The sequence below is a fragment of the Conger conger genome, chromosome 3, assembly GCF_963514075.1.
Source record: "Conger conger chromosome 3, fConCon1.1, whole genome shotgun sequence".
Taxonomy (NCBI): Eukaryota; Metazoa; Chordata; class Actinopteri; order Anguilliformes; family Congridae; genus Conger; species Conger conger.
Window position 1 is genome coordinate 39215224 of NC_083762.1, and position 109628 is coordinate 39324851.

Below are 109628 nucleotides of genomic sequence, written 5' to 3' on the forward strand. Positions count from 1 at the left end.
GCTTGTAATCACTCTTGAGGTTTATCAAGTGACCGAAAGGCACAGAAAAGGCCTCTCTATTAGGTAGGATAGAATAAGACAAATTACCACAGGAAACCAACCTCCTCACACATGCTGGGGCACCTATATCATCCCCATATACATTAAATATCATTCTGCAGTGTTTGGAATAAAGCTAGGCAGTATTTTGGAACTGCAACAAGGCAAATGCACCTATATCACAACTCACACCAGGAAAGCAAAATGCTGTATGGTTCTTTCATAGTTTCAACTATTCTGCTCTACTTCTGCTGAATCACTACCTGGCACTTTTTCAGAAAGTAGGCCTGGCTTCAGTGGGACTATATATATATATATATATATATATATATATATATATATATATATATATATATATATATATATATATATATATATACATATACATACCTATAATGTGTAAAGTCGTAAGTGTAATTATTATTCAAACATAAGTTAGTCAAGCAATGACTGAGATTATAAAATTAAAAAAAGAATATGTTAAGGACAGTAAAGGCGCAACAGGAACGTACTGTTGATATCACGTGCTGGACAACCGAAACATTAGTGTCGTGTAGTCTTCGTAACCAATAAACCGCTGTCTACGGGCGTAGGCGAATGGTGCTCTCCAGGGTTCTGAAAGATTAACTCCTTGAAGGATGTGGGTGTTGTCCCGAGATATTTTTCACTATTCAGCGTCTGTCTTAACGAACAACATATTTTTATGCATTACAGCACTGTGCATGTTGATTACACAAAGAATCACAGCTTAAATTAGACAATTCCCAGGAGAGTATTAATGACGAACGCTGTCAGCTCACTTGCCGAGCCCGTTTCTGGTCTCATTTTGATATGATAGTTGTACTACGTCAGAATCCAAACACTAATCGTTGAAACACAGCATTGTTGCGATTCGCATATAGAAAAACGTTTCTTAATATACATCAATATACCAGTTTGGAATGTTCATAAAAGATGTTATATCCCGCATTTAAAGAGGAATCGATTGACGTTCTCACGTTTCCATGCAACAAGCACAGCCCAGCAAAGCTGTCAAGGATGTCATGTTTAATTTTAAACTTGGAATTAGTGGACACCTGGCATGCAAATAATCCTGTAAAATAAAAGTCGGCAGACATCTGTGTTCGTCTCTCCAGTATGTTTCTCGAACTCTGCTAATTCCGCTTGAAGTATTTCTATTAGCCGAAATTCACTGAGAAAATAGAACAGAAAGGACAAAGCTAAAGGTCAGGGGGTAACAGTCACAATCTACTATACAACGTTAACGGTTCGAATTACGGCCTCGGGGTAAGTAGACTATCACAGCCTGCTAAATCTGTTCAAGTTGCCTACGAACCATGCATTCTTCCCACAAATTCTAATCACCGTGTTGTTCCAGAATGAAATGTTTAGTGAAATTACAATAATATAAATCTAGGAGATAGGCCTATTAAATGTACCCAAAATAATAGTGTCTTGTGGAAAATCTCAGTGATAACCCAACATACTGCTTAGTTAACAATCAGTCAGTTATAATACTTTTTGAGATACTTTAAGACAATCACCTGCCTGATTATGATTTACAGCATGTGACAAATCATGAATTAAAAATATCTCGTAGCCACCTTTTTTGGTAGGCCTACAAATGTGCTACTTGCTCCCTTAATCATGTAATACAGACACACACACACACACACACACACACACACACACACACACACACACACACACAAACACACACACAGTTTTTGAATATAAATACTATACTACAAATACTTATCCTATCTGTGCCATTTGCACACACCTGTTATGTTGAATTATAGGCTGTAAATAAAAATAAAATGAGATTTTACTCACAACGATATCAAGCGATTGATCCATCAACAAATTGTGCTTCATTAATTATTATAAGCACATTCAAAACAAAGACAGAAAGAGTTAATATGTTGGCATTATCAAGGAAAAAGACAGCCAGAGACTGAGACGGATACGACAACATACATGATGCCTCACATTGTGATTGCCTCTAAAAGCAGGTGAATTCAGTAGGCTACCTTGTCCGTCGTGGGTTTTATACGGGAAGAAGAAGTCGCAGCTGTCGCCATATTGGAGGCTTCGTTTAGTTTCATAGAAAAGGCTCTAATGCCTCTTACCGCAGCATCTCCGCCCTGCCCTACGACAGCCCGTGAAAATAAACAGCCTCTGCGCCGCCCTGCCCATTCGCACTATAAAATATCGCCCAAAGCAACCTTTAACGTCATACCGCTCTCTAGAAAACGTTAGGATCACATAGTACCGGGTTTTGCTTGTCTCAGTCGCAGGCTATTTCATTTGAACTCTCCACCCTCCCCATCAATATGCATCCGTGCTAAAAATGGATGGATGTCTTTGGTAACTGCTGTCTGAATGAGTTTATTCAGACAGTTTGTGTTTAAATTAAAACTCAGACTTTAAATGTGCTGGCGGTGTTCATTGTTATATATGAATAATTCGAATCAATTTTATGCAAATATTTAGGGAATGGTTGTTGTAAATCCGTGCAGCGGACAGGTCGACAGGTCAAGTAACTTGGGCAGCTGGTTGACTCTGCCCATTTCCCTTGGTTGCGCCCATAATTAGGCTACACCAGTCCGAATATCTGTGCGAGAGACGCCACATGCGTTGATGCTTTAAAATATGTATTCAGGGTGTCATGCCAGTTAATGGCCTACCCAGCATTGAATCGTTTTTCGACCCACAGCCGCTCAGGTCTTATGAACATGCAGTCACAAATCCATCAAAAGACAACTAGTGCAGGTCGAATTATTAGGGCTCGTTCCTTACGTGCAACCAATACCCCGTCCACCACCCTCACAGGGGGATGATGCAGGTAGTTTGTGTAGCCTGTCACTGTGGTTATATGTCAATGGATTGACAATAAACTAACTATTTTAGCTTTGTGTTTACCTATATGTTTACCCCTCCTCCATTTCATTATTTCCTCTCTTACCTATCATAACCGTTTAAGTTAGCCAACTCAATGTAATGTCACTCTGTTAAAGCTTTTCAATGGACTGAGGAAAAAAACGAATATGCGCGTAGTATTAAGGTAAAATTATGTAAAATGAATGCGGGAAATATTAATAGTGAACAGTGATACGAACAGATCCCTGTGTTTTGTACATCGCTTTGGATAAAGGCGTCGGCTAAATAAAATGTAATGTAAATGTAATGAACGAATCCCTGTACCACCACCAATTCAGAATTTCGGGCAGACAACAGTCTTCGCGGCTAGTTGACCGGTAGGCTAACAGGCTAAAGCGCACAATGAAAAAAATTATGGAAAAACGAATCGGATGTTTGTGTAAGGCCATATGAATATGTAGGCTATTTCATTTGGAATTGGAATTGCGCTTTAGGGACGGTAGTCGGAGAACCGACGATGGTAGTTGACGCCTTTTTCAATGTCTGTCGATATAAAAACAAGATTCAATTGAGAGGCCACACAATTCTCTTCTCGGAGTTTAGTACATTATATCAAGGACGATGACTATAATTAAAGAAATAGGCTATTTTCTATGTAAAGCGTAGAGTAAATGTGAAATTAAAAGGTAAATCCGCCAAATGTCGAGATATTGGTTGCAACGACACCACTAGCTAGTATAGGCTGTGGTAGGTTCTACGACGTGACCAATGGTGTGAATGATCTTTGTGATAAAAGTAACAATACAGAGAGATACCATTTTAATGACCAGTGTTTTTTATATGATCAGTAGGCTATTGTCAAGGGCCATGCTATGTATTTATTTTTTCTTTGATGATATTGTCACGTATTTTCTACCGTGAAACCATACATCAACGTGACAAATACATCAACAAATGCATTAAAATATAAGCCTTTTGTTGTCTCCCAATATTTTTTTATAACAATTCTGACATTACAAATTATTCTATCTTTGTTAATGCATGAGAAAATCTCCGCCACGGCATCCCCGTTTCATCACCTCAAGGCGTTGCTAACCCAGTCATCTTCTCTGTACTCACCATCATAATCCACGACAGGTAGGGATCTATAAACTCTGTGTAGATCCCGAGCTTTCTTCTGCGGACGATGTCAACAGCTTTGACTAAAAATGAAAAATAACTTTTCCTCCTCCAATGTGTATTTCCCAGGTAGGTAGAATAACAATCACAGCAGAGAACTATTCATTTGCTGCCAGTGTCGCCAGTAACACCGATCTGCGCTTCCGGTTATTCATCTCTGGGTAAGAATGACGCCAGCACCTCCGAGGGCTTCACGCCTCTTCTGGAACAGTCAAGAAGGGGAGTCCGTGTGAGCCCCCAAACTGTAGACGACAGCTGCAGACAGGGACGTCGCAGTAATTAAATGTGTTAAGTCGGGTATGTCTTAAAGCAACGCTCTTTAAGACAGACTATGTAATGTTTGATCTCGACTGTGCTTCGCCTTTTACGCGCAGATAATTGCGACAAGGTCGATATTGACTTCGGCGCATCTTTATTGAGATGTAGCCCTTTATGTGCTGTTGCTAACATACAGCAGCACAGCTTTTCAATAATGTTTATAAACCATAACCGATCATGTATATGCACCAATTAACTATCACGCGAATGGCTTAATATTGACATTATTATTTGTTATCTATTATATTTTAAACATGTAATTTTACTTACTCCGAGTGAATAGAAGAAAACACCAACCACCACTGTTAAAGTTAGTAGTAGGCTATGCATAAAATGGAGTTTCTCAGCAAATTGAATGAAAGAAAAGCAACAGATGTTGCCTAGTGACAGGTGAAAAATAAATGAATAGATGCCATTGCCAGTAATTCACCCAAATGTATCTACTGTGAAGAAAAAGTGAAATTAAATAAAACAACATAAAAGGAAATAGTGAACTCTAATGGGAAGGGGGCTGGGGAGCGCTCAGTGTAGTTATAATGCACTGAGTAACTTGACTGTACAGGTCCTGCTTTATGGAACGTTGCGTTTAGCCTTGTACAGTCCTTACAAGGGTACAGGTGACATCTAGTGGCTATAGCAAGTAGTGATTTTGACTCTTAATCATAATGATTCTGCAACTGGCTGTTTGGCATTACAAGTACATGGAATGCCATCCAACAAAGTGCCGGATGATGAAATATCTTTCAAATGCCACTGTATTGGATGGCATGTCTTGCAATGCCAAACGGATATTGCCAGGGTTTTAATTTCGGACCAAACCAAAAACAAAATCTCCCTGGAGAATTGAATTACTTTTAAATCCCTGAAGACAATTGTGTTATTCTCTTGTACGTGTATGAAATTTTTTGTAGGCTGTGGTAACTTGCCAGTAGAACAGCGTACATGCATTACAGTGCAGACCCTCTTCGCAGCAGAGAGGCAAGCAGAAGGCAGAGATGGGACACCATACCAGCCACTTTTCCTGCTGTATCCAAATGTCACAGTGTTGTTGCCTGGTAGCAGGTGAAGAGCTGTAATAACATTGGTTCACATGGTTCATGATTAACAGTGTAGAGAGAGAGAGATTTGTATGTGTGAGCAAATATGCTGGCTACTGTGTTCTGTGAAGTATGATGTTTTCCTCGATAATTCCACTGTAAGTGACGTAGCTGCTACATCTTAGTAATGCGCAAACTACCACTATGCTATGTTGCGACTACCTCCCACAGATGGAGTGCTACATCAGGCCTACATTGGCCCTATGTAGCTGCGTTGTCAGGGCAGTGCAGTTCTTGCTTGTTTCCTTGGCTATGCCTTTTAACAAGGCACAGGCTGTCTTTCATCATTATTTTTTTTGAGTGTACAGTACCCGGAAATTAGTTACTTCTCCAACCTGATAATAAGCTCAAAAGTACCCTACAAGAGAGAAAATATCCCATTTCAAGTTTTTTGTGGTTGTGTTTTGTTCAGTCACCACCCCTCACTGTGGCTCAGTGTAAGACATTTCCAAAATAATAATAATAATAATAATAATAATAATGTGCGATAAGGAATGTACCAGGGTTTCATATAAGAAGCAGTTACCCCATGTGCCCCAGTGTTTTCACCTCCGTGTGGCTTTTTCCCTTAGTGCGCATATCTGGCCGGGGGCAGAAAGCCACTCATTCAGTGCACTCAGGTATTCACTCACTCACATGGGATGCTGTTGTAACCCATGTGACAGTGTTCACAAGTGCATGTGACTTCAACAAGTCGGTAAGTGAATGTGGCTGACAACACATTATTGGGTCCTATCATGTCTTACCTAACCAGCACATTGTACTGCTGATATTACAAAACTGACCATTATACATTACATTATTGGCATTTGGCAGATGCTCTTATCCAGAGCGATGTACAGTTGATTAAACTAAGCAGGAGACAATCCCCCCTGGAGCAATGCAGGGTTAAGGGCCTTGCTCAAGGGCCCAACAGCTGTGCGGATCTTATTGTGGCTACACAATTGAACCTCCGACCTTGCGGGTCCCAGTCATGTACCTTAACCACTACACTACAGGCTGCCCTCAGATTTAGATGACCAGATTTAGAAATTGCTTAACAAGCAAACTAACATTACCTCAAGTGCTTAATTTGCAAATGGTTCATCCAGAACACCGTGTGCAACTCTCAAATACATTGAAATAACTGGCAAGGGATGGGGGTCATAAGTGGTGTATTCCGAGCTAAAGTGAATAATTGGTATAGATAGGGTAGAGTTAGCTACCAAATTGGAAGAAAAAGTGGAAAAATTAGAAACAAATAAAACAAAAGGATTAATTGAACCTCCCGGTGTAAAAACAAAGGAAATTAATAAAAATGGAAATTGCATTTACTGAAAGCTTGTTCTCTATCAACGTATCAGCACAGACCTTTGACAACATGCTACAGCCCTGTAGTTTATATTAAGTTTGTGCAGAACAATACTTTATTTTATACCAAATTATTTGCATAGCATTAACATGGCAGCATATTATTATTTTGGTAAGTTCAACAGCTACAAAATGAATTGTATATATTTCATACAACATTATAACATTTATTCCTACAGTGATAATCAAAGTGATTTGTGGGTGATATCATTGGGTGACTGTGAATGTACAGTAGTTAGCTATGACTTTGTTTAATTGGTCAATTACTTTTGGACAAATATTCCCATATAGGTATATACTGTAGGCTATATATCTGCTTCTACACTTTTATCCAGAACAACATAGAATAGGCCTATAAGAATGAGATCATAGCAATATACGTTCTATACTCTACATTTTAATGCAGGATCAATCAAATAATCACACTAGTTTAAAAATTGTACGCTATGTTTCAACGTGGTTTGTAGGAAAGCTATGTTGAAAGAGATACAAGATACAGTCAGGTCCATAAATATTGGGACATCGACACAATTCTCATGCTCACAATGCTCTGTACACCACCACAATGGATTTGAAATGAAACGAACAAGATGTGCTTTAACTGCATCAGGTGAACGGTGTAGGAATTACAACAGTTTGTACATGTGCCTCCCACTTTTTAAGGGACCAAAAGTAATGGGACAATTGGCTGCTCAGCTGTTCCATGGCCAGGTGCTATTCCCTCATTATCTCATTTACAAGAAGCAGATAAAAGGTCTAGAGTTCATTTCAAGTATGCTATTTGCATTTGGAATCTGTTGCTGTCAACTCTCAACATGAGATCCAAAGAGCTGTCACTATCAGTGAAGCAAGCCATCATTAGGCTGAAAAATCAAAACAAACCCATCAGAGAGATAGCAAAAACATTAGGTGTGGCCAAATCAACTGTTTTGAACATTCTTAAAAAGAAAGAACACACTGGTGAGCTCAGCAACACCAAAAGACCCGGAAGACCACGGAAAACAAATGACAGAAGAATTCTTTCCCTGGTGAAGAAAAACCCCTTCACACCAGAGTGAAGTTTGCCAAACAACATCTAAAAAAGCCTTTACAGTTCTGGAACAACATCCTATGGACAGATGAGACAAAGATCAACTTGTACCAGAATGATGGGAAGAGAAGAGTATGGAGAAGGAAAGGAACTGATCCAAAACATACCACCTCATCAGTGAAGCATGGTGGTGGTAGTGTCATGGCGTGGGCATGTATGTCTGCCAATGGAACTGGTTCCCTTGTATTTATTGATGATGTGACTGCTGACAAAAGCAGCAGTTGAAGTGTTTCGGGCAATATTATCTGCTCATATTCAGCCAAATGCTTCAGAACTCATTGGACGGCGCTTCACAGTGCAGATGGACAATGACCCGAAGCATACTTTGAAAGCAACCAAAGAATTTTTTAAGGCAAAGAAGTGGAATGTTATGCAATGGCCAAGTCAATCACCTGACCTGAACCCGATTGAACATGCATTTCACTTGCTGAAGACAAAACTGAAGGGAAAATGCCCCAAGAACAAGCAGGAACTGAAGACAGTTGCAGTAGAGGCCTGGCAGAGCATCACCAGGGATGAAACCCAGTGTCTGGTGATGTCTATGCGTTCCAGACTTCAGGCTGTATTTGACTGCAAAGGATTTGCAACCAAGTATTAAAAAGTGAAAGTTTGATTTATGATTGTTAGTTTGTCCCATTACTTTTGGCCCCTTAAAAAGTGGGAGGCACATATACAAACGGTTGTAATTCCTACACCGTTCACCTGATTTGGATGTAAATACCCTCAAATTAAAGCTGAAAGTCTGCAGTTTCATTTCAAATCCATTGTGGTGGTGTAGAGAGCCAAAAAGATGAGAATTGTGTCGATGTCCCAATATTTATGGACCTGACTGTATGTGGTCCCAAAATAGGACACATTGGACATGTTGGAAATAAAGTATGCTTTAGAAAAGTGCAAAAGAAGTATATTGCCTATTATGCTAAATTGCCAATAAACTTTACAGGCACTACTCTACGATAAAATCTGCGAAGTGCAAACTGTGCATAAAATCTGCCCAGTGGTGAATACATGTTGTTTGATGTACAGTAGACAGTGTATGTGGCTGTAGCATGTTGTCAGAAACCTGTGCTGATACCTTGATGGAGAATAGGCTGATCAATTTAACTGAAAACATAGTTTTTTTAAATTAATTATTCTATTTAATGAGCTGGAGCTGTAACTTCAATGATGGGCAAATGCTGCCTTGATTATGTTATGTTAAGCCATGTTAAAAGCTATAAGGCATACGCCAACCCAAAAGCCTTCTGAAGGTGCTAAACAAGGGACTTTAAACAGCTACAATTCTTCATATGCCTTTCATGCCATGAGTTGACTTTCACAGGATTAGAAATAAACATTTTTGGCATGTACAACTTGAGCCCCCTGTCCCATAATGCAAGTATTATGGGACAGATGTGTCTGTGATGTCTTCTCCAGGCATACCAGCACACATTAAATGCAGGCAGCATACAGCATGCAGCAGGGTGCTTGCAGTGCTGTGCTGCTCCTTTCACCAGCTGGATCGCAGCTCTAGCACAGGTGAATTAAAGTACCTGTAAATCACCACACACCCCTGGGAGGACAGAACAGCTGGACACAGAGAGATACAGAAAATTATTCATGCAACAGAAGCTGCAGGGAGAGAGAGCATATGCCCACAAACTGAAAAATAAACAAAAGTTTTCACCCTTCACCCTGATGGGACTTGGACTAAAATGATGAACGGAAATAGCAAATGTAAAGAAAAAAACCTGACTCGCGTACCTTTTCAGCTGGCTTGCGACTTGTGTAGCCTTTCTGCTACCTCATGTCTCAGCTCTCTCTCCTCTCCTGTGGGTTCCCGGTAAAAAGAACACTTTTTAATTCCTGAACTGATTCAAAATGCCGTCCAGGTGTGTACGCCTACTTACTGTAACCAGTAGACGAGGTCCTCGGATTGCCCCGCTTCCTTCCCGCAAACCGAGTCCAGCTGTCACAGCACCTGTGCAGTAACACACAAAACACTCCCTCCCTGTGTGATGCTGAGGCCAATTAGTCTTTTATGTACTGTAAAGCGGCTGTCCTGGACAGGTCTCCCTTGAAAAAGAGATTTTTATATCACGAGGGACTTCCTGCTTAAATAAAGGATAAATAAATAATATTAAGTTCTTCACTGGATGCACCACTACACCCTAAACAAGATCCTCAACCAGGTGTGCCACGTAGCACTCAACAAGGACACCCTGTTTAGTAAAAAGGTAAACTTCATCATTATCATTGCTGTATAATAGGTAGGTCAAAGTGAGGAAAACAACCTATTTATGTGATGGGCAGGTGTGTTTCATTACTTTAACTGTAATTTTACTGTTTGGGAAAGTGTGGAATAACTTCTGAGACAGGCAAAAGAGATGCTGTGGTCTGCTAGATTTCAACTAATCTTGCACCTACATATATGCCATTCAGAATTGACTATACAGTTTCAGCAACACTGAATGTAGAATAATGGGGGCTCAATTTTTTTTTTAAACAAAAAAACAATATGTTTTACAGTGGCTGCATTACAGCCAATTTTCCAGCTAAATGAATCTTGTTGCCAAGGGGCCTGAGTTGACGCATGACAAACTAGCGGCAGCAGCTTGATATTTACAGTATCTCCTCAAGCAGGAGATACTGGCCACGGCTGGGAGGGCCATCAAGGTTTGTGCTGATTTAACTGGATGGCGAGTGCAGGGTTCTCCCTGACCCACTTTTCTGAATCGAAAGCCATGCTCTGAGTCAAATTTTCAGGATGGAGAGGAGCCCCTGACAGGGGTGCATTCAAGTGTGCTTGTCTTTGTGTAGGAAATGTACTAACTGGTTTTTGTCTGAGCTGATAATTGCACAGCGGAGCTGAATGCAACTATGATGTTACCTTCATGAGCAGTGGCTTTCTAGATTTACTACAAAGACCACTCAAGTCACTGGGTGGATTATAGACAGTGCTGAATGATATCATGGTTTATTATCTTGTTATCTTGTTTTAGAGGTATCTAAGTCGGTTTGCTTTAAGTTTAAAGTGGTTCAATCACTGGATGAAAGGGTAATGCATTGATATTTTTTCATGGATGTATGTAATTATTGCCCATATTGTGCTTCATAATGTATAATAATAATTATCCCATAATAACTTTTACCTCAAGGGCTCAAATTCAGATGTCTACATTTGCCTGTGTGGAAGTGGGAACAGAATGAGTGAGTGAACTGAGTCATTTAATGAACGTGAATGAATGGGTGCATTTGTGAATTAATAAGTCAATGAATGGAAGGGTTTTGTGTGGAGTGAGTGAGTGAGGGATTATGTTGAACACGACTGGACTTGGACATTGAATGTTCTTGTTTGATGCAATAAAATATTGATGAAGAAATTTACACTGCTTATTATATTTGTTTTTTTTTATATTGTGTTTTTAAAAAGAACCCATTGTAAATGAGAGAGGAGTGTTTATCACATCATTGATGCTGTCGGTGTGACATTGTGTCAAGGCTTGTTTTGTTTTGTACCTGTATTACTCTCTGTTTATGTAAGAGTCTGTCCATACAAGAAAATGTTTTGAACATTGCAGTACAAATATTAGCTACAGTATGCACTCTAGAAAATAATTCAATGGCCTTGTAAATATGGCAATAATAGAAAAAAGTAATGAAGTCAATACAAATACTGAATATCACTAAAGTGATTATTTGAGTTGGCTATACCTAAAGAAATGGCTAGAAGTAATTTTGTCTGAAATGTACTTATGTAACTTTAATGTATTATTATTTGATAATTTGGCCAAAACTTAAAAAGAGCTTAAAATTATTAGTCATTCTAAATCAAGATTATTTCTCCTGAAGAACAAATTAATTGTATAAAATAGGTTGCCGCTGTTCTAGAAATAGCACCAACCAGTTTCCAGTTCTTCAAGATTCAGACTGATATTGCAAAAAAGATTCAGACTGACCATGTTGCAGTTTCTGACAATGTTCTAGTGTTACAGCCGTAAAATGTGCTTAGCAGTAGCTTCAGGGAATTCACAGCATGTGAGAGTTTGTTGTGTGTTCTCTCTCAGCTAAAGGAGTGCACATTCTCATTTGAAGATGAGAAAAGAGCAGTGCTGTGCAGTTTGTCCACTGTTGTAATGTTTTCATTAGCTTTTGAGGGAAAGTCCATAGAAGACTTAATTATACAATAGGTAAGATCTTTGTGTTAAAACATTGTTACAAGACCATTGTAAATCCCTTCCTGTCATTGAAAAACATCAGTGCATTCACAGAGAAGGGGGAGGGATAAAGAGTGTGGTGGTTTCATTCATTCATTCATTATCCTAACCCGCTTATCCTGAACAGGGTCGTAGGGGGGCTGGAGCCTATCCCAGCATACATTGGGTGAAAGGCAGGAATACACCCTGGACAGGTCGCCAGTCCATCGCAGGGCGTGTTGTGATTTGAGGATGCTTTTTGCTGCAATTCCTCTCTTGACCGCTAGAAGTCCGAAATTTCCGATTGTACTGTTAACAAACTGATCTCCAAAGGCTACGCTGCAAGGTAATACAAGATGGCCAGGTTACTAAGTAGGACCTAAATTAACCTTCATATAAAATGGTCTTGTGGACAGATGAGAGCAAGATTGACTTATCTCAGAGTGATGATAAAGTGTGCAGGCTAAATGTAACTGAGAACCCAAGAACCAACTCATCCCCCTTCAGCTATGAAACATGGTGGTGGGGGTGTATAGCTTGGACATGGTATGGATGCCACTTGATGCACTTGACTTACTGTACATTGATAATGCAACTGCTGATAGAAGCAGCAAAATTCATTCTGAAGTGTAAATGGTTGGCATTTATATAGCGCTTTTATCCAAAGCGCTGTACAATTTATGCTTCTCATTCACCCATTCATACATACATTCACACACCAACGGCGATTGCCTGCCATGCAAGGCGCCGACCAGCTCAAGTTCAATTAAATGCCAAACTCATTGGAGAGTGCTTCATCCCGCAGTAAGGCAATGATGCCAAAAATGCACTTAACTTAAATGTTCTTAACCATAACCACTTTGCCCCCTTGTGGTTGAGTCTACGACGTCTCAATTTTTTTTTTGTGCATTCATATTTATAAATATGAACACAGACCCAGGCCAATGGATTACCCAGAAGTGAAATGGCAGGAGAGCCAGACACCACTGGGTAATTCTGGCGTTGGTGTGTTTCATCCAGTGGAGCCACTGGAGGGGGGCATGATCCGAATAGAGGACAAAGGGTTATCCCTGAAGGTAGTACCAAAGAGTCAGTACAGCCAATTTTATGGCGAGACACTCCTTCTCGATGGTACTGTACCGACTCTCTCTAGGGTTCAGCTTGTGCCTGATGTAGAGGACCGGTCGCTCCTCCCCATCCCCATACACTGCCCCCAGTCTTCTATCTGAGGCATCGGCCTGCAGGACAAAAGGTATAGAGAAGTTAGGGCTAATCAAGAGAGGACTGCCAAACAAGGACGCTTTAATTTTCAAAAACACCACCTGGCACAGCTCCATTCACTGGACCGGAATTGAGGCTAACATTTGAGTGAGGTCAGTCAAGGGACGAGCGAGACGAGAATAATTTGGAATGAGCCGCAGAGGCGCACGGCTAAAGTAACGGACCTTGATGCAGGAATCAGTTCATTACAGTTGCACACCGAGGAATGGGGTTCAATTCTGCCAAAGCCGAGTTTGGCCGGCTCTCTTGGAGCGGCATAATTGGCTCACCACCGGACTTGGCAGAGGTTAGTAGGATCGCTGCACACAATAGCACCTCAGAATCATGGTTACGATGTGGCTTGAAGAAGGTGTGTCATTCTCAGGATCGCTAGATGCATCCAGGCCTCTGAGGGGATTATGGATGTCTGTTACAAATTTCTGTTTGAATCGAGTTTTTGAAAATGTGCAAATAATATCGCAATACGCTGAAGAAAAAAAAAATAGTGTGCTTTATTAATGTTTCAATGGCGCCAACCAAAATCAAACATTCATTTAATAAAAAATGGATTTCACCAAAATCAAGGTACCATAATTATGAGCACCCCTGGTTTAATACTTGGTGCATCCACCTCTCACAAGGATAACAGTATGGAGTATTTTCCTGTAATGCTTGACAAGGTTATTTGGAGGGATTTTAGACAATTCCTATATCCAGATCCTGGCAAGATCCTTCACATTCTTAGGCTTAACAACTGCCCTCTTCACTTCAGCCCGCAGGTTTCTGACAGGATGAATGTATATATTGAGGTTCTGCGATTAAGAGCTAACATTATGAACCAACATTCACAAAGTTTATTTTCTGCAAGGTTCCATTGAATTAGTTGACTTCTACCAAAGTACACTGTGTAGAAGGCAGGTGGATTAGTATGAAACTTAAGTGGTGGTGATGGATGAGGTGGAAACTACATTTTGTAGTTTCAATGTAACAAGTTGTTTGCAACTTACTTTATTAAAGCACACGGCGGTTTCAAAATTCATTGTTGGGATATTAATGGGTGTCATTTCTACAACATAAATTACACCATGATAATATCTCAATCATGAATTTGAAATCTTTTTAGCAACACATTTTAGCTAAACTATTTGGATGGACAGATAGCTGCTAGGCCTACTTTGGGTAGAAACATTATCTTAATTTCATTTTTGGGTGAACTGTCCCTTTAACCATGACCTGAGTTAACAGCAACACCCGCGGGGCAGCCTTGTGATGGCTTGCTTTGCAAGCATTGACATTTCGTTCCTGCTTGCGTTGGGAGATAGCATCAACAAACACCAAATTAACATTCCACACCTAGAATGAACTGTAGAACTGATGTTAGCTTCCTTGTCAATGAAATAATGATGCAGCTGAGCAGCCAATTGTCCAGATACTTTAGCTCCCCTGAAATGGATTGTGCTGTGTAAATGAATGCTGTAATATCTACATTGTGACATCACAACGTCCCAATGTATACATATACCCTTAAATAAAAACTGAGAATATGCACTTTAATAAAATGGAAATTGTTGGATTACAAATCTAAGATTGTAGCATATAGATCCAAATCAAGCAAAAAAAAAAATTTGTCCTAAACATTATGAAGCTCATGGTATATAAAGGGCAGTAATTGCAAATATACCCTATATATGTCTTCAAATTGAAGCTTACCATCTTATTCATTATTCAATTTCAAATCCATTGTGCTGGAGTATAGAGCCAAGTACTGGAGTACAATAGCAAAAACTATCACTGTCCCAGTACTTTTGCATTTAATTGGTGAGCTTGGGTGACACCCCTTTTTCGCGGCGCAGACCTGGTCCCCTGGGGCAAAGCAGCTCTCGGCCAAACAAGAGATCTGCGGGCGTGCAATAGGTGGACTCCTGCATGGTGGTCCAATACTCCCACAGGACAAAGGGGAAGTGTCGATCCCAGCTGCACTGATGTCGACTGGTTAAGATGGCGAGCTGGGTGTCCAATTGAAGAGCTCCGCCAGCCCGTTGCTCTGAGGGTAGCTCACGGCTTTGAGAAAGGCCTTTTAGGAGGGCCATGCTCGTCTTCCCCAAGTGGATAGCAGAACCGGGGATAACGAGCCGTCCTGACCTATAATGCAGGTGTCTTGGATGTTGGCCGGCCAGAAGTCATGGTGGGTTTGCTCGCTGCCCACCCCGACACACAGTGGCTTCCGTTCCTTCATCTCTGCCCACTTACCAGTCACCATCCTCAGGCCCACCATGGAGGTGGTCCAGCCAGTTGGGAGCTTGCCCGTGGTGTTGGGGAATACGCCAGGCCGGATAATGGAGAAGGTGGACCCTGCATCCTCTAGGGCTTGGCAGGGGTGCCCACCAAGTTTCCAGTGGAGGTAGAGCCCCTTCGATTTGGCCCACTTGGAACTGCCTAAATTTGTGTTTCCTCATTGTGCAGATGGTCAAGGAAAGCAGGGACGGCATGCTGTTCAAGTCACCCAGCTTATATCCTTGGTCTTGCGCCGCATGTTGATGGCAAAGTCTTCAATCAGCTTCATGCCCTCTTCTGACACCAGGGTAATGTGGCGAGGTACCAGTATGAAGAACTGACACAGAGAAGAGAAGTTCTAACTCAGTCAAACTCTGTTATAGGAACTCACAACTAAGAATCTAGGCTCCATTGTTCAATATCTCAATTGATCAGATCGAAAGCCCCTCAACAGCCCCCTGATCTCACTCACAGTGGCAGCTACATACGATTCGTGTAGCTCAGTTACATCTGTACAGGCAGTTTAACTAATATTTATTTGTTTTTATTTGAGATTTTCCCAATAATAAGCACTGAGGTGTAACAAGGTATAGAGATTCGATTGCATTAAAACAAATCGAGCTTAGAGTGAGGTTTACGTGTGAAATGAGGCAACTTGTGACTGACTACATAAACCGTTTACTCATGCACAATTTATTTGGTACTTTGTGAAGCACATGGAAAAAAACATCATGTGGTTGGTGCTTGCTGTTAAAATGATTGCGATAGCAAGACAACATTCGTATATAAATAATATTTAGCTAATATTTTTTCCAGATCTGGACTGCACGACGCGAAACAATGAACATTTTGTTTTAAAGGGTAAAATCTAAAACTGGGAGAAAGTAGGGGAAAGTTCAGTATGAATGGAGCCTGTATGACGGTACCGGATTAGCACCTTGTCAAACGGAAACCTCCTTTATTTTATTTTATGTTATTAGCATAATTAGCGGACAAATAGGCTACTTATTTTACTCCGTTGACGCCTCCGTCATCATCGAATACTTTGGTGAAACATTGGCAGGCAGGGGACTCCTTGGGCGGGCTATAATCCCTGTCAAACGAAACTCTGCTGCCCCTATTGATTCAAATTAAAGGTGGAGGAGATGCTAAGAAGGGAAAAGTTCTGCAACGGACAGCGGTTTTTCTTGGAGGGACACAGAAATGGATCTAAAACGCGGCGTGGATCAGCACGCGCAAAGCATTATGCTTCAGGTAGGCGACCTTCAGTCGTTGTTTTTTTTTCCACGTTGGCCTTAATATCTTCGTAATATTGAATACTTAGTTCGTTTTGGACCATATCGAATATTTATCTATGCCATTTATTTTTAGACCGAGCCTAGTGAAAGGAAGTCTTTGATTTCCCCGCAAAATGAACCCAATGAAGGTGGGACAAGTTCCATGCCGACAGCCTCCTTTAATTTAATCAATTCCATAATCGGATCTGGTATAATAGGTAAGCATTCACAACAGCCTGTGATTCGATTGTTTTATCAAATATCAACGACCATAATGTTTTACTACCAGTATTCCTTGTGGTATAGTGCGCATTGGAAAAATCACACGGTGATCATGTGATTTGGTACGTGAACCATGCATTGATTAAAATGACTATCTGAAGAATAAGTATGATTCTGACCCTCAAACACGACAGGTTTCACTTAAACCTTCAAGTTAAATATAAACTGGTGTATGAGTTCTTAAGGTATTATCGGCTATAGCCTATTGTTTCTTGTAACAGTAGGCTAATTTTAGGATTTTGTTTCGTGAATACCAAGGCGCACATGACAGCCTATTTAAATAGTCTATTTAAACATTGGCTTGTCCTTTCTACTATAATGGTAAAATTTCAAAATATCTTTTAATGGATGAATACAGTTAATATACCACTGAAAATATTATCATTAAAATGGCTAAATATTTCCTTACAGGTCTCCCTTACTCAATGAACCAAGCAGGCTTTCCTCTTGGGATGCTGCTGATGATCATAGTTGCCTTTATTACAGGTATGTCAGCAAGATGTAGGTATGGTAATATCAGTGATGCCATATGTTTCACATTCATATCAGACTTGAACACAGTTACTCTTATAAACTGTTGAACAAACCACAGAAACCTATTGTATGAACCATGTTATAACGCGCTCTTTAATGTGACTCTTTATTTTAGACTACTCAATCATTCTTCTTATTAAAGGAGGACAACTCTCAGGTACCAGGAGCTATCAAGCATTAGTACAAAGCACTTTTGGCCTTCCTGGATACTTCATTCTTTCTGTACTGCAGTTTGTATACCCCTTTATCGGTAAGTGCATGTTAAACCAATGTCAGTTAACTTGTTTCAGCTGTTGAAATGCACAATACTAATGCCCAGACTCATACATTTGATATAGGGACTATCACAATATGCAGTTGGATCCCTGACAAGAACCTGCACCCCAGTTTACTATGACAGGCTATGACGGGATGAACAAACTTTCAGGGGCTACTTAAAGACCCTGTGCACTCTTTATGAAGTGCTCGTTTTAAAATGCTCGTTTTAGAAAGACCACTTTAAACGAGTGGTCCTTTTAGCTGCCTGAGAGACTAACACCAAGTTATATTTTGATGGAAGCCATGGGAAGATAAGAAGAAAAGTGACACAGATGAGGTTGTAGTTCAGATGAGCAGCAGCAGTCAGGATGAGCTGCAGAGAGCTAATGTGCAGACGGCACACTGCTGTGATGTTCTGTGAGAGTGACAGTTTGTCATCCAGTACCTCACTAAAACTCCTAATAAATGAAGAGGGCAACACTGGTGCCATCCAGAGTGAGTACTAAAACTGAGGCTCTGTACTTCAAAGGTTGAGCTTTAGTTGATGGTTTTTCATCTAGCTGAAATGCATGCTGAGACCAGTGTATTTTATTTATTTCATTTAATTCTTTATTTAGAACTATTACAATTATTTGTATTACCCAGGCTAATACACCTTTTGACATATAATACTCCAATTATGAAGTATGTGGCTCGGTTAAAGTTTATTACCATGTTTGTTTGTTTTTTAAGATAAAACAGATCCAGACATTCTCTGGATTTACCAAATGACTGACTTGCTATGAAATCTTTTTAAAATGATAGATTACCCATGCATATTTTACCAACATCTTGATTTTTTCTACATTTCCAATTAAGTGAACACAGGATGACAAAGATTTGGTGGCAAGGCTAGCCAGAGAGCTAGGCTTTGGAGCACTGGTCAAGCATCGAATGCATCCCGTGGTCTTGAATCAAATGCAGATGATACCAGTGGCAACTGGAATAGTAAACATGAAAACAAAAACAAACAAAATAAGCGCACAATGTTATAACAAAGAGATCCCTGTAATCTATTAAAGGCACATGCAGGACAAAGTTGTTTTTTGTTCACTTTTTTCTCCTAAATTTTGAAAGCCCAGTTACAATTATGGGCCTGTCTCATCACTTCAATGTCAGGAAGGTTCACACTAGGTCACATGTCATCTGGAATGCGTGCAGTCTTCTCTTCTTTTCACTCTTCAGTCTACCAGCTAACCACAACTTGCTGCTACATAGCTATATATGTTTGTACTTTGTTTTGAGGAATTTAATTTAACTTAAAATGTATTTCTACAGTGTTTACTGTGATAATCTGATAATATGTACAGTGAACTCCATAAGTCTTGGGAAAAATATTTTTTCTTTCTTGATTTGACTCCGTACTCCACAATTCTAGATTTGTAATCAAACTATACACATGTGGTTAAAAGGTTTTCAGCATTTATTCAATATTTAATACATTTCGGTTTCAGCATGTAGAATTATAGCACTTTTTAAACGTAGTGCCCCCATTTCAGGACACCGTAACATTTGAGGCAAAAGGCTTTACAGGTGTTCCTGATTAGTCAGGTGTGTTTAACCTTCATATGATATATTATATTATATCCATTCAGTCTATTAAAAACCAGTGAACCTTTTTTTAATCTTGATATTGTATGATGTTTCTAATTTTCTAATTTGGAGGAATTGAACAGTGAAATATTGAACAGTAGATGTGAAATAAACGTTCTACTAACTTTGCATACAAAGGTGTTGTGTGGGGTTAGCTTTAACCTGTGTAGCTGTATATACATTTTTCTTTTGGTATTTCTTTAATCTGATTTCTTTGTGGATGATTCTGGTTGGCACTTTCCCGTACAGGTGTCAAACTTTCACTTACCTCAGGATGTTTCTCACAGGTTTTTCATATTTATGGATCATAAGAAGAAGCCGACATACAAAGTTTCAACATTTTTCTAATACAATAATAACTCCTGGGGTCAATTTGACCGTACACATAAAAGCAGTCATAACATCTTAACATAATATGAGCATTAAGGAAGCGATTGAAGCATTTAAAAGCGATTGATTTGAAATGGGTCAGGTAATTGTGCCAGTAACTCATTATTCTGTAAGGCCACCAGATTTAAATAACCAATGTCACCTCTAAAAGGTTGTTATGTCTGTAATCATGTTAAAGTGTCTGGAGATAAATTTGACTTGTGGCTTGCATAACAGAGGCTTGCAGATACTGAGTCCTTAATACATCTCCATATTCTTTTTCCCTCAGCTATGGTCAGCTACAACATAATTACAGGTGACACACTTACCAAAGTCTTTCAAAGAATACCTGGAGGTATGTGGCTCTTTAACAATGTCATAAATTGTGGGTGGCACATATATTCACTGGAATTAAATGAATGCATTCTGTATAGTGTGCAATTGTATGCAGATGTCAGACAACCCCCTCTACTGGAATATAGAGGTACATGCTGTGCTTTTGAACATGTGAGTGAAAGGCAGGGACCAAGGTTTAAGCTCTAAGGACCAGACTCCATTTAATCACCATAGGGGCCTATTCAGCAAAATTCAGCAGTGCATACAAATTGAACTAGGCCATTTAAGTGAGTTTGGAGTTGGGAACTTAACAGTACATAAATGAAGGCAAGCTTGTGGGTACATTTAAATTAGTGCTAGGGGGTCTAATGGTATGAAGAGCATGGCAATATGTTTTGTTATTCCAATAGGTACTGAAATCTGTAATGTTGTTCTTCACCATTTTGTTTGTAGTTGGTCCAGACCACATACTTGCAGAGCGACACTTTGTCATCCTAGTGACCACCATTGTTTTCACTCTTCCTCTGTCTCTATATCGGGACATATCCAAGCTGGGAAAGGTAATAGGCTGAATATGAATTTGTTTCAGCAGTGTAATTGTGCATGTTTTATGTGACATTGAAATGGGCCTGTGTGCTGGCAGGTATCCCTGCTGTCCATGGTGTTCACCCTTGTCATTCTCGTCACGGTCATCGTTAGAGCAGCCACACTTGGATCACAGATGTATGTATTGTCTGCCTTCACCCTGTGTCACTTCAACATGAAGCATGTGTCATTCTGTCTCTGTATACTTGTTTATTTAATTCACTCATTCATTCATTCATGCATTGGTTTTGTGAGGTAACTGCATTGTGCATATTTCATAAACTAGCCAAATAATTTGGGAAGACTATAACGTTGTGGTTAAGGTGCTTGACTGGCACCTGGACGGTTGGTGGTTCAAGCACCAGTGTAGCCACAATAAGATCAGTGCAGCTTTTGGGCCCTTAACCCCACATTACTCCAGGGTGGATTGACCCTTGCTTATAATCAACTATAAATCGCTTTGGATAAAAGCATCAGATAAATAACTGTAATGTCTGGCAGTGTAGTATCTATGACTAATCAGTTAAGATTTCATCATTGTTTTGGAGAGCCAAGATGCTCAAAGTTTGAAAGAAATCCTTGAGGAATCACTGAGACGCACGGTTAACTCTCCGACGATCACGAAAAAACGGGCGTTCCTTGTTAACTTGTCCGTGACCCCTTTGTGCCCCCCAGACCTCCTACAGAGAATGCCTGGTCCTTCGCCCACTGGAATGCGATTCAGGCTATTGGTGTCATGTCTTTTGGTGAGTTCTGCTAATTGGCACACATCAGCGTATTGCACTGCAAAGCCTTGGCATCAGCTCTTCTGACGACGTTATCTGGCGCAGCAGCAGGCCCCAGCTGCGAGCGCCTTTCTGAGGGCCGGTCGGGGAGCGTAGCTGAGGGGTCACAGAAAGGGCCCGCGCTGGTTATGGCATGCGAGGGGAATTCCTCTTTTTGTGTCTCGCAGCCTTCATCTGTCACCACAACAGCTTCATCATCTTCGGCTCGCTGCAGGACCCCACCCTCAGGAACTGGGCACGCGTCACGCACATATCGGTCAGCTCTGCGGTGCTGGTGTGTCTGCTGTTTGCTGCTGCGGGCTATACCACCTTCACAGGGTATACGCAAGGTAAATGCAGCCGGTGCTATCCATATTACAGTCCCAGAACATCTGGCTGAGGCCATAGCCTGATGGGGTACATTTTTTTCCCCATACATGGAGAGCCAACATATAGGCATTTTCGTGACAATGATATTTTAATAATTTAACTACACATACCAGTAATATAAATGTCACAAGACTTATTTCTGAAATTAGAAACTGTTACTTGAAATGTACAATATTGTAGTTTGTACTGAGAATGTTATATAAATATTGGTGTAATACTAAATGCACTGATTACTTCAGCTTTCTTCGCATATACGTACATGTATGACCAACTAGACCAACCATAATTAAGCAGAAATGGCAATATATTGCCATGTATTGAAAGCATATTTGGAGTGCCTCTGAATATTCAAATATAGTAATTTAATAATAAGTATATATGGTGATATGCACATGGGTTTTGAAGCATAATTTATCAGAGTAGTTGCAGTGTACTGTGTTACTTGATCAGATGATCTTTTGTGTTTCAGGAGATATATTTGAAAACTACTGCAGGAACGACGACCTGGCTACATTTGGGCGCTTCTGCTATGGGATCAGCATAATCACCACTTTTCCACTGGAATGCTTTGTGACACGGGAGGTGAGATTTGAGTTCAAGGGCACTTTTGTAGAAGGTGAAAATAGGCTATATAACCCACCCTAATGATTATACCCTACTTTCATAAATCTGTCATTTGTGCCATTTCAGTCTCTATGTAAAACAGGCTGCTGCTGTAGATTACCAGGATTAGGAGTGTGACTGCTGTACATAACATAGTTTTAGTTTTTTGCAAGTTCTTCTTCGGTGGTCCCGCTTGCCTCCACTGCTGGGTTCTCAGGTGATTGACGAGCTTGGCCCATGACTGAAGCCATGGCCGCAAAGGTCATAATAATAATTTGTTATGTAGTTGACACTTTTATCCAAAGCAACTTAAAGTTGATTAGACTAACCAGGGGACAATACCCCCCCGGAGCAATGCGGGGTTAATGGCCCAACAGCTGTGCAGATCTTGCTCAAGGGCCCAAACAGCTGTGCAGATGCCATTGACCATGCTGACGTGTGCGAGTGTGTCTGCCGATGGCTGATTGAATGAAGAGAAACCTAAAATGAAAGCAACCAAATAGAGCGACAGATCGACTCACAGAAAGCGTAGATCGTGAGCTGAGCATAATAAGGTTCTAACTCACATTTTTAACAAAAATGAGTTAGTGTCATACATATGTTGTTTATAGTGCACTAAATACAAGTAAGAAGTTTTATACAAAAAATACTGTCTAAAAGTGTGAACATTTTTTTAAAGTTGTTTCTGCTTTGAGCCCATTCACTTTGGAATCTTTGAAGCTCAATATCTCAAAACTACTCAGAACACAGATAGAACCTTCTAGTTCTCAGCTCACAGAAAAGGGGTTTGTGAGCGGCTCGTTTGAGGCTGAGACCCTTCTGTCTGACACAGGCGTGTCATATGTTTCTATTCTAACTTTCAGGTGACGTCAAATGTATTTTTCAATGGAACACTCAGCAGCGCCACCCACTTTGCTGTAACTGTGGTGATAATAGCCGTGGCCACGGCAATCTCCCTTACCTACGACTGTCTCGGCACTGTGCTGGAATTAAATGTGAGTTGGAAGACTTTCTGAACACATTACCAGTTAAAAATAGCTTGTGTGATCACAAACATGCCCCAGCTAGAAATCGTAATCAGCACCATTCTTACTGGCCTAAGTCAAATCTCTGCATAGATACATACCATAGTAACTGTATATTATATTATTTTTACATGTACATTTCAGTCATTTAGCAGGCACTTAATGACTAAAATGCTTTGATGCTTTTCCTCAACAAGTGAAAAGCATCAAATCCATACATTGCAAAACACGCATGTAGAACTGTCATAAACAAAAACAATAGTCGTAGTAAATGTTTTTGGGGGGGGAAAAGAAGGGATATTGGGAGGTAAATGGGGAGAGAGGACTAAGGTACAGTCTGAAACGGTGCGTCTGTGACTGTCAGAGCTTGGTCGATGCTCTGTGAGAATCCAGGTGACCCAACCTCTGTCTGTTTCAGGGCGCCGTCACTGCTACGCCCCTGATCTTCATCATCCCGTCCGCATGCCACCTCAGGCTGTCGGCCGGACGCTGGTTCGAGGGGGACAACCTGGCGTCCTGCATCATCCTCCTGTCAGGCGTGTTCGTGATGATCGTGGGCGTGACCATGACCACCCTGTACCCCCAAGACTGCACCCACGGGGCAGAGATGTTCTACTGCTCATCCTCCAACGTCTCTGTGATCCACACAACCCCCTCCACCAATCTGGAGCCATCCCAGACTATGTCCCTAGATGCTTCTCTTTTTACCTAATTTTTTAATTTTTATTTCACCTTTTATGTTGTAGCTTCATCGGTCGTCATGTTTTGATCATTTTGTTTTTATCCTTTTCTGTTGAAACACTTTTTAAAATGATTAAATGATGAATGTAGAAAATGCCCTCTGTTTTTGTTGTCACTCCTGCCATAAATCATATCATGTCTTCAGCCCTGTTTTACAATATCTTCTATGCCTTTTTATTGGTTTAGGAGACCGTTAACATACTTTTTCAGAGCCGTTTTACATACATTACATTACATTACATTACATTATTGGCATTTGGCAGACGCTCTTATCCAGAGCGACGTACAACAAAGTGCATACCCATAACCAGGGATAAGTTCGCTGAAAGACCCTAGAGGGAAGTACAATTTCAACTGCCACCTGTACAACAAAGATAAGGACGAAGGCCTTTTTTTTTTTTTTTGAGAACAAAGAAACAAACAAACAGAGCAAAAGTGACCAAAGTTAACTATCCAAACACTGCTTACCTAGCCAACTAAAAATACCGATACACAAAGTGTAGTATGTATGCACATACATTTACATAATAATGGTTAACACACAAAGGCATGCTAGATGTGAGATGTACAGGCAACATTTTTAATCGGAATACATGCATGCGAAAAGAATGTAACAATGAGCAGCACTGTGAAATAATGTGCAAATTCTGGCAAACATTTCTGCCACGCGACGGCGCTGTAAACATTTTCCTAAATTAATTGCCAACTACGGAAATACAAAGAGGGTACAGTATTTGACATTGTTCAGTTTTTCCCCTCATGGGACGTTCAAACAGATGCATTTGTGTCAAAGGGAATAAACAAGTCATGTAAGTGGTTGCGCTTTAATAAGATATTTTAAAACCACCGCATCGATTAATATGACTGATGAATAACCGATATGTAATATGAATGCATCAAAACATTACACACACTGTTGTGTTCCTGGGATAAATGTAATCTAACTAACTTCCATACCCGGCTTTTCCGAACGACGTGTTACGTGGGAAAAAGTGCAAGCAGTCAGACTGGTCCAGGTCAGAGCCTGGACTTGACTACTGGTGTGCGAACAGTGTGATACGAATTTTAATAAACTGGATACTTTAGTTTGCGTGTCATTGCTCCGTGAAAGTGTTGGCTCTTCGAGCCGTAGCTCTATAAGGTTTTTTTGAAAATTAATATGTATGTGTGAAATGAAAAGGGGCTTTGGCTTTGAATCGTCCCATCATGTCATGACTTGAAAATGCAGTCTGCTAATTGATGAAAACAGACCGAGTAAATCCCGACGACAGGGTGGAAACAGAAGATCGACTGTTATGAGGAGCGAGAAAAGGTGGGAATTTCATCAGAATTCTGTGCAACTCGCGAGGAAGTTCATATTAACATGCATTGGACGTATTTAAATTGGTTAAATAGATGTTTGGGTGGGATTGTAAAGTTACCGACTCGCTCTGGGAGAACATAGTACTTTAATAACACTGTGTAACATAATATAATGTATGGTACGGTTTATTGCCACATGGAGTTTTGTCCGAGACGTTGGTTGTCGGATTTACAGAAAAGTCTGCTTCGCAAGCATGAGCTGTGGGCTACTTTAGAATCAAGTTGATTTTTTTCGGGGAATGTGTAATGCGACTGTCAGGTTGCTGTAGATGCATCCCCACACACTGAACACCAATTCGCATCATTAAAATGTATTGGGGCATTAGTCATGATTAATGCGTTGGTCTGTTTGCTTTTTTAGCCCGAGGATATAGTTAAATCTGTAGAGTTAGGGACTGGAATGGACGACCATGGATCTCAAGGTACCCCGCGTTCTCTACCTCCTGCTGCCAGGTATGTTGCAAATTTTCCATGGAGAATCACTGACGCAACAGCTTTACGAATACCCACAGAGATTCAGAGTTCCAAGACAGACCCATTTTACTGAAATATTTCTGTCTAGTTTTGAATGTTTGGGTGTAAACTGTTATTGTGCAAATCGCTGCTGAATTTCTTTTTTTTTTTTGCTTCATAAGTTTGGTCACTGTACCACTTGCTTAAGGTAAACAATAGGAGCAGGATTCTGAAGATTTTATTTCCAGTTTCCAAAAGAGCGAAGGAAATATTAGGCTACTCAGCACGGACGCAGTTTGAAATGCTTTGATGCTTTTCCTCAACAAGTGAAAAGCATCAAATCAAAGTTTCGAGGCAAGCTGGAAAATGATAACTTTGAGAAAGCTTTTAGATGAGTTCCAAAATACAAGAATAAGTCGCTGTGCAGATTTAAACCGCGGTGAAATCAGTTTTATGTTGGTCACATAAGGTTGAGATAACGTTCAGTTTACGAAACGTTTTTATTGTTTTCGTGTTATCCTTGCGTGGCCACATTGGGACCTACAATGCTTCACGGCTACAGCATCGCATTTGTGTATTTATTGAACTGAGAACGTTATGACGGTGCAATATGGCTGGGTGGGGATGAGATAAAATGTCTTTCACTGTCAGTCCATGGCTTTATCTCATATGTGTCACAATATCAAACCCATTTGGTTCCATAAAGTTTGTATGTCTCTCTATTGCAGTATTTTCTTTCATTCTCTAGCAGCCAAGAAACCAGACGTTTAGGCAGTTTTCTAGACAACCCAATATGTCTAATGGAAATTACCACATGATGACATAATTGCAAGTCTGAGAGCTGAAAGTTTTGCTGATCTTACACTGTGGGAGATGTTAACTGCATGTAATTAGTCACACGGGGTGTGACTAATTCTGTCGTTGGGACCTAGGAAAAACAGGAACTCTTTAAATAAAATAAAAAAACTTATCTTGGGCTCGATAACATCACTAGGCTACATCTTCCAGCATCCAATTATGCTATGGGTGAAGCACTTAAGCTTACACATAAAAATTTGTTTTGGTGTAAGCTTAAGCATTTTGAGTTGGGGTTTGACATCTGCTGTTTATATGCATTATTTACCCTAAAGGCAGTCTGAAATGGAAGTCTTATGTCATTTTGACCTTTGACCTTTTACTCATTTCCTGAGTTCAGAAAAGCAGTGTGAATCTGGCCGGGCCATCTGGGAGAGTTATGGGAAAAAAGTATATCATCATGCCAGATGGATAGGCCTACTATTTCCGATGCTGAACAGTTTTACTGTTGTGAGCTGTATACAGAACTGCACCATTTATTTTGTATCTTATAAACTTCATTGAAGGCGGCACGGATGGTGCAGTGGGTAGCACTGCTGCCTCACAGCAAGGAGGTCCTGGGTTCGAATCCCCGTCGGCCGGGGCCTCTCTGTGCGGAGTTTGCATGTTCTCCCCGTGTCTGCGTGGGTTTCCTCCGGGTACTCCGGTTTCCTCCCACAGTCCAAAGACATGCAGGTTAGGCTGATTGGAGAGTCTAAATTGCCCGTAGGTATGAGTGTATGAGTGTGTGAGTGAATGGTGTGTGTGCCCTGCGATGGACTAGCAACCTGTCCAGGGTGTATTCCTGCCTTTCGCCCAATGTATGCTGGGATAGGCTCCAGCCCCCCTGCGACCCTGATCAGGATAAGCGGGTTCAGATAATGGATGGATCGATGGATGGATAAACTTCATTGAAACAATGTATATATGTGTATATATATATATATTTTTTTTTTTTTTAAATGAGGATTGTAGTGGTTTTCTATATTTCCATTATTGATTCAAATACATGGTGATTCTTTTAACACCTTTCATGCCTTTACCTGTATCTGTATCCCATCTAAGTATGTGGTAAGGTAAGCTCAGGACCCCATGCAAACCCTACATATTTGATAATTGAAATGGAATTTTGATTAATTTAATGATAACAGTGACTCAGGACCTCCATGTTCCAGTGATCGCAAGGACAGCATTTCCGTAGTCTCACAAACACTTCTTTAGGCAATGGCTTTTTTCCCTTGGTCCACAGGAACACTACCCCCTGTTGGCTCACTAAAGGAACTTGAAACCGTAGTCTGTTTTCCCAGACGGTTTGCCATCCAGTCTCATAAACAAGCCCACCCAGTTCAACTTCACACATCAAGTTCAGACAGAATGTGGGTTGTATGACAACTGGTGCATATTTATGTAAGACAACCATCTTAATTACATCAGCCCACAGAAATGGTTGTCCTTTCGACACCAGTTGAATGAAAAGGGCCTTAAGACTCCCGAATGCAAGTCATTGCATGTTCCAAATGTGAAGAACACATTTGAGGAGGATCTGCATCTGCATGCTTCATATCAGGAAGGAAATCAGTAAAATTTATAATACTGGCTCAGGAGTTGGAATTTCCCATTCCTTTGACTCATGATCGGTTGCCTGCACTCTCAGAAATAAAGTGACAGTGGAGGTACATTTTTGTTCTTCCAGGATCATATTTCCAAAATGTACCTTGATAGTACAGTACGGTTCTCTTTGGGTAAATTTTCCAAGCAAAAAAATATGAACGCTGGCTAGGTACAGTTGTATGCACCTATAAGGTACCGCGACAACCATTTGTACATTTTTCGGGACATTTTGTACTATGTGGTGTGGTGTCAGCTGACAGGTTTCCATAGTTAGGGAGAGTTGGCTCCACAGACACTGGGCAATGAATCAGTGCGCCGATGAGCTTTAAGCAGCCACTGTACATTCTCTTGACAGCAAAGCTTATTTTGACTTTAATTAGAGGGGAGGTACAGAATTTGATAGCGGTTTAAGTCTCTGAAGTCCATCTCTGTTCACGTCATTCCAGAATATTCCACTATTCCACTCACTTCTTGAAATAAAGCAGTTGTTTCTAATTGGAATCGAAAGCATGTGGAAATATCATTGTGCCTTATACTGAAATAGTATACTGTAGCTGGCTTGTCTCGGAATATCCAGGCACTTTTGTTATGATAATTTGAAATTGTAGTGTCCTCACTGTTCTTTATGACTTTTACATTCCCAGTACAAAAATAATAGCTGATGAATGATGTCATTACATTCCATAGGCCCCACTGTAACCCTAGACCAGTGGCAGACATTCTCATCATATGTCTAATTGGTTGAACAAAATTATATAACATTTGGTGTCCCATTGCAATGTGTGAGCTTATCTTTCCATAGAACGTAAGATTAGAATTTTAATACCAGGGCTATGGTGCTCAAAATGATACTTTTGTCAAACAAAAGAAGAGAGCCTTTTTCTGTTGCAGAGACCCCTTGCTAGATAATCACCAGCAGCAGTCTACAGCAATGTACAGGCCATTCCATGCCAACTGCAGGCGGTTGCACCACAGCAGCACTTGGATTTTTCTCTTTTTCTGTGTGTTGGTAGACAATTATGAGATACACAATTTCAAATTAAAATTTTAACTGAAGCTTCATACTCATTTTCCCTGCAGAGACATTTTAAGTCGGTTTGGTGTTGCATTGAAAAACATGTCATGGCATGACATGTGATATTTACAGGTCCATAACATTGTAAAGAAAAGACCTGAATCTTTGTGAATTTGTATGTAGGGATCATTTGTTATGTATAATTAATAAATATACTTTCATTTTTGAGATATTACAATTACCAGGGTCCAATTTGAGGGGGCTCAAACCTCCAAAAGGAAACTTTTTTAGTGTGGGTATATGTGTCTGCTGTCTGGTGAGGTGTAGTGTGTGTCAGAGAGTCCATGAGTTTAACATGTGTAGTGGCACAGATTCTGTGTGTGTGTGTGTGTGTGTGTGTGTGTGTGTGTGTGTGTGTGTGTGTGTGTGTGTGTGTGTGTGTGAAAGAGAGAGAGAGAAAGGTTGTGTTGGGGTGAGGTGGGTTTGGATTGGTAGTGACCAGGGGAGGTTTTGGAATGCTTTGACAGGGTGGGCATTTTGAAATATCAGGTGGGCTTCCTTTAATGTAATGAGTGCATTTCATGCATCCATTTAAATTTTACCATTGTAGTAAGCAGACAATGAAACAAACCAAAGAACTGACAGGCCATTCTAATTGGTTGTGAATTTAACATCTCTACTGGCTAGGCCTAGAACTTGCCTAAGACTCCACAACACATCAGACCAAAAATCCAATAAAAGAGGCATGGCTTGGCATGGCTGTGACTAACATTGTTAGTAGTTGCAGCCTAGTAGTAGGGTAAAGGATAGGAATACAATGCTTATTTATGCTTTACTTAATTTCCTGATCATTGGGCTATAGGAGTTTGCTAGCCGCCTTTCTACAGCCAAAATAACTGCAGACAATGTACCCTGTCATCACTGAAGATATCACTGTACTCAACATACATTAATGACCTGACCCACTGTTTGCATTGTTTAGCCTATTCTCAGTTTGATTGGGCAAAAGGCCAAACCCTGCCCACCCCAGTTGTGGCCCCTGGTAGTAATGCAGTTACGAGAGATAGTGGGGCACGGATACCGACCTCTTACCTGTGTCCTGTGGTAGGCTTTCAGCTGGGTAAGTGTGTAAAGTCACATGGAGAAGTCACATTTGCATGTGTTGCTGACACAATATGGGCAATCTAGATTGGTGGTTCTCAAGTTCGGTCATGGGACCCCTGTGTCTGCTGGTTTTTGTTCCAGTTTTGGAGAAATAGGCATGTTAAATTTATTGTCCTATTTTCAACCGGTTGGGAATATTCTCCTCGTAGTGTGTCACATGAAGATAACCACTCCCCTATCCATGCAGTTTGCACTGCTGGCCAACAGGCAAGACAATGCAACTATTTGACGTCAGGTTCACTTAAATTAGAGTACCTATTAAGGACTATTAGACTATTTCTTGTTATATTCATTTAGCTAGCTAGCTAACGTTAGCTAGCTGGCTAGTTTGCTTTCATAAGGTGACGTAATCAATTCCGTTAGCTTGCTAGTTTGCTTTCATAAGGACATTATAGTGATTATATCTTAAAATGGATAGCCTTAGCTATCAATAGTTATAGTAAGTTAACCAGCTTCTGAAAATTCTGTCTCCCAGGACGAGCGCGTATCATGGAGATTGATGAAGATTGTAACAAACAACAATGTGTGGAAAGTGAGGGCACGGTCTGTCAATCATAGTTAATTGACAGTTCTCATTACCATGCCCAGACAGTTAGGGTGAACTTTTATCCTGGGAAGTTTAAGCCGAGAAAAGTGAGTTAGTTTTAAGATACATTTAAATTTAAAAATAAATTATGCACATTTGTACTGTTGCTACCTAAAACACAACTGGCATGTGTCACATTCAACCACCATGTTAATCTTTTAAGAGGGTGAATAATCCCTATAATCCTGACAACCACCTAATTAAGAAAAATGAACGGCTTGTTAAAATTCAGGGATTGCAATTGTAGCTGTGATGAAAGCCAGGAGAGGGGGTGGGGGCTAGGCCGAAGTTGAGAACCACTGATAGAAAGGGGGCTTGTATGGGACGGGGTTAGTACAGTTTTCAGTGTTCCAGCTATTCATCGGATGATTCCATAATGGTGTGGGCTGCATTTTCCTGGCATGATGTGCATTCACTCATATTCACTCTCGAGTGAGTATTTCACCCCGTGTTAAAGTATTTCTGTCCCACAGAGTGGAGAGTATTGCCCCTTTCCACAGAGTAGTCACCTTGGTTTGATATGCCATTACCTTTTCAGTCACTAGATCTGAACCCAGTCAGCCATTAATGGGATTTGCTGGAATGATTCCTGAGTCAGCATTTCACACTTCTGTCAGTGATTGAACTGTCTAGACCCTGCTATGCCATGGATGCACTGGCCATACGCGATGGCCCAAGAAAATATTACATAACTTTACATTGGCGTTTACCTGTTGTTCACTGTCATGGTTCTGCCATTTGGAAACTTCCTTTGTTGAGTTTGTATCCATCATCATGAACCCAGTGTTTTGGAACCACTTGTAGCATTTAAGTGCTGCAAGGTGCCCATTGCCTTGTCGGGAATGATGTTACTGGCTTTAAATCAAAGGCATTTTAAGGGCCTATTAACCTCCTGAGAGCATGCATCCTCAAACGAGGACATTAAATTAAATACTTCCCTGAGCTCTAATTCAATTCAATTCAGTTCAGTTTGTTTTTGTATAGCGCTTTTCACAGAAGACTGTCGCAAAATATAAGAGACGTTCTAACATACTTTTTTTCAAATATTTTCACTGGAATATCCAAGACATTTTGTCATCCAAGACACTTGTATTATGTAAAAAATTTAACTACTTGAACTTTTCTCCTGGGTCTCGGGAGGTAAGCCCCTAGAGCAGGCCTGCCCAACCCTGTTCCTGGAGATCTACAGTCCTGCAGGTTTTAATCTCAGCCCTAATTTGGCACATCAGCTTCTACTTTGTTAGGGTTGGAGTGAAAACCTACAGGACAGTAGATCTCCAGGAAGAGTTCCTTCTCTTTCTACTGTAGCTGTGGCAGGCCTGTGTGTGCAGACGCACATCTGTGGGGTGTGGTCAGCGGAAGGCTCCAGAAGGCTATGCATGACTGCAACCAATGTGAACCCTGACAGCTGTGCACACAGCCCGATTCCACAGTCGTGCGGCAAGACTCTGAGAGGCGTAACAACCTTCACTGTGCTACCTGCAAGCGGTTTTACATGAAGTGTGTTAAGGTCAGAAGGTCTTGCTATGCTTTGGTTTTTATTCAAGATCGCACACATGCTGAAGGCCCATCTTCCAGAAACTGAGGCACTGGCGTATTGTAGCTAAGAAAGATAAAGTGGCATCTGTTGCAGAAAGCTGGGTCTCCCCTGTGTCATGGCTGAATATCCAGCCTTTTCCACCCTCCCAACCTCTCCCATTCCCCTTCGGTGGTAGGAAGTGTGGAACATGATATTTGTGAGGTGAGCACACTCCATAAAACTTTGGAAAAGTGGTTTGCAGTTTGCACCCGTCAGGTTGTCCGAGGAACCTCTGGGACAAACGGGAGCTCTGTTATAAGACTCCAGAGGAATTCACCATGGAGGTAGAGCCAGAGACCTGGAGGCTGCAGATTGAAAAGCTGTTTCATTGACCAGTGCCTCTGGGGAACAATGCAGGCTATTTGTAGCCTTTTTTCATGCTTTAGACAGGAAGCGAATTCCAAACTGTTTGTTTGAATTGCTTGTGCTGCAGATACACTGCTGAATTTACAGTACAACTTCTTCCCTTCAATATTTCATTTCATCCAGGTTACTCAATGATAGTAAGTTTCAGACTGAAGCAACTTTGAATGACAAAAAATATGTTTTTGATTGCATCAACAGTTGGACAGTACATACAAATTAGCTCCCGTACTTTTACAATGCCTGCTTTAGGCTCTAGGTCGAGGTTATTTGCATACTGTTCTGCTGCACACATATTTCATGTGATTACAATTTTAGACATTTTCAAAAACGTTTACAACCCCCTCCCCAGCTCACAAGTTGCACAGCTGGATTTTTAGACTTTGCTAAAAAGGGCAATGGCAACACGAGTATAGAAGGAAAACAACATTTCTCTTGAAACAAAAATATAATTGAAGTGCAGGACGAGCCTGCGTTTTCAAAGCTTGTCTTGTCTGGGGAATACTAGGCCTTTCATGTCTTATGGAAAATATGCTTAATGGCCCAGAAGGATAATACAGTCATTTTGACCTTCCTCCAGAATGGGAGAATAATGCTTATTCTTTGTTATGCGCTGGAAGCCAGAGAATAGCTGTAAATACCAGTAAATGCTAATTAACTGGGTTGTGTAAAAAACTAGCGAGCCTTTCTGGATTCATTCGGCATGCAGTTGGTTTATGGACTAGTATGGAGTGGATTTTACATTGATGATGCTATATGCTTATGTACAAAGAGGTCACTGGGGGATATTGTAGCTTGCTGCTGGCTAAAGGCCTCTGTATTTTGATTGGAGGAGACAAAGCAGCTGTTGGCAGGTCCTGGGTCAGTTTGGCATTAGCTGGGTTTCTACAAGCAGTGCAACGGCGTTAAACAATCATGACTTCATTTCCCCCCTCCCTCCACGACAGCAGGGAAATTGTATCTTCCTTTGGCTGGAGCAACTGGAATGTTTTATAGTTTATGCGATTTGGCCGAGTTGAGCATAGTTTGCTCATGACCGTCAGATTTGGATTTTCTTTTGAGAATTTCCAGTGCAAATCTTGTCATTTCCTGAATGTCACGTCACTTTCACATCTGGGTTAGTGTGTTGCATTTTTTCCATTTTGTGCAATTTTATTTCCATACTTAATGTTTATTTAAGCAAATTGCAAAGTCATTAAGCTCTTGGCAGTGCAAAGCAAGCTCAGATTCATTGCACAGAGTTAAAGATGAAAATATTTGCGGTTCGTCTAAACAGAGGCCTTGTTTGCATCATTGACATTGTAAATTCTGTATCCTCTTTAGTCAGTGCCGCAGTAGCACGTGCTCTAAGGTTAAACAGTAAAACAGGAGCTAACAGTGCTTCATAGGAAAGACAAATGTGAACATTATCTTTGGTCTGACAAAGCTTCACGGGCGAGAAGAATACAAACATTATCTTTCATCTGCCAGGCAGCTTGACTTACTCCCCATGATTTAAAGCAGTGCATGGAAAGCAGACCGTGAACAGCAGCAGTGGTAATATGGGGGCGTTAGAGGCCCACATCTATGATGTAGTGCTGTACTCTCCCTATGACATAATCTGCCTCTGACCTGCTTTTCTTCATCCAGGGGTACTGTGATGGGGCAGTCGCCATTTTATATGTGCCTGTGCCTGTGTTTGTTATAATACACCAAAGTGTTGCCTTGTTTAGGCTTATACTACATGATGAATGGGTTATGTGATCATACGCTCCCTAAATTGAATATGCTGTATTGTCACACCCTTCAATGAAGCACAGAGATGGTGATCACAGACACTCTGTAACTGTTATCAGGGCTGGCCACTTTTCTCCAAAATGTTTATTGAGCTATTCTTTCTACAACCCATCATTCTCATGGGTCATTGTCATGTTTGATGGGCTTTGTTTTTCTTTCAGGTTTGGATGTCTAATCTGTAAAGTGTGGGCTTGTGCATGTGTGTGTATGTATGCATGTGTATGTTTGGCTGCAAGTGTGTGCACTCATGCATGTGTGTGTATTGTGTATGTTTGTCTGCGTGTGTGTGTGTGTGTGTGTGTGTGCACTCGTGCATGTGTGTGTGTGTGTGTTTGTGTCTATGTGTGTGTGCATGCGTGCATGTGTGTGTGCGCTCGTGCATGCGTGTGTATTGTGTATGTTTGTCTGTGTGTGTGTGAGTGCACTCGTGTATGTGTGTGTGCATGCGTGCATGTGTGTGGATCCAGCTACAGGAGCTCAGTACCTTCCCCCTGACCTCAGGGGAATTGGTGATTACACAATGTGGTGCGCAGACAGACACTCACAGCGCCAGCACAAACGCAGATAGATTGCACGCATCAGGCCCAGGACAGCCCCGGAAAATTCAATTATGAGTAAAATGACTCTCTCTGCAAAGTCCATTACAATACACTCTCCATCAAGTCTGTCCTTTTATAGCTTTGCTAATCTTTAAACAAGCAGTACAAAGCAGTTAGACAAACTGCTGTTTATTAAAATGTGAGTTAAATAAATACAGACTTGTGCAATGAACACCAATTTGGAATAAGACTCAAGACAATGCACGACAAAAACTAAACACAAGGTGGCACTACTATTAGGCTTTTAAATCCATATTCAAAGTATGGTGTTTTAGGGAGCGTCATCAGACTATAACCACCTCATAAGTGTATGGTGTATAAGTGTTATATACTTTTTGTTAAGAAAAAAGTAAACGCTGGTGAATTGCTTTCAGTTTTTTAAAAATATGTATTTAGTGTCATGTTACAGTATACAGTATGTGTAATATTTGGAATATAAAACACATGAGGAAGGGCAGCTTTGGTTTGAGCAATGTGTCGACTAGCACACATGATGTGAGTTATTTTTTGTGAGCTCATGCTAGCTTCTGCTCCAGGGCTGATGTAATGGTGTCAGCCGAGGCCCGTCTCACAAGAATAAGCATACTCACGCAGAGGAGCGTCGCTTTGACCATATGACGGTCAGCCCTCTTTCCTCCAGTAAGCCGCACGGTGTTTATGAAAAACAAACGTTTCTTTGTTAATTGGGCGGGTTTGTGTGTGGGGGGGGTTATTTCTGAATATGTCTGTTTTTGTGATGAAAGTTTTCCTTGTGAAATGGGGCCGGGCTGTACTCTAAGGCTAGCTTTCCACTAGAGCCTGACATTGTTGGGACAGGAGTATTTTCGGTTTTATGATTAAAGTACCTTGTAAAGTCAGTGAAAGTCAGTGAAATTAAATGAATGAAAGCTTTATGCTGATGCTAGCTCTCCCTTAGAGTCTGGCATTGTTGGACAGGGAGAAGGTTATTCCGGAGTATTTTAGGTTTCATGATGAAAGTACCTTGTAAAGTCAGTGAAATGAAATGAATGAAAGCTGTAGGCTAATGCTACCTCTCCGTTAGAGTCTGGCATTGTTGCGCATTGTGGCTCAGAGCAGGGTGGGAACACCGGACCGGGATTGCCCTGGCAAACGCTTTGGTGGGGGACAATGGCTCATTGTGTCGCTAAAATGGCCGCAGTGTAATTGATATAATTATGACTCATGGGAGAAACTCTGTTTTTGCCACTGAATTTATGTAAAGGTTTGCTTTACAGAATGAGTAGCTGTAGTCTCTGAAAGACCTTGATGCCCTCTGTTACATAAATAGCTGGGATGTGGTGCTTATCAAGTTTGTCCTGGTGAGCTTGGAAATACACATCCTTCTCATAAGTGAAAACAAGAACTATCTGTCTGCCGGTCAGTATGAATTATGTTCCCCACGCTGACAGAGAGGGGGGATTGTGGGCAGCAAAGCCTTACTTAACTGCTAATTGGTGCTTAGCTCCGCTCGCTTTCTTTCCTAAACGCGTAGGCCGCACACGGTATCAGCATGTAAACTGAAAGCTAGCGCACGCCCTCTTTCGCCTGCAGCACGGAGCATTCTGCAGGTGTCAGAAACAGCTTCATTATCCGGTCACGGTCGTGACGAGCCGACTACCTGTGGCGGGAAACCCGCGAGGAGGTAGCGTTGACCTGGGGAGAGGAGGAGGAAATGGCTCCTGGTTCTTCTCCGCTGTCAGGCTCCATTGCTGGGGAAAACAGCAGCATGACTTCATGCATAGATGAGCTTCCTTAAGGCCTCATGCTTCCCTGTTGAATGAGGGATGAGGGCGTATATGACTTGGTGTTATTTATGCCTGGATAATCTGTACAGTTGTGTGTATGTGACGCTCCCTTAAATCTTTATCAGCGTGACTCACACAGGTGCCAAATGTGTTGACACAGGGTTTTTAAACCTGCCTCAAAATGCACTGTGGGAAAATGATATTTGTTTGCTTTCAGGGATAAAAAACTCACAGACAGGAAATGGGGAGTTATCCTACAGACATTTTCTGTGTAGTTCCATTGCACATGGCTCCTAGTCTAATGGCCTTTCCAGACCTGACCTCAAAACAAATGATGTTTACTGTGTGTGACCTCTTACCAAATTCCCAGCTGCATCCCGGGCTCTGTGTTATGTCTGTCCACATGGACAGCCCTCCCTCCCTCTGCACAACTTCCCAAACCGAAAACCCGCTATAACCCCACCCCCGAGCCTGTCCCCGCCCTCACCTGCCTCAACCTCCAACCACAGCTTGCCATGCTATCAGCTGATAAGACCTGCTTTTTGGTTTAAAGTGGAAGAACGAACACCCAGCGATTACTGTGCAGTTAATTTGTGGAAGGCCTATAAGGTGTTATTACTTGTGTGTAGACTTGCGTGACTCACTCGCACCTGCGGAGGCCGTTGGACACGCACAGAAAGGGGTGCGCACACTCGCAGTAACTTGGTTAATCTGTTATTATAGGAGTAAAAAGCAGTGTCTCCCAATTCAAAAACAGGGCAGGGAGCCCAGGAGAAGTTGCTGATTGTGAGGCGCATAGGAAACTTCTGTGAGTCACTTGCATCTCAAGGTCACAATTTCCTGCTTTTAGTCACAACTATTCAATGGACCTCCTACACAAACATAGGCACTTTCAAAACAAAAGCGCTGGAAAACAAAGTAAAATGGGGAAGCAGGTTGAGCTCTCCCTTGCAGGGGTCTGATATTCATAGATTTCACTGTACCCAGCTAAAAATAATTCAGATGAATAAACTATGCTTTGCAGTATTTCAAGGTTTTGGCCTGGACGTGTGTGCGTGTTTGAATGTGTGTTCCTTTCTCTGCGATATCTGGCTTGGCTTTTGTAAAGTACACTGCTCTTGGGCAATGTGCACAAAGTAACTGATGATCAGAATTTTCAAGTATGGTTGCAATTTATATTTCTGAACTCAAGGCCATGGCCATGTTGGGAGGGGAAGGCAGACACTCTGATGATGAAGGTTGAGCTTGTGTCAGATATGACAATCAGCCCCAAACCTACAGTAAGTGACTTTGACTGTGGAATGATTGTTGGTGTCAGACAGGGTGGTTTGAGTATCTCAGAAACTGCTGATCTCTTGGGATTTTCATGCAAAACAGTCCTTCAAGTTTGCAGAGAATGGTGTGAAAAACCAAAAAAAAAACATCTAGTGAGCAGCAGTTCTGAGGGCAAACGCATTGCTAATGAGAGAGGTCAGAGGGGTAGGGCCAGACTGGTCAAAGCTGTCATTACAACAGTGGTATGCAGAGGGGCATCTCTGAACACACAACATGTCAAACCACTAAGTGGATAGGCTACAGAAGCAGAAGACCAATAAGTCTAAAAACATAAGTCAAATAAATACATAGTAAAGTGATCACTGAGTGTATATTGAGCATGTCATTATAATCAAAGATTGACAGGATAACTTTGACAAGATATGCATATTAAGGTATTTACCAGCACTTTTAAGTAAATCTCTGGTAATGGACATTGATTACAAGAGTGTATAAAATGCTATATTTAATAGTTTAAAGAATAAACTGGTGGTGTATTCATGTGGAAACATCCCACCAAACATTTTAGTTGTTTCAGTCCAGTGGGTATTATTTCTCCTTGGGTAAATAGTATTATCTTTAACATTGTTTTAAGCTCTGCTTATCAGGCACACATGAGTTATATATTCAGCTTAGCAATACAATGATAAATCACACTCTACGGATGTTTGTGACTGCAAGCTAAATTGTTTCAATAGTGCATAACATAAATGCAATGAACAGATTAATTTATACATCTTTGAAATTTAAGCATAAAATGTGAAAAAAGGAAGGGGGAATACCAAGATAATATGTCTGTGTGGCCTTTCAGCACCCTAGGGATCAATAATATGAATAAAATGAATGATATTTCTTGCACTTGTTAGAATCAACCAGGAGTGTTAATTATTTTTAGCTTTTATCAAAGATAACACTGAGTAATATTCATGCTGATTATTCACAATATGCATCTTAAAAATGACAGGTTGTTGCCTTGCACTGTATATACAGTAATGGTCCTATAGCGTATAATCAGAACGTAAGGTTGCTGCATGGTTATGTGTGTGGCTGTCATGAAGGTGGTTGCATAAAAGGCATGAATCAGCCAGCAGGGGATTTTATTTTCCCCTTTTCTTAGGGACAAACAAATAAAAACAACAGGCAAAGACACAACAAGACTAAAAAAACTCACCAACAGTTGAAAAGGCATTTCTCATAAAATAATCCATAACCAAGCCATTATAAAGTGCCTGGGAAGGCAACTATACTACAGGACTGATTATTAATGAGCTTTAGGTGTGTGCGTCAATAGGCAAGGCCTTCACTCCCCTTAACTCTTAAGGCGTTCCAGGTGTTTGGAGACAGCAGAAATTGCAGACGGCAGCCAAAAAGAGGAGCAGAGACGGCCAGAGACTGGAATTGAACCCACCCCTCCTGGCATTACAACGGTTCAAGAAGCGTCTTGAAAGTGTTTTCCATAACTGAGCTTTCCAGTTTGGGCTGGATAAAATCCTGCTGTGACACGAATGATCACCTGCAAGCATCGCCTTAGCCCACACCAACAGTTTTACTTTTATTGCTTGGTTTCTGGGAGCTCATGGCCCCATTTTGAAGAACATTATCACCTGAAATACCTTCATGAAAAATAAAGAAATATAATATGTGATTTTGAGCAGCATAATAGGTTTGTGTCATTAAAATCTGAGCAAAATCATTATGCAGTGTGTATCGATTGTCTGTCGACCGCAAGCAACATTTTTGGTTTCAGAGGCATCCTGGCGGTTTAATAGAGATATGAAGTGACAGGCTGTCAGATTTTATTGGACAATATTCCTAACAAGAGCAAATGGCTATAAGTGCAGGCAAACCATGCACATTGCTAAAGATAATAGGAATATAATTAGCATCCTAAAGATCAGAGCCAGTGATGCAGAATATGTCAAATTTATATCAGAATTACATTAACTGCAGTATTGTAACAGCATGGCCAATTCCTTTGTTTTTGCAATACAGTGAATACATTTGGGGTTGAGATAAAAAGGTGAATATGAGACGAGAGTTCAGAATTTCAGCTTTTATTAGAACATAGTACCTTTGGTATCAGGCCACCCAATTTTTAGATGAGTAAAACTACTGGAACGGAGCATGTGTAAGTAAATGAAAGCAAATGACAATATTTGGTAGCATATTCCTTGCTTGCAATAACTGCATCAGGCCTGGGACCCATTGACATCACCAAACTGTTCCATTCTTCTTTTGTGATGCTTTTCCAGGATTTTACTGCTGTCTTTTTCAGTTGTTTCAGGGGGGGTTCCCTTCAATCTTCTCTTCAGGAGGTGAAATGCATGCTCAATTGGGTTAAGGTCTGGTGATTGACTTGGCCAGTCTAAAACCTTCCAATTTTTCTTCCTAATGAAGAAATTGTGTTTGCAGTGTGTTTTGGGTCATTGTCTTGTTGCATGATGAAGTTCCTCCCAATTAGTTTGGATGCATTTCTCATCATGAGTTACATCATCAATGAAGATTAGTGAGCCCACTCCAGAAGCAGCCATGCAAGCCCAAGTTATGACACTTTGTCCCCATAACACAGATGAGCTTGTATGTTTTGGACCATGAGAGATCCTTTCTTTCTTCACACTTTGGCCTTTCCATCATTTTGGTAGAGGTTAATCCTGGTCTCATCAGTCCATAAAACTTTGTTCCAGAACTTTTGTGGCTCATCTCTGTACTTTACTCCGATTCTTGCTACTGATGAGTGGTTTGCATCATGTTATAGCCTCTATATTGCTGCTCTCTAAGCCTTCTTCGAACGGTTGATTGAAATACCTTCATCCCTGCCCTGTGGAGATTGTTTGTGATGTTTGACTGATGTTTTGGAGTTTTTTTCCACAGCTGTCACCATGTTTCTGTCATCAACTGCTGTTGTTTTCCTTGATCAACCTGTTTGATGTCTGTTGCTCGGTACACCAGCAGTTTCTTGCGCAATGCTTGTGCAATGGCTCTGATCGATTTTGCCTCTTTTCTAAGCTTCAAAATGGTTTGCTTTTCTCCCAAAGACAGCTCTCTTGTCTTCATGTTGGTTTATCTTTTCTAACACAAATGCAGTCCACAAGACAGAACCCAACGCTAAAACCAAGAGTAGACATTCAGTATTAATTATTTAACCAAGAGGACACATCTGGGCAACAAGAAAAACCTGTCAGTCACATGTTCAAATACTTTTGCTTACCTACAAATTGGGTGGTCGGATACAGAATGTTTGAAGTTGTTTAACAATTCTATATAAAAATACCAGGAAATAAAAGCAGAAATTTGGATCTGTCATCTCATGTACAACTTTTGACCTCAAACTTGTTTTCATTGTATAGCAAAAACAAAGGAATTGACCTTGCCATTCCAATACTTTTGGACTGTATATTTGATTGCATTAATTATATATTTCCTTCTGCTTGGATTTATTTCATCCATCCTACCTCTGACTGGACATTCCAGTGCTAAAATTATAGCCCTTGCTAAAGTCACAACAACATTGTACGTCATTGTCTACCTTGGCTGACATGTTCTTAAAACAAAACCATTAATATTACTGAAAAGAAATTTGAATAGAAAGTTTTATTTCTATTATTAAAGTAATTTACTTGTTTGGCATGATTTTACCTTAAGAAGCATTGGAATAATTAAATTCTACAAAGAAATAGTTCAGCACATGTGAAAATAGTTGCTGACACTAGTCTTGCGTCGTTTAATCTCAAAATAAGATGATGGTGACAGTTTTATTATAATGGAGCTTTTTCACTTTTGGCTGTAACATTTAAATGTATTACGCTTAAGAACTGTCAATATCCAAAATGTCTAGACTTCCCACAAAGGATAAATATAGTCCTTATAGATGTAGTCTCAGATTTCTCTCACAGGCCAGAGAAACATGTATCCAGTGACAGTATTTCCCACAGACCTCTCAGCCTTAGCACTCAGGATTTCATCACCCCGTCTCCATACCTAATGAAGTGCAGGTTGCCTGGCAGACCAACAGGCAGCGAGCAGCCAACAGAAGCACTCTTTCCCTCACATGTAAACCACAGATCTACTTTAAGACAGGTTACAGGGCAGCCTGGTGGCTAAGGTACATGCCTGGGACCCGGAAGGTTGGGGTTCAAGCTGCAGTGTAGCCACGATAAGATCTGCACAACTGTTGGGAGGGTTGAGCAAAGGGTGGGAGAGTTGTCCACTGCTTAGTCTAATCAACAGTATGTCACTTTTAATAAAAGTATCATCTAAATAACAAATTAATAAATTATGATAAGATGGGATTTGGATGCACACCTGACACTTGTCCTCTTACAGGTGATTGGAAGCAGCAGGAAAAAAAAACAGTAAATAGCAGATGATTTATCAGACACAACATATTTAGAGGAACACATGGATATTTAGAGGAACCATAGGTGATGCCAAAATTATTTTTTAATTATGAACATTCAGTAACAAAAAATCTATTTTTTACAAGTGGCCCTCTCAATGTAGCTTGCTAATATTCATGTTACATTTGTGGTCAGTATCTTTGTTCAAAAAAGTTCTCAGGCATAAGTGGTAGTCGTTTTCTGGCTTTTTAATCTTGCTTTTTAATTCAAGCAAGTTTAATGCCAGTTTCATGCCATTTTAAAATTGAAAGCTAGAAATATACCTCATCATTCCATTCATTTTACATCAACTCAAGTGAATAATGTATTTGATCAGAATTCTGATTGAACTACAGATGCCAAAATTTTTGACATTCTAGCTGAGAGAGCGACAGTCACACTTTTGTGCCTGCGTGTTTCACTCCTAAGTGAAGTTGTGCGTTATTTAATTTTCATGTGGTTTTCTTTCTGAGCTCTTTGATTTCCCTATTGAGAAGATCATGATGATACTGTCATGTACTTGGTTTTGTTCTTTAAATCAATATTAGTATTCCTGATGATAGATTATTGACTATGTTGGAACCTTTTTTTTGGTGCATATTTTACCTAATTATTCCATTATATTTAGTAGTTTCTTGTCAAAGCCACTTTAGTAAACATGCATTTTAAGACATTTACACCTGTTAATTGCAGTTAATTGATTCTATCAACATGTAGTCTTGACTTTAAAATCAATGAAAGTATTTATTTTTATTGTTCTTATTACAATTACTATTATTGCTGTTTTGCTGATTAATGCATTCAGCAAATGATTGTGAAGGAGGACGGAACATTCCATGACTTTCATTCCTGACCCAAGTTAAGGACAGTGTTGAATGTTGAATTCAGACCATTGTGTGTGTTCTACACATTGTACTGGTGGGCTGTGCATTCTGAATATCTAATACAATTGGAACAGCATTCTTTATGAGCAGATACTGAGCAAAGTATCACACCCATAATGGTAGCCATGTGAAAATGATTGCCTGATATGGAATTCAGTGGTCAGTAGTGGTTAATATTCCAAAATAAGATTTAGATTTCAAGATGGCCGCCTATGCAGCCTTATTGTTTTCTTGTGATTCAATTAAAAAGTACTCTGCATGTAGTTGTGGCTCTGTTGTGACATGTTCTTCTCTTGGCAGTGTTTATCTAATAAGGTGTGATTATCAACCAGGTATCCCAACTTTTCCCAGGTGAGTCATGTTTTAATTAGTAGGTGTGGCGAGTGTTTGGCATGGTGTTTTTCCATTAGCATTAAGAATTGGCAGCAGTGCCTCCTGATCAGATTTAAGGAAAAACAATTCAGTAGCCGGTGAGTGGCTGAACCTTAGAGTACAGTCGACCATGTGAGAGATACGGTGAGTTTTGCCTAGCCTTTGTAAATGTGGTGATGAACTGTGCTGTTGTTAACTACCCAGACAGTGTGTTCTTGGTTGCTTTGGCAGGACAAGAAGATTACCGGTCTCTTTTCAATTGTCAATGGGAAGGGATCTCTGGACTGACATTAGCTAACTCAGTGCTAAAGAGCTTTCTCTGCTAGGGTCATGCTTGGGGTCATTGTAAGTACCTGTACAGGAGACAGATTTGCTGATGTCACAGGGCTAGGCAGAGCAAGGAGCCCAGCCTACAGCGAGAGCAGCCAGGACTACTAATCTGTTTCTATGGACACTGGGGAAATGACAGGCTTTTTAGAGGAGACATCACTGCTCAAAGGAGAGGAGAGGTAAGGACCAGGGTATGCAGAGAAGCTGTGTCTACACTGCAAAGAATAGGGCTCATTCTCATGCCAGTGCATAACATAGTCCAGTTCTGCAGAATGGCTCTGCTGTCTTCCAGTGCATGTGACAAAAGGGTAATAATATATATCATTATATTGACTGTGTTTGGTTTGACTAGTAATTTTTACTTCAAGACTTGTATTTATTTTAAGTATTCAGAAACCTTACCTGTAAAATGTTTACCTGACAGTGCATCCAGCTTTTGCAGGCCTTGTTTACAAGCTTTTTAAACAGCATTAAATAGGAGTCTAAACAAACTGTTATATCACGCCCACAATCCTCTGTTTATTGGGGACTAGCCAGCTTTAAGTGTTTGATATTTATTTTCTTTTCTGTGTGTTATAGCTGTGACAAAATTTACAGAAAGGATTTTACAAAAACAAAAAGAAAATATTTAATACATAGTCAAACAGTAAACCATAGAGAAAATGAATCTGTAGTTAATGAGATATTACAGTATGTATACAAATAGAACATTACAGAAACAAAAAGCACCTGTACCATATGAAACATACAATACAAGCACTTTGGTACTAGCTCCACTTTGCAGGCTGAATAATTAGACAAGGTTTAAATTTTGTCCAGTCTGAGGGACTGTTGCTAGAATTCTACATATGCGATGTGTCATTCATATTGCTGAGATATGTGCAAATATATGCAAAGCATGTGCTAAATTCCAAATACATTCCCTACCCAAACCAGTGTGTGACTGCAAAGTGCATGCGAGGACTCCTGCCATAACATTTAGGGGTGATCCTGCAGCTGCTGTGGTGGTATGCATTGTTAATCTCTGTTCTTAAAATACTCTGGGTGCTGTCTGCTTATGAGTCTCACTGCACATTGTTGCGTGTTTGTTCTGCACACCTTTTCCCAAAGGGTCAGGACTATGTAGACCTTCATAAGGACTATGTTCAGGCATTATTCTGGGCCTGCGCCTTTGCTGTAATATCCTCAGTCAGTCTGGGAGGACACAAAATACCACCTCTGAGGAGTGGGCAGCCTCATATGTTTCTCCCGTTACATGCCTCTTTGTTGTGGTTTAAGCATAAAGTCGTGAGGAATTATTATTAATAACCATTGTAACATGATGCCACTTTAAACATTTGAACAACTACACAGCCAAAGTGCATTTTCACAGAATTAATTCCCATCCTTGATACATAGTTAACAAGAAAATATCAGTCGAGGAACATAATATAGTTAGCTTGTGACATCTGGCAGGGAAGCTATTAGAGCATGCTGTGGACAGCTGGGGTTTCTGAGGGGCCAGAGCCAAGAACGGAGCCCTGATCTTCCATCCCACACTGCAACACCACTGAAATTCCGCTGATAGGTTGGGTACATGTAAGAAGCCAGGAATGCACCTCTGCTAAGATATCCTATAAATGCTGCACAGCTTTTCCTTTTAATGAACCAAGTGTGCCAGCGCCCTCCCGACTCATGTGGGCATATACAGTGGGCCAAGACTTATTGGCACCCTGAATAAAAATGGAGAATAAAGGAAAATAGTACTGTAGTTACTGTATCATATGGTTTGTATATGCTGAATCACATGCCTTCCTTGTGCTTTATTTTTAGTGCAACAGCACAGCTCTTTCATTATTTACTTCATTAGCCACCGGCTAGTAAAAATTATATCTAAGCACTGTTAATTATTCTGCATCTTCCCGTAATGAACCCAACTAAACAGCATACATCTTCTTCAATGTTTTTTCACTATTTTACAGTCATATGCAAAAATGATACAATTAATATCTTGGTGAATAGAAGCAAACCTGAACTGTAAATGTTACAGAGTTAAACATGAGACCTTTCTCCAAACTTTACATTACAAGGCATTTAGCAGACGCTCTTATCCAGAGCGACATACAATGAAACTTTTTATTGTCATTTTCACTGTTTATAAATGATATGATTGTATATGCTTTTGCATATTATGTTTCTCAAAAACCCATATGTGGTGATATAATTGCTGCTTTTACTGTTAATTGATCAAATTAATATTCATAGTTGAAGCTATAGGGCAAAATCTGTTCTGCCAAGGCTTTCCTAAACATGTTGCTTTGTGATAAGTGATTATTTCATATTCTGAAGTGTTCAGATCATTTTAACAAGGTCATACACTGCTGCTCAAAAATTTGGAATCACCTTGCCTTTTTCTAGTTTAATATATTATTTTCTCTGTCTGTTATCAACTAATGCACATGTGTTCAAAATGCAGACTCGAAGCTCTTATTAAGAGGTATTTAATTAACAAAATGTCAAATAAAGGAGTCATGTTTTTGCATATCCTTTGCAAGCCATGACTTTCTGATGTCTGTGACCTATTAACATCATCAGAGTCTGGATATCTTATTTTCAGGTTGTCCTACAAGCAAAACTAAAACTCTTTGCATTTCAATGGATCTCTATAGGAATTGGTGGTGGGACTAGATTCAGCTGTAAATTATGCTGATACAGTAAACACATTTGTTGGCTAAATGGGTTTTTAGTCATCAAGGGTCCATGGTATCAAATGACCCTCAAACCATCATGCCGCTGTCAGATATACAGTAGATACTACAATAATTATCTACTGCATATTTGGCAGCAGCACAGTGGCTTGAGGCACATTTGATACCTTGGGCCCTTGATGACTTAAAAGTCATTTTTAGTGTCGCTTGTACTGTAGGACAATAGGATATCCAGACTCTGATGATGGTGATGGGTCACAGACATCAGGAAGTCACAGAATGCAAAGGATATGCAACCGCATGCAAAACATGACTCTTTTATTTGACATTATGTTAATTTTTGTGCAACATTGGCTCAGGCAGTAAGAGCAGTCATCTGACAGTCGGAAAGGATTGCTGCTTCAATCCCGCCCTGGGTGTGTCAAAGTGTCCCTGAGCAAGACACCCAACCCCCAAATGCTTCTGACAAGCTGGTTGGCGCCTTTCATGGCAGCCAATCACCATTGGCGTGTGAGCGCTGTAGTTACTACACAGTGAAACAAAAGTCTATAAAAAATACCCATTAATAAAATGAATGAGTCTGCATTTTGACCATGTGTGAATTGTTTGATTACAAACAGAAAATAAAATATTGAAGCAGAAAACTGCAAGGTGATTCCAAACTTTTGAGCGGGGGTGTATGTGACCACAAATTATTCACATTTCCACTGACATTTCATAAAAGATGTAATTGCAACTGTCAAATAAATGCATTTTTCTTCATGTGAGGCTTCATATTTGTAACAGAAAACAAGTTGCAAATCTTCATTTATCTACGTATACGCTACCAAATCCATGAATATAGCGCACATATCAATCCAATAACTACAATGGAATGTAATATACGCATTTTCCTAATCAACCCACTGATATGCACAGTAGGCCTAGTTAAACAATGTGCACAGAAGGGCTTTTAAAAAGGTAAGATAAAGTGTATAATGTTCTTGTTTGAATAGCGTATCTTTTCTTCAGTATTACCTGTTCTGCTGGGTCGAGAAACCAACATTTAATTCGGGTTTAGTTGGCGTTTATGTTGACTTACATTTCAACTTATGTTTCCCTCGGGTAACAGAATGGCAGCTGTGTTGTCATGGAGAATAATAACTGACTGGTATGTGAGGAATCTACGAACTCTCTTGGTTCACAATTCTCGTCCCTCGACTGGATATGAAACAGCAGTTTTCTTTTCAATATAGCATATGTGTTTTCGGCCCCACCTTAAATCAAATTAAACTGAAAACAAATAAAGATATTTTAAACAATATTTATGTTATATAAACAAAAAGAATGAGGCGTTCGTGTGAATGGACGTCAGTGTTTAAAGCTTAATTACGTAAATCACACTGGCCCACAAATAATAATTACGCAGTAACCTACGCTTCCGCAGCCTTGTGCAGTACACTTGTGTCCCAGTGAATGCTACGCAATAGGCTACAGAAAAGGGCGTTGCAATTGTTAAGGCTTCTCGCATGATTGGTACGAGTCGCAACAGGTTCTGCGTCTCACCATGCTAAAGAACACTCAAGAGATAGGTAAAGCGAGGTAGCTGCCAAGGTAAGAACAACACTCGTTTATTTTAGCGCGTTGCATATCTCGCAACGTGAATCTTGTAAATATAAGTACTTTTTTAGCGTCAGATTGAGCGCGCTGCTTTTGATAAAACTAGCCTATATTCAGCTCACAATACCTGTAGGGCTGTTCCAGAGGTAGGCTACAATGCTTGCTTGCGAAACCTGTACAACGTAGCCATTTAGTTTGGCGCACTGTTCAGAACATTCTCTCAAAAGATGAGTTTATCCTCCATTTAAGAATTGCACGGTTGCGCATTATAGTATAACGTTTACAGGTTAGCGTGTCGACAGTTCTATGTGAAATTTATTTTTAAAACATCTGCTTATGGTTTACTTTATGGAAGGAGGGAAGTGGTGAGAAGTAAAAGGGAATAGACTACTTTAAAAAAATAACTCTCAACGATGTATTTATTCGTCCAAAGATAAGGAGGAAAAATCCCTAACAACAGGTGGCAGAGTAGCCTACCTGACTGAAAAAAAAATCTACACATCACTGTGATGGGTGTCACAGTGACCCAAACTGCGCATTGGAGGAACAAAATAATATTTCCACCCCACCTCCGCCCTTCTAGTGGTGGTTAAGAATTATATCACTTGGCAGAGTGAGAACTGCGACTGAAACTACGAGGGCAAGAATTCTCTCCCATTTTTTTTAGTTGGTATGTCTGGTATTTTCAATATTGGATTCAGTGTTTGGATTGCAAGCCTTTTGATAACAGAACTAACGTTTATCCAGTTAGTGTCGAACAGGTGGATTATTAGTGAAGAACAATATGGTAATAGAACAAGAAGGTTAATTTTGTATGGAGGCTTAATACTTACATGGATAATTATCGCATTAAAGCGAGTCAAACTATATCCATTATACTTACAGTGCAACATTTGCCCTTTTCCAGTCCAGGTGTTATTAAGGACAATAGGGGGCGTATCCACGTCTCGGCACATCTGTTTTGACTAGCATAGGCTACAGTGTATTCGTAGTTGCACTGATCCAACTTGTTTGTCATTTTATAGTTTGTTTGCGGTTTAATGTGTGATTTAAAGGTGTGTACCGCGTTGTACTGAGCATGTAGAAGTAGTTTGGCAGTCAGGCAGACCTAATGGCTAAAACTAGTATTTCTTCCGTCAAGGCGCTTCCAGGTAACATAGGAACATTTTTCCCCAGAAACTCAACAATCAAATCCATTGTATCAGCAAACTGTTTGTGCACGTACGCGACCATGTGTATTAGCCTATTTCCACCCAACATAGCAGGCAGCTTACGGTAGTTGAGGCGAATCAAGCTGCTACACGTTGCTGTCACTGCCGCGCTGAAACGCATGTGTTCCTGAAAAATACAGGGAACTTGAAAAACGCCTCTTGTCAGCGTGTTAGGCATAACTATGCCTAACACCAGCCACAAAGGTTTTTACAGAAGAGATAAAAAAAACTGCAGTACTCTCAGTTGTTCTATAGCTGGTGAGTGGAGCATATAGGACAGGCTATTCAGACTGGGTTACATGGACACAGCTTCCTTCACCAAAGCTCTCAATTTCCAATTTGTTCCTACATTTTTCATTAATGGGCTGATGTCTCAACAGAACCAAAAGTAAGGGTATGTATCAGGTGGAAATAGTATTGGGAAAATCTTTCTAAAACGCACATAATATTGATTCTCCCAGTGGCAGGTAGATTTCATCAAGCTTTTTGGAATGAGAGTAGGCTATGTAAACTACAAAAACCTTGAAAATTGGGCTTCACACCCAGGACATATCTGCGTGCGTCAAGCTAGCACATGGTCTCTATGCATATATTTGGCTGCTTTCAGTCCTCTGGATATTTCTAGGTGTTCCAGAACAGTATTGTATGTGCATTGAATGCCATTGTTTATGTAACACTGCATTTCAATGGCCACTACTATGCAGGGGGAGAGAGGTGGAATGCCTAGGAAACAACCCTTTCCTGCCATAGTAAGGAGCAACAAGTTGGACATTAGCATCATAACTGAGCATTAAATACATTATTTCACCATCCTGTTTAGTCACAGTTTTTTTAATGTGAGGTAAGTCCCAAAAATGTGACCTGCTTGTGTTATTATAGTTTTTTATGGTCATGTTGATTCAACAGCTGGTGAGTTATGTCCCACACTGAGTAGCTGTAGCTTTGGGACACATTCCGTGAATGTATTCATTCTCTGTTATTGTCTAATGCATACTGTAGTTCACAATTTTGTGGTTCCTTAGAGTTGGTATTCATTTGAAATGAGTATTCCATTGGTGTCCTCCAAGGAAAATATTTACTTCCTATTAGATTTAATGGGAAATGGGTGAAGGGGTGCATCATCATTCTGAAACTGGGATATATGCATTTGTTGATCTCAAACTGAACAGAGACGTATGTGTGTTCACGCCTCAAGTGGAGGGATCTGCAAATTGTTACGACACAGTAGAAACAAATGTTTGAAAGTGAACTTGTCCTTAATCCCTTCATTTCTGCAGCTTAGAGGGGCACAAGCAGTTAAAGCTTTGTTCAGATTCCTCCCTAGAATGCCAGTGGTGTCAGGGTAAGAAATTTCACAGTGAAATTCCTTAAGCTCTAGCTCATGAGGCCTAACCTGCCACATCTGAAATACTGTAGTTTTATTTCTCCCAACAGCTGCTTCATGTTCAGTGCCCAGTATGGTTCTAAGTTGTTTATTGTGAAAGATGTACTTCTGCAAGAGTGTATTGGGGAATTCAAGCATGAATGCTGAGTGACCGGATGGAGTAATATGTCGTTTTGAGGTCAAAGTACAATAGTTCATCTGGTGATTTCCCCCCACCCCCTTTTAACAAACATTCAGGTATTTACTTTGGTTTGCTAAATCAGAAAAACAAGGTTGAGTGGAAAACAATGTAGGATTAAAGTCCAGAAGCATCCCCTGCAGGAACTCCTGTTCTCGGGTTTGATCTCTCTCTGGGAATGTTTGGATTATAAAAGCTTTTCATCCTCTGCTGGAGATCCGCTTCTCTTTCGGTAAGTTCAGTCAACATCAGTGGAAAGCTTTTTATTTGTAAAGTTTGCCTCCCAGCTGCCAGACAGACTCTTTGGCTTGAACATATCTAACATAGCTTGACTTTTCTCCCCCCCCCCCCCCTTTAAATAATCTCTCTTTGAGGTGATGTAGGGTTGTCTGCTGTGTGGTCGGTTGAATTACAGATGTACAGTACCTTGACATGAAGCCTATGATTGTACAAAGACTAGAAGTTACGTAGAAGTTATTTTTGGAGAAGTCGTTTTTTTGAAAATGTCACCCCCTACTCCTCAGGAATGTGAGGTGCTACCGACTACATACTTTTCCTTGGTTTCATTTATCAAATAACTCGTTTTCTTGACTGCCCCTTTCAAGATCCCCATCCTCTAGATAATCGTTTTGTGATTGGAATACACTGGGGAAAAAAAACAAGAAATAAGTTAGTCTTAAGTATTTTATTCTTATATTTTGACCTAAAATGGTATTACTTTAACAAAATAAGGAAAAAATAGGCACGTTGAAGATTTGCCAGTGGGGTGAGACAATTTTGCTTGACTTAAGCAAATATAAGCAAATATGCAGAAAAAGAGAAAAGAAGAAAAATGTAAGTGTCATAAGATAAGATGACAAGATTTGCCATGATGGGGTTCTTCCCAGTTTGGTGAGTGCTCTGCTTGTGTACCACATACCAAATGCTTTCATTTCTATAGGCTCTCATTGCTCTTTATGCTGTAGTATGCTGTTACATTGTATTATTTATCTTTATATATCTGGGGGGGGGGGGGGGCAAAGATGTTGCATGACGGAGAGGTATGTAGTGTCTTACCTTTTGACGATACAACGGAGTGGTTCCTTTAGCTGCTCGATTGACTAGCACCAAGGTTTTCATTTGGAGGTTTGAGATGAAAAGGCAGCAACACGTCTGAGCCTTGGGAGGTTGGAAGGTTGAGGTAAGCAGCAGCATTCTGGATAAACTGCGGCGGTGTGATTGCAGCGGCAGGGAGACCAGTGATGAGGGAGTTGTAGTAGCCCAGAACGCAGATGATGCCAATGCCAGGTCTAAGCTGAGTGGAGTGGGTGACGAGGAAGGGATGGATTGGCAGGAAGTTGCACACCTGGCATACCACAATTCATCTTCTCTCTCGACCACATGGCTCTACGATAGCAGTTTTTCCAAGGACCAAGTTGAAATATGAACCTTTAAATGAAAATTTTTCCAGTTGGCTAGCATCAATTTTCAGGTGCAAATTCTCTTAAAATGGAGACACACTGCTTTATTACTGTTTATTACACTGTTTTTATATCCATAGTTTCTCAAAAATACCGCAAAAAGTGGTATGCATAAAGAGAAGGTTTATATGATCAGTGTTATGTGGGCAATGTCTCATGGCTCTGTAAGTAATGTGTATTGAAGACACCATGGGCTAGATGTACTATACCTTTTGCAAGATTTTCAGGCGCACATATGACGCATTCTGCCCGCATAGCATGTGTCTTATGTATGAAACTGGCGCATGGGGCTGGAACCGCAGTCTGCGTGCCATGCAGGCGAGTCATTGCCAGGTGCGCTTCTCTCCTTACAGCAGATGCATTTAAGGGTGGATCGTGAAAAAAAAAGAAATGCTGTAATATACAAGTATGGGTGAATATACAAGTGTGGTTGATTAGTAAATTCAATGGGATGCATAAACGCGATTAATGAGGGTCGATTTGTGTGTGAAATTTGTCCGCCTATAAAGAGCAGGCGTAAACCGAGGCAAAAGCTAGTTGCTAATTGTAAATATTAATTAATGATTGCAGCTGACCCTCGTCAGGCTGCGTTTTGAGCTGCGAGCTTCATGTGCATAAATCTGGCCCTATGTAATTATTATTTGTAACCGCGTAGTGTGCTAATGCAAGTATTTCGTTTTCTGAAAGCAGAATAGTGTTCTTGGATGTGCTAGTACTTTTATATAAAGTAGAGTGGACAGTCTGCTCCTCCTGTTTTATTTATTTATTTATTTATTCATTTAAACTTTATTCCAATAGACAGAAAACAGATATAGGGGTATGTGGAGAGACTGTCTGTATCTATAACTGTTCAATGAACAGTTCTAGATACCGAAAGCTATCTCTATCTGTGTAGACAAAAACAAAATGGGAGTAACTTAAATCAATTTTCTAGCCTAATGTGCATTGACATTTATGTCATTTATCATCATGTATAACGCATTTATTGTTAAAGCTGTGTTTTACAATGACCGGTGATGTAAACCCTTTGGGAATAGGGATTGTTTGGAACTCTGAAATGCTTGTAACTTTGAATATGAAGTCCTTTTAATTTGAACCATTTATTGGTATGGTTACGTGCATTACTGTAGTCTTATTTTTTTTATAATTGGCTCCATTTTGTGTCTGCATTTTATTTTTTCTACATCAACTTTCCAAAAGATTAAGCATAAGGAGGAAGTATAATAGCCTGTCAGTAGTTGGTAACTATAAGTGAAAAGCGCTGCCCTGTTTGAAATATCATAGGCTGCATTCTTCATGACAATATCAAAATGTATGGATTACACTGAAACTGAAAGCTGTTTTATCCACGAACAGTGCTGCAAACTGAAAGCAATATTTCAAGAAAAGTGCTTGAAGGATCCACGAGGCAAACTGCAGGTTCAAAGCAAACTTGTGATGGTTCTAGCTATCACACCCTATGTCAGTGAAGGGACATTTAAAGGTGAGCAGCAGTCTGCAGATATGAAAATGGCTTCTGACAAAGAAGCTCAACTTAAACTGCTTCAGGCAATATTAATAAGTACATTATTTCTGTGTGCTGAAAAATACACTTAAACGTACATTTCATTGCATAGAAGAAAAGAGACTTCCTTTTGATAATACCATTCCTCCAGTATTAGCTAGTTTTAGATAAACCCAACATGCATTTCAAGCTTTTATCATAATTTAAGTCATTTCCATTCAATGCTCGCTCAATTGTGTGAACCACAGCGTCATTTTGGTAGTAACTTACCAACAAATTAAAAAAATAGGACATCTGAATATCATTGTTCAGATTTGGGAACAAAAATGGTCTGTGCATTGTCTTCCCAAGTGGAGGGGCGTGGTGGGATCTCCATATAGGAAGTAGTGTGGTGGGGAATTGAGCCCTTGGTTGCACAGAGGAATTCATATATGGGTGGAGAGTTGGCCACCCTAGTACAAAGTTTTTATGCCCTGGGCCCAATATTTCAAAACTTTTAGAAATATTTAGCCCTTTTTTGCTATTCCAGATCAAATTGATCTGGTACTGTAGGTTTTGTCTCAATCATTCTGATCCAGAAACTCAAGATCAGGGTTACAGAATTATGATTGGCTGTTTTTGAATAGATCTCTATCTGCTGGTCAAGAAAATGCAACATTTAATTTTTTTTAATTACATTTTTTTAATTTAAGGCAAACCATACTTGAATTGGAAAATGTGTAATTTGTTTTGCATATTAGGCCTATTCCTCTGCCTTATTACACAATATATTGGCCAAAGTCAGTCTAATTTCAGCATAATGCATATTAGTCCTACTCATCTGCATGAGTGAATATATTGTAAATCAGTTAATCTTTTCTCCGAGGACAGCCCTGTGTTGTCTGCACCTTTGCCGACTCGCTTATTCAATAACAGTCCCCTGTAAATTGAGAAGGATTTCTTTTGTGTAATTTCATGAGAAGTTACATTTAATTGGAATGTTATCCTTAACAATGCACCATTCAGATTGGATTAAGACACTGAAAGGATTTTTCAGACAAAGTATTTTCAGCCTCAAGGCGTAAAAAGGACATAAGTCAGAAGGGTCAGTCCTTCGGTTGGCAGATCAATCCAAAAATTAATACATAAAAATCAGAATGTCCTGCCCCATAATCTTATTTGTAGGTTCTGACATGACATGGATAGACTTGAATGGGAATGTCCTTGGCTGTGTCAGCTGTGCCTCTATTACCAACATCTGATGCAGGCAGCAACTACATGTACAGTACTTGAGTTGGGCAAAAATTGACAATTACATTTGAGCTACCAGCGAGATGTCATACCAACTGCATAATGACAAGTTAAAATGGCAAGATTTATTTTTTATTTAATATTCTTCAGAATTATTTTTGTTTGAATAGTCCAAACCTACCTGGAAACTTAAATGTCAAGTCGCACAATAGTCAGTTTCATTAACAGTGCGGGTGGTATGCTGTGTCTTTTTGTGTCTGATAGATTTATCTTGAATGTAAAACAGTGCACATCCTCCTCAGTCGGAAAGTACAAATTAAGGTATAAGAAGAAAGGTCATGCTCTTCGAGTGAAATGGAAGTACTCCTGTTGCCATTGACTCTAGTTGGTAGTGGTGCAAAATATAACACATTTCAAATATAAATCTGCATAGAAAGTCGCTAAAACTGTAAAGAAACAAACAACCCTGTAGGTCGACTCCAGTCTTTGCCCACATGTCACTGTAATGTAGCATTACCTCAAAAGGACAGGAGGGTAGCCATTAGAAAATCCGGGCAAGCTACACAAACAGCACAAATGTCTTGCATAGTACTGCTGTTGCACCATCAGGTACAGTTCAACAAGCTATTCAAGGTAGCAGAGGGCTTGCATTGTCTGTGTATGTGTACAGTGTGTTTTTATACTGTTGTGTTATTTGACAATGAAACCTTTTTGGCAAAGAGCAGGACTTAAGCTATCTGGCTGGATTTTGGCCGAATCCCTTAGAGGTGAACTGACTGCAAGGTGACGCATATCTGGAGTCATGCTGCACAGCCAGTCTGACCTTGGAAAGGCTTGCAACGTGACAACCGGTTCTAAAGCACGCTCCTCCGTCCCATGGCATTTCATAATGACTGCTATTGTACGTCGCCGAGCACATAATCCAAAAGCAAAGGCAACAGTTTAGTCTGCGTGGCTTTGGGTCTACTATTATGCACCCTTGCTGTCATTGTGTGATACCAGCAATTTTTTGCGGGGGGAAGGATCATTACCGTCTCAGCTGTTCTTCACATCACACCCTTTCCCTTCCTTCAGTGCAGAGAGCAGTGTCCTGACTGCACAGACAGGCTTCTCTGTTGATCTTGCCTGGTACTATTGAACCAACCAAGAGGACCTGAAGGTGGGGCTTGCTGAGTATTTCATAGGTTCCAGTACACCAGACAAGCTCAGTAAAGCTTGCGTATGTAGCGTGGTGCTGGGAACGGCCTGCAGCACGTAAAACCGCCGACGTTACCTCTCACCGCAGGGGAAACACGGAAATGCGGAAACGCCCAGCAATCCAGGCTACCACGCCCGCTCATGTATCGTGCCTTTTTCCTCCTCTCTCTCTCTGCAGAAAATCGACTAAAGGCAAAGCCCCTCCCCCACCTGCAGCCAAGGGCCTGAACGGCCAGAGACTGTCCCTGGGATTTCTGGGAAGCCCGCTCTCCGCCATGGACCAGAAGGAGAACCTCAATGACAAAGACCTGGACCTGACCGTGGTGCTGCCTGGAGGAGTGGAGAAAATGGCCACGGTGCCTGGGAGGTGAGAGCGCTTCCTTAGTCCCCTCCAGAGGTGCTAATGGGACTGTCCCCTGTCCGCCACAGAAGTGGACTGATCGTAATGCTGTCCGGATGGACTAGTAGTAGACGGATTGCTCAGATCGACAGATGCACAATGTAACGTAAAGATCGGTGGATCTGTACAGCACCTGGTTTAAACTGGAAGCAGTAAGTTTAGAACCAGTTTGAAAGCGGGCAGCGGTCCTGCTCTCCCATTGGTCCTGCTGGAAGCTTGCCTGTTCTGCACCCTTGAGCCATCTAAGTGAAGGTTGAGGGCTGGATTGTGTGGAAGGCATGGTTCAGATCAGACCTGGGTCAAATATGTAATTAAGTTTTGGATTCAAATACTTTTCTATGCTCAAATGATCTTGTCTGGTGCATTTGAGCCAACTAAGAGGACCGGAAAGTGGGGCTTGAAGAGTATTTCGGTTCTAGTACACCAGACAAGCTCAGTAAAGCTTAGACAAGTATTTCAATCCAAACCAATTACATATTTGACCCAGGGCTGGCCTGTTCAGCACCCTTTAGCTGTCTGAGTCGTGGAGGCTGTGGTGCAGATCAAGGATGAGAAGGGAAGATGGATCAGAAGGAGAGAATATGAGAATGCTGGTTGACTAGTGGTAATTATAAGGCAGATGTGTCTCACTGAGGAGACTGTGTTTGCATTGGGCTTAGAGGGTGAAGCTTCCTGTGAAGTTAAAGCTTGAGTAGGTGATCGTTGGGCGCGAGCAGAATCTGGGCAGAAGAATAAAGATTTTGAATGTATACAGCAGTGAAGAACCCACCCCCTCCTCTCCAGTCAGCCTCTTGGGGACGTGTGCCACAATTTTGATAGGCAGGTGAGTTTGCCTCCTGGCTGAGAGCTGCCCTTATTGTCCATGAAAGTCCATGAAAATCTCCTAACCCAGCTTTAAGGTAGAATGGTGTTGCACACTTGTTCAAGCTGGCTGTAATGTATTGTGGGATCCAGTCAGCTCTTCACTGCTTAAAGAATACATAATGGTAGAAATGCATTGTCAGATACTACTCTTGAATACAAGCATCTCATTTCTCTTTAGAGAGGAATCTGCACCCTTTGGTTCAGTAAAAGGTGCATATGGTTTGGAATAGCTTTGGTTTTGAGGAAACCAAAAGCTATTCAAATATACCAATATAAGCTATATACCTTTTTACTGTAACTGGGATATTTGTGAATTATGTTTTTACTAGTCATTACTAGCTGACCTTGCAGGATAATTTAATTGAAGATTTGCTTCCAGTCCTCTACTTTGCATTGGTGAATTAGTTTGCATGTGTATTACAAGTCTTCCCAAACATTTGCTTAAAATTCTTTCTTTACTCATTGTATTGTGTTTTATGTATTGCTCTTTATTAGGTGCCATGTTGCGTAGTTCTGTGCATTGGTTAAAATGTAAAATGGCATTCAGTACACAGGGATTTCAATTTTAGATTTTGAGTGAATTTCAATGGAGAGAATTGATGTCTTCATAGAATGTAGAGAATTTATATCTTAATTGTTCATTCGTTTTTCTTGTTTGATGCATTGTTTTGCAGTAGTTTTACTTGATTGTTCAAATGTATTTATGGTATTACATTGGTACATATTTACTATTTACCACTATAAGTTCATAGTTCTTAAGAACTCTCTTTGAGGACACTAGTAATAGACAAACTGAGGCAAAGGCACTCGGTTTTTTCTGTTGCATTTTTGTGAATAATGCAAGGACCACACCCAACACCGAAAAAACAGAAAAACGCAGCTGTCGTCTTGAAGTATGCCTCTAAAGCCTAGTATAAAGCTCACCTTGGCTAGCAAGCACAATCAAAAATCAGTTGTGTACAGTACAGTATGTGTTCCACCTTGAAACCTGTGTTCCACCTTGAAACTGGAAAGATGGCTTAAAGTTGCTAAAGCTATCAGCAAAGTTTATTTAAGATATACAGACTCTGTTGCACTCGTCACAGACATGCCAGGGAAACAGGCATTTAGACTCGTTTGCCCCGTCAAGCTATAATTGAAACCAAGATTAATATAAAGGGACTTAGCATCAAATTCTTAAATTGTCTTAAAATCTGTGTTGTCTCTGGGAACTCAGGAGTACAGTGTGCTCTTTATTGTCAGGATTTAGTTGTTGGCATTGCATGTTTAAAGCTTAAGGAGAGACTGTTGGAAGGACTTACAGAATTGCAATTAAATGCAAATTGTTCAGTTGCACCTTTCAGTGTAATTTTTCTTCTGTTAAAACTTGAGGAAAGTATTGTCATTTTATATTTGCATCTACTTTTCACAAAATCCCTAGTTTTGCATGTGATTTGTGTTAAAGTAGGTTACATATCTTCTGTACGCGTGTTGTATGAGTACATGCATGTTAGTCTTTGTCCTCGAAGTTAGTGACCCCATTTTAACCCATTTTGAAGTATTTTATTTTTGGCTGTTTTTAAATTAATCAAGCCTCCCCTGAAGCTTCCTGTCTTTCATCTTCTACTCACATTTATTATGACAATGTTTTGGATGAGAACATGTACAGAGTTGTTCGTTATGGCGAAGTTCCAGGGCCGCTGCTTTTGAGATGTGTCATTGGTCGATGCATTCGCAGCTTCGAATACCTTTTGTTCTCTGACAGCAGGAGTGCTTAAGTGCGACTGCAGATGCCCAGTTCAGTTGAGGAAATCTTGGCTCCGATTCGATGTAACCACACTGCACCTTGTTTTTGAAATTGTGTAAGAAACTTAAGCAGGTACTTTCTGTTATTTTTAGGAACCACCAAAGTTGCAATGATGCACGCAATGATTAAAACTGATGCCTCAATTTGTCGCTCCGAGTGTGTTACGATTGAGTCTAGATTAGTTCTGGTTACGGAAGTAAACATTTTATTTTATAAAGGCACCCTCGCTTGGAATGGGGCCGAATAAAGCATTTCACTATGAGTTACAACTGTGGTTGATTTCACCCATTTTCAGTGGATCAGGATTCCATGTGTTCCAGGATTTTCATGTGTGTTACATGCCTTCCCAAACATGTTGTTGCACCTATAGGTTTGAATCGATTATTAAAGTTGCCAAATAAAATGTGCTTGCGTATGGGAGCATTTGAGAATACCCAGCCTAGAATTGGTGGAGCTACCATGTTCAGCCAATCACTGACTCAGTAAATCAAACAAAGAGTAGATGCTATTGCACCTTCTGTTGGTTCAAGTCAGTAATAACATGATGGCTTCCAGAGACACCATAAAGGGGTACCGGGTATATTGTATAAACATTGTGAAGTTTATTATATTGTAATAAACTTTTGCTAAATATTATTGCCCAGTGCCTGGGAATTTCACCTGGCAACACTGATGGCTTCTTCTATCACTAGGAATAGGAATACCATGTGGGTGATGTGCCCAATCGTGTGGAGGAGGGCCAAGGAGGCAGCCTTTCATTCCAACCAATCACTATGCCAACCGATTTCACCAATTAGCACACCTTCAACCTGAGAGGAGGGAACCAAGTAGTGAAATCAGCTGCTGTAGTGATCAGTGGCACTTGATCGGGCACCCCTGCCCGATGGAATATCTGATACCCAGGGATTTTCTCTGCTGCCCGCTGAGTTGGGGCCATGGGGCTGGAAGACTTACTCTGTTGGTGCCGAGGCGCTGCTAGTGCCAGATTGTCCATAGGAGTGCATGATGAGGGGAAGAATACCCTGCTGACTGAAACCCTCCCTGCCTGCATTTAGCTCCGTGATCTCAAAACCCTAACCCGCGAGGGCTGCCGTGTATTCTGGTCTTTGGGTTCCCTTCACTTACGTGCTTAATTAAATTATTGATTGGCTGAGTCTGCACACCTTGTTAAGGCTTCAATTGAAAGGGTTGAAAGGATTGGCAGAAACCAGCGGAGACTGCAGCCCTACTGGCCTGTAGTTTAAGGCCGCTGTTTTAGCTGGACCATTACATTACATTACATTACATTACATGTTATTTAGCTGACTCTTTTATCCAAACCGATTAGACTAAGTTAATTAGACTAAGCAAGAGACAATCCCCCCTGGAGCAGTAGGGGGTTAAGAGCCTTGCTGAAGGGCCCAACAGCTGTGAGGATTTTAACCTGGCCACCAACCTCGTGGGTCCTAGGCTACAGGACTGGTTGAAACACAATACTTTCCTCATGCTCTGATGACTGTGCTTTCACCCAGAAATTTCCCTCTGTGTTATGTGCTTTGGCTGACAAGGTTCATGGTATTTTAGCATTTTGTATGCAATTACAATGGATAGAGATTGTTTTATGGATGTCTTGGCTAAGGTGTTTTCTTTCTGGGTCTGTTGACCAGTGCACATGAGCAAAGTGTTACATGTCGAGCCTTGAGAAATGATTTGGGTGTCCTTTTGCAAGTATTTAATTTATCTCCCACCAAGGGTTCAGCAGAGCCTTTATTTCAAGCCATAACTAAAAAATATAATACAATTTATTGCAGCAGTCATTTCAGTTAAGTTGTTCAATTACCATGTAATCCAGCAGCACTATGCTTTTTGACTCTTATGCGCAGATTCTCTTGTGTGTTAGACTGTGTAATAATACATTCAAATGTCCCCCAAGACCACATAAAATAGTTTCTCTTCGAAGAGCTGAAGAATGTTTTAACCTGATCTGCAGTGTTAAAATGGCTATAAAAAGCAAACAAGAATTTTGCAGCAATGATTTGGAAATAAAAATGTGTGTGAATGTAACACTTGCAAATGCCCAGCGCTTTGATTGTTGTAGTTAAATGTTAGTATTGTCAATTGATTTACTATCTCGTCTTTCATAGATTGATAGTGGTGTTTGGAAACCAACTCTCTCTTGGACTCATCTAAATTAGGAACTGACAGTCTTTTCTGTGTAGGGTGTAGTGTTCTGTCTGTGCTGTGAATCCCCCCCCAATGTTTTGGGTATGCACTCATCAGATGCTGGAGTTTAATGGAAGTTTTAATTTTAATTGTTAACCCAACCCACTAGATGAGGTCCTGCAAGATTCAAGGTGTCAGTGTACTTTATAAGAAGGTGAACTTGGCTGAAATCAAACCACAGCCAAAATACAAATGTGTGTGTATGATATTTGCGGCTTTTGACTGGGTTCCCTGAAGGAGAATAAACTTTGAAAGATGGAATACAAATTTGAAGAGATTGGACATCGGTTTGTCTTGCGACAATGTCCTAAGCTCATTCAATGCATTGATGTTGGGTGTGGTGTACTACTCCAAAACCTTGAATAAAGCCCAAAATATTTTTAATGGTACTCTGGAGCAGAACACCAAGTTCCCCTTTTAGTTCAGGAGGCTGTTTTTTCAGAAGATAATGTCTTTCCTGTGGGAATACCCCTCTGATGTTCTGCAAACATTGTCCTGCTTGGATGTAGCTTTCACCACATTCATAATATGCTTATGAAAACATGCTTTAAAATGCGTGTCAGTTTGGGTAACCTCCTTTAAAAAGAATATTTTTGCTGACCAATGCCTCCAATAAATCCTAGTTTCTCATGCAGCCTGTCATACCAGTTTTTCCGTATGCTTTTTGACAAAAGCAGGAATCGTGTTTTTTCAAAGCCTGTGTCCATCACAGACTGTTGTTTATGTTTTTTGCATCTTAGTGTTGAGATATTGTAATCTTAACCAGTCTCAAAAGGTGGTGGACCAGCAGGGTATCTTTATTTCTCTTGTAACAGTGTCATTTTGTTCTGTTCTAATGAACACTTAAACACTTGTCTGTAATTATACCATTCGCTATGTGTGTGGCAAGATTTCCAAATGATTGGTTTTTTGGAGTGGCTACAGTGGACGATAACTGCTGAAAGTCTGACAGGGTAGGCTATTATTTCTTTATGTCCTCTGTGTACATTTTTCACCCCAATAATAATAATAATAATTTTATTTATAGAGTTTTTCAAGGTAGTAGTAGTACTAATGCTTAAATTGACTGTGTCAGCGAACTAAGAACTGAGTTAAGTTTTGTTCAGTCGTTACCGTGTGCAGTAAAGAAGTAAAACGTTTTTCAGACGAGTCAGTGAGTTAAGACTCCTTCAAGCTTCTGTAGATGGAGTGACACAGCTGTCTTTTTCAAGCTGTAATTCAGTACCTCAGTTTGCTAGCTACTGCTATCTGTAACTACATTTCAATAAGTGTCCGAAATAACTACTACAACTTTCCCATTCACAAAAATGTAATTGATGCACAATACATCAGATAATCCGGTCTTCATACTTGTACATGCAGATTGTTGAAAATTGAAAGGAACATTTAATTTGGCTCTATATGCTGTGTCTTAATTATGTTTATTGTGATAGGCATACATACTACCAATTAAACCTTTATTTCATAATAATTCCCAACATTACATCAACACTTTGCAATGAACTGTGGGAGCTTGAGCCAGGAAGAACACTGAAATGACTGCTTACACACAAACTCTGAAGTAGCTTTAACAGTGGGAACCTTGCATTGACATGCCAAATAACTCAATTGACAGGACATGTAGCTGCATATGTGCAGATGATTAATTTAGAAATCGTGTAGAAAGGGACAAGTGGCGGAGAGCTGGAATGTCAATGTGTCATATATTTTTTGTTGAGCAGGAGAATGGTTGCCAACAGGTTTGTTTTGTCTTAGGAATGCTCAATTTTCATGCATGCTATTGCATGTAATATATTCTGGATCACAGCTGCCCAGCCCTGCTCACTCCAACTGTAACAAAGCACACATCATTCAAAAACTGGAGATCTCATTGAGCTGCTAATTACTACAATCAGGTGTGCCAAATTATTTTGAAATGAAAACCTACAGGACAGGGTTGGGCAGCTCTGGATACAGTATGTGCATATATTTTTGGGTGAATTTTCCCACCGTAATATGTATTTGCACAACATGCTTTGAGACAAACCTTTGCCTGAAAAAGAAATTCGCTCTGTAGTTAATGATAATTGTTTAGGAAGTGTACACCATAAAGAAAAGACCCTGAGAAGTGGTTTGCCATATTCATCATGCTGATGAATACTGATGAATTCCTATCTCCACAAAAGTTCATAAAGTAAGGACCCTGCTGAGGGTGTTCCAGGTGTCACTCACAAGCACGTGGGTAATATTAATCAACAGTATGCAGCCATTTTTCTAACTTGTTTCCATGTGTTCCTGTCCTCTGTGGTCTTCTTTCAGCAAGCCGATGATGGACCTGCTGGTCATGTTGTGTGCAAAGTACCACCTGAACCCATCCGGGCACACCATCGAGCTCGTCTCCACAAACCGAAACCACATCAAGTTCAAGCCCAACGCTTTGATAGGAACCCTGGAGGCCGAGAAGATCCTACTGAAGCCCAAGGGAGTGGACGAGAAGAGCAAGAAGATGCCGCAAATGCCTGAGGTAAATTTAGGCATCGCTAAAAAAAGCTGTCTATAAACTCTCTCAAGCCTCAATTTCTATTGATTGCACCCTGAGAATGATGGTGACCAGACTGGTTTTGCCCGAAATGTCCCATGTCAGCAGTTTTCTTAAAAAACATTTTTAAAAAAAGAAGAAAAAAAAGAACTGAAATGTCCCAGTTTTCAGCCTTTGCCCAAAACTGGCATTTGCTTACAGCCACAACTGGCACTTGTGATGCTGAATCACAGTCACATGGCCTTACCATACTGCAGGGTTCCTCTTTGAACGAGCGGATCTGCGGTCAGGGTTTCCTGCTACTGTCTGCGGTAGGGACTCTGGGTAGAGAAGCCCTATCCCTAGAGCGCACGCCAGCCTCATCTGAAACAGAAATGTTTCTCAAAAGCCATGAGTCACTTGTTCAGTTAAGACAACCGCTTCATATAATTTTTATTTTAGCAAGCCATTATTGCAGATGTTGGGTTTTTTTTTCCTGCTTGATTAGTCATTATGGAAAAGTGGTTTGAATAGTAGCTGCATTGTGCTGTGTATGTAAAATGTGTCTAGGATTTTTAGCATTTGGTCACATTGAGAATTATTGTTAATTATTATGTGATGTTATTCTGAATGGATCAAATTGAGCTTCAATGTATGACAGCCAAGAAACTCAGCCCTTCCTTGGTTACCAAAGTTTAGTACCATTCTACTTTAATAGACTTTAATACTTTAATAGAATAATAGCACCGGTAAACATTTATTTTGCACAGCTCCTGACTGGTCAATTGAATTAAATTCTTATCAGTCAGAAATAAAATGTACTGAGGCTAAATTAAATTGCAATTAGGCTCAAATTCATTTTCATGTTCCAGTGGGGCAAGTTCAAATGTTTGACAAATTTCAGGTTGAATGCTCCTTTTTGGCACTTTACCAGGCAGCCCTAAGAGATGAGGCAAAAGGTGTTGACAATAGCTTTCTTTAGGGGTTCTAATGCACGACATGCCACACACCAGGTGAATTTATACAAGACATACCGATCAGTCCTGGGTCAACTGCATCATTTATTCAAATACTATTCTTTGATCTTGCCTGGTGAAATAGAGCCAACCAAGAGGACCAGAAGATGGGGTTTGCGTGCATTTCATAGATTCCAATACAACAGACAAGCTCAGTAGAAAAGTATTTGAATCCAAAACGATTATGTATTTGACCCAGGTCTGGTACTGAGGTGGAAGAGATTGAAAATGTAGGACAGAGGTGTCCAATCTTATCCTAAAAGGGCCAGCGTGGGTGCAGGTTTTTGTTTTAACCCAGCAGTAACACATCTGATTATACTAATGAACTAATCATGGTCTTTAATCAAGACCTTGATGAGTAGAATCAGCTGTCTTAGTCCTGTGCTAAAACAACAACCTGCACCTTACACACACCGGCCCTTTCTGGATAAGATTGGACACCTCTGATGTAGGGAATATGCAGGCTTGTACAGACACTGAACATGCAGGAAATGGATAGCGACTTGGAAAAAAAGAAAAAAAAAAGAAAAGTCGAGTCATTTAATACCGTTTTTTCTCCTGCACTATTTATCATGAACTTAGTTGTGTGCTTGACTTGCGCTTGCACAGACATCTCCATCCTAAAGATTATACATCATCTGCCATTGCCCATTGACTGCTCATGAAGAATCCACAAGCTCTCTCTGTTAGGTCCTGAGGTCCTGGTGCAATGTCTCAGCAAATACCCCTCTTTCAAAGTCACCAAGGGCTCCTTATTTTCAGCCATGTTAGCCGTAATTATTGGTACCCTGTGCCTGCTGAGCTGTCATTTGCTTAATGAATGGATGATGTACATCTGTGGCCTCTTATTTGCATATACTTGTTCTTCATTTATCCATTGTTTCTGTTTTTGCCCATTTATGTCTTCATTGTTACTGGCATTTATGCAGTTACCTCCACTACCACTAGGTGGAGCAGATTGTGATTTTCTCAGGCTTTTTCATTTTGCTTATTGTCCATAAGGTGTCTCTGGTAACCAAAACATTTTGATTAACAGGCACTAGTACATTTTTTTTGTCCATTATTTGACTAAGTCATATAAGTCATCAGATGATTACTAATGAGATGTATAACCAGATCTAGTCACATCTTGCTCTTTAACCAAGAAACTGATCATCTAAAAAGGGCTGATGGTATCTGCAGATTATGAGTGATTATTGAGATTGTTAAACAGTATCGGCATTTTTTAAGATGGGAACGTTTGAATTAAAATGCTTTTGCAATGTTGTCTGTCCGACAGCCACACTCACAAGAACATTATTGACCAACATGATCACTGAGGCATTCATAGTGCAAAGGTTGAGGTGGAGGCAGCAATCAAAAAAAAAAAAAAAAGTCACTTTTTATCTGCTCATTTGATTAATTCAGAAACGGTTACCTATCGTAATCATGGAAACTGATATTTTACCCCTGTGCTGTGAAGCAGAACTGTTACTTAACTTAAGGAAGCAAAATATTTTTATCAGCATTTGTGTACTTGTTACCATCAACTCAGCAGATACAGATATTGTCATTGCCTGCCCTACATTTTTGTTCTCATTGTTGTTCTTATCTTATCAAGTTCTTTTTAGCAAAAGTGAACTATAGAAGGAGTCACACTATAGAAGGAGTTAATGCCTGAAAATGGTTTGCAAAACTGATTGTTCTATGGACCAATTTCTACAGTTTTTCAGTATATACATTTCTGTATATTTTGGCCATTGGGGTAATGAGTCTTTCTTTTCTGTTTCACTGCACAGGGCAATCCTTTCTTCTATCATCACTTTTTTTATTTGTGTTCGGCATGGTTCTGTCACATCTCTAAATTAATGTCGATAAACTGCATTTTTTGAAATATATTAACCGGAATTCAAACCCTATGTACCACTACGATGTGTAGCTAATGGCTGTACAAATTCATCTTTCATTTTCTTTTCTGTACTTATGTACTTTTCAGGTTCAAGTGTTCTCATGACTCATCTATAAAGGCCCCCAGTTTCTTATTGCAAGACAATCTGCTCTTTATTATGAGGGTGATGTGTGCTCTGCAGGGTCTATAGACGCAATTTGTTGATCGTAAGGCGAGGCCAGAATGTTCACATAGTGACTTGTTCTTCTTTTTTTCTTTTCTCCAGGCTACCGTCCGCCTTGTCATAAACTACAAGAAAACACAGAAGACAATTCTAAGAGTCAACCCTCGAGTCCCCCTTGAAGAGCTCATGCCTGCAGTTTGTGAAAAATGTGAATTTGACAAAAAGACCTCTTTTTTATTGCGAGATTTCCGGTCAGAAGAGCCTCTGGACTTGACGAAATGCCTCAATGACTTTGGCTTGAGGGAGGTCTATGCAAGGGATACTAAAAGTAAGGGACTGTACTTTGCTGTGGCCATTCATATCATAGTCAGCTTGATATTACTGTATTGGTATTCTAGTTATTATACGCATTGGATTTGATTTTAACTGTTTGTTAAATGAGCAACATTCATTTCTATATTTTTTGATATAACTTAGAATGAAACTCATTCAGGCAATGTAAATGCAGATATGATATTGTGTTTGTGCATGATTTTAACTTCGTCATCTTTTAACAGGTGTTAACTCGCCAGAATTTCCATCCTCACCAATATATGAAGGTAATATGGTGCAGTTCCTGATTTATGCACATGAATATAGTAATTAGTAATTTGAGTAATTACTGCTTTTAATGTTGAAATGTGAATAGACAGCTGTGCTTGATTTCAACTGTGATGTTTGATTTGCAAGCTCTTTTGTGAGACTGTCCTGATTAGCTTCCTGTATCTTCCTACCCTAGGCAATCGAAGTCCATCATACAAAAGCAGATCTTTCAAGGAGAAGGAAAACAAAGGATTGTTCAGCATGTTTCGAAGAAGTAAGAAGAAGTCGGGCCAGGTGCGTTTTGTACTTATTATACCCATGCCGTGTAGATGTCATGTAAAACTCACAGTCCTGTGAAAGTAAAATCTTATATTCTGCCACCTCTTGTGAGTACTCTATAATTTAAGTTGAGAGGAAATGAACTGTGCTTTTTGTGATCTTTGGTCAACACAGCTAGCTCAATTCAACTGTTATAACAGTTGAACAGTCCCTGTTCACAGAGCGCAACTGGCTGCATGAAAAAGCAAGCTTATGAACAAAAATAATTACTCGTCTACATTTATACACATTTAAACATGCAACTTGTCCTTATTGTCATAGATTAAATTTTATTACAGCAACATGTCGAAATATGAAATTTAACACATGTTCAAAGGTGTACCATCATTAATTTCAACTTTTCCCCTCACTAACAACAAAGGCCGCTACATTTGAAGCTTCCCTAATTCTCCCTTCACAAATTGACCTCACATGGGCGCAACCACGTTGGAGAGCCAAGTATAGTTTATGAAAATGAGAACAGATTTTTTGTGATAATTTATGATGGCAGAACATTTTTTATTGATTGTCTTAACATTTTATTTGGGGGGGTGGGGTTGTACTGCCCAGTTATGACCACCTCTGTATCCTCCAGCAGGTTACACCCTTAGTCACAGGCATCAGAAGTTTCAGAATAATTCGGTAGAACCACGCTTAGTACCATTCATTCATTCATTCATTCATTCATTCATTCATTCATTATCCTAACCTGCTTATCCTGAACAGGGTCGCGGGGGGGCTGGAGCCTATCCCAGCATGGTTTGATCATCACTGTGCTTGTTGTTTAAAGGCGGTGAGCATGAGTGCGCCCACGTCCCCGGTCCTGAGCAAGCCGAGGCCGATGAGCATGCCTCTGCTTGGTGCCAGTGCGTCTGTGTACAACTCAAACGCCACGCTCTCCGACGTGCCAAAGAAGAGACGGGCTCCCCTGCCGCCCACTATGGTGCTACAGAGGTCCATGTCCAACACCAGCGATCCCCAGACAAACTCCCCAAATGAGTCCTTCACTGATGGAGAACGAGTGAGTAGAGTTTGCTTGCATTAGCTTGCCCCCCCATCTTGGGATGAGGACTGAGGGATGTCTTTAGCCAGACAGCTGATTTGATGCGATGCATACGGGTGAATCGGTTTGAATGTTTCTAATCAGGCTGTAGAGTGCAGGGGTCACCAATCCTGTTCCTGGACATCTACTGCCCTGTTAGTTTTAACCCCAACCTCAGCAAAGCACACCACATTCAACAGCTAAAGATCCTGTTGAGCTGCTAATTAGTAGAGTCTGGTGTGCCGAATTTGGGTTTCAATGACAACCTACAGGACGGTAGATCTCCAGGAACAGGGTTGGTGACCACTGCTGTAGAGGGTGTATGGAATCACGGTTAAAATTGTATTGGCTGTTTTAAGTAAAACAAATCTCCATTCACATCGCCCTTAAAAGGGTCCCTCATGAAGATTTCATCACATGTATTTCAGGTGGGCATTGATCTTGTCTTTAGCACTTTAGTTGCAAAGAATTTGTATGTGCCTTCAATCCATTGAGAGGACCTTTTGAATTTGACTCTGGGGGCACTCACAGCTTAGGATCAATCAAACCTCTTGACTTCACATGTAGGAGACGTCTGAGATGAGCCGAAAGTTGGTCTAAAGGTTTAGTGGCGGGTTGGCTTCCGGGATCATTCGGAGGTTCCTCTTCTGGATCAGTCAATGGTTTATCTCCAGGATTAATCGAGGGCTTTTTGTCATTGGTGTGTAGGTGGTGTCTGGGTTCCGTCGAGCGTCCTCCAAGAGGAAGGCACCACCGCCCCCTCCCTCACCCTCTGCCATTTCCAATCAAGACGTATTCCTGGAGGACGGGAGTATTAAAGGTTGGTCTGGACACTCCGTAACCATCATCTTGTTAAAACTGCATTCATGGGCTTCATACCCCTCATTGCATATTCATCTGCTCCTGTGCTAAATGGAGAATGAAGAAGCAGAACTTATATTGCCCCCTAGTGGCTGGTGTGAAATATGTCAGATTTTTCTTTGTAATTCATAGTTTGTCATTCTGTTTGACAGTTCTCTTGGCCCACCATCTACTGTTTCTTCTACTTATTAATGGCAGTGTTTAACCATGAAGTAAGACCCACTTGTGGTGAAAAACAATATTTGTGCTGTTATCATTGCAAAAGTTAAAAGAAGATGATAATTGGACATAATGAATTTTGTGAATAAAATGTAAAAGTATTTTTTGTGTGATAAATTGGGGAATAATCAATAGTTTTGTTATTACTGTTATTACAAAAAGCACTAAAGATGTGATTGATTACTGCTTGGGAATGTATTGAAGACTTTTTTGGCGCCGAGCAAACCCAAGAGTCAGAGGCACTCCATTAGCAGCAAGGGTGCTAATTAGCTTGCAAGACTAACTCAACAGCTAAAGCGCCCAGGATTTCAGATTGAAGCTGCACTTCTTGCCTAGGTCATATTTGCATATATGTAATGTATTTTGAGGGCCAGATGGCTATCAGTATGGGGATGAATATTGGAGCATTGCGATGCTTAATAACTCACTTTCTGTTTGTTCACACAAGTACACTCTCATAGTTTTTTCCAAAGCTCTCCTGTCTCTCACATGTTTTTATTTTCCAACATAGACATTCCTTGAATTTATTCGGATAGACCAGGTTTATTTTGGTGTCTGTTCCTGTTATGTGTGCTGCTGAAGTCTTCTAGTTTTTGTGGGCAGAGCCTATTATAATAACATTCATTTTATTTATCCCATAAAGTTCAATGGGAATTTCCTGGATTGAATGAATCAAAATCGCCTTGTCCCAAACTTTGGTGTTAGCACCAGATTTGTATTGTGTAGACTATGGGTCAATCCTCTGTATAAATTCCCAGGCTTAAACGCTTACTCTTAGCATATCATATTTTGTGTTATGTTTCCCGGTGAAGAGGCTGAAGTATGAAAGATGTACTCACAATAGTTTGTGCTCTGGGCGTCACAGATAAGACACTGACCCCGCAGGGCTTATCTGACATCTTTCGTTTCCTAGAGGGGTGTTTGTTATTGTCCATTCCTTGTCGGATGTTTTCAAACGTTCCCTTTCTTCCACCCTGCAGACCTGGAGTCACGGGAAGGGGTGGCATGAGCTTGCCTTCCCCCCCCTCGGGTGTGTCACCTCCCCCAGACTTCCTGTCCCCTCTGACTGCTCCGCCCTGCCGCTCAGCCCTCCGAGCGTCTCTCCGCCTTGTGTGGTGGCCTCTCTTCCTCCTCTGTTTTTCTGTCATTTTCTAAGAAAAACCTGTTCTTCCCTGCCATGTTTTTGTCCTGTTGAATGTTTTCTTCTTCTCTGTTTTTAATGTTTTTCTTTGTGCTTCCATTCCATTGCTTCAGCAGACTGTGAATAAGGTTTATAGTTTTCAGAAGGTGTGACCAAAAATGGTCAAGGAAGCGATGGCTCAATTTCTATTGTGCAAAGAGCTTGTTTTGGCTAGAAATCTCAGTGTTTGCTAGGTTTTAAAAGGCTTTTAAATGTGCCTTGGGTCACTTAGCAATTGTGTTTGGTCATTTTTACAGATACTCCATATAAAAGACCATTTTTTTCTTTAGTGCAGCCTTTTTGATACCCTATGAAAGCAGGGAAGCGTTCTTCAGTATTTGCCCTCATGGGTTTAAAAGCTGTTTGTCGCACAGTTGCTGCTGAGGAATCTAGGGCTAAATGGAATCATTGTATTTGTGTGAAAATTTGTCATAAGCATATGACTTAACGAGTCATTTTGGCTGTATTACAAAGCTCTCATGCTTCAAATCCAGAGCAAATCAGTGTGGATTGCAAAGCGTTTTACTTTTTACTTACACAAGACAATAAAGTGTTATTTTCTTAACAATTTATATTTTTTCTTTTTTTAAAATTTTTTATTCTCCGCAAACTTTGATTTTTGAATCATAATGAAAGAGTTGTCCCATTATTGCAGTGTCACAAAGAAGTGTAGGCTAATAAACTGGCCAAAACATCTTTTCACTCTGCAGTTCACCAACTGAGCTGTGGACTTTCTCAGATGGTGAACTGCACAATTCTATAGCTGGCAAAGATAGCCCTCATAATGAACTCAAGGGCCAGACATTTCGATTGTGATTGGAACAGGGGGGCTTATTTGAGATTGGAGGCCAGGAGGACTAAATTTAAACAGTGAATGCATAGAGGCTGAACAAACCATCCACATCTGATGCGAGAACATCCACTGTGACTATAGCAGTGAGCAGCACACACCCTGTATTGAAAATGAGTTTTTCCACAAACTAGGCTGCACTACTTCACAGCCCAATTGAATTGATTATTTTGATAGAACGTTTGTGGTGGGGCTATTTCTGGCCCACTGCCCTCGAGTTCGTAACGTGCACCAGATCAACCGGAGAAGCCCATGTTGGTCACAGATGAGGTCTGGAACATTGCACTGGAATGGTCAACATTTCACCTTTGCATTTGTTATTTAGCTGATGCTTTTTATCCAAAGCGTCTTATAGTTGATGAGACTAAGCAGGGGCAAATACCCCCCCTAGACTAATGTGGGGTTAAACGACTTTCTCTAGGCCCGACAGTTGTGCTGGTCTTAATGTGGCTACACCAGGGTCTGAGCTACCAACATTTTTGAGAAACACCTTCTCATCTCAAACTCAGGCCACATCGCCGCACTGATAAAGAGTCTCAGCCTAACAAGTTATCTGGTGGCAGACTTGGATTTAAATAGTATTTGTTTTGGATTCAAATACTTTTCTGTGCTTTATTTGTCTTGTCTGGTCCATTTGAGCCTCCTAGGAGGAGCGGATGGGTGGGGTTTACACTCTTAGGATTATCTCATTTGTTCCAGTACACCAGGCAAGCTTAGTCAAATGCAGAAAAGTACTTGAATCCCTTTGAATCCTGTGACAATGGTGTACGTGTTTCCTGTTTGGTGGACCAGCTATGAGTAAAACGCCTCGTCACCCTCTCGCATTCTGCACTGTTTTTATCTCATTTTCATTCCATCCTCTCTCCAGCTTTCCTGCAACTGCCTTTTATCTTGGAAAAGCTCTCCAGTTTATTCTGCTGATGTGTGCATGTCCACCGGGGTAAGGTTGTGAGAACAGCCAAGTTTGATTTATTTATTTATTTTATTTGGCCTTTATTTAACCAGAGAAGTCTCTTGAGATCACTAATCTCGTTTCCGGGGGAGACCTGGCCAAGACAGCACAGAAGTTAAATCTTAAGCTTGGACTTTGCTCCAGCATACTCAAACCGACGTTTTGGATTGATTCGGGAATCTTAGGAATTTTAAGTCAGTCATCTTAGAATCTGCCAAACGCAGTAGTTTTGAAACGTACTGTATGTCCTCATTTGTTGTGTATAAATAAAATCATAAATCCGTGACCAATAACTTCATTGTACACCATAATGGACAAGTGGTTAATCTCGCATGGCGTTTGAGTACGATATTAATGTGTTGGTGATTATGCACCGTTTGTTGCATTTATGTATGAAACGAGTGGGCAAATGAAGTTCATTATATTTTTTGCGTCGCCAACAGCATGTAAAAATGTGCGATGCAATGCAGTATTTGCAGGGTTCGCCTCGCTTTGCAATTTGCACTTCTATTAATTGGTGCCCCAGCAACAAGCCTGTCTAAAATCCATTTATGAAACTGAACATCCAGACTTTATCCCAAAACATATCACAACAATCTAGTAGGGCTAACCGAGATAGTGACATATAAGATATAGGGCCCAGTTGTGGCTATGATTGGTACTGTAACAACAGATATGCAGATTAATAGATAAACACAAGATTGTTGTCCTTCAGAGATTATGAATGCCTTCAGTGTAATGTAGTGCAGTTATTATTTTTATTTTTAATTTATTATTATCAATCTCAATAAATGGTATTTTATACCATTATAAATAATGAAAATCACTGTGCTTAACACAATACTGAAAAATACAATGGATGATTTATGTTCGGTCATAATGGTGCCTTGTTTATGGACGTAACCTGAAACACCCCCTTTGGAATGGGCTTTGAAACATTTTTTTATGACTGGATCAGTGAATAATCCAAGAACGAGCCAATCTGTTCATACATAATAAAGTCATTCCTTTGATTCAGTGTCTTGCTAGTATTTTATAAAGAAAATCGTATCACTCCCCACAGACCATTTTTGTGCATTAGTCCACTCAAATCTGATATTGCATTTACAAGCATACGCTGCCATTTTAATGTTGAGCTTGACCATGTGTTCATCATCTTTCTGCATTTCCTTTAGAGTGTGAATTTACTGCAGCTTGAGGTTTTATCTGATCTTGTCTGTCGTGTTATACTGTAATTTACTTTTCTGGAGCTGCACCTTTTCTGCTCTTGTGAGCATTTAAGCTCATTGAAGTCTCTGTTCAGTACATTACTGTACATCTGACAAGACGCAGCAAAGCAGGGTGAACTATAGGAACTTCCTCTGGTAACAATCTTATGTTTGAGGCATTGAAACTGAACTCAGTTCATTTTGATCTTAACCGAAAAAAGAATAATCAAAAGGCTTAATTTCCATTGTTTGCTTGCGCTTCCCTGCCGACCCGAACCCAACGAGGAACGCGGTCCGATTCCATGCATCTGAAATCAAATTGCTACATAATTTTTCTACACATTATTTCACTTGATGCAAACCTAAAACTAAAAGTAGATCCTGTCTGTTATTATTACTGTTTTTCATTGGAAGCTCCATTTGCCAATAGGGCTATTGCATCACTTCTGCCCAATGGGTTCACGATCAGTTAGGCCAGGCATGAGTTCATGTATGGATAGATCGAAAGTACAATTACAAGGTTTAGTGAAAACACAACTTCTGTATGTAAAAACCCAGATGCAGACGCTTACAAAAGTCATGTGCACTTACATAACATCTTGAATGAATGCAAACATGGATACATATATACACATATTGCATACCATATGTCACCAGAGCTGTACCCATGTTGATCAGTGGTTCACAAACTCAGCCCTGGGGACCCATGGTGTAACAGTTTTTTTAAGATCTTTCTTTACTTTTGTCCGTGAACTTAAAGGTATACTATGCAGGACTTTCACCTTTAAAATATTATAAAAGAAACATGCTCAGTCATTACTGTGATACCCTGGATGAACCTGTGTCAGTGTTCATTTCTGCCCAATACCATGCGTATCTGAAAAGAATGTGTCCAATACGTCCAATACACAACTAATATGCCCTATGGTCCAATAGTAGGAGGAGGGCAAGAGGAGGCGTGTATGGATTAGCTACTACAGTGGTAGGCTGGTTTTGCGAGAGATTAGCCTTGGTGGCTAACCATTAATCAAGTGGCTTGCCAGTGTTCAGTAACTTTAATTAGCTGCCACGTTATAAACAAAATAATTTATATTTTGTATGTCAGCTGGCATATTGGACTGCGGCTTTCTTGGCTCATTACAGCACATGGTCATTTGCAACAGCAAGCCAGAACATGAGCCAGAATGATCTTGGTGGTGTAGGCGGGGTTGGGAATGGGGTGTAGATGTTTTTTGTGTGTAAATACAAGAGAGAAGCAAGGGCAGAAATACAGGATAGTGTACCTCTAATTTGACATACTGTCCTTTGGTCTGTCTTTGAACTCCCAAGGACCAAGTTTCAGCATTTAGGATCCTAAAGATCTCACTTGCCAGTTTGAATCACTTGATTCCTGTAGATTACATTTTTATCTTCTCGCACAGCTCATTAGAGAATGAAGGCAAGATCCAAAAGCACCAAAAGGTATTTGAATCCAGAACGAGCACGTATTTGACCCAGCTTTGCTGTCTTTATGGCAGTTTACTGTGCCGTCCAGTTGGGAGATCAGAGCCCCAGCAGGCAGGAGCTGTGCCGCATAACCACAGAGCCTGCAAACAAACCCGGCTCTTTATTCCTCTGTGATTTGAAGTCCTGAAGGGAGAGCTGCTCGACAGCTCCCTCATTCTGAGACATCTTAATGAATCCCTAGTCACACGGAGAGGAAGAACAAGAAACGCACGCAAACACAGGCCAGGGGCACTTGATAGCCATTTTCGGTAATGAAGTTTGCAGCGCTCATTTGGTCCCTCTTTGATTGCATTACGTAATGCTCTCAAGTAATCAGTAGATGGAGAAAGCATTCATTTTCCTATTTGAAGGATTATTGCCTACTCGGATGGATGGTGCAGATGGATGGGTTGTAAGTACTCCTTCAGAACTCGATCTCATTCACAGTCCATCCCATTTGATGTCTTAAGTGGAACAGCCCGTTTCAAAATGGCTGAGGTCTCCACGGGGACCTCCATTTTCCGATACCATCATAATTTAGGCGGCAATTTGCAGCCTATACCATTGTTGATTTGGTTAACTCTCTCTGTCCCAAGCCCAATATGAAGTGGCTCTAGGGGTTTTGGCTTTGGTTGAAAAAAAAAAAAAAAGAGAAAGTTGAGAATTTTGTAGGGTTTTAATAGGGGCTCAGAACAATAGTATAGCGGTTATTTTGATAGTTTGAAATGGTGTGAGATCCAGACTTAAAGGGTTAATTGCTGGTATGTATACATGGTGAAGTTTGTCATTGTGTGTACCTGTTTGACCGCGGTTACAGCTGGATCAGTGCCCCACAGTCCACTGGAGCAGATCAGTGAGCAGGAAGAAATGGTGGTCTCAACCGCCCCTGACCCCAGCGCTGCGGCCGATGTCCAGATGGACGACACAAGCCCCGACGCCTCTACCGACATCCAAATGGATTCTGGGATTACGGAGCTTCCCCCGCCTCCGTCGGACTTCAAGGCAGAGAGTTTGCCACCACCGCTGGATGGCACAGGGGAAGATCAATTAAATGATCTGTCCTCAGATGGCAAGTACGAACTCTTGAAAACGGCAACTTTGAAAAAGTGCACTGCAAGAGACAGGCTTTCAGTTACTGGCCTGTTTGCTTAACTCTTTCAGCCCCAAGCCCAGTATGAAGAGGCTCCGCCCAAATCCAAAGGGGTGTTTGCTTTGGTTGAGAAAATGGAGAAACCTCAGAATTTAGTTTTTGGTTTTAATTGGGGCTCAAAACAATAGTAAAGCAGTCATTTTGATTGGTTGAAAAGGTATAAGGTTGAGACTGCCATATGGCATTCTTGGGATTTCACGGTAGTTAAGTTTGAGGGCCGTATGGCACTCTTGGGACTGAAAGGGTTAATCGTTGCATTATGCTCGCTTTTCAGATGTGAAAGTCATGATACCAGATGCCTTAAAAGTCTGGTAGGCACTGTGTGACGTGATTTGTTTTCCAAAACTTTTCATAAGTTCTGTTCTGACAGACCAGCACAGGACCCTGTGAGTGACAAGGAATGCACTGAACAAGCGCTGAACTCTGTGGAAGTTGAACTGGAACACGGAGGTGGGTCTTCACTGAATAGCTGGGTCTCTGGATACTGTGGACATAGATTGATTATTTGTAGTTTTGATATGAAAAGCACAATCTGTAGTTCCCACAGTCCCACAGAATAATGTGGAAATACTTGGAAAAAAGTATTAAAGTATTTCGCTGGTCTTGAAATTATAAGAAAAGTTCTTTCTCACAAGGGAATGCCATGGTCTTTTGTGGTAGCTTGATGCCTTTACTGTAAAGTCTAGCAATACTAAAAATGCTCACACAAAACTATGTTGAAAGTTATGTTTTTCAAAAAAGCCTCACAAAATAAAAAAAATGAAAAAAAAACACATGATGTATACTTATATTTTTCAGATTCAGCAGGCACTGATTTAAGCCCACCAGCTGAAGTGGAGCAGACCGTCCATTTGGAAGAGGGCGCTTCAGTACTAGTTGATGACAAAGAGAAAAGTGACTCTGGAGCATGCACAGCTCCGAGCACGCCGGAAATCCCTGCCCCCCCTGTCCCACAGCCCCTGACCCAGGACGCAGAGACACTGACCTCGGACGGGCAGAGCGTCAAAGCTCCTCAGGAGTGTGCGGAGACAGTCGACGGTCCGACCTCTCTGGCAGGAGACGTTTCTCCGGCCCAGCCCGTCGTCCAGCCGCCCCAATGCCGGGAAGCCTCGTCCCCCACCGAAGCGGCCCAACCCAAGAGGGACATGTCCACCTCCACGGAGGAGCTCCCCCAGGGCGAAGCTTCTCCCACGTTACCTCAGGAACCCAAGAATCAACCCATATATCTCCTGGACTACGCCCCTAAACCCAAGCCTTCCAACGAGCTCACCAGAGAATACATCCCCAAGGTGGGCCTCACGACCTACACCATCGTGCCCCAGAAGTCCATGGAGAAGCTCCGCTTCTACGAGGTGGAGCTGACCCTGGAGCCCCCAGGCTCCGTCCCCGGGCAGATAGTCGCCGTAGGGCCGGAGCACTGTCTGGCAGGGGTCCCCGCCGAACAGCTGGAGCTCCGCAACCCTACGTTCAGGGTGGGGTCTCCGTTGAGCAACGGGAGGGCTGAAGCTAGCCGCTGCTACGCGTTTCCCGGTCAGCCGGTTTCCATGCCCGCCCAACAGTATTCACCACCCGCCCAACCTTATTCCCCGCCCGCCCAACCGTATTCCCCGCCCGCCCAACCGTATTCCCCGCCCGCCCATCCGTATTCACCACCCGCCCATCCGTATTCCCCGCCCGCCCATCCGTATTCACCACCTGCCCATCCGTATTCACCGCCCGCCCAACCTTATTCCCCGTCCGCCCAACAGTATTCCCCTCCCGCTCAAACATATTCCCCGCCCGCCGACGGCAAGCCCCTGTCCCGCCGTTCCTGGGCGGCTGCTGCGGCAGGGGTCCTGCAGAAGAAAGTCCCTCCGCCGACCAAACCCAAGCCGGGGTCTTTCCGCTTGTCGCTGCAGAAAAGGACCTCCGGGTATGTCACGTCGGCAGCCGTGAAGAGCGCCAACGTCGGTCACGCAAGCGGGAGGACCGAGGTGGCGACGCGGCCGGACGTGGGACGGCCTGCTGAGGCTTCGGAGGAGGAAAACTTCCCCCCTCCCCCTCCCCCCTTGCTCTGGACGGAGGAGGTGGTCACCGGTCGGGACCAGCCAAGGCCTCGGGAAGAGAAAGTGGATGGCCCTGCAGCATCCGGTCTCCACGGTCCCGCTGCCAATCTTGACGGCCCTGCCCCCAGGCCAAATGACTCCACCCATAACGTCGATGGCCCTGCCCCTAAGCCTGCTGACCCCACCCCTAATGTCACTATCCCTGTCCCTAAGCCTGCTGACCCCTCCCCCAGTATCACTGTCCCTGCCCCTAAGCCTGCTGACTCCACCCCCACTGTCAACGCTCTTGCCGCTGGGCCTGCTGACCCCACCCCCAATATCACTGTCCCTGCCCCTAAGTCTGCTGATCCCACCCCCAGTGTCAGTGCCCCTACCCCCAGTGCCTCAGGCTCCCCCCCCAAACTCACTCGGCAGTACAGTCTGCCTGCCAGGGACCCGGCGGTGGGGCTGAGTCTGGAGAGGCTGAGGAGCTTTCTGGCCCCCAAGCCGTACAAGCCCGCCTCGCAGTCGCGCTTTGCCAAGGCCGTGTCTACCGCCATCAGGAGGTCCCACTCCTTTAATAAAGCCTCCAGCGCCGACCCACAGCCTGCCGAACCGCTGCCAGCCTCCCCGCTGGCCAACCAGTACTCCATCCAAGAGCTGGCGGAACCATCCAGAAGTCCGGTAGGTGTGTGTATGTGGTTTGTCTGCCTGTGTTTTTGCGTGGGTGCGTGTGCACGCATGTATGTGAATGTATATGTGCACGTGTTTGCATTGTGTTCTTAAGTTCAAGTGAAGTAAAAATGCTTCCTCTTATCACTCGCATGTCCCTTGCCTTACCCCCTCCATAAAGCATTACCGTTTTACTGAGAGGGTAGAAAGAGCATACCATTTGTTCTTTGTTTTGCTTTACTTTTAAGGGTCAGAGATGACCCTTCGGGTATCGAGAGCAATTGCTGTGTATTGGCGTGCATTTGCCATACGATGGAAAACGGCAGTAAATTATAATGGATAGGCAGACCTTTTCTCTTAGTTTAAAGAAATGAAATGATGAGGTTGAAGAGCAGACTGTCAGCTTTAATTTGAGGGTAATTGCATCCATATCAGGTGTTCCATGTAGGAATTGTGTCCGTTTTTATACAGTTGCCCCATTTTAGGGGACCAAAAGTAATTGGACAGTTGGCTTCTCACCTGTTTGTGCAGGTTTAAGAGCTTTCAGTATCTATCCAATTCTTGGATTTTCAATGCCTTTGGAGTGTATTTTCTGATTTAATCAACCTGAGCACCACAGTTGTACTAATGACAGTCAATGATCCCATTATGGCACTGACAAATAAGAAGAAAGCAGTCAGACATAGGCCAGACAATAGGCTTACCAAAATTAACTGGAACATAATTAAGAAGAGGACAGTGATGAGCTCATTAACTGCAAAGGGGCTGGTAGGCCAAGGAAAGACCTCTACAGGTAATGACCAGAGTATTGTCGCCATGATGAAGAAAAACCTGCAAACACCTGTCTAACAGATCAGAAACACTCTTCAGGAGGCATGCATGGATGTGTCAGTGATTCATCTCTGCAGAATATTTCACAAACCAATCTACTGAGGCTACACAGCAAGACACTAGGACTCGGAACTGTACTGTCCTCTCAGGTCTACTTTTTCACTTGTTCTTGTGATTGATTTGCACTTTGTTGTACGTCGCTCTGGATAAGAGCGTCTGCTAAATGCCACGTAATGTAATGTAAAAGACGCAAACCACTAGTTAGCTGCAAAAACAGGATGGCCAGGTTACAGCTTGCTAAGTAGCATGTAAAAGAGCCTACAGAGTTCTTCTTGACAGATGAGGCCACGTTTGACTTCTATCAGAGTGATGGCAAGAGCAAAGTGTGGTGGAACTGCCCAAAAACTCTCATCTACCAAACGTGTTGGTAGGGGTGTTATAATTTGAGCAATATGGCTGCCGCAGATGCTGGCTAGCTTGCCTTCATTGGTATTGTAGCTGCTAATAGCAGCAGCAGAATGAATTCTGAAGTGTACATATGCAGCTTATCTGCTCAATTTCAGTCAAATACCTCCAAACTCTTTGGGTGGTGTTCCATATCACAGTAAGGCAGTGATCCTAAACATACACTCTTTCTTCTTAATGATGTTCCAAACAGTTTGTTTCAGTAAGCCTATTGTTTGACCTATGTCTGAATGTTTATTTTTTCTTAAATCTCAGCGTCATAATGGCTTCCTTGATTTTTGTTGTCACAAGTCTAGAATCACAAATAGATATTGAATGCTTTCTTATCCCAACTGTTCAATTACTTTTCGTCCCCTAAAATGGGGACCCTAATTCCTACACAGACTACCCAATTTGGATGTAAATACCCTGAAATTAAAGGTATGACAGTCAGCACTTTAACATAATATTCATTGCTTGATTTTAAATCCAGAGTACAGAGCCAAAATAACTTAATAAAAATAACAAAATAAATTGTACCACTGTCCAAATATTTATGGGCTGCGCTGTAGATTGTTGAAAGATGGACAACTTTAGATTTTTGGGTGCTGGTAGTTTTTAATGAATTGAAAAGCTAGACAAGTTAATATTCACATTTCTGAATGGCCGCCATATAGCCTTGGCAGACTAAGTTTATACTGGAAAACATGGAATTAATCTTCAAAGACAATACTAATGTTACTGTAAAATAACCTGTTGTAATGGCAGATTGCCTATGTTGTACAATCCATGGACACTTACCCTACCTCTGCCCTATGAGTGTTACAGGTATGGGACAAAATTTGGAAGTGCACATATACTGTAAGAGAAGCATCTGACAAGCAGGGCAGTAGATAGGATGGGGACAACTGGGGCAATATATTTTGTCCCAGAATTCATAGCTACGGCCCTTCTGATGAGCTATGAACTAATGTAGGAAGGATGTAGGTTTCTAAGGATGTGGACGAGCATTACCTTTCCGACCCTCTGCCTTGAATGATCTCTTGGTAACATTATATTCCTGAAGTCGAGCTTGAGTTGGACCGGCCCGCGCTGTGAGAACGTGTCGAATATGCAGTGAGATACCGTTGACTGGCTAAGCTTCACTCGAGGCTGCATGGATGAGCTTTGTTCCGCTCAGCGGGTGAGCACGTGGCTTGTCGTGTGCCACTGTGTAAAGGTCAGAGCCTGTGCACCCCTTCGAGACACCCATCTTCAGCGACGACCTCGCCATATATGGCCGTGGGGGCCTAGCCGACGCAGTGCCAACGGGGGAGGGCGGAACAAACCCCCCGTGGAAGCGCACGTCAATCCCCCTTCTTTGAATGCCTGTACTCTCCTAGATGAGGTGCTTTTTATGTGCAAATAAGGTACACCGGCGTCCTCTTTCTCTGCTACGCTCTTTCGCTCTGGCACACACAGTCCCGAGTCTTGAATGATTGTGCGCATTGTGTTGCGTGTTCAGGAGAAGGAGGCGCGGGAGAGAGAGGAGGGCATGATGCCGGTGCCCCAGCAGGAGGAACAGCCTGACTGCGGAACGAGCGCCGCCGTGCCCTCAAAGACCCCCGGCGAGAGCGACCGAGGGGCGACCCCGGATGCCCCCGCAGATGCCAACTCCCCCCTGAGACCAGAGAGCGGTTTGCCATCGGTGAGTACAAGCCACGGTCACTCCCGCCGTCACGCGCCATCCTTTATCTTCCGAACGCGTTGGCTTGAGAGGATGAGAATTCAGACGAGAACTGCAGCTTCAAAGCTGAAATGAGAAAATTTGTCTTAATTCATTTTGGTCAATCCCACTACATTATAATGTTAGACAACTATTAACTACACTTACAGAAGATCTGTGCTCAATTTTGTATTTAAAGTAAGCCTTACTGAAATGTTGCTGTGAATGTAGTGAGTGTTAAGAAATTTGAATTGTTGTATTTGTCGTCAGGTTAATGTATGAATTAAATCCAGAATTTCAAGATCACTTTTATTGCTCCCCAGGTGGCTGATCCTTTGCCTCCATTGTCTGTGAATGGAGCACCAACGGAGATTTAGCCAACACAAGCTGAATAGAGATATTCATCTTCTCCTGTCACATGACCTGGGTAGACCCTCAAGAAAAGGCAGTTCACCAGGTTCAACACACAGGAGACTTTTCTTTTTGTTTATTAAATTGAAAAAGTTTATAAAGAGTTTCCTGGCCCCTTTTTGAGATTACTTTTTTTCCAAGTAATTATATATCAATATTTTGAGACTAATTATGTATCATAATATATTTCAGTTTATTAATATCAGACCTTTTTGGGGTTGCTGGTTTTATAATGGTTACATGAATTATGTAAATGTTCAGATTGAAATGGTCTGTCTTAAGTTGCCTTAATGTATTTTTCTGGTTTCGTTAAATTATTAGTATTGAAATTAAGTTGTAATTTTCATCCAGAAATAAAAAATATATATATATTTACAATAAGTCTATTCGGACTTACTTGAAGCTATGGTACTTAAAATGTGTTCTTCCATCAATTTTATTTTTATTTGATTTGTTTGTTTTATATTTTATCTAAACAAATCTGTCACCCAGACGGTCACTGGAACATGTAAACACTACAAGCAGTGTTGCTATATATCTGTCAAGACTTCTGCTGCAAACAATTTATAGAATGGAAGTTGTTTTTGTGTACATTGATATTAAACAATCAGTTTGACGGATTCATTGTGTTCATTGTGCTTGATTGTTAATGCAAATAAAATGATCATTCCGTCACTGTCAAACGTGGTACTTGAAGATCATGAAATATTTTTCACATCACTCTTTAGCCTAGTAAGCCTACTGTACACTTTGTACAACACGTGTTTATCATCGCTTATAAATATGACCTGCATTCCTAATTACTTTCATATGTGAAGTGAAATGACGAATTTCGAAAAGAATATTAGTCAAGGATAGTCTAATAAAAAATCTATTTACAGTATGACAAAGCTTACCCACTAAATCTATCCCAATGTATTTGTGAGTTGTGCGAGTTTTTATAAACCGTCTGGGGAGGGGGGGAAGCCACGGGATGGTACCGGGTGACGCAATGAACGAGGAACCCGGAGCACCTGTCTGTGGAGGGCGTTTAGAACAGACGGTCGGATATCGACAGGGCATGCACATTGCAGAGGCGAACACTTGAATCCAGGGACAGCGGGTATGGGGATGCGGAGGTGGTCTTCTATACAGTAGGTTACTGAATGCAGTACGGTAAGCTGTATTCATCTGTCAATTGAACTAGGTCCTGTCCTGGCGTCATGACTAAAATAAAAATGATATATATATATATATATATATATCTGCCACAGTTTGAAACTATGTCTCAACTTCAATGTGTTAAGAAGACTATCCAACTTTAGTTCATATGCAATTACGTTCTGCAAACTCATTTACATGCTTAGTTTAAGCCTAGATATGCTTCAATTTGCATTTGTGTGTTTACTGGAAACCACAAAATTGATTATGTAATTGTATGTACCAATCTCGCCTTCGATATGTCTTCGTAAAGTTTTTTTGCAAAAAAGACGATAATGGGATGTGATTGACTGTAGGCTAATGCCGTTGAGTTATTAAGCTACGCTTTTAATTGTAACATTGATTTGCTCACTTAAAATGTGTGATTGACCAATCAATGAAGCGTAGCTAGGCTACTTATGATGTTTAACGCCGTGGAGTAAATTGACAAAATGCAGTTTACATCTTTAAACGTCCATTAAATATGTTGTTTAGTTCTCACTAATTATTTAAGACTATTATGCAACGACAGCTTCGAGATCACAACACAGGCTACCCATAATTTGTCTTTCTCTATCTTATTAGTTCGACTTTAACAGTTATACTTTTTTAAAGGGTTAAATAGTTGCGCAATCTTTGTGCAACCAAGCTATGTTTAATGGTTTAGGATTTATGTTTTTAATGCATTGGGGGTGGGTTGAGTTTGAGGTTATAAAAATATGACTCGTTTCCCACAACATTGAACACGATGTAAAAAAAAATGTAAACCTATTTGCATCGTACTCATCGCAGTCAGTAATAAAATCTACTAGTGCCACCTACTGCCCACAGAGGCGATGGCTGTGACTGTACCTGTAAATTTAGCAAGCAAGGAAGTAGTGATGACGAATCCCCCATAAAACAATGCAACTATATTCTATCCGTTAAGACACAATTTCTTGATATATTACAATGTAGTCATTTAGCAGATGCTTAAAGAGACTTACAAAAGTGCATTTTATATGGTAAGCAAACTTCGCAAGAGCTAGAGATGTGCAGAGGTAGTCATTTAAGTGCCGCTCTTAAGTTACAGCACCGAAAACCTCAGATAAAAGGAGGCAATGGTTAATAATAAAAAATTATATATAATGCATCATATATATATATACATATATATAAAACAGCCTGTTCATACGCCTTCCTGACTGATTGTGTAAGGCTATTCCACCACCAGGGAACAAGGGAGAGAAGATCTGTGGCTGCAAAAAGTGACTGCTCGGTGCTTGGAAAGTTGTAACAAGTGTATCTGAAGTTAGGAAGGGACAGTACAGTTTATTCCTTAGTATGCCATTTGCGGAGATCAGCCTATATCCCTCTAAGCATAAAATAATATGACATCAGCTCTAGCACTGCACTTCAATCTGACTTAATTTCATTCATCATTAATGCCCCCTCATAACAAAAAAAGTTTTTGCTTAAAGCACTCTCTATCTAAACAGCCTCATCTTAATGCCACCATCTTAATCTTACTCACATAGAATGTTCTGTTCACTATACTTGCAGAGACCATTTTCTGTTGAGATTACTGTGCAGGTGATCTGCCTTTCTGCATAGACTAGAGCCATTTTATATGCAAGCATAAGTTGCTTAATATTTTCTCTCATCTGGCTACATACAGTGACTGTATTCAGACTCCTGCACTCTGGAGCAGGTTTTCTCCATGGACCACTCTGTATCTGGCTGCATTCATCCCTCCCTCAATTCTGACCAGTCTCCCTGTCCCTGCTGCTGAGAGGCACCCCCATAGCATGATGCTGCCACCATTATGCAGAAAATGGTGTCATACAGTGGGCTCAAGAACTATTGGCACCCTTGATAAATATGCACAAAAAAAAGTGTAGTTATTGACATGAGCTTTATTTTCGCTGTGCTTTATTAATAATTCAATGGAATCTACCTTAGTTTTAGATTATTCAAATAAAAAACATATTTCCTCAAAACACAGGTTCCACAATTATTGGCACCCCTGATTTAATGCTTTGTGCAAACACCCATGGTAAAGATGACAGCAATGAGTATTTAAATATAATTTATGATTTGTTTAGAGAACACATTTGGAGGGATTTTTGACAATTTCTCCATACAGAACAATTCAGAATCATTGATATCCTTGGGATACCCTCCTCTTCAATTCAGACCACAGGTTTGTCATGGAATTTAAGTCTGGGGACTGAGCTGTCCATTGCAGAACATGGTTGTTGTTTTTACTTAACCATTTTGGTATGGGTTTTGATGTACGCTTGGAGTCATTGTCCTGATGCACAATCTAGACCAAGTCTCAGCTTCTTAGCAGAGGCAACCAGAGGCAACTGGTACTTCATTGTGCCATTGATCTTAAATGTTGCCCCAGGACATCTCCAAAGCATCAATGACCCACCCCCATATTTAGGTAGGTATGAGGTACTTCTCCTTGTATGCATTACATTTTGCCACCAAAAATGTCGACTGACCAAAACACTCTTCCAGTGACAATTCCAATGAGGTTTGTTAAACTCAAAATGTTTGGTGCAATTATTAAACTGCGATCCTTGGGTTATTTATGCACTTGCATCCTCTTCCTGGCAAGTTTGCGATTATTCCATATGATTTATGCCTTTTTAGTATTGCCCTTACAGTGTTATGCGGTATGTTTAACCATTTCTGTATTTTTTTAATACCCATTACCAGACTTGTGATGGTCAGTTACCATCTGTGTCTTCTTAATTGACAGTTCTTTGGCTTTTCCCATGGTTGACTTTACCTGCTTGTTTCCTCATTTGTATCCAGGAAGTGATGGAATGACACAATATAGTCCCTTTAGACTGAGAATTAAAGTATAATTGTTTAGCCAATTTCACATTGTTTGATTTTATTTACAATAATTATTGGGGGTGTAATTTTGGCACCTGTGGCTTTCAGAAATGAGATTACTCAATAAAAAAACATTGCAACATGAGAGTAAATGTATTGAAATACAAGTTTTTTTATATGTAGCCTTTTTTCTCTTTTTTCTGTTATTAAGTGTGCCAATAATACTGGAGCCCACTGTATGCCTTTTACTTTAGAGTGCCTTTAGAGTGCGGCTTTGCCATATAGGCCTGATTGATGGAGTGCCGCCACGATGGTAGGCCTCTGTATGTATCTTAGGTATGCAAATTTATATACTACATCAATTATCGGAATGGTACATACTGAATAGTAAATTCCTATATGCTAGCTCATTGTTAGGTAGATACTTCAATTAAAGTGTGACATCATTAGCTGCCCTTAGCTGCTTGTCATTCTAGCAAACCACTGCTAACTTGTACCAAAACTAGCATTAAAATTTGGATGGACAGCTTCACTTCCTGCTTTCCTGAAAGCTGGTAGCTAGCTAGCTATTGTTAGCGGCTTCAAGCTATATATTTACATTTGCTACTTAGCTTGCATCCAGTGCCTTCCATAATTAATCAAAATAAGCTAATAGGCCTATATAAATAAACTGCATTACAGTTCCATATATCAGCTCCTTTTCATATGTCCTGGCTTTTTCATGTTTTCTCAGAATTAGAAAGTATTTAATTACTATTTCAGTTGGTTTTCTAACTGTAATTGCCCTTATTGTAGATTCCTATTGCATTAGTGTACATGTATGTGGTCCTCAAGGGACTCTGGTCACACTTGCAATGACCTGTATTATATACTGAAGAACTGAATATACACTAATATGTGTCCTTGGAGAAAAGGATGTATGGAGGTAAAAAAAAAATTATAATAATTTCAGTCTTCTGCTGCTGGAGCCCATCCACTTAGAGGTTTGATGCGTTGTGTGTTCAGAGATGCTCTTTTGCATACCACTGTTGTTATGCGTGGTTATTTGTGTTACTGTCACCATCCTGTCAGCTTCGACCAGTGTGGACCTTCTCCTCTGACCTATGTAATTAACAACGTGTGTTTTCAACCAGGCTTCAGTCTGAAGATTGAGATGGTCACTGCAAAACAGTGATTTTCTGGTCATGTTACCATTTCTTGGCAAATTTTGAGATATGCTTAGGATCATTGTCTTGCTGAAAGATACTTTTATAGCCAAATGTCAGCTTCCTGGCAGAAGATTTTGGCCAAAATGTCTTGGCACAATTCTGTTTTCAACCCATAATATCAGGATTCATTACTGTATCTCACTGTAGGTGTGATTTTCTTTTCAACATAAGCGTCTTTCTTCCCGACACCAAACCCACTGCTCCTGTTTGTGGCCAAATAGTTCAACTGTAGTCTCATCTAAACTGGTTCCAAAATTCAGCAATGGAACTTCCATTGAAACTGGGTTTTGCTCATTTTTTATCAAGGGTACATTAAACATTTTGGAGGGTACTATAGACACATCTACTTTCAGTACTTTAAATCTAAATAAATTGAAACTCATACCTTAAAATATTTTAATGAATGTAGCCAATTGACCTACAATTAGCTAATTAATGTACTATGGCTCTGCTCCAGCTAGGTAGATTCTACCTCAGTCTAGCCATGGTTAAGCTTGCTAATTACTTCATACTCATTTCTGGTTTCACAAAAGCTGAAGTGGGAGAGATTTCTGATGATAGTGCAGGATGTGGCATATTAGAAGAAATGCCCTGTTTGCAAGAGTGAGTTGTTCAGGCAACAGTGCTTCACATAAGGAAGTGGCCATGGAAACAAATGTCTTATTGGTTGAGTTTTGAAGATGTTTGGCATTGGAATAAAGCTAAAGTATGTTGAGTTGGTTGAGCTGATGTTATGTTGTAATGTGTGTAATATTTGTGGACCTAACTGTGTAGGCAGACTGAAGTCCTCAATCCCTCAGCACCCCTTCACATTGGTGTCAATCTCTACCCCACAAAACAATTGACCCAGCTATTGTCAAATCTATAAATTGAGAATAGTGAGAGGTTTGTTAGGAAGCAGTCTTGGTATTTCTCACAGATAATATACTAGAAACATCAAATGTGGATTTGATACATTTTTCACCATTCAGTGAAAGGTAATATTATTAAATGCATATTATACAATTCATATGCAATTGAGTAAAAGTTAATAAATTAAAATGTATATTATGAAAGGCAAATGCCTGTAAAGGAAAACTATGGCTCTCATTACCACCTTTGTCTATCTTAACAGAGTATATATGAGCGGGGGTGTTAAGCAAACTGACAGAATTTTAATCCCTGTTAATCCTCGGCATTAATATATCTGTTTCTTGGCAACTACATGTCAAGTCTGCAAGCTTTGCTTTTCTGTTGCCTTTTTGTTCGGAAATTGTATGACTTGCTTCGAATCATAGGAAAGATACCCTTATTATTTGAAGCTGGATTTAGCTAAGGTGTCGTTGTGCAGCAGAGCAGTGAAGCCCCTTCCATGGTAAGCATTCTTATGTACTCAGGGATCATGTTATGCTTTATTGGTTTCACATGTTTCTTTGCCTTTTAAAGACCTTTTTTTGTCAGGCTCACTGACTGAATGCTTGCTCTGCCACTGCATTCAAAGTCTGCAGTACTTTATAGACAGAAAAGACGTAATGATGGCCAAGTGAGTAATGTCTGTCCGTGTAGCAAGCTTCTGTTTTATGTCAGTCCTGCCTTTGGTGCAAGTGAAGGAGCTCCTTGAAACATGATTCCCAGATGATCACCAGATGAGACGTGTGGGCGAGATATGGTTAGACTAGTTGTAACTTGGAACAGATTTACCGAAGCTAATCGCATGCAATATAATACCTGTCTGTTTAATGTACACGGCATGTGATAAAGGAAGGGGGTCTCAGAATGTTGCAGATGAGCGTTAAGGAGTATGTATTTTGGGGATTTCCAAGGCCAACAGAATTGAGAGATTAGTGTGTGAATTAATGAGTATAAAATGTTGTGTCTCATGAGATTTATCAAAGCTGGCCAGCCTCAAGTTAATAAAAAGCTAGCTGTGTGTGTTTAATTGCCTATAAGAAATTTAGAGAGCAGTTCAGGCTAACTCTTTTATTCCATGGAGTGAAATCACTGTCAAAATATGTATATGCAAAACATATTTTTAAAGGTGAAATGATTCACAAACATAAATTGCAGTTTGTATTGTCATTCAAATTGAATTGAGTTAATGCCAAATAACTCACGTATGCTGGTTTTCATTCCATTATTGTAGGCATTTTCATTTTCATTATTGCAACCTCTGAATTGTAACAAGCTGCTATTTGTTCCTCATTACAGACTTAAGGCCATATTATGTAAGAAACACTATGAAGAATATGTATTCCACATTATCATTCAGATGCAGGCCTGGGGCTGCCAACTCCTCAGTGTCAAACACAATTTTAGTAATATTGTGACTATAGAGCAACTGTGGCACAGTTGTAAAAGAGGATGTTTTAAGAGGAATAAATTGCTTGTGGGTGTGGTGGGGGTTTAGTTTCATTCATTACGTAATTATTTTGGATTCAAATACTTTTCTGTGTGCGATGCATCTTGTCTGGTGCAATTAAGCCAACCAAGAGGACCAGAAGACGGGGTTTGCACTTTTCTGAGAGTATTTCATTTCCAGTACACCAGACAAGCTAAGTAAAGTGTAGAAAAGTTTTTGAATCCAAAACAATCACGTATTTGACCCAGGTCTGGGTTCATCAAATATTTATTTCATTCTCTGTAATGTGCTATGTGAGAAGATAATTCCCATAGAATATTTTTTCAGTGATTGAAACTGGCAGGTCAGATCAGTAGGACCCTAACAGCTGAAACTGAACATTTTCTAAATAAGTTTATGGAAAGTAGAAATAAATTGACTATACGAAAAAAAAAAAAAAACAGATTTTGTATTTATGTATGGAAAATATTTTGGGCTTATTTCTGATGATGTCAAAATGAGGTAGCTAATTTCTCATTTGTCTTGCAATATCTGGCAGTTATATTAACACTGAATCTCGTGCTTTCCAGCAGTCAAAATTTGGCAGTTCTCTACCTAGCAAGCTGCTAGTTGGTAGCTACCTATCACATCATTGTAAGTTGGGCTAGTCTGATTCGAGAGGCTTTGGTTTCATCGTTAATTTTTTGGGTGTGTGTCAACAGGGGCAATACTGTTGATATTTGCAGTCGGATTTGTAGTGTGTTCTTCTGTTGTAATTACCACCTACCAACGTTAGTGTCACTAAAACAACTAAAAAGGATTACTTTTAAAGGTGGTGTGGTCAAATATCTTTACCACAATTTTTAGATTACGGTATTTACATCCATATGGAGTGATCGATGGAAGAATTACATCTATTTTCATACATATTCCCCCCATTTTAGTTAATGGAACATCATTAAGAAGAAAGTGAGCACTGGTATATGTTTGGGATCATTGCCTTGCTGTGGTATGAAGCACCGTCCAATGAGTTAGGAGGCATTTGATTGAACTTGAGCAGATAAGATGCTTCTGTACACTTCATAGTTGCTATCAGCAATTACAATACAAGGTCTAATCTGTCCATGTAATGTTTCTGAATCTGTCCTGTCTGTATTAGTGTTTATTATTGTTTCTCTTGTTATTTATTCATTATCATGCATCCCTGGTTATTGTTTCCCATTATAGTTTCGGATTTGTGATCCCCTGCTATGTCTGCGTCTGAATGTTTACCAGCCCGAGTCACTCCCCTGTCTGCATGCTTCACTATTCGGGTGGTTCCGGAAGTTTCCGCGATTTCCTTCCAGTCTCGCATTTCTTACTTCCTGCTTCTCTTGATATTTGAATGTTGTAAAGCACTATTCTTACTAACTACTACTAATCCTGATATTGTACAGTACTAATCCGATTAATACACTTACTGTCTGTCTAATTTACTAACAGTCACTTTAATTGGGTAGTTTAGAATTATCACGGCCCTGCGATGGACTGGCGACCTGTCCAGGGTGTATTCCTGCCTTTCGCCCAATGTATGCTGGGATAGGCTCCAGCCCCCCTGCGACCCTGTTCAGGATAAGCGGGTTCAGATAATGGATGGATGGATGGATGGATGGAATCTCTTTTCCGCACTGTTCTATAACTCCGCCTCCCTATGCTATCCCTGATTACTTGCTTAGTTTCAGAAAAGTGTTTACACCTGTCTCTGACTATCACTACGTCTTCAATCTATGCAAATATCTACTCCCTAATCCGGAGCCGTATGTTTTACTTGTTTGTTAACGTGCATCCAGTCCTCGTTTGTTGCAGTCTCCCCCCTGTTATTGTCTTATTACCCGATTATGTTTCCACACCTGTTGCGTTTCATCCCTTGTCAGAACATTGATCATTTATAATGCCGAGTTCCTAGTATGCCTATTCGTTAGGTTTTGTTTGCCCATCTGCTTTCTTGGTTTTGATTATTTACTTTGTTTTGTGACATTGATTTCTGCCTTAGCCCTTTTGTACCTTCGCCCTTTGATTTACTGGATTTTTTACCTTTTTGCTTGTTTACTTGACTATTCTTTTGCTTTCTGTTTTTGGCATTGTCTTGGATCTCTTGGCTTTTGAACTCGGGATAAATAACAATGTTTTTTGATTATCCCATGGTCTGCGTCTGGGTCCTCAGTGCCGTACATAACAGTCCACAAGACCAGAACTCTGCAGGCTCTTTTTGGTAATACTTAGCAAACTAACCGGGCCATACTTTTTATGCAGTTAAGGAGTGGTTTGCATCTTGCAGTGTAGCCTCTATTGATCAGTTTGTGAAGTCTCCTGCAGAGAGTAGTCACTCAAATCTATGTCTGCATAGACAAAAAGAGTGTCAGACAGGTGATTGGGGTGAACCAAATGCATATGTTTCCTATTCTAAAAACTTGTAGGAACATTGATAGAATGTCCATTATTTACATAATTTGTAATTGTCACATGTTGTAACACAGCCCTGAGACGAGCTGGACAAAGTTAGATATGGAAATTCCGGATTTCACTGGCGTTTTATTGCTTTTACACGACTGGGGAGAAGAGAAAGAGCGAGAGAGTATGTAGCTGGTAAATCAAATAAAAAGTCTTCACCCTCACGGGATCAGGGTAAAAATAACAAACTAGTATTTTAAAAACAAAGTAAACCAAAATCTTAATGAAATTTTTCAGTTTCGCTTGCAGTTCCCATGAACACAGCTCTGATGGACACAGTTCTCTTGTACGGCAGTTCCCCGGTCTCAGCCACCTGTGGAAAGAACACCTGTACTAATTTGCAACATAGTCCTGGTGCGTGCCTACTTAAACAGTCGTGGCGTGGTCCTCGGATTGTCCTGCTTCCTCCCCGCAAACCACACCCTTGCCATACTCCAGCACCATTAGAATGCAGCTGGGGTGCATTCGGCCTAACCAACGCCCCCCCCCCCCCCCCTCCTGGTAGAGGAAATCTGCACAAGCGTTTACAGTCCCCAGCAGATTGTTTACCCGGTAGCAGAAGGCTGGAGGACCAGATACTACCGGGTAATCCTGGTGTTGGTGTCCTTCATCCAGTGGAGCTACTGGAGTTCGAATTGAGGACAAAGTGTTTTCCCAGGAGGTAGTAACGGAGAGTCAGTAACGGAGAGTCTTTTATAGCAAGACATTCCTTCTCGTACTGTACCGACTCTTCTTGAGGCAGAGCTTGCAACTGATGTAGAGGACTGGTCACTTCTCCAGTGCAGGAGAAAAACTTTTTGACTCTGGAGACAAGGGAATCTGCCAGTAGCCCTTGGTTAAATCCAGTGTTGAAAAAGAATTAGCAGTGCCGAACTGATCCATCAGCCAGTCCACCCAAGCCCGATAGGACTGAACCAATTACAGTGATTCCTCCCTCCCACTGTGCGATGGTAATCGATACGGCCGATTTCTAACTACAGTACCCGGAGGGTTGTGTTCTGTAAGGTTGGTTCTTCTTGGTAGGAGGTAGAATATGTCAGCAAAGTCTTGCTGCAACCGAGCTATCTCTGCCTGCTGTCAGATGGCTGTCAAGTGGGACCGGGTGAGTTGTGTTCAGACTGGGAATCTGATGTGGCTAGCTAGGCAGAGTCTATCTCTTCACAATTTTAATAAATTGACATTGTAGATCTCATGCGCCACTCCCCCATCATAACGAATAACCTAATAGTCCACAGCCCCTACACGCTACGTAACCTCAAAAGGTCCTTGCCACTTGGCAAGTAATTTGGCTGCTGATGACGGGAGTACTACCAGGAGTTTTAGTCCTGAATATTCGTAATTGCGTTGTTGTATTGCCATCACAAATGTTCTTGAGCCTGGAGCAAATGTTTGTGCAATTTGACCAAAAACACATTTTTTGCCTGAGGCAGGAAACAGTATAATTTTCAATTTGCAAGCTGAGTCTGAGGAATCGGCAAACAGTTCTTGAGATTGTATGTTAAAAATATTTCAATTTCAATATGTCTAAAGAGAGGATTCTGCCTTTGGAGGACTTCCAAGGAATCACTTGTCTTGTCAGGCTTCAGAACAATAGAACCAGTAGCAAACTCAAAGTGTTTCCAATAAAAGTCTTTATTGGCAGATGGGCAGGTTAAACAGGCAACAATCAGAAGGTGTGCTAGCACATGACAATCTGGCAGAGGACTAACAAAACAAGCAGGTTTAAATAGACAGGGAACAAGGGGGGAAATAATAATCAGGTGTGCACGATTACCAGGAATTGAAAAACAAATGAATGGGAATGAATGGGGAGACAGACAACGGAAAGCACAGAGGGAAACAAAAGGTGAAATCACTGGGGACCCATCTAGCATCCAACTCAGGGTGTTTTACTTAAAAGTAATTGATGAGGGAGGGGTTGAAGATGTGCCATTCAGGCCCATACCCCTCCCATTCAACTAGGAACTAGCGTAGCCGGCATCGGTAGACGGCGGACGGTGTCTGGGCTGCCGTCGATGTGTCGGGGGGGAGGAGGGGGTTTGGCAGGTGGGCTAAGTCTGGAGGTGACATAAGGCTTAACCCAGGAAACATGAAACATTGGATGGATGCGGCATAGGGGAGGCAGGAGGCAAAGTCTGATGGCAGAGGGGGTCAGGACACGGGTAATGGTGAAGGTGCCGATGAACCTAGGGGCAAGCTTGTGGCAGATAGAATGGAGGGTAATGTCCTGAGACGACAGCCAGACCTTCTGGCCGACAGCATAGCGGCGAGCAGGGCGACAGCGACGGTCGACAAACCTTTTCATCTCCGTAATGTGGTGGAGCAGACTCTCTGGCTCTCTTCTATGTCTTTTTGAAGCTTGTGTTTAGAATAGGGTGCAATACGTAAGGGGTTATAGGCAAAAAGCATGCTCTTTCCATGATTGACAAAAGCCATTAAAAGCAGCATATCAGTGCATTAATTATTTTATATTTTTTACTAACGGCAACAATGACATTTTTAAAACTTGTTTCTGTCACTACGGCTATATCTATTTGCAGTATATAATGTGTATATACTATGGCTATTCTTATCGCTTTGGGAATATAAAATATTCATTCACATACACTCACTGAGCACTTTATTAGGTAGACCTGCACACCAGCTTATAAATGCAAATATTTAAACATGCCAATCATGTTGCAGCAACTAAATTCATAAAAGCATTTTTTGGTCAAGAGAAGGAATGTGATCTAAGTGACTTTGACTGTGGAGTGATTGTTGGTGCCAGACAGCGTGGTTTGAGTATCTCAGAAACTGCTGATCACCTGGGATTTTCACGCACAATAGTCTGCAGAGAATGGTGCGAAAAACAAAAAACATCCAGTCAAGCAGCAGTTGTGCAGGCAGAAATATGTTGTTAAAGAGAGAGGTCAGAGGAGAAGGGCTATACTGGTTGAAGCTGACAGGAAGGTGATGGTAACACAAAACACGCATAACAACAGTGGTATGCAGAAGAGCATCTCTGAACCTACAATGCGTCATACCTGTAAGTGGACTTAATGAGTCTAAAAAATAGGTCTAATAAATACCTTATAAAGTGCTCACTAACTGTATACTGTGTGCTGATATGTGTTGATGAACGTACAATTTCCCTTGGAGTGATCATAAATAGTAACAGAAATGTCTCCCCATCCCCATGCAACAGAAGTGTTTGGGCGTAGCAGCTGATTCAGACTGTTTTTACTAATTAAGCAAATAGTTAAACAAATAAAGGTTAGTTAAACAGCGTAACCTTTGCCTGTACAAAGGTAACTGAGTTTAAGATCACAGTCCTGTATTTTTCCTAATGTCCCCAGAATGAGAGCTGTTTCTGGTAAGAAAGGTATTTGACTACTTTGCACCCTGGTCCTGGAATAATCTCCAGTCAAAGCTTCAGCTTGACCACTTTATTCCTTTAAATCTCTTCAAACAAAATATGTACAGTGTTATGTAAGATACATTTTACTGCACTTTAGTTTTACTACTTTTATATTTCGTCTGTATTGTGTTTTTTTTTTTTGTATTTATAACCTGACATGCATTTTTTGCCAGGTCTCCCTTGTAAAAGAGATTGTAAATCTCAATGGGACGTTTTGGTAAAATAAAGGTTAAATAAAATAAATTAAGTTCCAAGAGTGTAGATCTTCAGCAACAGGGCTGGACAACCCTGGTGCACTGTAGCATATGGGCAGAACACCATAACAACTGGTGCAATTCTGTCTATTTAGGACCATTTAGTGGGTGGTTTAGAGCCATTTTGTTTAGAGTTGTTGTTTGACCTGCTTGTATTTGGCCTCAGATCTGTTTAATCATTGGATTTGAGCTTAATTCAGACTGTTGTGCAAAGGTACCATAATCTGTCTGTGTATCATTTCTCTCTGGTTAAAATGTCACTAGCTGTAAAAAACGTACTTTTGTGAATTTCTTTTTTTGGAAATTCCCCAGGGAGTTTGTGAAAAAGGAGATGGCCATATCATCACAGAGGTACGGTAGAATCACTGTCACTGTTCCTCTTCTTCTAAGATTTCTTTGGGTTCATTTACTGCATAATCTGTGCTGAGGCCCACAGGAATCCAAGTCTGAATGATTAGGTGAAATCCCTCAAAGTTGCCTCCGGCTTTAAATGTCTACAATTATTTTCTATGTTTTCTGATTTCACTAATTCTGGAGAATGACCTCATCTGTAATACTTAATTAGGGATTTGTGTGCTTATTGTTTTGCTTATTGTTTCAGTGCTCACAAAATAAGTCAACTGACCATTAAGCAATGAAGGCTAGACAAATCAAGTCAAGCAGTACTCTCGGTTACTAATCAGCCAAATCTGGTAGCCCGGCTGGTGAGCACTTTATTAGGTATTTATGAGACTTATTTCATAGACTTATTAAATCTTCTACTGCTGTAGCCTATCCACTTAGAGTTATGATGTGTTGTATGTTCAGAGATGCTCCTCTGCATACCACTGTTGTAATGTGTAGTTATTTGCATTACTGTCACCTTCCTGTCAGCTTTGCCCAGTATGGCCATTCTCCTCGGACGTCTCTCATTAACAAAGCATTTCTGTCTGCTACTTTTTTGTTTTTCATGTCATTCTCTGCAAACTCTATAGAGACTGTCTCAGGAGATCAGTAGTTCCTGACATACTCAAACCACCCTGTCTGGTCAACAATCATTCTACGGTCAAAGTCACTTAGATCACATTTTTTACCCATTCTGATGATTATTGTGAACATTAACTGAAGCTCCTGACCTGTATCTGCATGATTGTATTAGATAATCACATGAATAAGTAAGTGTACAGGTGTGCCTACTAAAGTGCTCAGTGTATATGGGTGATTATGGAAATACAGGAACTTGTATGTCCTTTTTGTCTCTTTCCTGAAAAAAAAATCTGTCCCATATGTTACGTAAACACTAGAATCATGTTAGTATCTTTGGAACAGTTTTTCACACTGAATTTTAAATCATTTTTAGATTCATTTTACCTCTTAATCTGACAGTTTTGTTCTTGTCCGAAGACCAGAGTTTTGACCGATGTGTGTAGCAATGTGTGCTTGTTTAGGTTTACGTGTAGATGGGACATTTTGGGAGGAGTTTAGGTTTTTCCAGATTCTATGCCTGATGTGTGTTGTAATTTCTATTGTATTGTATTTATGATTTGCCTGATTATTATAATTTACATGATTTGGAATCAATATTTCTTGGATGTGTAGTGGATACAGTACATCCCTATATGATAATTTATGGTTGTTTCAACATTTTCCAGCCGTAAGGTCACTATCCTGTTGCTCTGGCTACTGTGCTGTTCACATTGCTTTGATTGATTTGGGTATCTCCTAGACCAGTTAGCTGACTTTTTTGCAAATTTTGATGGAAGACTTGCCATGAACTTGAATTAGCATAGGCCTGCATGACAAAGCAGTTTGCTAGGCCATTTATCACAAGAATATTCCTCCAGCCACTGGTAAGGTAGGCCTATACTGTAGTCTAGTCAAGTAATCTGTTTAATACTATCATAAAATGAGTCCTAGCTAAATAGCATTTGGTACCCATGCAGTATCACTTAAAAAAAAACATATACCCTCTAGTGTTTAGCTTGCATTAACTACTATATTCCTATTTGTCCAGGCAAGTGCCATATTTAAAAATATTTATGTTTTTTGGGTGTTAATGGTAACAATAATAATTTAGTAGGATATGCCAAGAGGAATGCTACTGGCTTGCTTGAGCTAATGCTAGTTACAGAAAATTGTCAACTGACAGGCAACCTGTTTATACATAGCTAGTTTATGCATAGCTAATATTGGCGGCTATACAATTATAATCATACCCAGTAGCTGCTTGTGCATCATGTGAAACTAAATTGCTAGCAACCGTACTCCCGATGAACAGCTAAGCTAGCCAGCTCTGATCTAGCTGGGTACTAGCTGGTCAATCAGCTAGTGCTTGTAGCTTGTCTGAGCTGGTATTTGGTCAACCAGCTGTTTTTTTCTGCAGAGAACATGACTACGTAGCTAATGACCTAATGATGTTATGTGAATACTACCTATATCACAATTTACCAGCGCCAAGGATGTAGCACCATTGTTCTGTGATAAGAAAGTAAATGTACAATTGCATTGTTGACTGTGGTAAAATCTCCCAGAAATACTCAATTGTCAGGAAAATGGTGAATGATGTTTCATCTGGCCATATACCATTTCACCACTGCATGGTTGTCTATTTTCTAGGCTCTTTATATCACTCACAAACATGCATTTGCAGGTGCACTTTCATCACCTGTTTAGCCTCACACCTTGAATCTAGGTATGGGCATCACAATATGGCAACAGTTGCATTTTGTTGATGTCCTTCCTTCAGATTTTGATGCCCACCTTTGACAGTGTGCTTCATGAAACATCAGCAAGTTGGGTTATCTTCATCACTGAAACTCCTGCTAGATATGCTCCAACAATCAGCGATCTTCAAAAAGTCACTGAGGTCTCATCTTTTAACCATGCTGGCTATATTGGGGATAGGCAACCCAGCCATTTCCAAAAAGATAAAAAGATCAATACACATTATGTAACTGTACTCCTTTGCCTTTACTGAACCACAAAACAAAACTCATTTTGGAAACTAAATGCATGTTCGCATACACATTATGTCATACACATGCATGCAAGCATGCACACACAGACACACATACAGATACATACATTTCTCCCCAAAACTCTGGCTAAAGTAAACAGTTTTGGTGATCATGTTTATTCAATATATATTCACTGAGCACTTTATTAGGGACACTAATACTGGGTAGGGCCTCCCTCTGCTCTCCAAATAGCCTCAATTATTCGTTCCACAAGATGCTGAAAACATTCTTTTGAGATTCTGTTCCATGTTGACATGATTACATCATGCAATTTCATGCTGTGAATCTTCCATTCTACCACATCCCAAAGGTGTTCTATTGGATTCAGATCCGGTGACTGGGAAGGCCACTGAAGAACATTGACTGATTTAAACTAGTTTGAGATTACTTTTGCTTTGTGACATGGTGCATTATCATGCTGGAAGTAGCCATTAGAAGATGGGTACATTGTGGCCAAGGATGCACATGGTCAGCAACAATATTCAAATAGACTGTGGCTTTCAAGTGATGACTGATATTAACAGGCCCAAAGTGTGCCAAGAAAACATTCCCCACACCATTACACCACCACCACCAGCCTGGACTGTTGATACAAGGCAGGTTAGGTCCATGGATTCATGCTGTTGGCGCCAAATTCTGACCCTACCATCTGTATACCTCAGCAGAAATCGAGATTCACGTTTTTCAACTTTCCAGTTTTGGTGAGTCTGTGCCCACTCTAATTTCTGTTCTTGGCTGACTGAAGTGGAACCCAACGTGGTCTTCTACTGTTGTAGCCCATCCACCTCAAGGTTCAACATGTTGTGCATTCTGAGATTCTGAGAGTGGTTATCAGAGTTACTGTAGCCTTTCTGTCAGCTTGAACCAGTCTGGCCATTCTCCGTTGACCTCTCTCATCACAGAGCTGCCGCTCACTGGATGTTTTTTGTTTTTCACACCATTCTAAAATCCGATTAGATCATCAGTTACAGAAATACTCAAACCAGCCCATCTGGCACCAACAATCATGCCATGGTTGAAATCACTGAGATCACATTTTCCCCATTCTGATGGTTGATGTGAACATTAACTGAAGTTCCTGGCTCGTATCTGCATGGTTTTATGCATTGCAGTGCTGCCACACGATTGGCTGATTAGATAATCATGAATAAGTAGGTGTAAGTAGGTGTAATAAAGTGCTCACTGAGTGTATATAGACCAAATGCATGGGATTGGCAGCACAGGGAATATTCCAGCAGTTCTTTCCATTCCGATTTTATTCGGCCTCAATCTCACATTGTGCTCTCTGTTTTATAGATGAAGATATTCTCTTTCTTGTACCTCACCATCCCATAAGGAGTATCTCCTCGTTTCACATTAAAAATTTATTGAGAGGAGCTTTGCTGCAGGAGGCTACCGAGAATAACACATCCCTGGCTGGATTTCTCGGCTGTGCTGTATTTGAAAGCACATTGCATTGCCACTGTTTATTTGCTGTGTTGCTTAATGCCCACACAATACACCAGCTCCTGAGCCTGATTAATGTTTTCATCTTTCATAAAAGGGATCAAAATTCTGCAGAAATCCATTGATTTGAGGGTAGATTGAGCGAGGCATTAAAAAAAATGTGGCCAGTGAATAACATGCAGTGGACCACATTGAAAGTTCCTTGAATGAACAGAACAATCCCTACCCCTTTTTTGGGGGTAGGTTCTTGGAGACATCTCTTAGTTAGCATAAACTACTTAGATGACATGATCTATATGGCTAGTTCTTAAGTGGCAAGAGATAATCAGTGTGCTCAGAAATACTTTCAACCACTAGGACCTACAAAGGAAGTGGGAGAAATGAACTATGAACCTGTATGAGCTATTTCACCATTAGTTAATCAACTTAATCAGTTACTGATTGTGTCTTATCACAAAAAAGATATTTTGGTTTTGATCTGCAGATTAGTGGACCTTCCCTGACCTGGAGTTATGGATGTAACCTAAGTCTGACTTTGATTGCACATGAAGACATTACATAATGGGATAGTTAGTGTTGAAATGTGAATAGCTACCTGTTTTGCAGGAATTTGTAGCACTTGGAGTCATTGTTTCATGTTGGTGTTTTTAGTTATCCCATAAAGCTCTATCATAACTACCAAGTTACATAAAAACTGTTTCACAAGGTTGCTTCTATTGTTATGGTAGCAGCATGAGATATTTCAGCTGGGCACTCATGCACACAATGTCTCAGGCAATATTTCTTTCTGGCCAGCTGGATTGAGTTGATTTCACAGAAAAGCAAGCAATACAGTATTTCACAGATGTTTCTGAATAGATTTTCTCAATTATTTTAGTTAACAGGTATATGCGGTTGTGTTCTTTCCCATTGAACAGTTTCACAATGTTTCACAATGGTTGTGTTGGTTGTCTAGCTATTATGGAGGCTTGGTTGGACAGGGCATTTTGTAAAGCATTCTCAAAAGGTCTGTTACTGAGTAATATACACTGTTTGTTATGACCAATTATACTTTTACAAGAGTCTATTTCTAAAGTTTCCATCTAGCTGCTCAGACGTGTAATGTCACATAGCTGAGCATATCAGTTATGGAAATCATTCATCAGTGAGATAATGAGTGTTGTCCGTCAAACTCAGAACAGTCACATTGTTGCTTCAGTTGATGACTCCGCTGTAGATAAATTAAACTAGGAGTCATTCTGGGCCTTTTCCTTATTTCCCATTAGGATTTATTTGCCTGTAACAGATTTCTGCATCTTAATGGTCACATTTCTTTTCTAAAAAACATGATCATGACCATATGAGCTGCATTTGTTTAAAGTGATTATATAAGGCCACTAGTAAAATGGAAGCCCAGAGAAAGCAGATGTGACAAGTTTGACAAATGGTGTAGCTTTCTTGCTACTAATGTGCAATTTCTTTGTAATATTATGAAATATTAACTGCTCTGGGGAAGATGCTAAGGTTATTATTAGTGATAGAAGCAGCAAAGCTACTGGAACCCAATTGTAATTCTTTAGCTTTTTCTTATTAGCAGTCCAAACAGTAGGAGTCCTTGTGGCAGGACGCACAGTGTGTACCATTACACCTACACCGCTGTAAAAAGAGTATTTAAATCTGTTCCCATCCCATCAATAAAATGACTGAAAGGTGTATGAATTGAATCTTGCTGTTTAGAAGTGTCCGTTGCTTGTCATCTGCTGTTCAGCTTTTTCGAAAAATAATAGCTGATGATTGGCCTGTTATTTTTTTGCATTGGACTCCCGATTAGTAGGCAGACAGGCCTTCTTACAGAGTACAATGACTGACGAAGGATTTAATGAACTTGCAGTACTGAAGATCCATCATGGGTGAGTTTGATGCAACAGGTAGATGAAGAGTTACCTGCAAAAGATGATTATTTTCCTTTAATTTGTGATATGGTTTGAGAACACATTTGGAGGGATGTTTGACCATTCCTCCAGTTTTCAGAATCATTGATATCCCTGGCATACCCCCCTCATCAATTAGACCACAGGTTTATCATGGGATTTAAGTCTGGAGACTCAGGTGGCCATTGCGGAACCAGGTTGTTGTTTTTACTTAAGCATTTCTGTGTGCATGTTTGGAGTCATTATCCTGCAAGGCTCAGCTTCCTAACAGAGGCAACAGATTTTCTGCCAAGATTTCCTAGTACTTTGTTGAATGAATTGTGACATTGATCTTAAATAGTGCCCCTGGACCACTGGCAGCAAAACATCACCAAAACACGACCCACTGCCATAGTTAAGTATAAGTAAGTGTGAGATGCTGAATTTGGTCCCATTTGACCATAGCACTCTCTTCCAGTCATAATCTGAAATCATAAAATGATTATTGGTGCCAGACAGGGTGGTTTGAGTATCTCAGAAACTGTTGATATCCTGGGATTTTCACACAGAACAGTCTAGAGTTTGCAGAAAAAACAAAAAGCAAAAAACATCCAGTGAGCAGCAGTTCTGCGGGCAACAACACATTGTTAATGAGAGGTCAGAGGAGAACGGCCAGACTGGTCAAAGCTGACAGGAAGGTGACAGTAATGCAAATAACCACATATTACAACAGTGGTATGCAGAAGAGCATCTCTGAACACACAACGCATCACAACTCTAAGTGAATAGACTACAGCAGTAGAAAACTAAAAAAATAAGTCTAATAAATATCTAATACAGTGCTCAGTGAGTGTATAATTCACATGGATCACCCTCATAGTTAATTGGCTGCCACTTTGGATGGTTTATTTTTTTTAAACTTATTTCAGTTTTGGACACCAAGGCCTCTAAATATCATCAGGGATTGACAAAAACTGCTAATCGGCCACATGGTGGCACTATAACAGACAGTTGAAAGTGCACATTTTGGAAGCATAGAACTCCTGCCCTATATGATGTAGTTTCACACAATTTAGCAGCTTGTCACAGGAAACAAACATGTCCCAGGGCCCATGGAGTCCAAAATTGTATTGGAAGTCCAGAATTTTATTTAGTTTTAGTTTTACTTAAATTACATCTCCTTCATGGGAATTTGACAGATTGGCAAGCAACTTACACTAATTTGTAACAGGAGACCTGTTATTAAACGTATTTAAAACAAAGTTGCCTGTGGTAAAGTCCCCTAAGGTAGGTGTACTTTATCCCTAGTATGGGAGTACTAGCTTTATAAGCAGAAAGTGTTCCTGGCTGTGTGTGGTGAATACTGTGGGACAAGATCAGTTGTAGTCCAGCCCGCAAACAGGGTACATAGTTCAGTTCATCCAGAAGAACCGGTGTATTCCGTTTAAGAGCCAGGAAATGAAGCTCTTCGGTGTGGAGAGCGAGCGGCGGACAGGGGGGACAAGGAGTGAGGCCGGGAGTGGCGCTAACCGCTTACGTAACTGCGGAGTCCTCAACCGCCGAGCAGAGCGCTAAGAGCTCCGTTAGCGGGGATGGCCTTCTGCTGAACTCCCCGGGCTTCTCGCGCGAAGAGGCGGCCTCCCCTCTCCCCCCCACCTCACCCCACTGTCATTCGTCACACAGACGCCGCTGACCTTTCTGACCGGGTCGTGCCACCGCGGACGGTCCGGGGGAGGGAGGGGCGCGGGGGGGATCGCTTGCGGCTAGCTGCTGAGAATCCGAAAATGCAATACGACCTCCGGGAGAGAGGTGCGACCTCATACGGCTATACATCATGGGTGCATATGCGCGGAATGTGGGGAAGGATGAATGGGGTCGCTATGCGAAGGGGATGGGTTTGAAGGTGAAGAATGTCATCGCTCATACATCATATTCCACGCACGTAAACCCCAAATTAAAAATGCATCCGAGAATAGCTGGGGAATCACTTGGCCTGTGGCTAGTCGTCTCCAGCACTGAGCTGGTGCCGCTGAAATTGTAGCCCTTGCTAAGGAGGTTTCTCATAGCAGAATTTAGACCATTTCCTTAGATTAATTTATTAATACTTGCCTAAGAATGCACACACTTGGTATAGTATTTAGTATCTTAAATATTATGTTAAGTGAAATGTGATTGATTGAAAATATAAGGAGCCACACTAAGTGCGATGAATCTTATGTGCCCCCTGGGATGGGTTTCTGTTATGAATAGCCGCTATGCAGATAGGAGATACAGGTCGTAAGAAGAGACTGTGTCTCACTGACTCCTCTGCACACAGTGTGTCCCTGTGGAGGGCTATGCTATCTGCCTCTCTCTTCTCTCTCATTGTGCCCGGATAGAGACAGCGCAGCTGTAACTGAAATAACTGCCTCTCATCTTATGCTTTCATAGTTGGAAAGCGTTTACTTTGATACCAGAAGAATGCGGGGAACTATTTCTGGACTCCTTATGCCGCCGAGTCTTTGTAGCTGGCTTCTTTAGGGTGTATGATTAGCTTTAGACACTCACTAACTTCCTTGTTCACTCATTCTTTCTTTCTTGCTCAAATTTGCTTTCCCACTGAAGCATACTAATTGATTCATTGACTTATTCACTCATTAATTCACTCCCCAACCCTTAGCCAGTCACACTAACACACATGGATACTGATAATCATACTCTGGGGTGCCACCAGGGATTTTGGGCCCCATGAAATGATGCTGTAATATTTTTTGAGGGCCCCTGTCAGTCAGGGCCCTTGGGTTTGTCTTAACTGCCCCTTTTTTCTTATGCAGTCAAGTGAACACCAGGGTGTGATTTATAATAGGGTTTATATGAATGGATATCATCTTAATGCTGAACTAAACAAACAGACCCAGTTACAGGAGTTTGTTAATCCTACTAAATCCTTCCATATTTGCCATTATGATAATTCCTAGAGTGTGTGGTGTGTTTAAAAACAGTCCATGGTCATACATGATAGGGTTGAAATAAATGGTCTGCAAGGGTGTGTGACATCCCTGCTGCGGACACTATAGACGTAGTACAGAAAAGTAAGCACTTTATTAGGTATTTATTAGACTTATTTTAGTCTGCTGCTGTAGCCTATCGTCTTAGAGGTTTGGTTCAGGGATGCTCTTCTGCATACCACTGTTGTAATGAGTGGTTTGCATTACTGTCGCCTTCCTGTCAGCTTCAACCAGTGCTGCTCACTGGAAGTTTTTGTTTTTCGCACCATTCTCTGCAAACTCTAGAGACTGTTGTGCATGATCCCAGGAGATCAGCAGTTTCCAAGCAGTTCTCAATCAACCCTGTCTGGCACCAACAATCATTCCACAGTCAAAGTCACTTGAGATCACATTTCTTCCCCATTCTGAAATTTGGTATGAAAAACACCTGAACCTCTTGATCGCTTCTGCATGCTTTTATGCATTTAGATGCTGCCACATGATTGGCTGATTAAATATTTGAATTACCAAGCTGGAATACCTAATAAATTTATCACTGAGTGTATATGTGTGGTATTGATAAAATTGGTAAAGCTATCAATGTTTTGACCTCTGCAGGGTTTTCCTTCAGGATAAACCCACCCACCTACAGTTGGACAGGACCTGACATGATCAAAATGCATGTCCTCTACTTGGTTTTATGTATTTAAATTTTTTCTGTTGCATACTGTCACACGCTGTGACACACACCTGGAAGGACAGAAGAGCAGGACACAGGGAGACACATAAATTCCAGGTTGAACGGGCGGTTTATTACGTTTATTAAGAGTTTGTAGAGCAAGAGTGTTCACTTAAAAATAAACACAAAGTCTTCACCCTTCCCCCTCACAGGTTAGAGGTAAAAATAATAAAGCCTAAATAACTAAAATAAAATAAAATAAATCGAACCAAAATCTATGTTTTCAGCTCTGTTCAGCTCTCTTTCACCTGGTGGTTCCCCAGTCTCAGCCACCTACTGTGGAAAGAAGCACACTTTTAACTCCTGGACTGATTCCTAATGCTGTCCAGGTGTTAGGATTCCTGATTCCTAACGCCGTCCAAGGACCAAGCCTACTTAACCAGTAGGCTTGGTCCTTGGGTTGCCCCACTTCCTTCCTGCCCTCCGAGCCACCACACAAACATTTGAGCATTTCTGTTATATTACAGTGCAAGGTGGGTGCTGCTAATATAATTGAGTATATCATATTTGCTGCTATATATTACAGTATACCATAGTGGTGAGTGAGCTGGGTTTATTAAGGCTCAAAGGTTGGGGATTCTGTTCCCAGCTTATAAATTGTACCCGTGCCAATGTACCTGTGAGCGCAAGGCACTCAACTTGCTTCAGTAAATATACAACATGCTTCTTAAAAGCATGTTTAAAAAGAATGTAATCTGTGTGCTGATAGGAGCATCTGCTAATCTCGTCCGTTCAGTTGACTTCGGTTCAGTGGTGGACTCGCTGGCCCTGTAGCATCACAACTTCTTCACTGAAATGTAATTGAAGCAGAGAATATGTTTGTGTCTGGTAAACTGAAAAGGTAGTGTAGTCTATGAACAGGTTTTACTGCTGCAAATTATTATACATTTTATTTTATATCCAGTTAAATTGAAAAGCCAGTTTACAGACTTGTTAAGATTTGGCCAAGGGTGTTTTTTTTGAGGTGGCATAATGTGCACATGATCAATCGACATCTCCCAGAGAAGTATGTCTGACATGACAACATTGATATTTCAATTATGTCCTTGATGCAGTGATATTAAAGGTAAATAATGCAGCTGATCCTATTGGCTATAATTAAACCTGGGTCAAATACAAGATTGTTTTGGATACAAAAATGTTTCTACTTTTTTACTGAGCTTGTCGGGTGTATTGGAACCTATGAAATAATATGCAGGCCTTCTGGCCCTCTTCGTTGGCTCAATTGCACCAGGCACGATCAGTTGAGCACAGAAAGGTATTTGAATCCAAAAGAATTACATTTCTGAACAAGGTTTGAATGAAACCAAACCCCCACCACAGACAATGTATTCCACTTAAATGAAACCATCCTCTTTTACAACTGTGCCACAGGTGCATGATAGTCTCACCACATTATTACCAACATTTAGTTTGACACCCCCATGAATTACCACTTGAGTATGACAGTGAAAACAGGGCCAGTGATGCTGTAGAAATTCATAATATATTTGGGGAGAATAATGAGTAAAAATATATTTTTTAAAACAATAGTGGATCTGCACTGGTGCTGTGCTTTCTGCACGGTAGGTGAATTACCTGGCATATGCAATTCCAGATTAGGCAGGTTGACCTAATTACATGTTAACCATTACTTCCCCCCTTCAATCAGAGAAGCAAATAGTCTTATCTGAATTTTCAATTTGCTTATAAAGAAATATTCTGATAAAAGCAATGCTTTTTGCGATGTAACTTGTGGCACATTCATGTGAAGGAAGATCATGGTACAAAAAGGTAAGATGAAGTAGCACGCTTTTGATTTCACAGATGATAGTAAGTCACGTATACGCCAGTCAGGAATGGGAATTGCTGCAGAGGCCATATGCTACAGTCCTGTACAGCGTAAGTGTTC

At 40.8% G+C, this 109628-nt stretch overlaps 2 protein-coding genes across 6 annotated transcripts; both read left to right on the plus strand.

Annotated features, from left to right (window-relative positions):
• Positions 1-16780: 16780 nt before the first annotated feature.
• On the plus strand, positions 16781-24465 carry slc38a11 (solute carrier family 38 member 11). The gene is made up of 12 exons (XM_061236674.1): positions 16781-16919; positions 17037-17160; positions 17636-17710; positions 17874-18008; positions 20307-20372; positions 20807-20913; positions 20997-21076; positions 21614-21684; positions 21891-22052; positions 22562-22674; positions 23559-23690; positions 24139-24465. Exons 1-12 carry the CDS (start codon positions 16869-16871, stop codon positions 24430-24432), a joined length of 1410 nt encoding a protein of 469 aa, XP_061092658.1. The 5' UTR covers positions 16781-16868; the 3' UTR covers positions 24433-24465.
• A 1194-nt stretch (positions 24466-25659) lies between these two features.
• cobll1b (cordon-bleu WH2 repeat protein-like 1b) lies at positions 25660-84644 on the plus strand. 5 transcript variants are annotated; one of them, XM_061236591.1, is made up of 14 exons: positions 25660-25773; positions 26185-26276; positions 57453-57641; positions 64825-65029; positions 68193-68418; positions 68648-68689; positions 68869-68966; positions 69781-70011; positions 70741-70852; positions 77605-77860; positions 78308-78387; positions 78736-80645; positions 83413-83595; positions 83937-84644. In XM_061236591.1, exons 2-14 carry the CDS (start codon positions 26224-26226, stop codon positions 83988-83990), a joined length of 3639 nt encoding a protein of 1212 aa, XP_061092575.1. In that variant the 5' UTR covers positions 25660-25773; positions 26185-26223; the 3' UTR covers positions 83991-84644. The 5 variants fall into 5 exon arrangements, with proteins under 5 accessions (XP_061092575.1, XP_061092577.1, XP_061092574.1 ...); XM_061236593.1 differs by lacking the exons at positions 25660-25773; positions 26185-26276 and adding an exon at positions 44576-44638; XM_061236590.1 differs by lacking the exons at positions 25660-25773; positions 26185-26276 and adding an exon at positions 44671-45003.
• Positions 84645-109628: the final 24984 nt, after the last annotated feature.

Excerpts from the sequence above, each read along its gene's own strand:
- slc38a11 (XM_061236674.1), top strand. The coding sequence starts at position 16,869 with ATGGATCTAAAACGCGGCGTGGATCAGCACGCGCAAAGCATTATGCTT. Across the intron at positions 20,373-20,806 it reads CTTTCAAAGAATACCTGGAG|TTGGTCCAGACCACATACTT; the intron begins GTATGTGGCTCT and ends TTTTGTTTGTAG. Across the intron at positions 21,685-21,890 it reads TATTGGTGTCATGTCTTTTG|CCTTCATCTGTCACCACAAC; the intron begins GTGAGTTCTGCT and ends TGTGTCTCGCAG.
- cobll1b (XM_061236590.1), top strand. The coding sequence starts at position 44,942 with ATGGACACTGGGGAAATGACAGGCTTTTTAGAGGAGACATCACTGCTC. Across the intron at positions 57,642-64,824 it reads ATGGCCACGGTGCCTGGGAG|CAAGCCGATGATGGACCTGC; the intron begins GTGAGAGCGCTT and ends GTCTTCTTTCAG. Across the intron at positions 83,596-83,936 it reads CAGAGAGCGGTTTGCCATCG|GTGGCTGATCCTTTGCCTCC; the intron begins GTGAGTACAAGC and ends ATTGCTCCCCAG.